The following is a 143863-nucleotide window of genomic DNA, read 5'->3' on the forward strand; positions in this document are numbered from 1 at the left end:
ACGTTTATCCCAGACAGGCAACCTCAACAGAATAATGTTTTGTGTGTTGTTGGTAACATTGTATGTACATTAGTATTCATTGTGGCGGCTCTAAGTATTCTTCCTATCATGTAATTTATTTGAACTCCATGTTGTATCATGTTACATTGTTACAATGGCTCTGTGCCACATTTGCTTCCGCACTATATTGCTCGCTGTAAATATCTTCATGCCTGCTATAAAGGACATAGGCTTCCTGAGCTGCAGGCATTTGTTTTTGCATGTTGTTCTGCCTGTAGTTTAGTATAAAATTATGTTTTCCATGTTTGGTTTTCAGTTTGAACGGCACTAGCCATATATTTTCCATCTGTCTAACAGTCATCATTTAACCCTATGAACAGGATCACTTCCATTCCCGTTTCCAACAGTTCACGTGTCCGCCTGCTGTCAGGGAATTTCCAGAGCTATATAGCATTATTACAGGTGACTGTGAATGTCAGTATTTTTCATCAGGATAACTGTAGATGTTGTGACTAGGTAATTTGCTGGGCATCTGGGGAATTCATTCATGGCAGGAGCAAGAGTCTCTCTCTTCACAGTGTCCAGACTGGCTTTCTGGCCCACCTGGCCTCATATTGAATGGGCACTGGGGGCTCATTCCCAAGACATGAAACTGACTGCTCACCTCGGCCTAACACTGAGAATGTATGGAGCTATACCTCCACTCCTCCATAAACACTCATAGCGCACTGCTTAATTAAGCCTGGGGACAACTTCACTTCTGTCTTACCTTTTTTAGCAGAGACATGTCTGTCAGTGGACACTTAAGTTTATATGATCCATGTGGCAAAGATGGAGTTAATTACAAATGGATGCCCATCCTTTCTGGCACATCATCAATAAATAAACTGTTCTTTCTCTTACTTTAACAAAGAAAATATTGTACTCTGTGATCTTTTAATATTTATCCTGATATTGCCATAAATTGTTATGTACAAGGATTCTCAAGATACCAGACTCCACAAAGTGATTAATGAATTTTATAAAAACAATGTTTATTAAAATTGAAGAAAGCAGTCTTCTGGGATTTGGCACTGTGTATATGTGGTGTTAACCGACGTTTCGGAGGAATGTATCGCCTCCATCTTCAGGGTAGAAGGAAAAATATAAGAAATCCGCAGGCGAAGAGACCGTGAGAACCCTGAAGATGGAGCCGATACGCTCCTCTGAAACGTCAGATAACACCACACATACACGGTGCCAAATCCCAGAAGACTGCTTTCTTCATAATCACCGCCATGAAAACCTCAAATCTTACATATATTAGAATTGTTTAAGCTTCATGATTATTATTATTATTATTATGGTTCACTTTATGACGCTGTCAGTATCTAGACTATATAGTGCCGAATGGTAGGATGATTGGTGAATGATGATTTCAAGGGGACTTGGAACAGTGTAGTTGTAGCCTAATTGAGGTACTATCCCAGCATTTGGCTGAAGGGAGGAAACCAATGAAAAAGTTGTAGGGGTAGCTGGTGTTCCAGCTGATATCAAACCAAGCAGCTCCCTGACCCAAGTCCAGAGCATAATTGCTGAACCAACATTCTCAACTTTAAGCTTGACAAATAGCCAGCCATTTAATTCAGAGTATAATCACGAAAACCTTCCTCTTTCAAAAACATAAGTAAATAATCTCATATGAGACTGACCCATTCGTTTTCTATGACCCTATAGAAGTCCACTATTAGAAATCAAATGCTGGCAAGTCCTGAATATAGAAGTTTCCTAGGAGATTTCATATAAACATACCAGAGTTTGCCAACATTGTCTGAGTTGCAGTTCTGACAACACATCCAGTGTTACGCTTATGGGACTGATGGGGCTAGCGTGTGCACATGGTACAAGCTCATAATGGGGATTTCAGGTGTTGAAACTTTAAATTGCATCATTCTATAAAATAAAATTTGGAAGTAATAAAGAGTACTGCAGTCGCGGGTATGATGCCATGTTTGGAAGAAGTCCTACTGATGTTCCTTGGAAATATGTGTAAGCCTGTACAGACCACACAGCATCACTTTTCATAGTCACTGCTGTAAGAACCTCGGATACAATCTAAACTCATAGTTTGAAAGCCATAAATAGGTCTAGTAAATATTTTTGAAAATGAAATATATTTTAGACAAATGTCTGTTGAAAGATAGATTTTATGTTTGGTATACTTTCCATGGTTATGACGGTTTAAAAAATGCATACAGTGTACCTTTGACCACATGACATAAAATAATAATACAATGACCCACAATCTGGGAACAGAATAAATTATGAATTCTTAATTACTGTTGCAATATCTGGCATTACTTGGTGACCTATTGTCATAAGATAATTACTGACTCATTTTCACGTAAGATAAGCAGACAATTTCATATTCTCATTTCCAACACTGCATTTAGGACGTTTTTTAATTCAATATAAGATTGCTACAGCTGGCTAAAGCACCTGTTTTCCCCTTACAATAAACCATACTGAAATATTTACAATTTTATGAATATGTGTTCCCACTGGTATTGTGATGTACAGGATGCTCATGGCAGTGACTATCAACAGTACTACTATCTTCTGGTATGTGACGTCATGTAGTTGGTAGAAATTTACTGACATTTCAGAGGAAGATCATGCCTCCATCTTCAGGGTCAAAGAGTAAGCCAAGCAAGCAGCAAGTGACTCTATTTGCAGCCTGCTTAGCTTATTGTCTCGCCCTGATAACAGAAGCAGTACATGCCTCTGAAACATCAATAAATATCCAACACAGATACATGGCATTACATTCCAGGAGATTGTGCTCTTCAATGTTCTGCTCTTTACCAACACAGTACTGCATTATGATTGCTCGATGCACTGAGCAGATTCCAAGCAACAAGACGACAGTGGACAAAGAGCGATTTTGCACTGTAAAAGAAATCCATTATGGTTGCCTAGATACGAAACACAGGATGGAGAGGAATGGGTTAACACTGACTTCACGCAGAATATTTGGGAAGTTTCCGTTATTTTCCACAATAAATCAAGATAAAAAAACAGTAAAGCTATCCCTGTACCAGGCTGTGAAGGCCCATAGGGTTGTGAGACGTTGAGGGTCCCACATTATCTAGACAATTGGCTCAAAGATGGCGGTAAGGTTGTCAGCCTTAAGCGCCGGCTGCGCTTTACTCCCCAGGAAAATTATTTAATTAATTCCTGGTACTCATTTCTGTTAGAGGCTGAGTAAACCCCAGAGCTATAGTGTGGCTGGAAGGATTAGGTCAATTGATAAAAATTCAATGACCTCATCGGGACTTGAACCCATGACCTTCTGGCTGGTAGAAGATAGTTTTCATTTAGTGTCATTAATACTTTTTGAGACTCGTTTAAAAATTTTGGAACAAGTCGAATCAAGAAATGACACAAGTAAGACAATGTTTGATGATTAACAGATTCCTCAAAGAACTTTGTAAGTGACTTGCATATTCATGATATCTGTTGACAATGTCATCTGGAATGTTTACAAACCTAAGTGGGTGCACCAATGTCAGCATGAATTGTCTGAAGTTCAGCTATTACAAAAACTGAATCAAATGTTATTACTCTCTGGTTGGAAGATCATAAAGAACTCCACAATTCTGAAAATTAAACGTGTTTGCACCCTCAGGTGAGAGGCTGGGAAGGGAACCAGCTGCTCAGTGAATAAGTAACGTCAGTTACCAATAGTATACTTTATAAGAGCATCACACAAAAAATTGGAAAGAACAAACCAATAGAATATGCACTCAGTAGATATAAACTGTTAACTTAAATGAAGAAGACACTTAGGACGATATCTAGAAATATGGAAAGATTCTATTCTATAACGCTACGATTGGGGGGGGGGGGGGGATCATCGTTAATGCTCAGGAAAATGAAGCAAATCACTATAACAGATCAACCACTAACATTCACAGATGTTACAGGTTGCAATGTCTGTGACATTACTGTTCCTCTGGCAACCAGTGTGTTGCTGCAGACAACGAAACATGGGGGCCTACGTTAACAACTGCCATTTCTTTTCATTCTTCTCCACTTTGTGTGGACTGTCTCAGAACCAAGCCTCTCAATCTCTCTCTGCCTTCCCAAAGCTCCTGTTCCTGCTAGCCATTTCTTTGTCAGCACAAGCCTTATGCTTGTTTTCCACCAATGTTTATGGCCCATCTTAGCAAAACTTCATTTAAATGAAGCTGTTTCCACTCACCTTCATGACATCAGTGGTTAGCTAAGACAAGCCAAAGACATTTGCTGAAAAGGAGCCTGACTCATACAAATCCTTACTAAATGTTTCAGTCCCCCAAATTGATAAATATTGATATTAAATGTGGCAGTAGCTGACTATAATAATAAGATCTGTGATTGATCATGTTCGTTGTATGGACGTAGAAGTAGAGATGGCTTACGCTACCATGTTATTATGTAGTTTTATTGAGTCTTCCAGCCAATGTGTTTGTATCTCGAATATTGCATGCAGGAGACCGCTGTATAAGGGAAAGGTGCAATAAAAGACTTTGTATTGGGAGAGTGTTGTGTTTGTTTCCTTGGGCAGTGGCCAGTCACGTGACTGATCAAGAAATTTCACTGGTTTGGAACCTGAAGTTTCATGATCATTTCCATGCTCCAAGATCCAATATTACCCAACATATCCACCTTTCTGAGGTGCATTTGGTCTGAATCTCAGCTGATGCAATGGCAATGCTGAGTTTTTCATGGTTTTCCTTAGTCCCTCTGAACAAATACTGATGCAGTACCTCAAATTAGACCATTACAATTCTTCATTATACCATTTGACACTATGCAGCCTGAGCTACCGACTGTTGTTAAATAAACCATAAATAAATAAAATAAATATATATGTCCTTGAAGTGATCGGCTCTATGTAAATTTATAAGCATACTTTCTGGTTTCTATATCATATATAAAAAAAGGATATTGATGGGAAAGCCAGAAGGAAAGAGACCACTGGGAAGAACAAGGCATAGGTGGGTGGACAATATTAAAATGGATCTTAGAGAGATAGAATGGGTTGGTATGGATTGGATTGATCTGACTCAGGATAGGGACCAGTGGAAGGCTCTTGTGAACACGGTAATGAACCTTCGGGTTCCATAAAATGCTGGGAAATTCGTGAGTAGCTGCAGAATTGGCAGCTCCTCCAGAAGAGCTCAGCTCCATGAGTGAGTAAGTAAGTAAGTAAGTTAGTATATAAAAAAGTGGGGAGCAATGCTGCCCGGACCTCAGAGGACAGCAAATAGCACCCCAATTTCCCATTTTGACATAAGAGGCACAGAGACATAAACCTTGGCAGTTCAAGATTTTAAATATTAAGGACAATAATATATTTTTAATTTAAACACCTTTTGACTTAATTCAAAATATACAAAACTCTTTAAGCTCATGTTCTATGATCTGTGTAATAGCAGTTCATTAGCTTGTTATTGCCTTCTGAAGACAGTCACAACTGACCGAAACATGTAAAGGCATCATATAAATTTATACTGAGTCACACTGGACGGTACTGTCAAATCATTCTATAATAATTAACTAGTGTGACGGACCAGAGTGAATATAGTTAAATCTGACCAGTTAATTTATGCATGAATGTTTCAGAAACCACAGGGATTTTCCCAGCATTTCATGAAGTGTTTTCTATGCCTCTCAAGCATTCCTAGCAATACTATGTTCTGAAGTTCTATTATTAATAGCAAAGTCTAATTCTTTTACTACCAATGAAAAAGACAATTTCAGTTGGAGAATTCATTATGCCACTCTGAAAATTACATGTCAGGGTCTGCCACCAGTTATTTCTTCTACCCAGCTCTTAAGTGCTACTGACGCTGCTGCTCCTACTACAGAATGTGATTTTGGTCGTGATGCAGTGTCGACTTCTGCTGACAGAACATGTCCATTGGAGTACAACATAGAAACCTTCCTGCCGTCTATATCATGCTCTAGTGAGAGTTCTCCAAACCAGAATGTCTATATAGCTTTACTCTCCTGTGGATCCTGTGTGTGTTAAACAATCATAACCTTCTTGGTTTAACCTCCCCAGCATTAGTTAAATCAATAGAAAAGGCAAGACTGAATGTATGTGATAACCTACAGAGTTGAGTCATGAAAAGAACTGATAAAATTGTTGCAATAATGATCTTTATAGCTTATACTCTTCCCACGGTTTTAGCAGGATGATTAAACTTGAAGACAGTTCAGTAATAAACAGCTGTACAGAATGAACAACAAACTACATGGCTCATGGAGTAGTACTTCAAGAAGTTCAGGCTTCTTTTATTAAAATGGCAATCCAGACAAAGCATCTGGGAATTCAGAGGGCTGCTGTGAACTTCTATTGGACTACACAGCATTGCATACCAGAAGATGTCACTTCCATAGTCAATACTGTCACAACCTCAAATCAAACATGGCGCTCCAAATGTCACTAATGTAAAGTAACACCTATAATTAGCAATACGCCATGACACCATGCAGGCCCATGCTGTATAGCTCCCCACAATTAAGTACAGGCAACAGGACATGCACCCAAGGGTAAAGAGTCTCTGGAATTTTCTGGAAACACTGGTGACTTCCAGTGCACCTTCCAAGCACTGAATTCCTGCCCATCATTCTATTGGCAGACCTATCATAGCTCCTCTAGACCACATCTCATCATAAATATTCATAAAGTGACTCAGGGTATTGTAAGGCTTACAGCTGCCTCACTGATCCTAAAATCCCATTTGATAACATTCCAAAGGTTCATTACTGTGTTCATAAAACCTCATCCACAGCCCTTTCTTTAATATTCATTTTAATATTATGCTCCCACCTATTTCCAGATCTTCCAAATAGTCTCTTCTGTTGAAGCCAGATTAAAATCCTGTATGTATTTCTCATCTTTACCATGTACGCTGCATACCTGAGCCCATCTCATCACCCCTGATTTGATTACCATAATTTTGTTTATCCTCCAGTTAGTTCCTCTCTCTTACAATCACCCTGTTCTAAATCCCCTCGAATTATGTGATTCGCATAGTGTGTGGGACCAGGTTTCACACCCATATAAAACAAGATATCAAGTCTGAGCCAAATGTATTCAGCCACATCAGAACCGTGACACATGGATGAAGTGTCACCGACAAACTACAGCCACTCATAACAATACTTTTCAAAATGAGCCCCAAAAATATCTGGAGTCTTAACCTACTCTAAAGCAACACAGTGTTTCGTAACACAGCTGCAACACTCAAGTACCTGCTAACAATTTGCTCTTGTACTGTGTCGTCAATAACGTGACTTTGTTCTAATCAATGGCATCGTTAGTATGACCAAAATTAGCACAAGGTCATCTTGGTTTTATACAAGTGACACAAACAAAAGCTACCTACACATTCCACTAAGAGGATACCTTTGTATCACAAGATCTAAAATTTTTGTCTGAAATTAGGAAAACTGTACAATCATCAATCAATATTTGGATGCACATGCCTGTAGCATTCGTCTCAAGTGATAAAGACATGCATTTGCTAGCTCCTATTCAGGAAACTACTGAAGGATACATGTGTAACTGTACTCACATGCACACAGATATACACAAAATATATTTCCACATAATAAAGTTTTCTCTGGCATTTAATCATCTCAAGGAGGAGGGCCGTGCCATAGCTCAAGCGGTTAGTCACTGGCTTCCAACCGCAGCGGCCCAGGTTCAATACCGGGTCTGGTCAAGTGGGATTTGTGGTGGACAAAGTGGCGCTGGGGCAGGTTTTCTCTGAGTACTTCGGTTTCCCCTGCCAATCTTCATTCCACCAATTGCTTCACAATCACCCTCACCTATCATCTGGGGCTGGTACAATAGGCCAGACGTGGCCTCACTACAAGGGACTTAGTCCCACCCCACTAGCAATAAAAAAAAAGTCAAGAAGGAATGAGTTTCCATTAAAAAATGTCACTGTCTACTACATCAGCAATTAATCATATCAAAGAATTGACCAGTCACTGCATTTACTTGCAGTGAAACTTTCAGATCTTACGTACGAGGCTGATCTAAAAAGTAATGCCAATTAACTCTTGAGTACATGTCAGCAGGTTTGGCATGTTCCCTGCAGCCACAGTGTGAACATGCTGACTCTACCTTCAGATTGTACTACAGACCAGCAATATGCCATGGTCTGATTATGAGTCAATTCAAAAACTTGGATTTCAGCTTCTTCCTCATACACCGCATAATCTGGGCCTCACTCCAAGAGTCTGCCAGTTTCTTTTGGACTGCTAAAAGCACATTACTTGGATCTTATTTCCAAGACTTGTAAGAGCCAGTTTATGCTTGGCTTCAGAAGCAACTGAAAATGTTATGGCCAAACATCAGTAAGCTGGTGTACTAGTTAGTTAGTTAGTTATTGGAGAGGATGGGTTTCCCCATGCACTTAGACCTGTATTGGTCCATTGTGCTTCCCTCTATGATTTATACCAGCCTCTATATCCTACCGGTACTGGTGCTTACCATCAGTCCCGCCCAGCCAGCGAGACCGGCTCTACTAGCTGAGAGGTATCTATAATGCGTCCCCCATCTACCAGAGGTATTAGAGACTGCTGCTGGGCGGGAAACGTCCGTAATTTGGCTCAGTGATCTTCTTTAGAGATATGAGGTTCTTTTACGTGCCGTAAAGCTACGACATGGGACCCACGGCTTAAAGTCCCTCCCGGAGGACTTGTTCCCTGAATTTCTCCGCCCTTAAAAATTCGACAACCTCCACCGGGTTTGAACCCGCTTACTACGAGTCATGAGGTGGGAACGTTACCTCTAGACTACAGAGGCCGCTAGCTGGTGTACTAAGAGTGTTCAGAGAAAACTGGGGGATTTACATTGAAAAATGGTTTTGTCTGCCATTTGTAGATTTAATAATATATAAATAAAAAATTGCCTTACTATTTCAATTTCCCTCATATGTATAATTATAAGTAAAGGTATAGAGGGGCCAGCAGTTTACACCACTCCAGACCTCAGCATTGGATGCAAAGCAAATGGTCAGTTTCATGCCCCACTTCTTTACCCTTGGTACTCATTTGATGGTGGGGTTTGTTAAAACTCCAGGCACTCTCTAGACACGAGAGAAGGGGGTAAAACTATCCCCATAACAGGCTGTGGAGGTCTATAGGGCTGTGAGACATCGAGGCTCCCACATTTTCTAGATGGTTGGCTCACACATGGCGGTGAGGTTGTCAGCCTTATGCACTAAACAGCCATCCTTTACCCCCAGGAAGATTCGTGGTATTACTCTTAGAGGCTGAGTCGATACCATGGCCATAGTGTGGCTGGAAGGGTTAGGTCAATTGAAAAATCCAGTGACATTGAGAATTACAACTGCAACCTTCTGGCTTGTAGCACAGTGCCTCAACCAACTGCGCTACCACGTGCCCCGACATGAGGGGAAGAACAAGCTGAAAACTCTCCCTCAGCCAGGAATTGAAACCCAGCAACCTACACCATAATACCTTCATTGAGATGGAGTCAACTATAAAAGCAATCAAGTTCTCTGTAGCATAAACCATACTTTCCCATACACAATGCTTCAAGAAGCACATTTCTGCCATAAACTGAATTTAATGACAAAAACAAATACCGTGGTGCACTGACCGTCTGTCCTGCTGCACATTCAGGAATGCCTTGAGCCTCATTACCGCAAAAGATTTTGATGGCTTCTTCTATACTATAAAGGGATATAACATCTCGCTAAACAAACACAGTGACTCTCAGTACATGCACTTTAAATATCTGCAAGTTTACTTCAGTGCCACCTATCTGTGGTCACAATACAAGCTGACCCACGCGGCCAGCGACCTGTGCAGGCAGAGTCCCCGACTCACCCCAACACTCTGACCCAGTCATGTCAGCATCTTGCCAACTGTTCAGTGTGACACAAACTAAACAGAAGAGTAAAACTGAAGTGAAAACCCATCTTAATAGGACACACTGACATTACAACACTTGCTACAAATTAATACAAACTTATATTACTTTAGACATGATAGATGTGCAGTACAAATCACCGCCAACTGCTGGATTACGAGTTGTGTCCGAACACACTAACTCTCAAAGTGACAATCTTCTACCAATGAAACAGAATATAAATAATTCCTGTAGTTGGCACCATTGAACAAAACAATTAAAACACTGAGATGGTTGAACAATTGGATTTATTCCACACATCATTACATCAGGAAGGATTACACAACGTATAACAAGCAGAGAACTAAAATAAGCAAAATGAATGCAACAGTTTCTCTTAAGGCAGGGACTTATTATTACTTAAATATTGAACAAACTGAAATTCACCAACAAAATTCACTTTGAAGGCAAAATGAATTCAACCAAGATTTCATCCACTACAATTACTCCAGTTCCGATCTCAAACCAGAATAGATGTGTGACGGAGAGAGTTCAGCAGTCTCACTGGTGTGGTTTACAGTTTGGCTGAATTTCAGCAATAGTGACCAGGTTCGTATTGCATTCCACAAGATTCGTGAATTAGAGTCCATTGCTCCCTGCCCTGCCAGCGTACATAACACAGAAACTGAAATCCAAAGTCAAAGCAGTTTAGCTGGCAGCAGCTTGGTCCTTGTTCTGGGCTTTCATCTGTTTCTGTCGCATCAGGTCTGCATCCCTGCAACACAAGGATCAAACCTGAGGGTCGCCACTGATGGCCATTAAATTTCTTTCCACAAACATCGACACAATTCACTTACAATTTCCCATACAAGAACAGTCGAGTATTCTGTAGTTCTTTTAACAATGCAGTCAGTAACTTACTATATAGTGTCAAATCACAGGATTATAGTGAATAATGAATTGGAAAGGACATGGAAGGAAGCAGTCATGTCCTATTCCAGGTACTATTACAGCATTTGCCTGGAAGGACTGAGGAAAGCCACAAAAAGCCCAGTCAGGATCAGCATCCGGCCAAGATTCAAACAGGAGGACCCACACCAAAGACAAGCCAGAAGCATCACTGCTTGACAATGGCAATTATGATGGGCTGGACATACAGCACATGGAAAATCTCTGACAAAAGATGTATTGAAACATATTTAGGAATAACTATAGAACATTCAGTATGTTAATAGGATTGGAATGAACTGGCACAGATGGTCATCCTAAGAAAATCTGTTGCAATTATTCACAGCACATTTTAAAATATATGAAAGTGAATATCACCTTAGTTTTCCCTATCAGTGGGCCAAACTGAGCAGAAGAGGAAGGTTCTGTGAGGCTGTCACCATCCACCCTGACTCGTGTCTACTGGTGTCTGGCTTTCTGCATGTAATTCATATGTACGTTATAAACTCAAGTTTGACTTTCAACACACTCTGCTTCATATCTCAGGCACACTCGTATGGCTTCAGCTGTCATACGCTTGACAGCAGTAAAGTCGAGTGTACAGTAAATTAAGGTTTTGCAAAATTACACAAAGACTCTGTCCTCCTTCTCACACCATGTACTGCATACAATCACACTCAACAATTTATTATAGAATTTGAGGTTTTCACAGCCATGGGAACGAGGATCCCTGTGTTCTGGGATATAATGTGATGCAGTCCATTGTAAGTCAATTGACATTTCACAGAAAGATGTGCCATCCATCTTCAGGGTCAAAGTGTATCCCAAACAAGTAATCAGTGTGAAGCTCTGCTTCCTGAAGATGGAATTGACATGTTCCTCTGAAACACTGATCGACTTTCAATGGACTACACCACATTATACCTCGGAAGACAGAACTCTTAAATAATTTATTTTGAGAATTGAAGAAACTGTTTTACACAAATAAATGCAATTACACAATAATATAATTAATTTCTAAAATAACTAATGAAATATGAAATAAACACTAAGAAAACCTTTTTCATGACTTAAAGCAACTGCCACACAGCTTCAGTGCATGCTCAATGCGTAAAGTCACTAACCAAAGATAGAGGTTGAGAAGCAGCAACCATCTGCAGTAGAGAGAAACGTAAGGACCGGCTATTCTTTCGGCCACTATCATGAGGTACAAGTTCCAGAAATTTGAATATTTCTTTCACTAAATGCAGGCTATTTATTAAATTGAAATTCACTAAATATCGGAAAGCAGTACATTTCTTGGTACTCATTTATTAATGGATGACTCAAGTAACTTCATAATTTATTGGCATTTTAGCACTGTCAACAATACAAGATTAATTAATGACAAGTCTGCACAGTCAGGATTTTGGTTTTATTTTTACAAATAAACTTTTACGGTTAGCCACACTCATGAGGCAGAAAACACGGCTGTGAGACTTTGAAATTACTTGGGTCACCCATAAATATGTACCCACATGTAATACTGAGTCTCAGAATGAGAAGAAATGTCCTCTAAATACACCGTTTCATTAAATTAGAATTTCACTGTACAACAAAGAATATATTCCTTTCTTTGTGGGTTATTTTATGATGCTACCAAAAGTTCGACTACATAGCACTGAATGTTACGATGGCAGATAAATGGTGAACTGGAAAGGATTTGGTAATAAGTGATTGCAGCTGAGTTTATGAACCTTCTTGGCGCTTTCATAGAGGACCCAAAAACTACAACATGAGTGACAAAATTGAAGGAAAAATCATTGGTAACAATAAAGGTAAAGGTAAATCTATCCCTGTAGCAGGCCATAGAGGGCCATTCGGTTGTGAGGTTGTCAGCTTTACGTGCTGGTCAGCCGCCCTTTACCTCCCAGGAAGATTCCTGGTACTCATGTCTGTTAAAGGTTGAGTCGACCCCATAGTGCAGCTGGAAGGATTAGGTCAATTGAAAAAATTGAGTTACCTCATTGGGAACCAAACCCGCGACCTTCTGGCTTGTAGCGCAGTGCCTCAACCAACTATGCTTTAGACCCAAAATTGCTGTCAGCTAAATTTGTACAGTTCTGAGTTCTCACACAGGACCCTCCACCCCTCAAAAGGTTTCCACTGTGCCTACAAAGCGTATACAAAATGCGGGCCCTCTCCACATCAAGAAGTAGGGGTTCCAATACAGACTGGAAAAGCGGCTTGCTCGGTGCCAGAACCATCCTGGACCCAGTAAACTGAAAAAGTTCCAGTGTTCCTACCAGAGTACAAACCTCTAGCTCCTGCAATTCAACTAAACAGCAAACCACAATGAACTGCACTACCTAGCATTCCTTCCAGAAACATGCCTTTGTTTGCGCTGCTCCAATGTCAGTCCCTTATTCGAGTCTTTGTCATTAGAGCTCTTTCTCTTCTGTTGTTCCTGCTGTTTCTTCTGGTTCTTCTGGCGAGCCAACTCACGCTGGTTTCCACCTGCAAGAACGGTCTAAGTCATAAGATGGAATTATGAAGCCAACCATATTGTATAACTTTCCAGCAAACACCCAATTTCTTGAGGACTGCATGAATCTATTAACAGTATCAGCTGCTTCTGCATGAAGATTTCGGGTGAACACACGTTATATATAAAACATAAGAATGTAATATTTGATATCTGAGATTCTCACAACAGTGAATATGAAAATTACTGTCTTCTGGGATGTGACACTAGGTCAGTTATACTGTCTTCCTCCTTATGCATTACATTTCATAACTTTATTAAAATTTCTGTGCACCATAACTGAAAATTAGAATGGAACAACGATTCCAGGATTTCACTGTTAACTCCTAATTATGGTATATTAATTCATACTTGAGTTCTCATTGTAATTCACATATTAACTTTCCTTTATAACTACGATGTAAAATGTCTAAAATTATATCCGATACGTTCCATTCTTGGTCGAAATACATTATATGTTTTCTTCACAGCACATAATCCTCACTAAATGCACCAACCATAACCTACAAATTGGAACATCCTAGATCATCACGAACAAGTAGGCCATTGCTATTATTACGCTTTCATTCTATTTTTCTTCGCTCTATTCTTATTCCATATATATATAGAAAGTTGTTTTCTCTCCAATTTGTGTTTTGACAGGTCAAGCAAGCAACAAAACCTTGAATAAATATTCACTTTCACTCTTTACCAGTAAAATGGTTTCCACGATCAATCACGAAAGTAATTCTCAATAAAAATTTGCTACCTCATAAAACTAAATGACAGTTAAATATAGATATCACTTCCCCTAGCGGAATGCTATTGCTATTCACTCCGTCCCTGGTTTTTATTTAGGTAATTTACATGATACTCACCAATATGAAATAAATTAAGTACGCTCGCCACACCAAACATGGATTACTTATTACGGCTGAGCATTCCCTTAATGCCGAAAACCGTAATCATTAATTATGAACTTACATAAACCCCTAACAACACCACCTGACGAAAAGTATTCTCCTAATATGAATATTCCTCTCACTGAAGTCTATTTACTTACGAGTCATTTTGATTATTAGTCTTGGTCTCCGACGCTCAAGCACTGATATACACTAAAAAATGGTGCCCCGAGTACTCCTACCGCCTTCCTTTCTCGATATTGTTTCTTCTAGTACGTTTAAAACAAATTTACGTTAACCTCGGTACGTCTCTCCAGTACTGCACGGGGGCCACGGGTGAAACACATTAGACAATCTGACACTTCAACGCTGTTACGGGCTTTACGGTCATAAACAAAACACGGACGACAGGACTGGAACGAATAATGCCGACGTGAAAAGTTGCAATTCATTTTTGACGCCGGAGCTCAATAACAGCAAACCGAAGTAGGAACCAAGTTCCATATCTATACAAATTCTGTACATAGTTTTAAATCAAATATCAACAAGTCTTGCAGAATGGCATTCGACTCGACGCTCATACTTCATATACATATATCTTCATCCGTTTGATTACCCGCACGATCGGTTGTCTCGCGTAGTCATTAAAGAAAATATATAAAACCGCTTTGATTCTGGTGACAAGGAGTTTGAAATAATTACATCGTTCCTCCAGAAGCTCTAGAAATTAACTTTTCAAATTTGAAAACCCTTTTCACTACTTTTCTTGTTCTTGTTAAAATAACAATTATACATTAGCTTCGCTAGGCAAAGCAAACCAAGTACCTGACTAGTGTTATCTGGGATAAAACGCGTGCAGTACAATGAAAGTCGACCGACATTCCAGAGGAATATACCGCATAGTCTTTACGATCTTCATGGTCGAAGAGCAACCCCGACAGTAAACTAGCGTTCTGAAATGCTGTCTTATTTCGTGTTCATTACTGATTTAATTTGATATATTCGTAGTACCTATCCATTCATAATATTAGAAATATTTTTGCTGTTTTTGTAATACTTGTAATTATACCAATGACATTTGTCAGGCAACATTCACATTAATTAGAAATTATTTTTTAAATTTAGGTATACACATACCCTGGAAATAATTTCGGACATAACTGGAACTGGGCCACGCATTAACCACCCTCTTTGATGATAAGGTGCGTAACTTGCCTTTACAACAGTATATGTTAATAATAAAAGGTGACGTTTATTTTGATCATAAACACTGCCCCTAAATTGCATTCTGGTACAGTACTTCAAAAACATAATATGATACTTAAAGGAGACATTACACCTCGTATCTTGGATATATGCTGGAATATTTCCTTAATAGTTTGCATCCTGTTGTCTCAAATAAGATATAAAGCATACAAGAACACACCATCTACACAGTATTTTAACATATTTTCTAGAACGTCCACAAAGGTACGTGAGGATGGGAAACCTGAAGCAAACATTGTATGAAGAAAGCAGTCTTCTGGGATTTGGCACCGTGTATATGTGGTGTTAACCGACGTTTCGGAGGAACGTATCGCCTCCATCTTCAGGGTAGAAGAAAAAGTATAAGAAATCTGCATGCGACAAGACCGTGAGAACGGTAAAGGTCTTGTCGCTTGCAGATTTCTTATACTTTTTCTTCTACCCTGAAGATGGAGGCGATAGTTCCTCCGAAACGTCGGTTAACACCACATATACACGGTGCCAAATCCCAGAAGACTGCTTTCTTCATAGTCACCGCCGTGAAAGCCTCAAATCTTACAAACATTGTATGTCTGTGAAAGGCATCTTCAATATATTTGCACTAATTCTTCTTAAAATCAAATAAGACAGTTTATAAAGATATACCAGGCACACATGTATATGTGGGACAACTGACATGTTTGGCAGACAGAGAATCGTGGAGTACGGCATGTAGCATCTGCTGCTGAGAACACACCATGCACACCCTTTTCCAGACATCCTTCCCTCTCCTCTCAGCTTCCACAGCAATGAAGATTTATATTGTTAGTATCTGACACTTGACACTGTTGCATACAGCACACGAGTACCACGCCTCCAACTAAAATCATAAAGCTGAAGGCAGTGTATTCCTCCTACAAGGTACATCATTACATCAATAGGTCATTAGATTCTAATATTACACTACAGCAACCTGTTGCACTATGTACTCTAAATTAGCACTCACATTTCTTACTGTCCCTGTGGAACTATCTCTTCCCATTATAACACTGTTTCAGTAGTCCATGTGGCTGCCACCATCAGGTGTATAGGTTGCAGAGGAGACTGCCACACTTTGCATTTCAGAGTTGTAAAACACAAAATATTTTAAACTATTTATAAAATATCATGCTGTGATGATTTTGTTGTATGCACATGTTGTGGGGCTGGCATATCTGTAATATATATAAAATAACAGGTTATATTAGTTTTGTTTATAAAGTGAATATATGCAATTCTTCTATCACTGCAATTGTAATGTTACTTACATTTTGTTGGGTGTGTTGCTTTTTCTTTGGTGCTGTATGTAGCTGTTCTGAATATTTCATGTAGTTTTTAATGGCATAAAATACATTCAATACAATATTTTAAAATCATGATCACCAGTTGGGCCAAGACATATAGTGTTTGAGTAATAGCAAGAGATTAATGCTTTTGAAGTGTGAATTTTAAGACAGCAATGAAGTTGCACAGGGACTGTGAGAAGTGGGTTACTATATTCTGTTTTCAACATGATTTTGATGTTAATATATTGATGGGGGGAATTCCACAGAATTTTTATTCCATTAGATTGCCTACACAAGGTATGGTGTGTCATTGTTCACAGAACAGATGGATAACACCTGACTAAAAGTGTCACAACCCAGAACACGATATGAACATAAATTAGATGGTTTCTATATGTTGACCATTCGGAAATGGCCAACATTTATGTATGAACTCAAACTTCACTAGTAAGGCTGAGGACTACTGATAGCTACGGTTTGGACAGCTAGAGAACTGAGGTTCAATTCCAAAAAGAGGCAGATTTTTCTCTTCTCCACAGTGTGCAGCCCACTGTCCAGTGAGTACTGGGAACCGTTTCCCCATGGGTAGAGCAGCTGGGGAGTGAAGCTGACTACTCAATTCAAACTAGTACAGAGGTCAAGAATATATAGAGCTATACCTTCACTCCCCAAAACATCTTTATGGTGTGATGTTCAATACCTTATACTAAAATGCAATATTTTGGGCATGTATTCCACTTGCAACTTACTGGAAGGTCCAGCGATTGTAACTACAGATCCATCATATTGGGAAAGTAATCTGCAATGATTTCAAAAGAGCCCTCATGTTTTTGATCTGATGAAAGTTTAAGTTTTTGTTAAGTATTAAATATTCTTTTTATTTTGCTGTAGTGAAGGAAAACATAATGTACACTTTGCAAAACCAAGTACTGTATAATATTTCTTACAAAAATTCTCGACCATAACATCACACTGACAACATAACAATCATCACAACAGTATATTATTCACAACTGTTTGTTCGCCTATAGCAGATCAACAGGAAACAGGTGATCCTTGTGCATCTGTCAGAACAGACATGAACACTGATCAGTCTTCTTTATTTTGCAATTACAGTCACCAATCTCACTTCTATGAACCAAAAATAGTTTACAGCAAATCTATTAAATGATGTATTGGCATTACTGTCTGCAGTATTGCTTTATGGAAGATACGGTGTCTATGCAATACTTCACTCTCCTCACTTAGAGCTCCTCCTTTTTGGGCTTTCCTTTCCGATCCCAGCCCTTCAATTCATTTGTAGCATGCTTCGCTATGTATTTAATGAAGTCATCCACTTCGCGGCCACCCTGCAACAAGATAGGCTAATTAAAAGCAAGATAACAGGATGAGACCATACTTACACACTTGGTATGTAATAACATTACTCAGCGCAACACTTGAATAGCCGGAAGATGAAATAAGGTATAGGGAAGTGAGAAAATTAAGATTACAGTTGTTCAGCCATGTTAGATAGTCAAACAAAACAGAACCTATCAGGAGATCTCAAGAGAGGTGGTTACCTGGCAAAATGGAATACAAAAAAGAACAAACTGGAGACAGAGACAAATCAAGAAACTGGGAAACCCTCCAACAGGCTGTGGAAGCCCATATGGTTGTGAGACGTTGAGGCTCCCACATTTTCTATACAATCGGCTCACAGATGGTGGTGAGGTTGCCAGCCTTACATTCCACCTGCCCTTTACCCTCACGAAGATTCCTGGTACTCATTTCTGTCACAGGCTGAGTTGACCCAGGGACATAGTGCAGCTGGAAGGATTAGGTCAATAAAAAAAGCCAATGTCCTCATCGGGAATTGAACCCATGACCTCCTGGATTATAGCATAGTTCCTCAACCGACTATGTTACTGCAATGGAATACGAGCTTGATGCATTAGCAAAACAGAACCCTCTTCAGAATTGCATTCTGATTCTCTGTGCACGTGCAGAGGAACTAGCAATCACCTCATATCGAACTGGAGAATCTTTTGTGTCCTTGGGAGCCCAGTACAGGGTCGGGAACCCACGAACCTCATACGTAGCAGACACATCATTGTTGGTGGCATCCATCTTGACAATCGCAACATCCTCATCCTTCAGCTGTAAACACACACAAGGTACAGTTAGTGTGAATCTGGCCACAAATTTCCAACTTCATGATTCATCCCAAAATGGACAGTAAATTTGCATGTGGAGACAGGCCCAACTGATTGGATTTTACTGTATGAGATTTCTTCATTTAGATCATGCTGTTATTCCTCCAAATGTAAGAATGTGTGAACCCCACTCAGTGTAATATACTCCTGAAAAATATCCTTACACAGCCCTATCTCACCAGTCACTCAATTTAAAAGTTAAATAAAACTTCCACATATCATATCCTGTCTGACCAGAACATACAGGGATCCAGAAATGATGTCTGCTAGAACAGAACAAACCATTTATCTCAAACAATTTGACCAGACTACATAATGGATCTCAAACAGGACATGAGTATGTGGACTGGATTCATTGGACTCACAACAGAATTCTGTGACTCTTTTGAACGTGGTACTGAATATTCAGGTTCTGTAAAAGATGTGGAATTTCAACAGGAGCTGCCCAAGTACTAGTTTCTCAAAATGGATTCTGCTCAAGATAGCTAAATGTACTACTGCCATTGAAATCATTGTATTTGTCATAATTCCTTAAAGTAAAAACATGAGCATGCGCACAAAATAGTCACTGATTTCTTACAGAAAACCCCTAAACAATTTTCTTTTTGCCAAGCAGAGACAGAGTATCGTGTGTTGTCCAACATTAGCAACACATATCTGTTATGGGGAAGTTTATAATAATATTTCAATGTACAAAGCACTGTGTTTGCTTCATGGCTGCCTGTATTCTGTCAATGACATGTAAAACTCTGGCAATGCTGGGATAAAATTTTGAAACAGACAGCTTACACATTTTCTGAAGCCCAAGGTATCTTAATGTACAGCCCTGTCAGTTAATTTATCACAGCTAGATAAATAAATACACCACTTTCCATGACTGTGTCATGGTTCAGACAGCTGGTTACACGATTTTTACTAAGGAGGCCCACGATCAATACCTCAGCACTACATGTGGATTCTGTGGTGTCAAAAATGGCACTGGGGCAGGCGATCCCCAAAATATTTTGGTTTTCTAGTGCCAATTGTCTTTCTGCCAATGTTCTATTCCGTCATGTGCTCATAACAGATGTGCTGCAATACTAACTACATAAATTAGATGACACTGTAGGCCTGGACGAATGGTGAAGTGGAGAGAATTTGGAAACAAGCAGTTCCACTTGTTTCATGGCAATGTCTCAACATCATTCCAGATGTGATTACATGTTGTCTTGTAAAATCTAGTGATATTTCAGAGCTGCACCACTAAACTTTTAACAGATTCGATGGCATCACAACCCAGAAGCCCCTGTCATGAGAACTTCAATCTTACAACAGAGGCAGAGTCTTCGAGCTGAGAACTGAACAAGGAACTTCCATAATACAAAGGCTACAAAAAAACAGAGCTTAAATACTATCAAAAGGCACATCACTGACACTACCGACTTTTATGCTAAGTACCGTGAAACAAGTCAAATTCACACAAAGACATTTACCTTCTCCGCAAGCTCATCATACACTGGGGCAAGTTTCTTGCAGTGACCACACCAGGGTGCATAGAACTCAATTAATGTGTCCTTTCCATTCTTGGTCACCACTTCATCGAAATTTTTGGCCACTGCAACTGTCACAGGTCCGCTGTTGTCCTCTGGAATGGGCTCAGACTTGAGGTAAGGTTCCAGCTTTCCTCCCACCACATCCTTAACAAACTGCTCAAACACTTCCACTGAGAACTCATCCTTCATGACGTACTTCTGGTTCTTGGCGTCACGCGCGAACACGACCGGCTTGTCTCCCTTCACGTAGTCATAGCCGTACTCATTCAGCTCATGCTGGAAGTCATCCTTTGCACTAACAGCAAATTTGGTGCTATCAGCATAGTTCTTGGCCACCTTGAGGATGCGGTTTCGCCAGTAGTTGGTTCCCTTGGCGTTCTTTACATAGTCTACACTGTAGTATGCAACAACATAGGGCGGTGTGAAATCATTGACATTGTCTCTATGCCGGTGGCCCACCAAACCATGACTGAAAAGAGATGAATCATACAAACTGTCATGAAGTAGCACAATTCCATACTTTCATGATACACAAAATTCCAGCAGACTTAAAAATTATGAAGTTAAATTGTAAGACAACAGTGGATAGCATTCCGGTGGCTGTCAATAAGTCAGCTAGTGGACACGTTACCACTGGCTCTTCAGCACTCCAGATAGAAATAACATTGGAAACATGGAACTCAGATCCTCGAAATGAAGGAATGCAAGCAAAAATACACAGATATGAAAAATGGTGGAGCCTGAGAGTAGAAAAGTGTTGCAGCCAACTGAAACACTTGGCAAAGCAGTGAAGAGAAAAAAGAGATCGGTGAGTCAGTGGTGTAGTTGGAAAAAGCAGTGTGGCCCATTTCAAGGTATAACTTGCCCTACTGCTCTGCCTCTCCCACTGTTAGTCACTGCAGCTGCTACATATCAGTCTACTCTTAGCCACGGGCACTGCGATGCCTGCTCACACACCAGAAATGCTCTGTGTCATTCAATGCCTAGTTTGCTACTGCCAATCCCACAGAAACTAACAGCAGTTGGGTTCTGCATATAATGTGTTTAAACAGTGTTACCAATGCAGAGATTAGAGACACGCTAAATGTGACAGTGGCCCTGCATAGCTGCCTGCTCATGAGCACACTTTATAAAACCACTGAAACCCCAACTTTGTACTCATCACCAACAATAAGCCAGGTAGCTCAGTCAGTACAGTAAGTAGCTACAGGCTGGATAACGAGAAAATGTGCGTTCAATTCATGGTAGGGGTGGAAATTCCTTCTTTTCACTGCAACGTCGAGACTGGCTCTGGGACCCAGCCGATCTCCCAGTCAGTGAGTACTGTACCCTCTTCCTCCCTGGATAAAACAGCCAGGGCATGCCACTGATCACTCACCTCCTTCCTGAGACAAAACTTAAGGATGGCTGGACCTATATCTTGGAGATCACAGCTCGCAGTGGGCTGTAATATCCCTTTACAACAAAATATGGGCAAGGGTTCAGCCTTGAAAATTGTAGCTGCAAGGTCCTCCAAAATGTTGATAACCACTTACAAGAAAACACAGTGTCATAACCTAGATCACGGCCCAACAAGTAACTTCCAGGATCTAAAATGCTACAACATCCAGAACAACATCACCGATGTACTGTCAAAAGCAGTACAACACATCACCCCAGATACATACTAGTTCTTGTTGATCCAAGACTCAACATCTTCCTTCTTGCTAGCACCCTCATATGTAACCGAGTTTGGCTCAAACTTGTTAAGCAGGTGTTTAGGTCGGAACAGTACTATGGCATCCCTGAAATAAAAACAACAAAAAACTTGTGTCTGAACTGTATCTCATTATGTACGTTCTGAAGCTTTCACAACAACTCTATGCAATAAAGTCTTCAGTAGCAATCAGTTGTGAAGAGATGGAGTCGGTTATCAAAACTGTCTCCATCTGGGGTTGATGTGATGAAATGACAGTCACGTTGTATCTGTGCCCATGCTTTCGCATGTCACAGCAGGGACTGTTGAGGGAAGAGCGATGCCCTGTCCCAGTGCGGACTGCCAGTTCCCCCAGCTAACTCCAGCTTCAATTGCTTATCACCTGAGAAGACTTCACATGTCACAGCAGGGACTGTTGAGGGAAGAGTGATGCCCTGTCCCAGTGCGGACTGCCAGTTCCCCCAGCTAACTCCAGCTTCACTTGGCTTATCACCTGAGAAGACTTCATCGTATATTTCATTGCATTTTAATTCCCCTCAATTTTGCATTTCCTTATCAGACACACAATATACAGGAGTGGGAAATCTGGGTTGTGATTTTAAAATAACACGGACTTTCATATTCTCTTACTGTAAATTTATTTGTTATTTATGGTTTATTTATGATTTATCCAATCATCAGCCTTGAGTCTTCAGTCATCATGGGCAAGCAGAAATGTAGATTTAATGAGTCCTGATATTAGGCTTTCAGAAATAAAGGATGTTCATTTGATGCAATGACAGCAATTCAGAACAACTTTCTCTAGTCGATTCTACAAGGATCTGTCACTGATGTATTACATTTTGGATTACAGTGTTCTTGAACTTTGTCCATTGTTTATTATTTGGAAAGAACACAACATTTCAGAAACACAATCTGTTTCTGTCCTCAGTGAAGGGGTGGGGATGCACCTACTCAGCTTGGCCTGTTAGCAAGAGCCATCACAGGTCCAGCCAGCAAATGAGATAATCCCCACCTAATGTACCCAAAGGAGCAGATGATTCTGCTTCCACCTGAGGATGGAAACAGATCGTTTCCAAAATGCTCTGTTCTTCAGAAAACTACACAATGGACAAATCCCATAATCCTGAACTCTGCAACAATAACCAATATTGGCTGAAACTACGAAATATCCAATGAAACATGGCTTGCTACTCACGTGTGTCCTGCCTTCTCTAGCACAGCCTTTGTGGTAGAGTGGCCAAAACGAACTCTCTCACGCAATTTGTCAGCAAGTTTCAAAAAAGCTCCTTTCAGATCTGTTTCCTTCTCAAAGAAGCCTACTACTGCAACATCATCTTTGCCGATGAAGTCGTCAAAGTCAGCAACAGAAGAAAGCTCTCGAGAGCTTGGACCCACCTGTGCCTTCAAGTACTTCACAATGCCAGCTGCAAAACAGTTCCAGACATCAATTTCTGCATTTGCTGTACTTGCAGGGTTGTTGTTCACATTATTTTATTACAAAAACACACACAGGCAGCAAGGTGATCTCATAAGCCTACTTTAATTTTTTCAAAATAGGGACAGGACTAAAAATTAGCCATTGCCTCTAACTGTAATATCCCAAAGGATAGCAAGTCAAGTCCCTCAAGTAACATCTGAACTCACAATAGTCTGACTAACTGTTATGTTCAGTGAACTGAAATAAAACTAGACAGGAAGCGGTTGCAGCCTATTTCAGAATGCTTGGAACACTGAGGAGAACCTGACAAATCTCATGAGGACTGCTAGTGCCCTGAGTGAGACCAAACTCTGGATGTGGTCATCACCAATAAGTGCATGAATGTGTGTTACTGTATGTTACTTATGCAAGAACTTAGGGCCATACATGGCCCACATTTTCCACCATAATGTTTCACACTCAACACTGAATCGGACAATATTATGCACATTATTTTCCTAACAGAATTTTGGTGCTATATAACAAACATTATCACAGTTATAGAATATTTTTTCTCAGTATATGTATCACTTCTTTCTAGCCTAGTTTCCTTACTTTCAAAAAGAAATAAAAGTAGATAAGATCTAGAATCAGAAGGATTTTAGGAAAGAAATTAAAAACACAAGACATGATCTGATGCTCAGTGAATATACAAAAGAATTTGTTGATTCTGTAATGAAGCCATTGGCAAGAAATTGTCCTTCTTCAGACAGAGTATATTGGGGCACTTCCAAGAAATTCAGGCATGTCAGGAACCATTTCAATCTCGGAACCATATTCAAGACTAAACACGGACTCCATGGGACACTGATGAAAACTGGACCTGTCAGAGATAACCAGCAGACGAAGCAGTGTGTGTATAGCATCCCATGCGACTGCGGCAGATGTTACACTGGCAAAATAAGCAGACATTTAGAAGTATGCACTAAGGAGCACCAATATAACCTGACCCAAGGTCTGCTAGAAAAATCAAAGTTAGCCTAACATTCACACGAAGATGGCCACAAAATATGCTGGAATGAAGTGAAGGTCTTGCAGATTGAACCAAACACCACATAAGAGGAAATACAAGGAATCCATCACATGTCCCTGATAGACCATCTGACCAGTCAACCCAGCGCGGATCTCTCTCCCATATGGACCCCTGTCATCACAGCAGAAGTCAAGAAAGTATAACTCCATCAAGTATAGTTTGAGTGGGAAAATTTGTTTTTCTTGTGTTGGTATCAGGACTGCCTCTGTGGTCTAGTGGTCAGAGTTCCTAGCTATAGATGCAGAGGTCTGGTTTCAATTCCTGGTGTTACCCGATTTTTTCTGAGAAGTGGTAGGTCTGGAACGGGGTCCACTCAGCCTTGTGAGGATAACTGAGGAGCTATTTCAAGGAAATGGCAGCTCCGGTCTAGAAAACCGAAATTAACAGTCGTAGGGATTCGTTGTGCTGACCACACGACACCCTCTATCTGCTTAAGTTGGCACTAACTTCACTGACAAGTAGCGGTCGCTCGGTCGGTATAGTTCGTGTGTGGACTGAAACCATGGATTATTTTTTTTAATTTTTTTTTATTTTTTTGCCGTAAGGAGTATTGCTTCTCTCCAGTGATGATTTCTATCAAGATACTTCTCTAGTGCAAGGCCTCACACGTTTGGAATGTTACCAAATTGTTTTCTTAGCTCTTGCAGATGGTTGTGCTGTGTTTGTCTTGTATACCACACCTTGGGGCTAGCACAGATGTCTGGAGATAGGGACTAACTCTATTGATTGGGCCCAAATGAGTAGGTTTTACCTGAAGACGGAGACAGAATCCAGTCTCCGAAACACTGTTTTGAAAAATAAACAGGATTGTGGTCTTAGAGGATTGATAATGTCCAAGAACATATTTGTAAAAATAAAAGTAGGCTTGTGAGGCCACTTTGCTCCCTGTACATCCCCTTATCAACTTCCGAATGCCTGAACCATCTATTTGTAAAAGTAAAAAAAAAGTAAAGCTATCCCTGTACCAGGTCGTGAAGGCCCATAGGGTTGTGAGATGTTGAGGGTCCCACACTATCTAGACAATCGGCTCAAAAATGGCAGTAAGGTTGTCAGCCTTACACGCCGGCTGCACTTTACTCCCCAGGAAAATTATTTAATTAATTCCTGGTACTCATTTCTGTTAGAGGCTGAGTAAACCCCAGGGCATAGTGCGGCTGGAAGGATTAGGTCAACTGAAAAAATCCACTGACCTCATCAGGACTTGAACCCGCGACCTTCCGGCTTGTAGAATAGCCCCTGAACCAACTATGCTACCCCCCCCCCCCACCATCATCTACTTGTAACTTGTTTTTTTTTTCATGACACCTGAACCCATCTCAACAAAGTACTTCATAAATCCCTCCCATTAGTCTCTCTGTCTATCTGTATATGTATCTCCCTATCATTGGTAGGCAACAGCTCAGTAAACACATTCCTGCAGTAATGAATACACGCAACAATAGAAGAATTGTTGAGCATGTCATTCTCTATATGGATGGTGTCACATGAAAGAGGAGTGTACGTCTGCTGCATACCCCCAATTTTTGTATATGTACTGACAAAGCGGTGGCCTGAAGGCTCCCACAGACACGAGAGAGTAAAGATTGTCATGAGTCCCATGGGACTTGAAACCAAGAATCAACGTGCTGGAGAGGGCCAGCAGCAATTTATTAAACTGGATTGGACTGGATTATGCATCTCCCTATTATTGCTAGGCAACAGTTGGGTAAACATGTTACAAAAAATTGTTGGAGACATGGTTCCTTATGAGGTAAGTGTGATATAAAAATAAAGCAGGCATTAGTTCATTCCAAAACTTCTTTTTTCCTCCATTATTTACAGACTTTCAGCAACTGTTGTTAAAAAAGTCATATGGACAACCAATTGCTGTGGCCGTTTTCTGTCACTCCCTCATCCATTCAAAGCACTATACAAATAGTCCTGTAATGTCTCTTATAATTGATTTTCTTTGTATATATGCTGGTATGGCAACACAACATTATTCTAATACATACACACACATGCGAGGGGGGACCCAAAAATAACCGGAAACGACCTGTTGCGCGCGCATGCTTTGTAGTTACGAGTTGTGCTGCTAGGTGGTGTTAGCTGGGGGTCTCCCGCGACTGTTAGTGAGCTGGCGTCAGTCTGAGTTAAGTGGTTTGTCTGTGGTGCTCTGTTGTGTGCGTTCCTGTTTCAACCCTTTGGCGATTAGTGAGATGGCCGACCAGAAGGAACAAAGAGTGTGCGTGAAATTGATGAAGATCGTCGAAAGACCATTGACCAACTTTCTGAGGAAACGAACATCTCATGGAGCACGGTCCAGCGAATTTTAACCGAAGGTTTGCACATGAGACGGGTGTCTGCAAAATTTGTTCCTCGCTTGCTCGGAGATGACCAAAGAGAAAACCGCGTGAATGTTTGCCGCGACTTGAAGAGTGAAGTGCAGTTTTCCCTAACAGAAAGCAAAATTTCACGCACACTCTTTGTTCCTTCTGGTCAGCCATCTCACTAATCGCCAAAGGGTTGAAACAGGAACGCACACAACAGAGCACCACAGACAAACCACTTAACTCAGACTGACGCCAGCTCACTAACAGTCGCGGGAGACCCCCAGCTAACACCACCTAGCAGCACAACTCGTAACTATAAAGCATGCGCGCGCAACAGGTCGTTTCCGGCTATTTTTGGGTCCCCCTTCGTATACAGCATAACTATCACTACTCATCATCATCATCATCATCATCATTGCACGACAGCCCTTTGTAAGCCCTTGCATTCCCCAGGATTGCTTGCCATTCTTCTCTATTCGATGCTACATTCCTCCAGTTCTTTACACCCAAAATTCTTATGTCCTGCCACACACATTCTTCCCATCTTAACCTTGGTCTTCCCACTGTCCTATTTCCTTCAACTATTACTACTACTCAGCAAAAATGTGTACATGGCTAACAGATCAATAACAAATCTCAGTTCAGACTTAAAACAACCCGTTGACCAATCTAGCATCTATTCCAACATATGAATGGAGTTAACGAAGGAAAATGTAAAGCTAAAACTCACCTGCTTCTCGAGGACCATTATATTCTTGTGAGAACTCTCCATTTCGAAATATCTTAAGAGTCGGGTAGCCCGTAACACCAAACTTATTACATGTTTCTTTTCCAGCTTCAGTACAGTCCACCTTGGCTAATAACACCGGAGGTTCATTATACTTGATAAGCTCTGCTGCTTTTGCATATTCTGGTTTCAGCTTCTTACAATGCCCACACCTAAGAGAAAAGTATTGTACATGTATGATTAATCATAAAAAAAATGACTCGTGCATTTCACTCAAATTTACAGCAACTTCTGCGATTTGATAATACCACGTACGTGAACGCAATCTTTAAACTGCATGTGGGAACTTACCACGGAGCATAAAACATGACAAGGACAGTTTCATGTTCTGAAATTCTCGCTGAAAAATCATCATCCGACAGTTCTATAACGTCAGTTTCCGCAGCAAGCGTGAAATAAAATAATGAATACAGAAAAACAGACTTCAACATTCTGACACTTTACAACTCACTCACTTTGAAATAATGGAAAGCAAAATTCAACTAGACGTGGCTGACAACCGGCGAAAACACTAAGTAGCCTTTCATTTGTAAGCTTTGTGTTGTCGTGCGCTGATTGGTTGGAGAAGTTCCTATGAGGTACGTTCACATACAATTGCAGAACGTCTATACTCATCGGGAGCACAGTTTCGCTCTGTCGGCTCTGTTACTCTCATACATTGAGGCGTATGTTGAGCCCCATTGTAAACATGACATCATTTGCCTGATCCTTATTTATTATTGGCACTATACGTATGTATTAAGTTCTTTTTGAATGAGAGGGAACGTAATAAACGCAAGAAAAATAATAGTAATGATAAACTAAATTGGGAATTATGCCGCAATCTACCAGGTCTACCAGCATTACATAAATGATAATTCAAGAAGCTTGCGCGGGTGGCGAAAGAACATTCATGCGTTCACAAACTTTAATTATAATTGCTAGTATTTTAAGGAAATTGCGTAATGCACGAGCTAAAGAGCTTGACACGGATATTTTTATTTTAAAATATGCTGGCACAGGCGTTCGGCAAATTGCGAATTCTTTCCGGACTGGAAGGGTCACGAAAGGAAGTGTCGTATTACATACATAAGCAGGGTTGTCATACGACATCGAAATTCCTTACGATATGTAGGAAACTTTGTAGTAATTATATTCAACACCAGTGCTGGAAATGTGGGTCAGAGATACAGAATTCCAGTTTATTTTGCAGTCTATGCAGCACACTTCAGAAACCGGATGAAAGTATGACTTACTTCGATATATTACACATTAAACAGGGTTTCGAAGTAGAAGATGAAGATCTCACAACAAAATATCGCCAATTACAGAACGTACTTCACCCAGATCGCTTCAGTGTGAAGAATGCGGTAAGATGGTATAACTTCAATCGCCTTAAGCCATGCCTTATTCTGTTCCTGCCATATCGAGCCAGGTTATGGTCATTGTGCGACATTGCCCACTTTTTAGTTTTGCAGATTCCTTACCTAGCGCCTTAAGGGCATTTATGCCCCTGGTTAATTTACTCCTTGACAGTAGGCTTCTTCACATAAGATGCACGTCATTAGTTACTCTTATAAGCATATATATCTTTAATATTCATGTGGTGCCATTTGGTCATCTGGTGTTCATTATATAGCACTCACTTCCACAGAGTCTGTTCCATTACTTTCTACTTTCTGCTAATTTCTCAGGCAGAAATGCTGTTAGGACTTGCAGACCTTGGTCATTTTTACGCTGCAGATACCGTTATTCGAATTGTAAGTAGGGTACTTCTATATTGGCAGGTTATGAGGTAACTAGAATTTAACATGTAAAAACAGCACCTAAAGCCTAATCTTAGAATTTGCCTCCAACACTAAATCCACAAGATGGAGTTTGTGGTGTTATTTTTAGAAATATAAAACAAGAAACTAAGGTTAAAGAGAGGGGTTTGCTTTGATAAAAACACACTTCTACAGTTGGCAATGTTAGTGTGGCTGATAAAAGAGTAACTTATGAAGTTCCTTGGGTCACCTGCTAGTACTGAATTGCCACAAGCAGTACCTGAATGTTGAACTTTTACTGATGTAATTTCATATAATGCAGGAAGAACGTAAGATATCGGAACAGTACTCCGCTCTGGTGAACAAGGCATATTCGACCCTGCATCAACCACTAGCTCGAGGTCTCTACATTCTGCACCTGCATGGAATTAACCTGCATGAAGACACAAGGGAGACTGACCCTCAGTTCCTGGCCGAGATCATGGAGACAAATGAAGAACTGGCTGAAGCACAGCATCCTCATGACGTGAGGAGACTCGAGAATGCCAACAAGAGTGTCATGGACAAACTTACAAAGTGAGATGGATGTACAAGTTTATGTCAATGCTACAGACACAAAGTAGGCAAGGTTCATTCTGAAGTCTTATTGCATTCAAAATGAACAGTTAACTTCAACATATTATATATTGTCTCTCACAGTCAGCTTACTATTACTATAAATTACATAGTGTCTTATTACTTCTGAGAGCCAGAATAGCTCAGTTGGTATAGTGACTAGCTACAGGCTGGATAACTGAGTGGTCGGATTTCTTCTAGTTGTGTGTGTAGACCCTAATGGTCATTGTCAGACTACTATATATATATCTTGCAGCAAAACATGTAGTTAGAATAAGGCGTTATACTTTGTAATAATTGCATAGAAGCTTGTCTGAGACAGTAAATATAATTTATTAATTAAGAAAGCAATACAACAGTCTAACATATTTCATAACTTTTGCTTGCCTCTTATAGAACCCAAAGGTTCATTATCATATTCAAAAAAGCTCACTCACTGGCACCTATTCTAATCCAGCTGAATCCAATCCAAAACCTCAGACTGTTTTCGTTAAGATCAGTTTTAATATTAATGTCTTATCTACACTTATGTATCCCAAGTAGTCTTGTTTCCAAAATTTTCCATTCACTTAGTTTACTCCATGCATGCTAAAAGCACTATGTCACTTCATCATCCTTGAGTTGATCACACTAAGCAGCTCTCATGATGAGCAAAAATTGTTAAGCTCTTCAATATGTCAATATGCAGTTTTCCTTGTGTAAACAGATTTATTCATAACTTCCAAAAAAAAAAAAGTATAATGAGCACATCTGAAGAAAGTAAATTAAAACACACTAAATTAACTTAAAAACAAAGGAGGAATTCTCTATGATCAAACACCAATGGTATCACGTAGATCCTAAAGGTTTCTGACAATGGTGGATGACACAGAATTACTGGGGTTTTGGACCCTGGACACTCTTAAGTGTCCTCTATTACCTAGAATTCTGGACAATGCAAAAAGTCCAAAACCCCAGTAATTCTACCAATGGAATCACAGAGTAGCAGGGACGATGGAGGCAACAGAATCAGCACATGGGGACACACAGCATTATCTGGACTGTTAACAAGACAAAGCAATATGACAGAAAATAATTAAATAACATGTTCCAGAGCTTATAGGTTTGACTGGGCTATGTACTGATCCTAACAAACTTAAAAGTTCTGGAAGAATATATAAATTATGAATCTCATTACTTGAATATTATAATTTTTGCAGAGATGTTGCGAAGGCTTTCCGTGCGGGAGACATTGATGCCGCTAAGCAAGTGTTGCTGAAGATGAAGTATTATTCCAGTATTGCAGCTAGAATCAAGGATTTAAAGCAGAAGGCTGGCATCGAATGAGTTTTAAGTCATAGTATACATGTACTCAAAGCTGAACATACAGACGAATAAAGTAATGCTGCAGAAATTTGTGAATTTTACTTATTCAGGAATAGGGAATTTAAAATATTCCACTGCTATGGTGCCAGATTTTAACTTGGGGGGGGGTATTTGTTTAAAAAAATGTGATATTAAGCCTGATGGACCCATGCATAATGCCATCACAACAGTCCAACATGTGGATGATAAAGGCTTAACCCCAATAGCCCCAACACTGGTTAACTTTGTGGTCAGTGTGAGGACTGACTGTACATTGTTTTGTCAATTGCATGCGTACTGGCATACCAGGTGACAGAATTTACCCCTGAATGTGGAGGCAGCACATTCCTCAGATATGTTAGTACCTATCTGCCATACTACAAGGCCATAATCTTAACCTCCTGGGTTGGCATCATGTAGTCCAGCAGAAGTTAAGACATGCTTCCTTTCTCAGCTTACTCTACGACCATGCAGCATCACATCCCAGAAGATCATACTAAAACTACACTCCATGGCTTTTAGTCTGCAAGCAAACTATACTGACTGAGCGACCGCCGCTTGTCGGTGAAGTTAGTGCCAACTTTAGCGAATTGAGGGTGTTACGTGGTCAGTGCAACAGATGCTCGGTTTTCTACACCGGAGCTGCTACTTTTCCATTCAAGTAGCTCCTCAATTATCCTCACAAGGCTGGGTGGACCCCATTCTAGACCCACTACTTCTCAGAAAATTTGGTAGCACTGGGAATCGAACCTGGGACCTCTGGCCACTAGACCACAGAGGCAGTCTCTTCTTGTAATCCCACATCCAGCTGGGGCTAATATTTACAACTATAGGAACCTAATTAACTAACTTCTTACTCTGTAAGTAGCCAGGTCAGAGATAAAGCCACTGCCAGCTTAGAGGCTGAGGATGTGATAACGTTCTGCTTAGCAGGGTTATCATATGTCTCAGATGCATATGCAACAATGGTGGACTGGTGATTAGTGAAAGAAAACTGAAGAAACTCAGAGATAAAAGCAAATCAGACTGGCCAGTCAGAAGCGCTGAGCTGCTGGATAATGCAGCATATCAGATTTCTTTAGATACAGAGCGTACACAAAGGAAGGGTGCAGAGCAACATTTTTGTAACTGTATATGTCATTTATTTTGCAAGCCAGGTTTGATTCTTGGCAAAGACAAGAATCTCTCCCTCATAGGATTTGAGATTCTCAAAATGGTGGTTAAGAAGAGTTCAATCTTAATGCCATGTACTCTGTATAAAGCACTCAGAGAATGAAAGTTAGAATCCATGAAACTATCTCCAAACCAATGTATGCCTTCATGTCAAATTGCTTAAGAAATAAAGATTATTACTTTATACACAGCTCCCTCTTATGCTATATTTATGTTGTTTTTGTGTTTATATTCTGATAAGGATGATTAAAGAAAGATATAGCAGATCTCATATTCATTAGGAGAAATACTGAACTGTGTACATGGGGCACACAGTAGCATAATTGGTTGAGATACTATGCTACAAGCCAGAAGGTTGTGGGGTTGAATCCCGATGAGCTCATTGGATTTTTTTCAATTTACCAGCCGCACTATAACCCTAGGGTCGACTCAGCCTCTAACAGAAATGAGTACCAAGAATATTCTTGGGGATAAAGGGCAGCTGGTGCATTGGGCTGACAACCTTACCGCCATCTATAAGCCGACTGTCTAGAAAATGTGGGAGCCTTGATGTCTCACAACCCTATGGGCCTCCATGGCCTGTTATAGGGATAGCTTTACTTGTGTAGATATGAAGACTGCACAGCAAAGGAAGATAAGAGCAAGCAGTTATGAGGTCAGAACAGGTGCCCAACCTAACCTTAAAATAAGAGTGACAAATTCTGTTGCCTGTAAGATGAAGTGTTACATGAACTGCTGCATTAATTTACTAACATACAGTTTATGCTAAATGCAAATGGTACGAAGCATCTAGATGGGTGAAAGTCGCATGCTAGCTGAGTGCCCTGAGCTTCCACTCCTCAACCCATGCTGTAATCTTGTCCACGTTTTCCTCCATGTCATCGGGTGTGTTGCTTGGCAGTTCATGTACAATGTCCATCTTGTAGGCTTCCTGCGCTTCCTCCAATATTGTCTGAAATATCTCACACTGCACGTTGTCTTCCAGCTTCTTCCCAGTGTAGCCACTATAACAAGATGACAATTCGGTAGTGCCACCAGCAAGACATTTCACAAAACAGTTACTACACAAACTGTATTTCTGACATGACCATTCTCAACAGAAAGACTGGGAAGTCATCCACCAGCCCATATAAAGAGGGCACAATGGAGGAGGACGACCAGGAATAAAATAAGATTTTACAGTGATCTATTACAACATAAAATTCTTTACATGATCCTAGCAAAGTTCCCCCAACTCAGAAGCTTGCAAGATCGCCATGTTGGATTATCAGTGGTAAAGTTGTCCCTTGCTATGAAGAAGTATGTGGGAGTAGAGCTACAGCTCCAGTCATTCTTAACCTTGGTACTTGGAGCTGAGTGGTGAGCTTCACGCTGCAGCTGCTCTACCCACTGCTGCATAGGCCACTGGGTGGGCCCCAGGGCCAGTGTGGAAGCTGTGGAGAGGAGAATCTTTGCCTCTGCTGGAATCCAAATCTGTTTTTTGGTTATCCATCCCACAGCCCAGTTTCCAAAGTTACAAATCAGGGCACAGACATTGCCCACCTTTTCCTGATATACAACTAACTAACCTTTACTGCATTACCTTAGAAACATAACTGATCATTGCTTGATAGACCAATGACAGTCACTGAAAACTACAATAATGAAATCTGTCTGACCAGTTAAGCCAGTTCTGGGAAAACTGACATTTTGTGTTTGGGTCCTGATGTGCATATTGTCCTTTTTCTGAGGATATCTTTCATGTCGTTATATTTATGGCTATAAATCCATACTATCAAAATTCATCAAAATTTTTTGAGCCATTTTTGAGAGAAAAAAATATATATATTATATAATTCTGTGTTTCGGGGCCTATTTGAAAGGCCCCTATTTTTGGAGCTGGAATGTTCACATTCAATGGTTGCCAACCAAATGTGAATAAAAGTCTTCCAGTCACTTGAGCACTAGCAGGGTGCACATCCATACATGCAGACATCATTCCACACACCATTTTTTCACAATCAGGGGGCCTAAGAATGTGTAAATCCATCAAAATATTGAGATATTCTCACTCATAATCACAGTATTTTTTCATATATATTACATACAGGTAAACCCCCGATAAATTGGTTGCAGTTAATCCGGATCAAAATATGAAAAATTAAAAATGTTGTTCAGAGTTATTCAAAACACACATACCATTTAGGAAGGTGGGCAAGTTACTTGCCTGTTCAGACAAAACTTTAGTTTCTTCAAACCCGCATTATTACATTCAAAAACAAGTACAACTTCTGGGTCTCCGAGCGATGAATAAATGTATTGTCTTTCTGTAGTTTTTAGGTAAAGGCTCTATGGCGATATTTTTTTTATTATCAACAGCACAACTATTATCACTACATTCTCAATTTATTTGTGTTCTAAGTCTTTTTGCCACCTTTTGCTTCACTAATCCAGATTATCTCTTAACTTAATCTGGATGACCTCTCCCCATTACTCTGGATTAGTGAAGGTTTACTGTACATGAAAGGGTAAAATTTAATTAGATGCCTCCTCTCTTCACAGGATGGTCATTCTGAAAAAACTAACTCTGTGGTTTAGTCTGCAAGAGAACTATACCAACCAAGCGACTGGCATTTGTCAGCAAAGTTAGTGCCAACTTTAGTGGATACAGGGTGTTGCGTGGTCAGCGCAACGGATCCCCACAGCTGTTAATTTCGGTTTTCTAGACCAGAGCCGCTATTTTTCCATTCAAGTAGCTCAAAAAATTATGCTCACAAGGCTGAGTGTACCCCCTTCCAGACCCACTACTTCTCAGAAAATCTGATAGCACCGGGAATCGAATCCAGACCTCTGGATCTGTAGCCAGGAACTCTGACCACTAGAACATTAAATAGTTTATGGGGAGAGAGAGAAACACAGACACAATAGCATATGCCAGTCTTTCCTTATGAACTAGTGGAAGTAGGGCAAAGTGTGTTCATTACTTACCGATGACCCAGCCTGTCATACAAGACAGTATTATTGGTCCGCAGAACAAACACTATGTCAAACCATCTCTCAGGAAAGAAGTCACAGCCATGATAGTCAACTATCTTGCCTCCCTGTCCCATTTTGTCCTCCATCTCATCTATGAGCTGAAAGAAAGGAACATCGTTCCATGTCCCCAGTCATATGCTCAAAGTACCTAACATAATGCATTCCTTGAAATCAGACTGATCTATCCATCGCAAACTATCGACAAACAATGCTGTGGAGAATATCTGGGAGAATGGAGAAAATTACACTTATGGTATATCAGTAGAATATAAAGATCACAGCCCACTGAGATAGGACACCACGTAATTTGGTACACAGGTACTGACAATTTAGAGTAGCCTGCCACCTCCACTTTCAGGGTAGTCCCAGAATACCACATGTCATAATTTCCATCTGCTAAAAACAGAGAATTTCTGAACTACCTTATACACACAGATGAGAAAGGGCTCTGGTGCTCTGAGCGAGATGGTGGCACCTTGACACTGACGTGAGACATACAGTTTCTACTTATTGTTTCATTTCCAACTTCAGAGGCAGTTTCGTTTCTGCATTTAAAAGTGCAAATTTATTATTAGGTAATGAGAATGGCTTCATCTCATGATTTATACCCATTTCTTTCAATGTGGAAATGTATGACCGCCAGCCCCAGCACGTACTTTTAGGACTACATTCCCGGATACAAATACCATGTACCATGCAGTTAAGTCAGTAACCCAAGTGATGTTTCATTACAAACCTTGTCTTCATCCAATACCGGACACTGGTACACTTCATCGAACTCTTCAAAGCACTCACAGTCCTTGGCAATCTGCCCCACCTCAAGCCACTCTAGTCCTGTCCTTTCTGCCAGCTGTTCACATAACGTTGACTTGCCTACACCTGGGGTTCCTGCATGTAAAAAGGAGAGCAGACTGGTATGGGACCAATCCTACGGTAAAATTGGCACACTGCATACCGGAAATACAACTTAAATCTAACAGCCAGCTAACAAAATTCAATGCTAGCATTTTCCTAATAATCTTTACACAACCGATCCAAAACACACACTACAGTGTGTAACAGTCCTGTTCCGCATTACAGAGACACGGGATTCTGCTACGCAAAGGCAATCTAACCATAAAGGAATTCAGAAAGTTACAGAAAATAAAGTTATAATTTACTGTTACCTTGAACGTCACTTCAACCAATTAAGGCAATGTATCGTTTATGTTATTTGATAATGCACATAAAAACGCTCACCTGTTACTAATATATTTGGTACACTCCGCTGCGAATTGGCCATACTTCACATGACCGTCCCAACCATTCACTTACAAGTTAATCGAACGACAACCACCTCACCACTCTCCCACGTGTTACTCATGATCGGTCAGAGCAGCCAGACATGTTCAGCTGCTGATGTGTTCATGATCGCTCATAGTTCGTGATATGACCGAGAATGGCACAAGTGAAGGAAGCGGTGCGAGTGCTACATGTGCACAATTACAACGGGAAAACGTCACATTCCCCTACCGGTGAATCAAAATTTCCCGTCCTATAGTCGATAGCATATACCAGAAGAGTGCAGCACACGTCGTTTCGTTATTATGATCATGACGGGTCACCAGCCATCTCAGGTTCTGGCTAATGTCGAAGGACCAGTATATTATGAAGTTATTCCATTGCCAAAGAAATTGAACCCCCATGAACGTTGCTTCTTAACTGATCTGTCCGGCTACTTGTACATATTTTATATAACCTTCTAGCTATATAAATATAATAATTAAACTTTCTCATCATCATGCAGTGTCAGAATAAATTTCTAAAATAAAATGTATGTATTTTCATCTTCATAACCTCAACGAAAAAATGCGTCAGAAATCTGGGGAATGGATGGGGTTGTTACTTTCCAAACATGCCTCAAATTTAAAAAAACTTCAACATCTCTGGCTAGAACTCTCTTCCATATTATATAAATCATTCTAGAAACCAAAATCTACAGCACTTGCCCAAATGTAAAGAACGCTTTATTTCCTCTTTCATATTTATCCATCCTCAGAAGTTTGCTCAACTACAACATTAGTATTTTATATGTTAGGGACTGAAAACTAAGAAGATGGTAAAGTCTCCAATAAAATCTTTTTTTTATTAAATTTAATGCAAAATGGTCGATAATATTGGTACCTGAAAATATAAAAGGGCAGATATTGAGATACTGTCTCGACTTGCTTCATTCTGCATTCTTCCCTGCCATTTTTTATTCAGTGCCATAGCTTCCATAAATATAACTACAAATAACTTATAATCAACACATACTCTTCTGAACTTGTATGAGGACCTCAAGATAAGACTGAACAATATCATGGTAATGCATGGTGATGAAAATTGGGAGTAGGTAACCTTAAGACAACAAAATGAGACATTATTGGTAATTAAATTTATTTTATAATATAATTTCACTCCTACAATAAAATAAAAAATATATTATCAGTCAACATATTTGAAGGTTTAGGCTTCTCTTACCAACTACAAGACACACAACTGAGAACATATGCTATGGATATCATTTCAATGAAATTAGTGTTCCTCACATCATTTGGCGAGACAATAATTCTGAAATTTACAGTATGAAATATCACAATAGGTTGTTATGGAACTGCTTCTGCTGCAACATGAAACTCAACTGCTATGAATATCACATATTTAGTTCTAATGGAATCCGGTTACTTCCCCTCCAGCAAGAGTACTATCTTCTTGCATGTGAGCCATCTAATCTGGTATAAGTTTACAAACGTTTTAGAGGAGCGTTCACTTTGCATCTTCAGCATCCAGTAGTACACCAAGAAAACAAACAGAGTAAGTTGAGTGTGGGAAATTGGTATGAATATAGGCCAGGTAACGAGCCTTCAGGGCTCTCTTTGGCACTGAATATTGAGGGAGCATGATCCTCCAAAACATCAGTAAACATCACATCCCAGAAGAGAGTGGTCTTAATAGTCACTTCTATGAGAAGCTCAAGTCTCATACATTCCCCATTTAGTCTGTGATCCCCAACACAAGAGTCACATGATATCTACACGTGCTACCAACATCATCTGGTAAGAACTTCTGAAGTTATCCTCTTGGTTTGAGTTCAAACTTTTAGTTGCTAACACAATGTAACAATACAATTTGTGCATTCAATTGAGCTCCTGGCGCATGTTGATCACTGCAAGCTTGAACTGTTCATATGTTATCCACATCACAATGTTCCATGACACCAGGCGACAGAACGAAGGAATGAAGCTGTAACACAGTTGTACACACTTACTCTCACAATCCAATGTCTTAGGTCAGTGAAACGAAGAATGGTAAAATGGCCTGGACATTTAGTTCAGATAAGAAACATTTCACATGTACTCAGACATTCTGACAGAGCAATCTCCTGCAAAGTGATCTATCAGACGACCAACAAGGAAATGTGAGGATAAGAGTAAGATGGATCTTTGAGAAATTGTAAAGATTGGAGGTGGATGGAACTGCTCATAAGCACGTCCAATGGCATGCTTTGATATTAGCAGTGTTGAACCTTTGGATTCTGCTCTAAGAATGTCGGTTAATTAGTAAGATGGAATTGGAAGAAATAAGTTGCAAGGATGGGAGGTGGATGAAACTGGCTCAGGAACATGTCGAATGGCAAGCTTTGATGTTAGTCATGTTGAACATTTGGGTTCATTATGAAACAAAGTTATTTGATTAGGTAGTTGGAAGGTAGAGATAGCAGGTTCTTTCAGTTAGCTAGTTAGCAAACAACTGATTTGTTTTATTTTTTTAAATTTTAGGAGGGTGTGAGACAGAGTCCCTTCATACTGCAGCCTCGAATGCACCAACTGCACCAACTGCTGCTAACAACCAGTACAGTGTTGTGGAATGACAACTGACAGGGCAAGACCTAGCACTCAAATGAAAACCTGCCTTGGTGCCACTTTGTCCACCATCAATCCAACTAGGACTACACTAAGAATGAACCCAGGCTTCTGCAATGGGGAAGTGCTGACTGACTGTTTCAGCTCAGGCCCAGACAAGTAGTTAGTCACATAGCAAGTCAGTGAGATCATTAGGTAGTTAAGTCACCTTCTTGGCAGTCAAGCAGTGAAACACCTGGACAGTGGCCATACATGGAATTTTGCAGTCCTTGGAACAACAATTCTTGTCATATGGGGAAAAAGTAGCGTTTATACCTACCCCTTGTAAAAAGCAGCAGGCCCCTCTTGGGCCAGCATGCGCAGTGCACAGTCTACTGCACTTCGGTATTCCCCTCGTGTGGAATTCATGTAGCGCGTCTTCACCACATCAACAGGAGATGCAGCCACTGTTGCACAGAACCCTGTAGTACGGACAATATTCGAAACATGAAAGGCAGAAACCATATCATACTGAAATTGAACTTTGTTTCATTAATTACTTTACACAGATTGATGCTGGCACATCATACAAGCATCCATCCAAATGTCATTCACTAAAATGAAGCCATGAAAGATGCCCAAAAGACACCCTCTCCAAATCTATTCCAAGCTATCTCAAGGCTTACAATTGTCTAGTGGTTATGAATGTTCTCGATGCACCGCTACCATCTTCAGATGGAGGCTATGCTGTTATTAGATTAAGCGAAGTTGTAACCTTGAGGGCCACATTGTGAATCTTCCTCAATACAAGAATTTCAACATTTCTATATTAAAAAGTCATTATCTCCTCAATATATATTCCTCCATCTTCAGGTCAAAACAGTTTCCTCCTCCAAAACAGCTGTTCCAATCTGAATGACTATACAGTATCATAACACAGAAGATCACATGCTCACTCACAGTCATTAAATAACTGGCTTAAAAAAAATGACCATCTCAATTTTTTCACAATGTGGAAATCTCATATTTCACTCAGAGAAGCCTGATGAATACTGATCTTATTTTTAACTTGTGGTCTATACTACAGCTGAACACGCTGTATTATCCCATTGTACACCACAACACTGTTACCATATCAGCAACAGTAGTATTCTAAATATTTGACAGTCTATCTGATATACAAGTAACTCTTCTCACAGAAACAGCCAAAGATTTTATGAAATTTACTTGATAAATCTTTCCAAAGATTTATGAAGTATATGGTAGCCATGGCTCTTAAAGCATTGTGCAAGTATTGTGGCACAGTTCCTTGAATGCAATGCAAACCCTCATTAGCCATCTTTTACAATTACATTAGGAAACTTCAATTTCTAAAATCAAGCGTTATTCTTCCTTTAAAGTTTCAGCTATGATAAACTGTGATATTGATTGGAAAAGTAACCACATCGCAATTGAAGAAGAGGTACTTCAGCTAGTAGTGTTCTATGCATAGAATATTGAATCATTGAAGTGTGTGATTTCATCCCAAATTACTGCAGTGGCCTGCCGCTCTACCTGAGATGACAGCAGATGTGAAGTGGCAGGGCACAGCATCCCGCATAAGACTGTGCTGTAATATTAGGTCCTTGACGATGTCATAGCACACGATCTCAGAAACGTTGACAATTGCATTGCGACTCACATTGGGGAATGTTCCTACATCAGAAAACAAACATCACACATTTGTTGTTATTGGTTACAATACACAATATGACATCATTAACAGAGGCATGTGCAAGAATAGACTTTTTAGTTTGAGACAAGAATTTGGAAAAGTTTCAAGCATCAAGAAGATGACGAGAATTCCTTCTGGTAAGCTACATTTTTCATTGTAATCACAATCAACAACAGCCACTTTTCCACAGGCTGCAGAAAGTGTACTGATTGTTCCTCTTTGTATGAGAGAAATTTTTCAGAAAATATTGTACTTAAAAAAACACTGATTCCAGGATCACGTAATTTTCATAATACAGACAGGGAGGCAGGCAGATGGAGAGACACATCATGTTAAGATTTCCGCTACTGGCACTAACCATCATGATTTGGATGGCTTAAGTAGTTTGCATGCTACTGCACAAACCAAAAGCAATTATCCAACAATTCTCAAAGTGTGAGGCTGAAAAATCAATGTGTGGATCAAGAGAGACTTATTCTTTTCTCAATTCAGTCTAAAATTTTTTAGACTTATGCATGTCTAAAAGTAAAGCCCTGCTCACCTGAAGCAGCGCCACTGAGCCCACTAATGGTGCAGGATACACAACAGCATGGTGTCTTCTGCAGGAGAGAGCATACAGACTGGTTTACTCACAGTGCTGAAGTGGACTGACCATCCTCAATTTACCAAAACCCATGGAATACTAACACAGGAAGTCCTCAAGTCATGGAACATTTGATTTGTGAACGTACAAACAAAGCAATCTACTGGTCTGTCACGTGTTTAGCATTGCAAGTGAACATCAAATTCTTCACAGGGTCACACTGCGTCTATCTTCAAGAATGAAGAGAGTGTGGCAAGGTGCAGTCAGATTATATAGACAAGATGAAAAGGTGCTCACTCACGGCAAGAGAGAACCTAGACTGGAGCAAGAGCAATGGGGAACAGGTCACAGAGCAGAACAGTTATGTTGTTATGTCATTAGAGTGCAAAAGCAGAATGGCTCAGTGCATTTCTCAGGGCCATTCTGGAGGAAAGTGAGAACTCTGCACTTCAGGTTACAAATAATAAGAACTGGTTTCTTCAGCTTGTCTTCATTGTTCCTATTTGCAGAGACAAGTTCCCATCTCCTTTTCTGCCCCCATGGCCCTGAGTGACCATGTTCCTTGCAAACCTGCCTGTGCAACCTGAATGCATCCTCACTATATTCACTTCAACCCTGAAGAAGGAGAGAGCATGTTCCTCCGAAACAGTGGCACCAACCTACAATATTAAACAGTGTCACAAAAGAGAATATCACTATCGAAACACTCACACCATGAAAACCTACCTTAATATTTTAATAATTCAGTCACATGAATATTAACTTAGGCATACAGATCTCTCGCTGTCTAGTAAAATGGCCACCTGGAATATGGGACTACTCACTCACCTTCCACTCTCTTTGGATGGACCACACCAGCACCGCGAATCTCGCCTTTTGCTAACATTCGTAACTTACACATAACTATTATATTGGTCAATGTCCATTATCTCAAGTTTCCATCAAACAGAACAGTTTGGAAAATTGATCAGCTTCCATCAACAGGACAGAGGAAAGATAAAACTGTTGCACAAGACACTTTGCCACCTGACTACTGGAGAGTACAATGAACTTCAGTTTTTAGCAAACTTGGTCTGACGTTAAGGAATTAACTGCAGTTTAAATATGACTTAGCACAAAACACATTCAAGTAGGGTAAACCTATTGAAGCATGTGGGGAGAGTGCAACACAGATATACAGGATCAGAAAAGTGCAATAATCTCATTTTTGCTTTAAAGTGGAGGCAGAGAACAGCAGTATAGACACAATGACTTATGTCTTATGGCAATGAATGGAGGACAACAGCAACTGATGACAGGAGTCTGTTTGTCATGGAGATGACTGCAGGATACAGCCTTTCTGAATGTGAGAGAGATCAAGAAATTATGAGAAAACTACAAATTATGTAAATAACAGAATTTGTAGAACAACACAGAAGAAATTTGAAAGACCACACTGGCGTGATGAGACCAGAAGTTCTTAAAGTATCAAGCAGAGAGAAAAAAGAATTTTGCAGAGACCTCTCAAGCAATGGAATGTTTCTGTTCTGTAATATCTGTGATAGATCTGGTACTGGTAAGAATTTTGATGGTATACATTTCTTAAAATAAACAAAAAAATTTGTGCCAGAATGCAAATAGAGTGGAACCCCCATTTACTTTAACCCAATTTAAGGTTTTTCCCTTATTTAAAATTCAGTTCATATGATACCAGTTCAATAATTTCAGTGTTAGATTACCTCAGCTTAAGATTTTCCTTACTTTAATACTCAAATCCATTGCTCCCCAAAGAAATCTTATTGCAGTTTCACTTTGTATTGTTGGCCAGCTGCAACAGCAATGCAACTTACGGCTCTGCGCAGTGTAGTGTCAGTACCGCTGATTACTTCAAGAAATGAATATCAAATACAACTCCTAGCAATGCATTTGCATAACAGGTTTCTTTGCCTGCTTGACACTGCTCACCTTTCCAAAGTCCACGAGCACCCTCCTGTTTAGCAATTGTCCTGTATGCCTGCACTGTGGACTTGTAGCGAGGTGCAGTTTCTGTTCCCAGTGCTCGCTGCTGTGCCTGGAACCTCACCTTCACAACATCTGTGGGCTGGGCAAGTAGAACGGCTAGGGCTCCTGTGGTGAGGCCTGCGGAGATCCGGGTCCCAACGTGCAGGCCCCCACTGCGATTACCTGTAAGTCACGCCAAATTACTCCTGCCAACATCAGTTATTTCAATAAGAAACTATCTTTACAATTTGATTTGTTTATGTTACTAAAGTTCTGAACAGGGTCACCCAGGTAAGTGCATATGATGCCACGGGCTGGCACTACTGATCAGACCTACATTCAGTCTACCTGAAAGCGGCTCAAAGCGAACTACTGCATGTTAGTAGCCCTAACTTAGAGTCTACATTAGTTGGTGTGGTGTGAACTGCATTAGAGTAGTGAGATAGTGTTAATAATGTCAACTTAACAGCTATTTTGTTTCCCTGCATGCTGCCCTGTTGTAAGTTACAGTGACATGCAAAATATCCCGTGGTTATGATTCACTCTGGAGCCGCTCTGAGGTGCATCTCCTGCCAGGCCTACATACAGGTGGTCTCCTGCTTAATGTTCAAATATCAGTGAGTCTGTTTTGGGTATCTGTCGAGTACAGAATGTAAATACCTTCAACAGGCAAGATCAGTATGAACTGGGTAGTGGGAGGCACATGGAAGAAAGTGGCTGTGTATATTTCCGTGTGTGTCTATGCAATTTCTTGGAGGACCTGAGGGAAACCAAGAAAAATCTCAGTTAGAACAACTTCTGGGTCAAGAGTGAAGTCCAGGACATTCCAGAGAAGCATGAGGCCTAACCACTATCTTTAACTTTTGCATTCTGTTGCATTATATGTACATTAAGTTATCAGGTAAACTACATTTACCCTGTGTAGGATTCGAGGTTTTCACAGTGGTGACTATGAAGAACGCCGATTTCTGGGGTGTGGTGCTGTGTAAATCTTGTGTGAACCAAGCTCTACACGGCACCACAACCTTGAAATCGGTATTCTTTACATTTTACCCTATTTGTGTACATCAACATACGTATACCAAAACAAAAACTGCTGTGCTGATGTTCCCAAATAGGCTAAAATATAGTTTCACTGATAACCTAAACTACTCGTATACTGTCATTTTGGTATTTAGTGTTGCTACACCTACTGAAAATGCCGGTCGCGGTAGCCGAGGGGTCTAAGGCATGTACTGTCTTCGCTCGCTTGGAAACCGGGATCGTGGGTTCGAATCCCAATCAAGGCATGGATGTTTAGTTTGTGTGTGTGTGTGTGTGTGTGTGTGTGCGTTTTTCTGTGTTTGTGTACAGGTAGAGGCCTTGTGACAAGCTGATCACCAGTCCAAGGAGTCCTATCGAAAGTGTAAGATCTAGAAAAACCGAAGTGAATAGAGAAGTTCATGGAGGTAGGCCTAGACCCACTGGGACTGTAGTGCCAAGGGGAAAAAAAATACCTACTGAAAATGTTATATAGCACTGAATGACACAAATGCTGTGGCCAACGAATTAAAAAGGATTTAGAAGGAGATAGTTATGGTTTGTTTTGAAGTACTATCGCAGTATGCAGTGCCTAGCAACAAGCGTGTCTACCAGTGGCATCATGTGCAGAGCACAGCTTAGTGTAACCGGCCATAGCTGCAGCATACCGTCTAGCAGTTGCTGGTACAGGCTCTTGACAGAATCGTACAGTCCCAGGCGGACCGAGGCAAAGCACATCTGGCGTTGTAGTCCAGCCGACAGCCCGCTGTACAGGCTCCTGCAATGAGAGCTCATCCAATACCTGCACACAAACTGAGCCCTGAACAGTCCCCCCACACACGCCAGCACTTCTCAACATCTCACATGTGGACATGTGACATCTTGTAAGCAAGCCAAGTCACACAGACATCTGAATCACTGTCTGATACAGAAAGCACAGCAGTGAGGGTGTCTGAAGAGAGGTTAAGTGTCCACTTCTCTAGTTTCCAGCCGTATGAACTGAGGAAGGGGAAATACTTACACTACAAATCTGAGAACGAGGCTGTGGAACTGGTGGTAGTATACCATTTCATTTTGGTTTTATTTTATGACACTGTCATTATTTACACTATGGTACAATGAAGATCAGCCACACACAACCTATGTGGGTGTGAGGCCATGATATCTTTTATGGAACGACTGCACTTCATTCAAAGTGTAGGATTGTTGAAAGATTAAAAACATATGAGTATGCACAACAGATCACTGAACGTCGTGGTGCAAAGGACAATATTAAGGCCCACCCCTTATATATGTACGTACAGTATATGTATACTGCAATGAATGCCAGAATCACTGATATATTTGAAGTGATTTGGAAGGAAGTGGGCATGGCCTAATTGAGATATTATCCAGGTATTTGCCTGGAAATAAGAAACCTCAATCACAGTAGTCGGCATCCTCACCAAAATTCAAACTGTGCTCTTTCTGAACACAGGTTCAAACTCTTACCATGACACCTATGTGCTTGTTGGTACTGCGCTGTTAACCATGAAAATATTTGCTGCATATCAGGGCGGATAATAAATTAACCGATTTTACTTTGTGTTATATTTCTATATTTATTTACTTATCAATGCTATGTCATCACAAGTGGCACAGCATTTTGCAATGTGATAAGCTACTTCTGAAAATGAATAACACCACCAGTGCTTCAGATTTAACATCTCTCCTTCTCTGTCACAAAGAGTGTCCCCACGTAACTGACATATCTCACGGAGCCCAACACAATAACTCACATCAAAACACTATGCTTCAGAATGTTCTCTGTATCTGTTATCGGTGTTGATGTGGAGAGTTACTATACATCACTAACTGATATATGCATATCAGCGAGTTACAGTTGCTCATCACGCCAACCCTGATGGTGAGGTGAGGACATATCAGGAAACTAAAACGACAGTCTTCAGCTTAACTATGGTATCGCTAATTGCCCAAGAAATTTTCAGAACATCTATTCACCACAGAAGTTTCAATTCTTTACATAATAATCTTACACATACCTGACACCCTCTTGGCGTGCTATGGTAATGATGGTGCCCATCAGACCATTGTACTGAGATGGAGTGGTTCCTCGCACCAGCAGGGCGTTGCCAGGATTCACAGCAACCAGCATATGCCCCTCGCCCTGTATCTGCAACCAATTATACTCTCTTCTAATAAACACACCTAAAATGTAATGAAACTAGTCTAGCTCAGCATCAAAATTGCATTCATAACAATATCGATAGCAGATTAAATCTAGGCAATGCGTCTGCTCTCTGCAGAACGCTGAAGCAGTACCTGTCACAGGAGAATGAAGAACAATGCTAACGAGGAGCTTCAAAATTAATTAAATTCATTAAATATTGTTAGGACGATTAAACCAAGGAGCGTAAGACTGGCCAGGCATGTAGCATGATATCAGAGAAGAGAAAAGCATGCAAAGTTCTGGCCCCACCCCCAGAAAAAACTTGAAGGAGAGCACTACTTAGAAGACCTAGGTACCGAAGGGAAGAGCATCTTGTATAACAACATATATATTTTCCTGTAATGTGCCTTACAGTTCATAGAAAAATTTAACAGACTAGCATTTGGGTGTAAGTAAAAATTGGGAAATGGTGACTGACAAATAAGATACTAAAATTAGAAATGGCAACTGTGAAAGAAGACAATACAGTCAACTGACTGTGAGAACCATATGAAACACACAGACACACTGTGGGCAGAACGCAGATTTTTCATAAGTTAAACCAGGTGGTACACACAGTAACCACTTTTCTTTAAAGGGTGAAACTCATGTCGCAGGGCACAGGTTGAAAAACACTGCAGCAAATAATTACCGAATTAACTACAAAATTCAGCTGGTCATGAAATTGAACAGCTGAACATGCAACTGTGGATCGAGAGACATGGACTTACTTGCAGACGAACTTTAGCAGTGTCGAGTGGGAAGGAGGCAAAGTCTGCAATGCATCCAGCAGTGCCGGCTGTGAGCAATTTGATTGCGAGTGGTGTGTCCGAATCAGTCAGCTTCATGATGACGTCAGCAACTGCAACAATATGGCACATATGCAATTGCTTTTCTTTCTGGGGGGACCCACATGGGTATGAGGACCACTGCTTCTGCACCAGCAATTCCCACAAACTTCGCAATCACTTCACACATCTGTCCCACACTTGTCTGTGCTGAGCTCATGGATCATGGGGACAACAGCCCTCGAGACCTCTCCCTCCCTCCCTCCCTCCCTCCCTACTGTTGTATTCCCCTAGGGTCATGGGTGCTTGTGGGGGGAAGGGACCCAGGCATCTCCCATCCCCAGGATTTATTTTAAAAAATAGGAAAATTGGGTGAAAAATACAAAAATTAAATTCATGTTTCAGCACAGGGACCCAGAACTTTGGAGCAACCAGTAGAAATATCCTTAAAGGGCTTAAACACAATTCGGTACACAGATTTTCAGGCTGCCTCCTGATGGAAAAGTTCCTGGCCGGGGCGTTCCTGGCCAGGGACCTTTCTGGTCTGTCAAACAGCAGATCAAACAGCTTCTCATTAACAAAGATTATCACAAGGTTGTCAGTACCAACATTCACGTGACGAGCACAGTAAGGTTACTGCAAGGCGATATGGGTGAGTATGCTCAGAGGAAGTGGAGGGTGTCAATACATAGGACTTGTTTCTACAGCCCCAGTATGACAAAGCTGCGCACTCTGATAGGAAATTGCTAATGTTTTACAGGAATCTGCTTCCTTCACCTTGAAGATGAACACACTAGTTTCTTGTGAAACAGTGGTAACCATCTACTGTCTGAGCTATCAGACCTGGTCGTTCTCAACAGAATGCACAGCTGAACTGGTCAAGTCTGGTGACTGCACAGTGGGTTGCAGGGTGTGTATGGGATGTAGCAGAACCTTCATCACAACCCATCATCCCCTCCGGTCCCTCCCACAGTGCAGCTGCAACCACTGCACTACTACTTCTAGCTATGCCTCTTCTGAGGAGGCCAGAGGCCAGGTCCCTAAACACAGACGCAACCTTGCTGAGAGTCATGCAGATGCTTCAAGACCAGATTCAGTTCGGGGATGCTAGCCATCATTCAGTTCAGTTCTGTCTCCCTGTTTGTTATAAACATTAAAATATAAAGAACTGTAATACTGCCTGTTGTTCTGTATGAGTGTGAAACTAGGTCTCTCACATTGACTGAAGAACACACAGTAAGGGTGTCTCAGAACAGGGTGCTGAGGAGAATACTTGGATCTAAGAGGGTGGAAGTGACAGGAGGTTGGAGAAAACTACACAACGAGGAGCTTCACACCTTGTGCTCTTCACTAAGTTTAATCACAATGGTGAAATCAGACAGATGAGATGGGTGGGATAGGTAGCACACATGGTACAGAAGAGAAAGGCATACAAAAATCTGGTAGAAGGACAGGAGGGGAGGGAACCACGAGGAAAATCTAGACATAGAGGGGAGGCTAAAAGAAGGCGGATGTTAGAAGAAAGGGGGCCGGGTGAAATGATAGGAAACACGCTTACCAGAATGGAGCGGGAAGCCGCTGAAGTGAGTGGCAGTGCCCAATGGACAAACACACTAGCAGCGCAGTTCTCTGAAGACTTCAGTGAAGGTGCACTTCAGACTGAGCACGACCCAGGACTCGGGGCTGTTCCACAAACCACTCGACAGATGGGGCAGGGGACTTTGCTGCCAGACCATGCTCCTGCACAAACAGCACAGCCACTGTTCTGTGTATGTCATCGCCAGACAGTGACACACATCATTATGTCTACACAGGAAACTTACTACATTCTGTTTGAAACTTATCATGCTAACCAAAATCGTGTTATCAGAGATTTCGCTCCATGCAGAGCACGTTTCTCACTGCTCAAGATATGATCTGCCCTCACAGGTGCTTCACAAAAGTTTTCATATACCTTCCGACTGTTCCTGCTCTTGTGGAAGCAATGCAAGTTCCAGTAAGAGAAAAGGTAAAGCTATCCTTGTGACAACCTGTGGAGGCCCATGGGGATGTGAGACGTAGAAGCTCCCACATTTTCTAGACAGTCGGCTCACAGATGGCCGTGAGGTTGCCAGCCTTACACACCGGTCGGCCACTTTTTACCCCCCACAAAGATTCCTGGTACTCACTTCTGTTAAAGGCTGAGTCAACTCCAGGGTCATAGTGCGGCTGGAAGGTTTAGCTGAATTATAAATTCCAATGACTTCAACGGGAATCGAACCTGCGACCTTCCAACTTATATCTGGGTGCAATTAATTAAGCACCACACCATGAAAACGCATGGGAAAGTGGAGGTATAGCTCCATTATTCTTAACATCGGCACTGGATTGGGGTGAGTAATTAGCTTCACGTTTCTGCCGCTTTATCCCCGGGGAAACTTGAAATTTTGGTACTCACATTTAATAACCGAAAAAAGTTACCTAATAAAGAACACTACTGTCTTCCGGGATGTGAGGCCGTGTTGTCTGGTAAAAGTAGTTGTGACGTTTCGAAGAAACTTCTGTCCCCATCTTCATGGGAAGCAGCAAGGCGGTGGTTACTGTCTACTTTCCTCTGTTTTCATGTCTGGTTCACCCTTCGACCCTGAAGATGGACGATGTAGGTTTCTCCGAATAGTGTGTGAACTTCTACCAGAATACACGGAGTCACATCCCAGAAATGGCACTCTTTATGGCCACTGATGACTGAAATGTGCGCTCGTTTCTGTGTAATTAACTCTAAACCTGTAAGGAGCACGGGAAAAGCGCGCGTTTCGCTTTCTTCTACAGCCTGTGCTCCGGATATTTTTCTCTCAGATATATGTTTGGCGAGATACATGCAGAAGGGTCTGGTATTGTTGTCCGATTGACAGAAATGGGATGTGTCGCCATATTTCACCAAACCTTATAAATTACAAATTTCACGAAAATTGGTTAAGCGGTCCGCGACTTGTTACAAGCGTCCGGACAGATAGAACGGACGTAACATTCGCAGTGCCGCGAGTTTCCGCTACGGAAGCAGCAAGACGGCAGGCACACGGGACGTCGCTTCATTTCACAGACGCGTCTCTGGCGAAATTGTGAAATGTTCACACGAAAATAATTCAAAACAGAACCACCCGTGTCCATAAATACTCGTACGTGTGTGGTTACGTCACGTACTTCTGGCCCCAAGTGCAAGTTCTGGGGCCAGGATTTCACCACTCCTCCATACGTCAGACCTGCACTGCGCCGCGTCGTCTCTGCGACTCACAACACTCAGCGGGTGGCGTAACCGTAACTTCGGGAGGTCCTTCCTTCGAATCTCGGCCGGGACACTATCCATACAGATTGGGGTGTTTCGTGGTTTTACTCAGCCATTCCAGGCAAATGCCGGGAAACCCCCTCAATCAGACCGAGACCACCGCCTTCAAAATCTTTTAAAATCATTCATCAGTCACCTTAAAATTCGGCGCCGTATAGTCCAGCTGCCGCTCACAGTGGCTCGCTCGAACACTGGGATCGTGGGTTCGAATCCCACTCAAGGCATGGTCTGTGTTCATTCTGTGTTTGTGTTAGGTAGCGGCTGATCACTACTCCAAAGAGTCCTGCCGTCTTTGTAAAAAAGATTACGGAACTGAGGAAGAGACCAGGCCCAACAAAGGGCTGTAGAGCCATTGACGACGACGACGACGACGACGACGACGCTAGTCCAGTTACTGACAGCATCGTTAAAAAAACATAAAAATCACAGGAACAAAAAAAAAGTATAAGTCCCGGCTTCGAGAATAAGCTGCAGGGAACGTTGAAAGTTTTCCAGCGTTTCGGAAATAATTTTTATTGCTATCATCTTCAGGGCGAAAGTCTTTGGGAAGGTTTCAGAAGCGTGGGAAGGTTTCCCACGTGTGGCAGTGGGATATGGATCCGTGATGGAGTGAAACTGCGGATTGCGGTGCAATATACAACAGGGGGCGACCACGTGGTTGAGAAAAAGTGGTGATGAAATAACGTTTCTAGAGGGCAGATGGTCAGGAAACCCCTCAAAATATCCGGCGGCTCATTCCTGAAAGCCGAAGTTAATTTATAAAACTTTTTTTTTATTTATTTCTCCAATTTATTATACAATCTATCCAGCTATTTTATAAAACTCAGGCAGCGAAAATTTATGGGCGATGGAGAACGGATATCGCCTGCATGTCAGGCTATGTTCCTCACACCGGTGCCAGAGAAGTTGCCGTCCAAGAACGGCGCCGAACGTTGTTTACTTTTTTCGCCTGCCATTCAACGCCTGAGGGAAACCCGGCAGGAAGACCCACTCCAGGGGTACGTCCACATTCTGCATCGGTTCATCTGCTGCAGATGCACACAACCGCTTCGGCAGGAACGACAACACAACACAAAATTACACGGCCGAGGGAACATAATTATCGCACTGAAGGTAAAGTTGTCTCTGTAATTAATTAAGCACCACTCCATAGAGACCTATGAGGGAGTGGAGGTGTAGGAACAGGGATTCTTAACCTCGGCACTAGATGGAGGTGAGTGGTCACCTTGGGGAAAAGCTCCCCGCCCCGGACACCCACTGGGCATGAAGACTTGATGGGCCCCAGAACCCGCCGTCCGTGCCGGGAATCGAACAGTTATCCATGCAATGAAGCGAAAAAGTTAAATCGCGCAAACGCAGTGTCGAAATCTGAAGCATGAGGACAGAACAATTGGCCTCCTCATCATGTGTTCACTTTATGCATAAAGAACGCCCCACCAGTATCAGTAAGTGAAGAGCATGGGAGGACTGCAGCGGCGCCGGCTGCGAGACGCAGCCTCCGTACTGTCGGGGCGGGAAGGCCGGTCTGGGCTCCCGATTCAGATCAATGAAGATACGTCAGCNCGGAGATGTGTTCATGTTGCCGTCGCTTCGGAGGCACATGCTGCCTCCGTATTCAAGGTCGAAGTCAGTAGTGTATATATGTTTTGCTCAAATAAACCAATGGAGGAAGGGCGAGGGGGCAGATGTCCAAAGTGCAAAGACCCCAAGAGCTTTATCCACATCTACAGCGAACTACAGTAACATCAGTAAATATGATAACCACAAAACCTAATGAGACTTAAAACATGAATTGCACTGAATACTGAAACGTTTTGTGCATCGCGTCTCCTCTCTCTACGCAACGAGGACGTAACAGCGCACTCATTCTGCCGCTAGGTGGGTCTGCCAACAACAGTCTCTCTGTCGTCATTTTTATGAGAAGTGCTTATTTAGAAAAGCTTCTTGAAACCTTCATTTTGAATTAATTTCAACGCTGGATATTGTGATTCTATTGTGAGTTAGCTGTGCTCCCACCTCGCACCTTTCGGGACGGTACAAAAAGACCCCCCTCCACGTAACACATAACTAGGTCCATGGAACAGCTGACAGTCACTCAACTGGTCAAGAAATCGCCCGCATACTGTGACACCATGACCCATCACTGGCCTCTATCCTGAGCCAGTTGAATCCAGTCTACACACATCCAGCCTCTTTCATCAAGATCCATTTTAATGTTATCTTCAAATCCACGCCAAGGCCACAGAAGCGAACTCCTCTCAAGATTTCCGAACAAAACTTTGTACATACTTCTTATCTCACATCTTACATGACCAGCCTAGCTCACGTTCCTTGAGCTGATCATTCTAACAATGTGTAGTAAAACGTGAAGTTATCCCTGTCCTTAATTAAGCACAAAGCCACGAAGACATACGAAGGAACGGAGGTACAGATCCATGCATTCTTAACGTCGGCAATAGATGGAGTTGAGTGGTCAAATTCACGCCCCGGTCGTTTCACCCCAAGGAAAAGAGACAATAGCGCCCATTCGACAGGAGGCTGGGTGGACCCCAGACTTGATATGCACTCTGTGGAGAAGGGAACTATGTCTTGCCTCGAGACCCGTTTCCTGGATGTCCAGCCCATAGCCCCTCGCTATACAGACCGAGTGAAGAGTTCAAATTATTAATCTCCTCATGACGCAATTCTCTCCGTGTGAATAGTCTAGAGCAGTGGATGATACTAGCATGGATTTAGGCACAATCCATCAACACGAAACGTACAGTTGGACAGACATGCGTTTGTCCAAGAAAACTGCCTAGTTTAGGTATTTTTGTGTTTTCGCCCTTTTCCCTCCAAACACATATCCCCGTCGCCTAGCAACCACATTTCCATTGTTACAAAAACTGCAGCCTTGCGTCACAGTCCCGCAAGGCCACGGGGGCGCGGCTCCTGATGACGTCACACTACGCCATTTTGTAACGGATTATTGAGTTCCGAGGCCGTTCTTCGCCTGCAGTGCTCCCCCCCACCCAACAGCCCCGGTATCATCACATCGCATTAACACTCCAATGTGCTCCTCGAGAAACCGACAGTTGTTCATCCTCTCAAGAAATTCCCAGCATTTTATAGAACCTGAAAGTTTATTAGCGCGTTCACAAGAGCCCCGCCATTGGTCCCCATCCTGAGCCAGATAAATCCAATCCACACACCCAATCCTATTTCTCTAAGATCTATTTTTCATACTATCCTCACATCTATGACCAGGTCTTCCTAGTTGTCTGTTTCCTTCAGGTTTTCCTGCCTGAACCCTGTATGCCCGCCCGTCCATTCTAATAATATCTGGCATCGAAACGAATTGTGAAGCTCCTCATTATATCCCCCTGTCACAAGTCCAAACATTCCCCTCTTTTAAGGCGAGGGACCAAGTTCCACACCCATCCAGAACATGTGAAAGCAGATACCGCTAATCAGAACATGAGCTCTCCACTCGCTGTGCAGCCTGTCATAAATAAACAAATGAACGGCGCGTGCCACGAGGCGAGATAACGCCGTCTGGTGAGAGAAACCTTGAACCGTGGGAGCGACATGCCGCACCGGCCGGCCGATGTCAGTGTACCAACTGTACGGCACTTCGTCACCCGGGACACATATCAACAATTCCATAGAAAATCACGGAAAACACTGGGAGTAAACTGCAAGAAGCGAGATACAGAGCGGGAACTCGGCAAATATCCTCCATGCATGCCTGCTGGCTAACTCTCCGAAACTGAAGATGGAGGCAGCATTTCCCCCGAAACATCGGTATGCATCTACCAGATTACACGGCGTCACATCGCTCTTCACAGACAACGTTACAAGAGCTTCAAAGCCCAATTTATAGTTGGCTGTTGGCTTGTTTAACGACGCTGTTCCAGAGGGTATACCGCTTATAGTGCCGAATAATACGGGAAGGTGATTATGATAAAGATTTTAAAGGAAGCGGTCCCGCATTTCGCCCGGACCTTGAATGTATCTACTTAACGACACCGCCAGTGGCTCAACTTATACTGCGTCAACTGAAAATCAGTGAATAATGAATTGGAAAGGATATGGAAGGAAGCAGTCGTGTAACCCTATACCGACTGAGGAGAATCACGAACATTGCAGGGCAGCCGGTCTCTGGTTTCAAGAACAGGAAGCAGGCGCGCCAACAGGGTTCCGAAGGTTCAGTCGGAGTGGACTCTGCAATGCAACATGGCCGACTCGCGAGCTATCTTTAGCTGCATTATCATCGCATCCGCCTCCAGAGGTCGATAAGGCTGAGACGCGTGGCGGGGCAGCCGACCCGTGACTACTTCGCAGTAACACCAGCGGCAGGGGCACAGGGCAAGTTCGCCGTCACACGCTTCAGAATATATAACCCTGATCTGGTGCGCTTCACAGCCTGTCTACTGAGCAGGTTAGCGTAGAGGTTCGAATGTCGGCCGCGACACCGGAGACACTGACCGAGGAATTGTGTACTTTTCCTCAGGCCCTCCAGGCAAATTCCGGAAAAGTACCTCGATTAGGGTAAGGCCGTTTCCTTTCAAATCCTTTGCAATCGACTGTCCGTCAGTCATCCTACCAGTCGATGCTACAGTAAACCCTCGATAATCCGGCGTAATGGGGTGGGAGAGGTAATCCGGATTAGTGAAGCAAAAGTTAGCCCAAAAAGTAAAAAAACTCAGAACGCAAATAAATTTAGAATGTAGCGATATAAGCAGTGCTGATGAAAATAAATAACAAAATATCACTCTAGAGCCTTTATTTAGAAACCATAAAACGACAATGCATTTGTTCACCGGTAGAAGACCCAGAAGCTGTACTTGTTTCTGAACGTAATGATGCAGATTTGCAGAAACCGTCAAGTTTTGTCTGAACAGACAAGCGACTCATCTGCCTTCACAAATGCCAAGCATGTACTCACCTGTGAACAGCGTTTTTCATATTTCGAACCGGGTTAGCTGTAACCGGATTAGCGATGGTTTGCTGTATGCAGTGCAGGCAGTTAAACAGCCCACAGCCCACAAGAAGGGGCCTGAAACTGGAGTCGGCGGGGCCGTTGGGTCGGATGTTTCACTGCATTCTACTGTGTCGGAGGCAGCGAGCGGTTACATCATGGCTACCACCAGCCTCTTACACAGACCGGAAATCTTCTTCCGCGAACTTGCTGTCAAAACAGTGGAATGCTTTTGTTGCGTAAAGTCCGCGTTTCCTGGCAACGCCATGTGCCAAATGCGGGCCTATTTATACAGGCGGTCGGTATGCCTGTTCCCGGGTCTGCCGTGCAAGGGGCAAGGCGCCTCGGCCAGCCGAGATCCCGCCCGGCGAGCTCCACTCCGAACGATTTCACGCCTCCTTCGTCTCATAACAAAGTCTGCTTCTTCAGTGTTGAGAGCATCTGTACACAAACTGGATACAGGCGTATATTTCAGAGTTTAGCAGTAATATCTGCCTTCCAATGCATGCTACATGTCCATGTCCACCTCAAACTTCCTTATTTAATCATATTTTAACGTGTCTTCGTGCAACTATAGACGGGGTTTGGATTGGTAATCGGATTTACTGAACACTTACAGAACGTAACTGCGAATAACTACGAGAGTCTCACTGAGTTACACACTCCAAAGATCACTGTAACTAGAGCACACATAAAGTCTTCTCAGACTTCACTGGCCGTTGCCTGGTAGCGGCTTCCAACGGCGGATGTTCCCCTTCCTCTGGGTTCCCGAACTATCCCGTGCCTCAGGTACCAGCTTGTAACAGCAACGGCTCGCTAGGACTGAACCGCAGCAGTCCTCTAACTCACCACCCAGCTCTCTTCCCTAACTTCACTGACTGGCTTCACTTCACTAACTGTCCTACTCATAACATTTCGGCACGGACCGCATAGAAAATCCCGTTCTTCTGTTACTGTATCCAATTACTGCCTTGGAAACACGCTTGTTTGCGAAGCCATTACTAAGTAACGGCTGATGTATATTTTCTTATCTCGCGGTCGTTGCCCAGCAACGGGTCTGCATGCCACAGTTCTGTACTCCATTCATAGTAATGACGAAGAAGCGTCATTGTCATTTCGTGACGTAGACAGTCATGCTGTTATTGCAAAGTTATGAGATTCTATTTTAAACATACACGTATATATCTGCATCCATGAGCAGGCGTGGAATTCAGCCCCCCCCCTCCCCCGCCGTAACTTTGCCTACGCAAGATATAACGTCTCTTGGTTCCTAGAGTGGAAACCCTTTAATAAAATGTCCATCTGTTCAGAACAGTGTCAACAGCCGATTGACCTAAGACTGCCGTCACACATGCGCAGAAGAGGCAACTTGATTTCTGTTCACGGTCCCCGAAGCACGAAAAAAGAGAAGGTGGAATGGGGGGAGGGGGGAGTGATGAAAGACACTACAGGACAGGCAATTTTCCGGATTTGAAAGTTCCCAAGCAATATTTGTGTTTCCTCCTGGAAAGGGTATGTTGGAGAGAAGGTAAAACATTCGGAAGTGAACAAGGTAAAGCATCAGGAAGTGAAGTTTCTTGTAAAGAAGCATTAAATCCATCCAAACGACAAAAATCCAGTTCCACTACGTCACCACTACAGAGCCCAACCGGTTACTGCTGTTTGGGGAAACAGTCACTCTTTGCTGTGAGAACCGTACGGAACACACAGATAATGCTGCGTGATAAAAATCAACAGTGCTCTATTTGTTTGTTAAAAAGTAGGTGGTAAAGTAAAAAAGTAAAGGTACCCCTGTAACAGGCCGTGGAGGCCCATAGGGTTGTGAGACGTTGAGGCTCCCATATTTCCTACATAACCGGTTCACAGCTGGCGGCAAGGTTGTCAGCCCTACGCGCCGGCCGCCCTTTACCCCCATGAATATTCCTGGTACACATTTCCTTTAGAGGCTGAGTTGACCCCAGGGGTACAGCGCGGCCGGAAGGATTAGGTCAATTGAAAAAATCCAACGACCTCAGCGGGACTTGAACCCGCGACCTTCCGGCTTATATCATAGTGCCTCAACTAACTACGCTAGCGCGTGTCTCTTTAAGTAGGTGGTACATATAGTAACCACTGTGCGGTAAAGGGGCAAACTTGCCTGTAAACATGATAACACAGTCGTTTACTGTACCGGCATTCTCAGAAACTCCAACCGGAGAGGTAAACTGCTGTGCTACGGTAGGTTTCGAAATGCAGTTCACAACACAAAGTGTACCTGGGGCTATTTTGATCTGAAGTAAGAAATAACTGAAGGAAATGGTTCCACACTTTCTCTTCTCCTAACTCTCCCAGCTGGGCTACCAACGCTGAAAGCAAACTAAGTAGCCGGGAGAGCTCATTCGACATAGTGACGGACTGAGGCTCGATTCCAGGCAGGGGCAACAGATTTGTCTCTTCTTCACAGAGTCCAGAATGGCCCTGGGGTCCACCCAGCCTCGTTCACAAAGGGTACCGCGGGCTGTTTCCCTGGGGATAAAACGGCCGTGGCGTGAAGCGGAATACACGCACAGTCGTCCTGAATAATGATAAGACTAGAAGCCGCAATATTTCAGACGCGCTGGAGGACAGAAGAATCGGGGTTCGATTCCCAGCAGTACAACAGATCTTTCTCTTCTGTGTAGCATGCAGTGAAGCTGACCACTCACCTCCATCTAGTTTCTATGTTTCGAACGCGTGGAGTTAAGCCTGCACTCTCTCACACGTTTTCAATGAGTAGTACCAAACTAAGCAAATAATAATAATAATAATAACAATAATATTACAACTGCCTTAAGCACCATTAGCCAAATAAAGGCTCCAGACTGGTATCGGGGAAGTGCCCGGTTCAAATCTCGGCCACTACACCGACTATCCTGACTGGTTTTTCGTGGTTTTCCTGTCCCCCAGATAAGTGCCGCGATACTGCGTGAAATGGGGCGGCTACCGCTTCCTTTCACATCCTTTCCAATTCATTACTTATGAAATCGCACTTCTCACTTGATACCTCACAATTTTAGATGCGGACAGCCCGTGAAATATTACGCTCTGGTATTATGATGCAAAGGTCCAACATACTAAGTGAGCAGACGGCTGGAGGCCAGTTCAATCCAACTGACATCCTAGTGACTCAAATACCTCACATCCATGTCAGTACCAGCATTTACTTTTCTATGACTATTATATATTATTATTATTATTATTATTATTATTATTATTATTGCTATTCGCAGATCACGTTTCATACCAGACACTACCAAACTGTTCACTGCTGCTACTCAAGAGCACTATCGTACATAACACAGTAAAACATATTTGTAATTACAAAAAGAAATTGCTGGTACACAGTTTTGTGACTAAACTGGTTCAGACTTGTCAATGGCTGAAGTACAGCACGCCACTGATTACTTACTGAGCGCTGGGTCCCGCAGAAGCAACTGACGGTCGCGCGCCGCGGCAACGCGCCTTTATAGAGGACAGACGGCGAGCTGACCTGTGCGCAGTGGCGGCCTGACAACCCGCCTGCACACAACCTTTCTCTGTCTCTCCGCCCTCCCGGACCCTTTGGCAAACTCTAAGATATCACAAAGAGACTGACCTTCCATTTACATGCATGTCCACTTACATGGGGCTCAAAGGTGAAGCACAAGATGGCGAATTCATGACATGAGTCTTATTGATTGTTCAAACAGATTCTATCACTGCTCATGCGCGCCGTGCTGCTCAACATGAAGCAATACTCTACGAAAAGCGAATGGTAGTGTAGTTAACTGGATAATGTAAAGTTGTTCCTGTGCTTAAATAATTAACTGCCACGCCATGAGGGCGTATCGGGGAGCGGTGGTGTAGCTACACGCATACCTACCGCGACAGTGGTCACTTTCACGCCCTGATTCCTGACAGCCATTGTATAGGGGGCTGTGGGGGCGGGGGCTCAGCCACGGCGTGAACGCTGTAGGGAAGTCAAAAATATATTTCTCCTTCCAGGAATTGAACCGAGATTCCTCGAGCGCCCATACCATAGCCTATTCACTACTGAGCTATCGAGGCTCTTACTAGCTTAAGCCTGGAAATGGGCATTGACGTAGGTAGAGGCCTTACAGTTAGTTCCACACCGCTTCTTTCTGTCTGTTGTTGCATGTCGCTGACTGATGAACTGCAAAGGATTTGAAAGGAGTCGGTGTGGTCAGATCGCGATATTCCAGCGTTTGCCAAGAGGAAGTGAGGAAAATCACGAAAAATCTCAAAAGAGGATAGCTGACGTCCCGGCGGAGATTCAAACCGTGTACTTACAGAACATGACTATAAATTATGAGGGCTATGCCAGCCCGATCGGTGTTGCAGGGACTTCCTGTCGCCAGAAGACAGAACTTCGTTACCTATCGCGAATTGGAACCGGCCCATCAGAACAGAAGAAGCCGGGAAAGCAAAGATGAAGGTTCAACAGTCCCCCCTCTGGACAGCTGGTCAATGTCAGGCTGCGGTCTGCAGCGGCACCACAGCGTCGGACCCGAGTACTACCGTTGCATGGGTAGGTACCCGGTTCGTATCTCGGCCACATCATTTACCATCCCGACTGAGACTTTACGTGAATTTCCTCAGCGCCTGAAGTAAGGGAGTACAGGAACAGTTAAAGGCAAAAAGGTAAAGCTAGCCCTGTAACAGGCCGTGGAGGCCCATAGGCTTGTGAGACGTCGAGGCTCCAACATTTTCTAGACAATCGGCTCACATATGGCGGTGAGGTTATCAGACTTACTCGCCGACCTTCCTTTACCTATACGAAGATTCCTGGTACTCATTTCTGTTAGAGGCTGAGTCGACCCCAGGGCCATACTGCGGCTGGAAGGATTAGGTCAACTGAAAAATTCAATGACCTCATCAGAAATCGAACCCGCGCCCTTCCGGCCTGTAGTATAGTGCCTCAACCGACTACGCTACCGCGTGCCCTACTACAGATAACAGACAATAGCCGATGCAGTAATTAAACTGTTTTCACGTCACATACAAAATGAATTACAAGTTTCGACCTTGCTCAGTGATCTTCAGGCGCGGTGACATCTCACACGTCACGACTCGGACAGTTTTGTCTCGCCATCCAACGTTGATTTTCAAGCACTGAAAGCAGTTCAGAATCAGGGTGAAGATAAGTGCAGACTCCTACTGGGACTCCTTCCCCGCGGGTAGACCCACAGGGTGTCAAGCTCACCACTAACCTCCAACTAGTGGAGTTATACTTCCACTCCTCCATACGTCTTGACGATGTGCTGCTATATTGAGCTCGGGGACAAGTGCGCCGTCAGGAAATGCAAAGGCGAAGTGAGTGCAGTTCCTGTCGCTCTCAGCCACTCAGGAGCCCCTGCTGAAGTGCACTGCTCGGTGGCAAGCGACTGCAAACAGGCTCGCCACACCTGCCCTAGGGACATTCCGACTTGGGAACGAAGTGATGGTCGCCTGATCGTGATGCTGGCCCAGTATCTGCCTGAAGGCACTGAAGAATACCATGAAATATCTCAGCAAGGCTAGCCTATATCAGGGATATGAAGTGGAAACAACCCGAATGCGAGACAGAAGCGTCCTCCGTGTCATGTGACGTCGGTTTGTGAGATGACGCTACAACGGACCATGCAGAGGGGGTGGGTGAGTCCAGTGACGGGTAAGCCCGCTGGGGTCAGTACATGGCTGACGTGCCTCCGTGACTCACCACCAAGAGCCGCAACCCCGCTGAGGAACGCTCGCCCTACTCAACACACGCCTTCACGATGACAAACATGGACACATCCGGATCAACAGACGTCAGAAGGAGGAAGCTTTCCGCGCGCAAACAGCACATGGAAAGTTTTCATAACAGTGGTTTCAAACTGCGGTCCACGGGCCACAGGTGTCTCTGAGCATGTCGGACTAGCCGTTAACATCCCTCACTCGTACTCAGGAAACTCGTCTAGATCACAGTCCCTATGCAACATCCCTCTGACGAGAAAGTGGGGGTGGTAGTGAGAGACACTACATTAGGGAGGTAATGAGGTTCCCAGGCAGTGCCCGCTTGTCCTTCTGGTATATGTAACGCATATGATCAGAATTAATTTTTATGTGACGCTGGTAGGGCTGCATTACAGTAAAGTTTGATCTAACATTGGGAGGGCTATATCAGGGCGAAAAATTGACGTTACCAGTGGGAGGGCTGCATGTGAGGCAAGCAGTGCAACGTGAAATTTGGGGACCAATTCAGCATTTGCTCTAGGACCGAGGAAAACCACGGAAAACCTTGATCGGGCTGGCCTGTCGCAGGACCTTCAGATGCAAACGGACTTCTAGCCAGCGAACACTAACATTAGACCCTGTCTGTGCTGTTGCTTCATTTTAGGAACAAGTTCCCATACCCGCATGTGTCTCCACAGATCTGTTTAGTAACAAACAGTTGTGTGTAACATTTGCAGGGGTTGTAACTGCTTCAGCATTGACAAATTTAAATCTCTATTGTGGAGGGGGGGAGGTTTTTACTCAGGAAGATTGTCAGTGGAGTTCAAGCTCATTTATAGAATCAGTTCCTACCACAGAGAGAACACTCCGTCTCCACAACAACGCCAGCCAGGGAAAGCTTTTTAGGGAAATAACCGGCGCTTATTGTAAGAATAATATTAAACACATATGTAAATACGCTGTGTAGGGAAAAGTGAGGAGTTCCTTTTTAATGTTGAACCAGGTGGTACATATAGTTACCACTGTGCTTTAAAGGGTTAGTGGATATCGTGGGATACCCTAGTCAGTAGACCGACATGGCTTATAGGCTTGAAAACAGTGGAATCAGGGTTCGATTCCGGGTAAAGGCAAGAAACTTGATCTTTTCCACAGCGTCCAGACCGACTCTGGGGCCCACCCAGCCTTCTTAATAAAGTGGCTGGAGCGTGAAGCTGTCCATTCACCTCCACTACTGCCGAGGTTTAAAAGGCGTGGATTTATAACGACGCCCAGCAGTTCAGATCGTATGGTGGGATGACTCATGAGTCATGAAGTGAGAACGGAGCCACCGTCACGGCATCTGCCCCGAGGGACTGAGTGAGGACAGCAGGAAACAGGAAGCTGCAACGCTTGAGCCAGCTTGCGATGCATGGCGCTTGGCAAACAGACGCAACTACTGCATTTGGTAGAGAACTGCCACGTATACGTACGTTCTGGCACGCGTCTCCTCCATCTTGTGTGCATACAGACGCAACTACCGCGTTTGGTAGAGAACTGCTACGTATACGTACGTTCTGGCACGCGTCTCCTCCATCTTGTGTGCATACAGACGCAACTACCGCGTTTGGTAGAGAACTGCTACGTATACGTACGTTCTGGCACGCGTCTCCTCCATCTTGTGTGCATACAGACGCAACTACCGCGTTTGGTAGAGAACTGCTACGTATACGTACGTTCTGGCACGCGTCTCCTCCATCTTGTGTGCATACAGACGCAACTACCGCGTTTGGTAGAGAACTGCTACGTATACGTACGTTCTGGCACGCGTCTCCTCCATCTTGTGTGCATACAGACGCAACTACCGCGTTTGGTAGAGAACTGCTACGTATACGTACGTTCTGGCACGCGTCTCCTCCATCTTGTATGCATACAGACGCAACTACCGCATTTGGTAGAGAACTGCTACGTATACGTACTTTCTGGCACACGTCTCCTCTATCTTGTGTGAATACAGACGCAAGCGCGAGACCGTTTGACACGCGCGAGGCTGACAGCATGCGATAACACGGACCTGACCAATGTCCGTCCGTCTGTAGCTGGCAGCCGGCCATAGTCCCACAGTATGGCGCAACAGCGTACAGACCGGCCTGAGGCCTACTACGCAGAAAGCAGAAGCAAATTCATGCAAAATCAAAAACAAATGGAGCACACATAAGCAATTCCGCGACACGAGTTAATGTAAAGCTGTCCCTCTACTTGATTAGGCCACGTTCCACAAAGATGTATGGGGGAGTGGAGGTATTACTCAACGAATTCTTGATGTCGGCATTAGTGGAGGTGAAATGTCAGCTCGCTTTCGGTACTCACTGGATAACAGGCTGAGTAGGCCTCAGAACCGGCCGGGAACCGAACCCCGATTCATCGACCTCCAAATCCTTAGCCCGTGGTTGTACCTTATTTCGTGATGCAGCACTCTAAGTTCGCCGCGAAACCAAGCGGATTGTTCGCTATGAGAGAGAGAGAGATAAGACGACAGGAGGATGGAGCTTCGTAACTTGCACCCCTCGCCAAATTTCGGTTTTGAGTTGGGAAGAGCAGGTACAGCAGTAGGCAGGGCGGTTTAGGCAGGGAAATCTAGAGGAAAGAGCCAGCTTTCAAAACCTAGGCATAGATGGGAGAAAATATTAAATTGATAGGATTGGAAGGTGCGGAGTGGATTCATTTGCTTCAGGATAGGGAGCAGACGCGGGCTCTTGCGAACACGGCAATGAACCTTTGGATTCCAGTAAGTGCTGGAAATACAGCTCCCCGGTTCCCAAGCTGGACTCAGCTCCATGAAGTCGCTACCTCACAGGAAACACTACGTCTCCGCTACAAAGCCCAACCGGTTAATGTTGTTTGGGGAAACAGCCGCTGTTTATTGTGAGAACCATACGGAACACACAGATACACTCTGTGGGCAGAATTCAGAGTGAAGAATGCACGCGGTATGTATAGTTACCACTGTGTTTTGTACTATTAACTGACAATGATATGTGAAGATCATGATGAATGGCCCATTTTGCTTCATTTAACGCCGACTTTCCAAATGCACTGGTTCTAACGCTCCGAATGGAAGATATGTGTATATTACGAAACCAAATGGACGTTGAAGGAAACGGCCTATTTTAAAGCATGTGGAGGCTTCTGACACGACGAGCCAGCACCCAGGTGTATGAAGTCGCGTGGCGAGTCTTGGCTAGTTGACATACTGTCAGATGGAAACGTAACTCTGGCTACCTCAACACGGAACTGAAGCGAAACCTTCTGCATGCGGTGCGACCTTGTTTCAGAAAACGTGCCCTTTCTGCAGCCAAGTGCGACACGGACTGCGCGGAAGATGTGTTATGAACTTCACTACCTGATAAGGCAGACAGACATGCTACAGATAGGGCATCAGAGTGTCTCGAAATGGCACAACCTTCATACCGAACAAGTGGCCTGATAGCCCATTACAGATACTGACATATATGGAGAGAAACCATAGCACGTTGTCATGGGAACCGGTCACGCGACTAGCTGAAGAGTACGGGATTCTGGGATATCAAGCTATGTAGTACTGTGCGCTCGTGTCAAAGTCAACTTTCTTCAAGGCAGAAGGGAAGACCAAGACGTAGATGGCTGGACAATATTAAAATGGTTCTTAGAAAGATATGATGGGATGATATGGATTGGACTGATCTGGTTCAGGATAGGGACCAGTGGAGGGCTCTTGTGAACACGGTACTGAACCTTCAGGTTCCATAAAATGCTGGTAAGTTCTTGAGTAGCTGCACAACTGTCAGCTTCTCAAGAACGGCTCAGCTCCATCAGTGAGTGATTAATTAATTCCAGTCTGTGCTTATGAAGCGACCAGGCTTCGAACTCCGGTACAGGCCGCGATTTCTCTAATGGCCAATACGCCCAGACCGGCCAGCCTCCCATCCAGTGGGTACCGGCGCGTCTTTCTTCTGGGATAAAGCAGCATGAGCGTGAAGCTGACAGTTCACCTGAACGTCTCTACAGCGCAGTGTCCTGCCATCTGTGTGTACAAGCGAGTACCACTTTAACGAGCTTCGCGGTGGCGTCACTACACGGCGCTATTAACGCTACTTGTCCGGGTTATCGAGTGGACAAGTCGGTGGGTGGGTCGGTCGGTCCGTGGTTCAAGGCACGGTTGATGCCACGAGTTGAGGGCCCTGGTCTCGACTGTCAACACATAAACAACTAACAAAATGGAAGGCTATTATGATGGGTAAGCGGCGGAGACAGGCAATTTCCCTCCACAGCGTCCAGACCGACTGCGGGCCCCACCCAGTCCCCTATCCGACGGGTACCGGGGGGTTTCTCCCCGCGGGTCGTGCAATTGACCACACATTTCCACGACGTGCCAAGGTTAAGCATGCATGGAGCTGTACCTCCACGTCACCTATACGCGTAACGATGTGGTTCAAAGCCACAAACAACATTACATTCTGTGTTACAAACACACACAAAGCACATGCACTATTTCAAACAGTCCTAACATCCTTACACTTCAGTCTTCTCAGCCTACTGTCTTTTCAGCATTCGTTTCCTGGTGACGGATCCCAACAATATCCTCTACTCCCCTCCTCATATTCTTACTGGCTGACGACTGACCCACAACTAATTCGTTGTTCCAAATTTCGACTCTCAAGTGACTGCTTATGACATCTCGGCACGGACCGCGTAGCGAACACGGTTCCTCTGTTGCTTTCGCGTCTGGTTCCGTAAGGTTGCCTGCACCACGAATGACGCACCCTGGTTCGTACGGCGGATTGACTTAACAGAAATAATGAAGACATACTGTCCTAAAGAGGAACGCCGGGTTGTGCAACCCATTTCTAGACGACGGCTAGGTAAACATACTTCCGCGCAGGTCCAATGACGTCACTGCAACAGTGAGTAGCTGTGTTTTCTGTAGACAGCAGCCAGTGCGCTAATGGACTGGCGAGATAGCGAACACGTGACATATGTTTTCTATGCGTGGTCCGTGCAAAGAAGTTATCTTAAATACATTCGGCGCTAAAACACAGCTGACAGAATTAGACTGGAGAGTTGAAGTCAGCCACGGAAAGTTCGTAGTCAGCCAGTGAAGACTGGACGTGCGATCTGAAGACTTTATGAGTGCAGTGCAGTTGAGAGTACAAAGACGATAATTGAGCATGTCCTTAGTGAATTCCGAAGATTAATTGAGTACAGATTAGGACAGAAGAGTACAGAGTCATTGAAGACGAATAACAAGACTTCATAGTAGTCTGAAATGCTAGCCTCTGTGTTGAGATCCGTTGCTAGGAGACGATTGGTGAAGACGGATAATCCTGGTGCCTGTGCAACGGTGAACTGAAAGTGTGTAGAACAGCGACAGCGCTATAATTGAGTGTGATTACGAGCACTTGCAACCGAAATGCCAATAAATCCAATCATCCGATCTGTATAACCCGTTATTTTCGTCACGCGTACCCCCTTACACGTGGTAGGATACTGGAAAGCGGCCTCTCAGTAGTTTGGACAGCCCTGACTTATGCTATATAGTCTCGGCCACTGACAGCGATTCTAAACAAAGCATAAATAAATAAGAGAAATAAATCTTCTAGGATACGACGCCGTGTAGTTAAGAGACAGTCCGATATTTCGGAGGAACATATCGCCTTTATCTTCAGAGTCGAAGAAAAAATCCGCTGAAGCTGGCTCAGCTTCCCGCCTTCTTGCTTGGCTTACTCTTCGACTGTGAAGATAGAGCCACCGAGGCCGCATGCCTACAGAGGGCAGCACGGACGGTGACAGCCATGTTGCGGGTCCAGTCCGTGTGAGATGGTGCCGTGAGGAAGATGGCTGCTCGAAAGCTGCTCAAGTTTCTCATTCTGTTCGACAACACGAACCTGCTGTACTTCCCAGGGCAGTTCCTCAGTGGCAGAGTCCTGGTGGAACTGGAGGACGACACCCCCGCACTCGGTAAAGTAGAGTGTCCACTTAACGGCTCCACCCATCCCTCGCGAGACAGACGTTGGTTCAAACGTTAACATCGCATAAGACATCCTTATCGGAGTTCACACCAGGACCACTAGTAATAACGTGTATTCAAAGTGGAGTAAAACCGCGGGACGGCGCTGACTATTGTGACGCCGTGTATATATCAAAACAGTGTGAGAAGCATTCTGTCACAATTTTTAGGGTAGACGACAAAGGCAGCAGATTCCACTGAAACGTTAGTACTAGTCTATCAAAATACATGGTGTCAAATCCCACAAGGCAGTGATCTGAAATTACTAATATTTTTTCGAATAGGTTCTTTGTGATTTTGCACGCCCCACCGGTCTTGTGCGTACCACGCGGTAGCGTAATTGGTTGAGGCACTATTCTGCAAGCCGGAAGGTCGCGGGTTCAAGTCCCGATGAGATAATTGAATTTTTTTCGATTTACCCAATTCTTCCAGCCTCAATATAGCCCTGGGGTTGACTCAGTCTGTAACAGAAATGAGTACCAGGAAGATTCCTGGGGGGTAAATGGCGGAGGGCTCGTAGGGCTAAAAATCTTACCGCCATCTGTGAGCTGACTGTCTAGAAGATGTGGGAGCCTCGACCTCTCACACCTCTATGGGCCCTCGCGGCCTGTTACAGGAACAGATTTACCATTTACCACGTACTGTCCATTTTGCCCACACGGTGCATTTGTGTTCCGTGTGATTCTCAGAATAAACTGTGATTATTAGCCTAAGCGGCATTAACCGGTTGGTGCTCCTAATGGAGACAGAGATTTCCTTCAAGAGGAAATAAATATTTAAATATTGTTTTCATGAAAGCATTAGTGTCCGCTTACCGCATATACCGTGCAGCTGTAACGACAGCCACCACACAGTACATCTGGGAAACATTTTGCCATATACTTCGTTAAACACGGCCAAACCGAAAGTTGTTTCGAACAAAAGTTGTAGACCTTCATCAGATCTATATTCCGTGTTGTGTATCGATTTTTCGTACGATGAGCGTTTTTTTTCATATGATCAATAAAGTTCGACTTGACCTAAATGTAAAGAGGCAGGGGAAATTTGAACGATGTGAACCGCAATGGGGCCCCACACAGACAGTGATCCGACATTTCGTATAGCCCAGCAGCATGAAAATTCGTTAAGGCAGGCAGAGTGGCTTCAGGAGCACAGCATGTGGTGCGTGGATCGCCTTGCTTTCGTCAACTGCGCACAAATTAGGGGCAGAATCCTTCTGAACAAATAGAAGCAGCCTACGATTAAGAATGCGTGTAGCTATATCTCCACTCCTCAGCACGCCTTTGTGACGTAGTACTTAAACACAGGCACAACTACGCTTTTCTATTTATGAATGGGAATAAAACACGTAGGGGCGTATCTGGAGATAAGAAAGAGGACATAACATTGCAGTGTACCATACCAGAACACCCTGAGTTCGAATGTCGCGCCGGGCGACACCGTCGTTTTACTTCGCATGTCTCCAATCTCATGAAAACTGGCCACGACCACTTCTGTCCGTGCGCCACTCAGTTCATAGTCAACGCGATCACCCCGCCCCACACTACAATTTCCATGTCACTGAACAGAAGAAAAGAGAAAATTACATTGCAAGGAACTTCATAATTCATGGTGACTACATGAGTACAAGACGGACCTGGTAGATTTCTTGCCCGTAAAGGTGAAAAAGTAGAGTTATCTCTACAAGAAATAGGCCGCGGAGGCGGAGGCCCATACGGTTGTGAGACCAAGGGGCTTCCACATTTTCTAGACAGTCGGCTGACAGATGACGTTGAGGTTAGTTGAAGAACCTAAAGTGACAGCTTTTGTTAAAAGAAAGACTAACTAGTTCGACGGTGAAAAGTTTTCATTGGAAGGTTAAAGTCATGAAGCTGGTCATGAAATTAGCTGCCTTATGGATCCTTGCGGTTCAATACCATGTTCATAAGAACCCTCCACTGAAGTCTACTATGAATAAGTTCCATAGCCTTCACAGGAAGACACTTGCTCCCACTGGTAAGCAGCACTGCTGTATGCGCGAATTTGGAGACTTCAACGCTAGGGTAGGCAAGGAGCTTAATCTGCGCGCCGCGCACAAAAAGCAGTGAAACTTCCTGCAAACTACTTCCGTGCGGAACGAAAGGCAGCAACTGTCGGCTCTCTTATGCCTGTCTCATATTAAATTACACTAAGTCCTCGCTAATCCGGTTACAGTTAATCAAGATCTAAGTATGAAAAATGCTGTTCACAGTTGAGTACATGCTTGGGATTTGTGAAGGCAGATGAGTCACTTGTCTGTTCAGATGAAACTTGACAGTGTCTTCAAACCTGCAGTATTACGTTCAGAAACAAGTACAACTTCTGAATCTTCTAGCGATGAATAAATGTATTGTCTTTCTATAGTTTTTAGATAAAGGCTCTATGGTGATTTTTGTTTTTGTTATTTTCATCAGCACAACTTATAACAGCACATTCTCCACCAGATAGTGATGACGTAGCTGGTTACGTCATCATTGTAAGTCATTAATTTGTCGTATTTCCAACACACGAAGGGGACCACAGTCTCCGTGCCGGAGATCCCCTTTATCACATAGGGCTGTCACTTCCGTAAGATTGCCAGCTCAGGGTGCGATGTGCCCTCAATCACCGTCTGACAAAATTTAACAAAAATAAATCGAATGAATAGCACTTCATGAATTACCCAGTCAGTATAGCGACTCACCAACCGGAACTGGGTTGGATTCCAGGAAGGGACAAGAGATCTTTCTGTTCTCCGCAGCGTCCAGGTGGACTCTTGCCCCCCCCCACCCCATCCTACCAAATGAATACCGCGGCTCTATCCCCGGTAATAGAACGGCCGGATCGTGCAACTGACAACGCAGCTCTATATTGTTCTGAAGTTAAAATACACGTGGTCACGTGGTACTTAATTACGTACAGGGATAACTAATGGAAACAAGAAGTGTCGGACGTCAGACCTAGGAGGCGGCAGATCTACGGTTCCCATAATGTGTAGGTCAGGGTATCGAACCCAGTTATTCCGTCCCTTGGCGAGAAGTCGGCTAGGACTATTAGGAGATCTGAAGTCTTCATATCGGCAAGCATTTATATTCTTGTGTTCTGGATTGCGACTCGGTGTAGTCTGGTCACAAACGTTTCGAAGCAGTTACTGCCTCCATCTATAGGAAAAAGAGAGCCAAGCTGTCCAAGTTCAAGTAATTTTACAACTAATGGTCGGTAACACCCGTCGAGGAGCTTGGGGTTTTGACAATGTGGAGGATATTTACCCAGAATATGGAGGCAATAATGTCCTCCGAAACGTCAAAATTCACCTACTGCAAAAATATATCTGAAGTTTTCAATGCGGTGACTACAAGCAGTGTTGTCTGCTGCGTGGTTTGGTAGAAATTTACAGACGTTTCGAAGGAACGTTGGTGAACTTCTACCAGACTACACAGCGTCACATCCAAAAAGACAGTAGTCTTCACTGAGTATTTCTCAACCAGCAGGGCGCGAACTAGTGCTGGCACCTCACAGGCGGCGGGGGAACGTAAGAACCTTCACTATGATTAATATAATTTTAAAATCCACATAATTTTATAAATACACTTGTTCAAAAAAATAAAAGCTTATTTCTTTACTATGATGGGCCTATGACTGATGTGACGCAAGAGACAAAAGGTTTAACATAAGTGATCTACCAGACTACACGCTGTCATAAACGCAAAAAAAAAACAACAACATAATCTGTACAATCATACACGTTCATAAAAATGGTTCAGCCCATGTCTGTTACACTGGCCGACATTGACACACTTAAGCGATACTGCGTCCAGAATTTCTTCGAGGGTACGTCACATCTTGTGTAGGCAACCTTACGGAAGAAAAGTATTATGGAAGTACGTCTGAATACCGGAAGTTCGCTGAAAACAGATTCTAGCAAGTTTCTGACGATGACGCACCCTCTCTCCCAGAGTAGATGAGATGCGCAGATCTCTACTACACGTACCCTCAGATACGCTTCAGAGGTGTCATCCCACTCTTAATACTTTAAAATCTGAATTACTTCTACGTGATATATAATAGTTCAGTTCGTACCTCACAGGAAAAACGTTACGTCACCACTACAAAGTCCAACAAGTTACTGCTGTTTAGGTAAAGAGTCGCTGTTTATTGTAAAAATCATACACATAAATACACTTTGTGGACAGAATGCAGGGTTTTAGTATGTTAAAGCAGGTGGTACACATAGTTACCACTGGGCTTTAAAGACTTAAGCTGCAGAAGCGTTGGCAGGTGACACGGGTGGACGAGGTGATGCATTCCTACGCCGTCGTGCTCACTGTTCTCCTTGATCATGTACTGACTCAAGGCCACAGTGCGACCCACAACAGATCACTTCCTATATCGCGCAAGGGTGGCGGCCGAGAACGTTCCTAACGGCTTAAGTTCGTGTAAGCATCGAGACTCGCTATCCAATGGGTACCCGGGGATGTGAAGCTCACCACTCACCTCCTTCCAGTGCCAGTGCGTAATTAAGCACAGCGACAATTTTACCTTATGCATATGAAGAACAGTTTTCACCTGCTTATTTTTGTCATTGCCCCCCTCCCCCCGTACATTTACAGACAGAGACTCCAGGTTCAAATCTCAGGCCAGCAAATGCCAGGTTAATACTTCAAATCAGGCCACGACCCCTTCATTTCACATCCTCTCCATTTCATTATTCACTAATCAGTCTGCCATTCGGCACTGCGCACTCTGAGGCATTGACAGCGCCCAGAAGACGCTACTCAGTACATTACGATAAAACCTGTCTAGAACGGACTCTGGATTAAACGGAATATTTCCTTTAGGGTAAAATTTATCTCGTACCTGTTGAAAGCAAAACAGACGGAGAATTAATTCTCATGAGCCAAATGTTGCGTAAGGGAAATGTCAGTGAGATCAGCCCAGCCCCTCGCCGTCAGTCACCCCTCTGCGGGGTCGGCGTCACGGCGCCCTCACGCGTCCGGTAGGCGCTTCGGGTTTCCACTGCTTCCCTCACCTGCCCTGACATTCTCTAAATACTGCCGGCAGACGCAATCTGTAACCTCAGTAGTTGATGAAGCGATGCTAAAACAGTTCTGACACGTACCAGGGAAATCGCGGCTGACGTCACCCAGAATCAAATCACGGTACAATCACTTTCGTTGTTGCATCACGGCAAACTTGTACACGCCCGGCGAGCAGTTCTGTCAGCTGTGACACTAAGTCTACGCGGAATTTGGGTTTGATTTGCGACGGGTTATCAGGAAACGAACTGTGATACGGCAAGTTAATGTCTGCTTACAGACCGAAGAGAATTGTGGTCTAATTTGACTTACAGCGAAAAGTCTCAAATAAAATACGCTTACCCGAGCAACTCACACTGCACTATGGACAAGAGACCTGCTTCACCTGCTGACAGTTGTTCAGCTGGGGAAGAAAGGGGCCAGAAGATTCATTACCGTGTTCACAAAAGCCCGACACCGGTCTCTATCCCAAGCAAGGTGAGTCCACTTCACATCCTCATACACTATTTCTTTTAGATGCAGTTTAATATTATCCCCCACTCATGTAAAGGTCTCTAAGTTACATTCTCACTTGAGTTTATTATTTGGGCGTAAAACGGATTTCTCACCTCGAGGGAACAGACTGAAGGTGTCTAACAGCAAGGCGACCAAGGGAACAGAGGAACTGAAAAAAATACATAGTTACTACCTTCATACATTTCACTCTTCATCTCATATTGTCACGGACATTCAAATGAATCGATGGGCAGAGCATGAAACACGCACGATAAAAATAAATATTCACACAAAAATTGTTGGTAGGAAAATTTATACTGTATAGTCGTGGAGCTATGGTAGAAATGACAGCAGGGGAAAACCGAAGAAGGTTAAAGAAATTCTTGCTGCAGTGCTACTTCGTACACCTGTCCGGTATTGAACCCAGGGCTCCGCGGTGAGAAGCCAGAGCTACCGCACGGTCCCACGTCAGATCAAACTGCTGCAGTGGGTCCGACTGCTCTACGAGCCAGGGGACGTCATACCCCGTGTAGGCAACCTTGCGGAAGGAAAATCCTCTGTAAGTACGTCTGAATTTCCCAACGACTTCCGAATACCGAAGTACTCGTGTGTTGAACACAGAATCTAGGAATTTCCCACTGAAGAGGTAACCTTCTACGACACTAACTGGCCATGACGCACTTCCGTTCTCACAGCAGATGAAGCGCGTCGCTTTACCGGCAATGTTATAGGCTCGTCGTCTTCGTTTCGAACCTCGGCTGGGACACTAGGTATCCTGACTGGAGTTTTCCTCTGTTCCTCCAGGCGAAGGTAATGATAGTGCCTGGAGTAGATCACGACCACTTCCTTCTCAATCCTTTCGTTTTCTCATTTACCATGAACCCATTCGACGCTACGCAGTCTAGTTACTGAGGGCGTAAGCACAATAGACCATTGAAGGTCGCAGTGCTAGGGCCAGTTTTATGGCTCACCCCTCATACTCATACTGAAGGCGTCATTAGAAACCCCACAAAAAAGGATTGTCTAAGAATTAGAAATTTTTATCAACACTGCCAAATACGTAACGGGGCCCCAGAAATGACAGCTGTCGGTATAACGGAGAGCCGGGTGGCAGAGGAACTGGAGTTCGACTCCTATCAGGGGCAACGACTTCCTGTCCCGCACTGGGGCCCACCCAACCTCCTCCTACACAATGCGCACCGGGACTCATCCTCCAGGTTGAAGCGGTCGGAGCACGAACCTCACCACACACCTCCATCTAGAGCACAGGTTAAGAATGCGTGGGGTTAGACCTCCACTCCCCCCCACACGTCGTCATGTAAGCACAGAGACACCTTTGCCTTCTTCGAGTGAAGCATTCAGCAGTATGGAAAGTTTACGTTGTGTGTGCGGTCGGTCACGCCTTGCTGCGAGAGGCTGGCTATCCTTTTTAGGGCAGGCCGGCAGGCCCGGGCAGGCCGACGGTCTGCAGCAGGTGAACTCACACGTAAACACTTCGTGGCTCGTTAGGGAGGGGGCACGAAATGTAACAACGTTACGAAACGTTTTCCTCTTCTAAACCGGTAGATCGGCTAGGTACCAACGCTTCGAAGTAAGTTTCTGCCTCCATCTTCAGGAGTTGCGTAATAACATTCGAGGATCTCACGGCAGTGAACATTAAGATTGCAGTCTTCTGGGAAGTGACGCCGTGTCGTTTGGTAGACTAATAACGTTTTAGAGAAATACGATTTCTCCATGATCAGGGCGGTAGCGAGTAGCTATCTACCAAACTACACGGCGCCACATCTCGATCTACCACAGTCTTACCATATACGCGGCATCTATGCACAAGAATACGTGACCCAACTCAGCAAGTCGTGCTAACCTCTGCATGCAAAATGACGGAAATTATGTAACCGGGGACAAATTACGGGTATATAATGAGAAACTTAGTTTGTTTATTTAACGACACCTTCACCAAAGTGAGCATAAATGTTCATGGCGACGGTGTGTCACTTGACTAACGCATCTTCGCACAGTTTCCATCGTCCCTTGTTGATCAGAAAAACATAACGTCTCGAAACATCCATCTCCTGGACACAACAGAGTAAGCTCCATACTTTGACCTAATGAAGGAAGCAGAGAAAGCTTCCGAAAAATTGTGTTTCTTTAACCAAACGCGAGATGAAGGAGCTTGAAGTTTGTCAGGGCTACATGGCGTCGTATTTCAGGACGATCAGTGAAAAATGATTTCGAAAGAGTATGGAAGGAAGCGGTCGTGGCCTATTCCGGCACTTATTCGACTGGAGTGAGGAAAACGGAGCAGGGCTGCCAACCACTCTACCGCGACGCTTCTGGCGACCTTCATACGAGCAGTTGGCACGTTTCGCCTAACATCGTGATGGTCATTACAGTACAAATGCTGCGATGGGCACACATGGCACTGGTTAGAATTCGTACAGAAGTGAAGACACCAAATGGCAAACCTAAGCGTAGATGCACCTCGGACACAGACCTTACGCGTTTTAGAAAACGCGTTGTAAGTCGAGTTCATCATAGCATGGGACGTATAGGGTTACCTTCCTGTAGCTCAAGGCACAGACCCGTTATTAAACCCCTTACGCGCCATAATTGTATTAGCCTATTTATGCAATCTCCACGCTGTCTGTGAATTCCCCGTATCAACTTTTAATACCTGAAACCAGTCTTAATGAAACTTGGTATGCATATCATGGCACCTGAGCCCATCTCAACGGCGTACTACTAATATATAAACCCTTCCCATTATTCTGTTTCTCTGTTGTGTATCCTATCGCTGCTAGGCAACGGCTCGGTAAAAATACTGCAGCAAAAAATACACACGTAACAGTAGAATAACTGTCGGATGCATCGTTTTTATTGTAAAACCGACAAAGATAATCACATAAAATATAATTAAACATTTAATTATTAAAAAGTACATTAATATTTTACCAAGGATCGTTAAAGAGTTATAATTGGTGTCATCATAGCGTTTACAAAATTTAAAGACAATTAAATTTACATTTTACGAAAAGTCTGACATCTGCAGCCCCTCGTTGAATTCAGACAGAAAATTTTGGGAGGGGCTGAGCTTGGGAAAGGGCGCCGAAGGAGTTGCCGCTGGGGTCTGGGGCTTTCTGAAGAAGCTGTACAAGGTCCAGAATTCGAGTTTCGAGCCGTAAGTCCGGAAATTTGGAGCGCATGCCTAACGAGTGTCAATTTAATGACGTCGTGGGCCGGGAAGTAGGAGGCCGAGGTGGACCTTATAGAATGGGGTATCAATGTGCGTGCGTATTGGATTCAGCCGGCTCAGGATACGGTCTAATAGCCTCAACTTAGTGAAGAAGTTTCGACTCCTGTAGAAGGCATGAAATGCCTTGACCAACAAACTTATCAAATGCTGCCAGGAACTTCGAGGGTCAGACAAGCAATGAGTACGTCTCCAGTGCAGGCCAGGAGTGGTCACGCGGTTTTTCTGTCTGCTTGAGAATGCAACGGCTTGCCGCAACACGCCAGCCTCCTCCGCCGATCCTTGACACAAAACCTCGCCGTTCACCTCAAGGCTATTGAGAAGTCCGGGGTTCCTGTCCCATCCTGCTTGGCTGGTCCCGTTACCAACAAGGTCACGGTGGGCGATCTGCCCTGACGTCACTTCAGGGCTGCCAACGCCCCGCCATGTCAGCTTCTTTACCAACTGCTGGACAAAACGAGGAATGCACTGAGGACTTGGCGGCTCACACTCTTCACTGAGATGCATATTCACTTACTTACTTCAGAGCTGGGATATCCCAGCACGTACAGCGACTAGTATACGTGTTGGAATCTGACGAACCCCGGGGTTCGATACCGGGAAGGGGCAAGAGAGTTCTCTTTCGACCACACCGTCCAGACCGATTCTAGGGCCCACCCAATCTCCTACAAAATGGGTATGGTGTGGTCTTTCCCGTGAGTTAAAGCGACTGGGGCGTGAAGCTGAAAACCTCCATTTAATTGCCGAGGTTAAGAATGCGGATGAAGCTATACCTTCACGCCCCCATGTCTCCATGGCGTAGTGCTTAATTAAGCACACAGACAACCTCGGCTGTCACCTAATTTATGTTCACTTGACACCACTGTGAATAGCCCAGACCGTGTAAATCGAAGGTTGATTTATTCTGGGACGTGGAAGCCTGTAGTCTCACACACATGAACAAACGTTTCGAAGGAACCTCTAGACTCCACCTTCAGGGTAGCAAAGACCCTACCTACCAAACTACACGACTTCACACCCCATACGGCCGTAATAATAATCGCATGGTGGAATGACATGCATAATGAATAGGAAAGGATTCGGAAGGAAGTAATCGTGGTATCCCAGCATTTGTCTGGAGGGACTGAGGAAAAGCCATTTTCACGCAACTGGATACAGTGGAATTCCACTTGTGATTAAAATCGGACAGCAGTAACGGACACTTTACACGGAGACCTACACGAGTTGCTGCGTGCATATCCTGCAGGACCTGAGGTCCTCACAGCCGTGATTACGAACAGTACATACCGCCTCCATCTTCAGGGTCGAAGAATAAGCCGAGCAAGAAACCAGCGNGGAACATGTATTTATTTGCAGCGAAAAATATTTCGGACAAAAGCTGCAGAGAATAATGGCCACTTACTGATTCCGACGTAATCACACAAAAGTGACAGGACGCACCAGATCTGCTACGCTCTGCATATACTTCCTAACTTGTCAGCGGAGCAGGGCATTCAGGAAGTTTGTGCACTTGTGCTGTGTCCGCTCTTGGGCGAGAATGAGATAATGCAGCCAGAGAGCTAGCGAACGGCTCTGACACAACATTCATTTCTAGGCAACGGCCGCGTAACAAAGAATGGAACAACGTCCGTTACTAGGTAGCAGATTCTTGATACATATGCGTGCCGCTGCTAAGGAGGCTGGGTAAAAACGTTCCCGCGGCAACGGGTACGCATGCAACAGAGAAATTGTTTTCTACGTGGTCCGTGCAGATATGTTATAAGCAAGGGACAAGATTAGAGCTTGGCCAGTTAGTCTGAGAGAAGAAGACTTAGTTGGAGTGAGTGTGCTCAGTTGGAGTGAGGATTTTCTCTGCAACACAGCGCTCAGACCGGCTCATGGGATCCAATGCAATGGGTATAGGATGAAAAATGGGTGGAGCGTGAAACTAACCATTCGAGCTACACCTGCATTCTCCTGTACATCCTCCTTTCGTGGTGCTTATCCCTCACAGGAAACATTACGTCTCCGCTACAAAGCCCAACCGGTTACTGCTGTTTACAGAAACAATAGCTGATTACTGTATCATGCGGAACACATAAATACACTGTGTGGGCAGACTGCAAAACTGCAGTACGTTTAAGCAGGCGGAATGTACTGTAATCACTGGGCTTAAAAGGGGTTTAAACCTCAGCTAACCAAATAACCTGAAAGCCAATGTTCCAGAAACCGATGCTGAATACATTTTCTTCTGGCTGTTTGCTCAGCGGTGCTGTCAGCAACGGGACTAGCGTCGGACGATAGGTCAACGAATGAGTTTAGGAGGACGCTGTCCGAGATACTGTCTCCGAATGTGAGGAAAACCATGAAAACATATCGGGATAGCGGTGTCTAGACCCAGGCTCCCGAATTGTACAGCCGCTACGCTAAGCTGCTCGGTGTGTAGCTACAGACGCACGATCTGTCTGAAGTCTGTTGTCACCAAGGAACAGAGCGCGGCTGGTCACGCGACCATGTCACTTTCACCTGATGGCGTGTCGTAACACCTGCACCCAGCTCAGTGTGGCTGGCGCAACGTCAAAATGTCACTCGAGGCGACAGCAGTCCTTGCGACACTGCGGGCCGCGAGGGTTAGCGTGGCGATCGGACTACTGCATATTCCAGTGGTGCTGTACTCAGATCTCAGCCAGGCCGCCCCCTCAGTCTCTCCAGCCAAATGCCAGAATATATCAAATTTGGACAGGCAGCTTCCCTCCACGTCCTCTCTAATTCATGATTCAGTAATAATCCTGCGTCCGTCGATAAACCTAAGCTCCTCACAGGGTCGTTAAATAAGCAAATAAATACATGTCACGCTCCTCCAGACACTTCGGGAGTTTGAACCCCCACTCACTCACTCTCTCGTGGAGCTGAGCCCTTCTTCATAAGCCGCCAGTTGAGCAGCTACTCAAGAACTTCCCAGCATTTTATTGAACCCGAAGGTTCATTACCGTGTTCACAAGAGCCCTCCACTGGTCCCTATCCTGAGCCAGAACGATCCAGTCCATACCATCCCATCCTGTCTCTCTAAGATCCACTTTAATATTGTCCACCCACCTACGCCTTGGTCTTCCCAGTGGTCTCTTTTCCATCTGGTCTTCCCATCAATATCCTATACGGATTCCTCCTCTCCCTCATTCGTGCTACATGCCTTGCCCATCTCATCCTCTCTAAATGCAGCCTTGTCACAATATATTATCCCAAGCTTCACTTTAGCATTATATCAGTGCTTCCGGGTAAATGTAGGGATATTACTTGAAACTAGGCCACAAGCGCTTCCTTCTGTATCCCTTCCAATTCATTACAATCGAATCATCCAACGCTATACACCACTGGCAGCGTTGTTACACTACAGTAAATGTGTTAGGCGCACTGACCCCTGGGTCATGTGACCACCAAGTGGCTGGACGACAGCAACTCGATTCCCGACAGGGGCAAAGCGGTCAGAATGTGAAGTTGACCGTCCATCTGCAATCACTGTATTATCGAGGTTAAGAATGCGTGGAGCTTTATCTCAATTCCCTGTATACACGCAACTTCATCGCCAAAGAAGGAGAGTGCCCGGAGGGCAGGGCGTTGAACCTGACACAAAACACGCAGCGAACAGCCAGGGCTGCCAACCTAACATCACGCTTCCTTGAACTGCTCACGATTACACAGCTGCTGTTATGGAATGCACATGTTAATTACAGTGTTTATAAAAGCCCGCCACGGCAGTTGAATCCTGGCCTTACTCTCGCATCCTCCCACCTACGCCCCCCCCCAGTTGCCTCTACTGTTGACATTTCCGACAAAGTCTTGATGTATGTCTTATTCCCACAACCCATGCGTTCTACATGAAAAGCCAACAAGGGGGGTTCAACATGCGAACTGGAAGTGTGACTAGCACAATGACACAAACGCCAATGTGATAATTCGTAGGTTATTTAACGGAGTTGCATCAACTATACAAACTATTTAGTACGTGGGGTTCTACGGGATGCAACTATTCCGTTTCTGTGAACAGCCTCTCGTCTCCCCACCGTAATCACACTAATGCGATGTGGATTCCCTTTCTACATACTGAAAATGGTTTATTAATATATTATATCACAGTACATGAACCACATCATTTAACATTAAAAAAACTCTAGGCTTATATACTGCCTGCACTGCATTTATCTGCCTCGTATGTTCTCAGAATGAACAGTGATTATTTCCTTAAAAAGCTTTAACCGGTTGATCTTTGTTATCAAGACTGTGTGTGTTCTCTGTGGGCAAGCACGAGTACTGCAATCAGAGGCAGTTTGCAGTGCCCCAGGGTGTGTTATTATTTATTGGAACCAATGAAGACTGGGAGCGGCAAACATGTTGTTCTTGCTGCAAATGAAAGTCTTGGGGGCCATCCACCCTCTCCTGCTAGTCAAGCTGCATGTCCACCTGATGCCTATGCTTGAATTCTCCAGACTACAATGTCAGACGTGGAAGGAAGACCATCCACTAATTCCTCAACTAGGATGTATTTCAAACTTGCAATTTGCCTCCAATGTCCAAATGTACTGAAGCATAGCAAAGCTCTCCGTTTGCACTGCCTCTGATTTCTGGAATACCGTCAGAATCATGTGATCTTATTGAGATTACGTATGTCACGTTGGAGATCAGTTTCTAAACACAACCGAGCTGAGCTTGAGGCTCAAAAGGATTGAACTTCATGACTAAAACAATGCAGGGGCAGAGATGGTGACTAAACACCAACGGGGGGGATCAAGCAAAAGCAGGAGAGCCCAACATATTTAAACAAGACTATACCGGACAGACACAAGTGGTGAGCTTGGCACCTCAGAGAAGAACAAACAATTTGTTATGATTTAGATGATGAATCAGAGGCCGGTATGGGCAGTACATGAAGTGAACATGGGACAGATCAGAACTGCATGCACAATTTCAGTTGGAAAACAAAAGGGGAAGAAACACGTGGAACACCTAGTCGTAGATGGAAAAATAACATTAAAATTAATCATAAAGAAAGGTGTAAAGGTGCAGATTGGTTTCACCTGGCTCATGTTAGGGTGCAGTGGCAAGCTCTTGTGAACATGGCAATCAACGAAGAGTAAAACCTTTTGGGTTGCAGCACTGCGCTGGCATGAGAACCTCAAATTCAACACAGCAGTGAAACCCCACATTCCATTTCCCAATTAGCGGAGCAACTATGAGCTTCTAAAGTATTCTGGTTAGAGGGAGTTAATTAGTTGAGTCAGGGGTTCTAACACCTAGTTATACAGCGACTCCTAAGATAATACATCAATTTACACAACCCCCCCCCCCTCATAGTTAGGGCTATTAATGTAATTAAACTGTACACGGATAACTAACTCCATTGAGCAGAGTCCAACTTCAGAAGCCGCCAACTGTGCAGCTACTCAAGAACTTCCCAACACTCATGAAACCCGAAGGTTCATTACCGTGTTCACAAGAGCCTTCCGCTGATCCTTATCCTGACTCATATCAATCCAGTTCATATCACCCAATCCTATCTCTATAAGAACAATTTTAATATTATACTCCCATCTATGTCTAGGTCTTCCTAGTGGTTTCATTCCTTCTGGATTTCCCACAAAAATCCTACATACATTTCTCTTCACTCTCTGGTAAGTGCTACTTGCCCTGCCCACTCATCCTCCTTGACTTGATCATTCTAATTACACTTGGAGAGAAGTACAAGTTGTGAAGCTCCTCATTATGCAGTTTTCTCCACCCTCCTGTCACTTCATCCCTCTTCGGTCTATACGAGCTTATTTTAAATGATTCTTCAGAATTTGTCAACCCTCCTCAGAACGAGTCATAACCCATTTTGAGAAACCATGGGTCACTTAGTTTGATTTGGGCTCTCATGAACTCAGTAACGAACTTAAGGCCACATTAGAGGCAGGGAAGTTCTCAAGTAACTGAGAAACCATCAGCTTCTCAGGAAGTACTCTGGAGTTGTTTAGAGATGACAAGATGGGGCTTTCTCATACAATATCAACATATGACAACAATGTTAAATACAATGCTAGTAAACTAGGCCAGCATCCAGACATTTATGGTAGCTATAATCTTGCAAATTTTGACTGATTCTGAATGTACTCCACAGGTCTGCACTTCCATGTGGTAGGGGAAGGTGTGGTACGGCTGCGAAGCCAGCGCCAGGAGCGAGTGTATGACCGAGAGAACTACATAGATTTCCGCATGAGGCTGTTGGGGGAGCCTGGTGAGTCAAACAACCTCACAACATATAACTGTTTCTTGAATTGGCTGGTCTGACTGTGAACGGGGATGGAGGGCCAAACTATGGCCCACAAGCCAGTTGCAAACCTGAGATAAAACTTAACTGCATCAAGGGCAAAAGAGGTTTCACAGGGAACTCACTAACCACTACTACTACAGGGGTCGAGAGTTATTTTAACTGCCACAATTTCATGTTGTGGACAGAGAATGTTCATCACAAGAAAACCAACTAATGGTAAAGTTGTCTGCATGCTTCATTAAACACCATGCCATGAAGATGTATGTAGGCATGGAGATCCAGACCCATGCATTCTTAACCTCAGTGCTAGATGGGGGTAAGTAGTCAGTTTCATGCCTCAACCATTTTACTCCCAGGGGAAGAACACCAAGTATTCGCTTGTTAGGAGACTGGGTGGGCCCCAGAGCCCATGGATGCTGCAGAGCAGAAGCTCTGCGAATGCAAGGAATCAAATAACCAGTCATGAAAAACTTATATATAAAATAAGTTAGTAAGGACCAACATAGCACAATCCAGACTCTCCAGCTGTACAGCCCCTAGCACAGTCATCACGTCCTACCATGAGGCAGTTACATCAGCAGGAAACAGCTTAAAAGAAGGAGAGGTTTCAACTGTACAAATCCTGTGAAAAATGAACAGTCTCTTTGTCTGAAAAAAAAAATCCAAGTTTTCTGAAAACAGATGACTGGCACGATATTCAGAATGAAAAGAAATGAACTGTAAGAGAGGGAATTGAGAAAATCAGAAGATTTAAAACTTACATTCCTCATCTATAGTGAGGACAAGGAAAGATGCTCTTCCCAGCAGACTTCACTATTTCCCCTCTAGTCATATAGCCAATCTGTTCACAATGACAGGAACAAGTGCTTTGAGCCAGCTGACATCAATCAGAGAGGGCTGCAGAGGGAAAAAGCAGCTGCAGAAAGGGAAGAGTCACACACGTTTCATCCCCACTCGCCATGATACTTCTTCTCATGGCTTCACTACAGTACAGCATCATCAAGATGGCAAAATTATGCAGGAAGTGATGGGAAATGAATCTAGAATGCAACAAAGTATATGAAGTTCTGTGTACAAAACGTTCTTGAAAGTTTTCAAAATTCTCATCTTGAACTGAGAAAGTCATTTTCATGCATGCCTAATTCTTGAAGAAAGTCCAGTGGTGGGTATTTCAAGGATGAAAGTACTCAACTATGGGCTGCATTGAAGCAGGAAATCTCTCAACCTGCCATGTCAGTACTGTCTGTACATTGCAGGGCAAGGGCCTGTCCTGCTGTCCCCTGGCATTCACAGCTTCCCGTTCAAGCTTGGTTTGCCGCTGGGTCTGCCATCGACATTCCTGGGGAAACATGGCTGGGTTCAGTATTACTGCAAGGCAGCATTGCGAGAGCCCAATGGCCTGACACACAAAAATCAGCAAGTGTTCATCGTCATGAATCCTATCGACCTCAACCTGGAGCCGCCAATTCTTGCAGTAAGTCACACAAAAACAGAATCTCTTCTCCACCATCATGAACCATCACTGTTGCTATCCCATATTTATAACTATATACATATTATATTGCATACTGTTGAGTGTAGGGGTATATTCAATGGTTCTGTTTGCATTTCTAGGTGCAAGGGGAAAATAATCCTTAAGCAGGGCCCATCAGAAAGACCTAGTCTTGACCACTGGACCCTGCCATTGCATATGTATTAATGAAGCCCCAGATAATGAACAGTATCTATCAATATTTGTTTAACGAGTGATCCACTGAGAAAGAGACCTTATTTATATACGCCCAGCACTGCACATGTTACTCATTGCAGAATTGTTTGATATTAAAACTTTATGAAGTGATAAAGATTAGCAGAATTTTGGAGATACTTGCAGAATACACCAGACCGTCACAAAACGAGATCAGTAGAGATCAGAGCTAACCACTGTGAACTACGATTTGTCACAACAATGTAAACGTAACCACGAAACATGAAAATCTCGAATGACCATAGTAATGTTACTGCCAGGACTGCAGAACCTCCCATAAATCTAGGATACCACATCTAAAAACTAGGAGGAAAATACCCCAAGTTGCTATCATTAACAAAGGGGCAATTAGAACACCTGCATATAAACACTGGCAGGTTCCAGCCCTCCTGAGGGAGAACCCAGTGAGTGGTTGCTAGGATATAGGGAACAAAATGACAACACAATAAAAGAAACACGTTATTTTGTGTGTCATCTTTGACAGCTTATATGATAGTAGTAGCTAATAGTAGGATAAAAGTAACATAAAAGGAAGAAACTTCCAAGCACCATCATAATTTTAGGTGCCAAGGACCTGTGCAGACCTGGTTACTGCAAATGACATGTGGTGATCTTAAGTTGCCACCCATCCAAACACTAACCAGAATTTGTTGTTATGTTGGCACTCCTTCAGTGCCTTAATGTGACACAGCCACAACATGGCACAACATCCAGCAGAATGTACAGCAGTGCTCCTCAAATGGACACCTGGGTGAGCTGCGAGGTCTTCAAGATCACAACTCATCAGCACACAATTCTGTTATGCAAAAAGTTTCCTCCACTGTAAACATACAGTTCTCATTCATGCAGCAGCACAATCATATTTCTGAGAGCACAACCATGTTGTTTTATATAATTACAGCAACAAAATATGATAAAAATTGTTACAGTATTTAAATTCTTACAAAGTACTATTAATAATTAATATAGTATTAAAATACACACAATTGTAAAACTACTGATGTAGCGAACCATCTCCTAGCTTTGTTGACAGTTACAAATTCGAGTACAAATGTAGGTTGGCCAGCCAGCCCCAGCAGCTGTGTGGAGAGTGAGCAGATGACTACCAAGCAATTATGCAAACAGAAAGAACCCAGTCCCACCCTGTACTCCCCCACTGTCCTATCCATCCTTCAATATCCTGTCCCATCTTTCTGACACAGCTGAGGCTTGGAGATGTTCTGCACTGAGCGTACACCACTGTGCAGTGCTCTCAGTGACTAGACTACACAGAACTGGATGGCAGGATGAATTTGGAAGATTCTAAGTCATTGCCTACGTGAGGCACTATCTCAGCATTTGCCTGAAGAGGCGGGGACTACAGATTCTTGACCAAATGACCACTGGGATGCAAGACGCAAAAGGATGAGAATCAGTGCTCTATAGTGAATTTGGATAACTGTCATGGCCTCAAATGTCATGCGTCACACAGCTGGTTTAAGTACATCTCTGGCACCAATACAAGCAGATGCCTAACACAGACCATCTGTTCTTTCTTCCTGGCACCACAATTGAGTCTGGGCCTCAGCCAGTTCAACCACAGGCCTCTGTATGTTCCGTCTGTTTCCGTTCAGTAACTCAGACATTTCTCAGCAGTATCCAATGACATTACTGTAGGTCTCTTGATGTTCTTCTGACATTTATGCTTACTAAAGGCCAGTATTTTGGTTGGCTCCATATAATTTATCCTACAAATCATCCCAGTGCAGCTCAACTAAGCAGTTTTAAGATAATTAACAATTCTTGAGCCACTGAAAACTTCTTCATTTTGTCTTCTACACCATCCACCACTTTCATTTCTTCCAGGTCTGCAATAATCCAGTGATCATATTTAGAAACTAATTCAGTGTTTCATAAAAGTAAGTAATAAGAAATTAATTTTTAAAACTATCCATATTCCTTTCTGACACAATTAGTAAACTGTCAACAGTCAACAGTCAACAGAGAACCAATATATTCAAGAACTGCTGTGGTTCTTCGCTCATACCCAGACACAAAATTGCAGCATCACTCATAGCCTGCTGGCTGCCTTCTGTAGCATAATCACTGATGCTCTGTTTGTCATGTTGGCAGCAACCATTTCGGTGTGAGATTGAACACAAGTTGGGAGTAAGTTGTGTCAACTCTGGCCCCGTGGTGTGTCGTGTGGCCCTCGACAGGGGTGGCTATGTGCCCGGAGAAACAATTGGCATCTCTGCCACAGTCTATAACAAGAGTCGAGTCACCATCAAGGGGACAAAGGCTTCTCTCACAGAGGTAACAACTATTATTATAACTATTATATGAGCCAATTCACCATCAAAGAAAGGAGTCAAGAAACATATGCAAAGTGTAACAGTTCCAGTGCATTCACTCCTCTTTCCTCCAACTGTCTATAAAACCATAAGATTTATGGAAAAACTGCAGTGGGCATAAAATGTGTTTCATTTTTCTCTACAACTTTTCTTTCAAATACTCCTGGCCTCATTAAACATTTAGCAACTAACACTTCAGATGAGCATATAACAAACATATGTCTGCAGGTAACATGTCTGATAGTTTTGTCTGATATTAACAAAATTTTAATGGAGTGACATATTTTAGTTCAACTCCACAACATAAAGATTCATAAAAACCAATTCAGTGACTTTCAAGTTCAACACAACTATTATGTTTGTGGACATTATACATCATCCTGCTTTTGTTTAAAACAAACAAAGTTTCAGTCTCTGAAACATTGTGTTTTTTAAATAAAAGCAGGACAATGGATAATGTCCAGAAACACAATACCCGTATTAATATACAACTGTCACAAACTTTTAGAACTTCCAAGTTGTTTTGTGCATAGAAACAGATGGACAGAAAACCTTAGCACCTGCTCAGCAGGGTTGCAAATGTTACTAAAACACTTCTGTCACAGAGGTACCACTGCACAGCAAAATAATATACACAGTTAACAGAACAAAGGTTCAAACTGTGGTCTATGTGGTTATGACACCGTGCTGCAGTCTGGTGGTAGGTGGGTACAAACATTTTGCAGGAAAACACTGCATCCATCTTCACTGTCTTACATTGTATGACATCACAAGGGACTACAATCTTCTTATGAACCATATTTCCATCAGAGAAGTAAAGGTGTAGGGTACAGTATCTATTATATATCGCTTATACCCTAAGTATTTCAGAAGAATGACACAAACTCGTCTGTTTCTTCCAGACCATACAGTACCTGGCCCGTAACAAAGTTCTGCAGACTGAGACAAGGGAACTAGCGTCACTGAGTCGGGGCAAGATACGACCAGGAGATGGCGATGAATGGAAAAATGAGCAGTTGTACGTTCCACCCCTCCCACCAACTAACTTGCGGGGCTGCCACCTTATCAAGATCCAGTATGATGTCTATGTAAGTGCAGAGAACTTCACCCTTTACAGAATGAATTTCTTGTAAACAATATATGAGAATTCAGTCCGTACCTCACAGGAAACATTATGTCTCCGCTACAAAGCCCAACCAGTTAATGATGTTTAGGGAAATAGCCGCTGTTTATTGTGAGAACCATACGGAGCACACAGATACACTCTGTGGGCAGAACGCAGAGTTTTAGTAAGTTCAGTTCGTACCTCACAGGAAACATTACGTCTCTGCTACAAAGGCCAACCGGTTAATGCTGTTTAGGGAAACAGCCGCTGTTTATTGTGAGAACCATAGGGAACACACAGATACACTCTGTGGGCAGAACGCAAAGTTTTAGTATGTTCAGTTCGTACCTCACAGGAAACACATTACGTCTCCGATACAAAGGCCAACCGATTAATGCTGTTTAGGGAAACAGCCGCTGTTTATTGTGAGAACCATATGGAACACACAGACACACTGTGGGCAGAATGCAGGGCTTCAGTGTGTTCCATATGGTTCTCACAGGAAACATTACATCACCATTACAGAGCCCAACTGGTTAATGCTGTTTAGGGAAACAGTCGCTGTTTGCTGTGAGAATCATACGGAACACATGGGTAGAATGCAGAAATCTGGTATGTTAAAGCAGCTAGTACATGTAGTAAACACTGGGCTTCAACGGGTTAACCAGAGATGATGTGTTGAGGTAACGATAAAGCACAGGGGGTTATTTGCTGGCTTCTCACCACAGAACCCTGGGTTCAATCCCAAGGTAGTTTATGCATAGTAGTTTATTCAGTGATAGTGACAGTAATGTAGAGTATGGACGTTAATGAATAAATCATTGAAACAAATGTGGAAGGAAGTGGTCATGGCCTAATTTAAAGTACTATCATGGGATCTGGCTGAAGAGACTGAGGAAAACCACAAAAAAATATGTCAGTGATAGCTCAGGTTCAGTGAGAGAGGTTCAGGTTTGACTCCTGAGAGGGATGAAAGAAAGATAAGCAACACTGTGGTGTATGGTAGACGGTCGTAGTTTTGTGTCTAAGGTATCAAGGCAGAAGAGAGGTGGACTTTAAGTATTCCAGTAACACCAAGTTACAGGAACTGTGCTGAACTAACCCCATCAAAGCAGCGTGTCTTGGGCACTCATGCATGTGAACTTGGTACCCAACATTTCAGAAACTCTCTGTCTCAATTCTCAGCAGTTAATGTGATGTGTGACAGAGTTGCATGTTCCACTTATACCCAGAGAGTAAGCTCTTGGAGACCAGAGTGTCTGGTCTGCTGGGGGAACAGTGGGCAGAACCAGACAGCCAACCATCATGGTCCACATTGCTTAATCTGGACATTCCTACATTCTGAATATCTTCTAGAGTGCCTGCTCTCACAAAAGCATGCTGGACACCAGGTAGCATCAAATGCTTAGAACAAAAACAATATCCTTGGTGAAATCATCAGAACGTAGTGGCACCTGTACAGCCCCCTTCATTGGAAAATGCAGCCTGCAATTCTAAACAGTACCAGGAAGCAGTCAAAGTCTGCCTGGTGCTCTGCCTGAGCAAAGTGCTGCCATCACATCAGCATACGGACAGTCTCACACTGAGCCAGCTGATTGCCCATGAACACTTCACTGCAAACACCCACCATGAAAGCTTCAAATCACAAAGGAGTATAATAAGTTGGATTCAGTTAGAATGTTCAAGTCAAAAAGGATGGGCTGGGCAGGCCATGTATCACACGCTGGGGCGAAGAGGAATGCATGTAGCATTTTGGTGGGAAGGCCAGAAGGAAAGAGACAATTTGAAACACCTAGATGTATGCTGGGGGGATAATATTAAGATCTACCTTAGAGAACTTGCATAAGGTGTCATAGTCTGGATTCATCTGGCTTAGGATAGGGACTTGTGAACATGATAATGAACTTTCATGTTCCATAAAATGTTAGAAAATTTCTGAGTTGCTGAGCAAATGGCAAATTCTCAAGGACTCAGCTCCATGGAGTCAGTTAATAAGTTGGATTTGAAGTTCTCACAGCATTGACTTTGAGCAGTACAGTCTTCTGGGTTGTGACACCATGTAGAAGTCCACTGATGTTTATGCTTTGACCCTGATGAAGGAAGTGATGCATGATCCTCCAAAAGATCAGTGGACTTTGATGTCAGTACATAGCATTACATCACAGAAGACTTTATCTTATTGTTACATAGCCATGACAACGAGTGCTCAGATGGGCTCAACTTTGCTGTTACAGTTCATCATTGATCCAAAGAGCTTCGAAAAAGAGATCAAACTACAGCTGCCGATCATGCTTGCTACATACCCCCTGCGCTCACCAGATGGCACCCTACGCCGCAAGCAAGGCACGCACTATCCATCAACATTGCCAATATTTCGACCCTGGCTGGATGAGAAGACTGTTGACTGACTGGCATCTGCATAAGGAAACATAAACACTATTAACACTACCAGGGGTATGAAGGTTTGTGAGGTACACAGTGCTCTGGGGTGTAGGTTCCTGTCTTCAGGCAAAATCATTATTTGTCACACACAAATTCTATTGCTTCTTAACACAGGACTCCACAAAAGCAACTTAAAACAACTTAACCAAATCTACTGGCTTGCAAGCTCACAGTAAATTCATAAAAACATTACCTAAGCATCACTGATCTGTGTTCACTCAACCTGTGATGGGGGGACAAGCATATTTTTGGGAAACTGTTTTTACACACGAAAATGCAGCTCAACATTTGTTACACCTCCCAAGCATCATGGTAACTTTGCAAAAGAGGCAGTTTGGAAGCATACTTTTGAAGACACCTTGAAATATATCGATATTTCAGTAAATATGCATATTAAGACCTGCCTAAACTGTCACTACTGCACTGAGATGGCCGTCTGTCTACTGACTGTGATGTAATCACACAAAATAAAACACTAGTACCACATTACAACTACAAGACCACAGATATTTAACAGGAAAGTTACAATGGATGTACCCTGTTGTGGCCTCAATCAGTAACCTGAAGACAGAAACAGGTGTAACTCACAACCCTTCACATTTGAACCTCTCCACTGCCTTTTTGTTTCTTGATTTAATGGCACTTTGTCAACTATGTAAGTTACATTACAATGGATGGAAGGATCATTCTGAATTTTGAATTTCAGAACAAGCAGAGCCGAAACAACGGGCTGGCACAGAACTGCTCAAATTCTATTTAGGAGGTGCTCAGTTTGAGGCTCAACCAGGACACCAGCTATCCTGGCTGAGGATTTTAATGTTTCTTCTCATCATTTCTTCCAGCAAATGCCAGATTGGCGCCTCAATTAGGCCACAACTGCTTCACTATGAATCCTTCCAAATTCAGTATTTATCAACTACCCAACAATTTCATTGATAAGTCTATCCATCAACAACCTCATAAAATACTCCACACACACACACACACACACACAAGTTGGAATAAAGTTGCGTCAGCTTACTTTGAGGCACAGTGTTTGCCTGGAGAGACTGTGGTATCACAAAAAGTTTCAGTCAGGATAAAGAGTATGTGTGCCAAGATCCAAACCTGGGACCTACAAGGAAGAGTCCTAACAACTAGAATGTGATATTTAGTCCACTGTGACCCTCAGGTAAAATTTAGAGGATGTACAGGCCTCAGGAATTTTCAGTAAAACTTTGCAATCCATATGTGATTTCTAGCAATTAGTGAGAGACCACTTGAGACAGTATGAGTGAAAGATGGAACAACATAACAAGATGGCTGTTAATCACTAACCCATTAAATATCACAGTTTCTTAAATATTTCTGTACACGTCACAGTGAGAAGAGACTCTAGAAGGAGCCCACTGAGTTGGCCAGAGTGTGAGGGAATGTGACATTAGCATCACATCAGTTACATATGCCATCCTCAGACAATGGACCAACTAAAGCTGTTACTTGTAATGTTTCCGCTGATGTATGGAAATGTGATCAGTCTACAAGAAACAGCTCACAGTTGGGGTTTGTGAGGGAAAAACGTGTCACTGGGAGGTTCATGTACACGTAAGTGATGCTGCACAGTGATGTATACAGAGATTTATTATTACATAATTTAATGAGTATATATAAATTAATGTCAATAAAATGTCGAGAAAGCTTCAGACTGCAATCAAACTTCCACAGCACTGTCACTGCCTGTTACTGTTGCTACCTCATCTTCATGACAAAGTGCATCGCAGGCTGCATCCTGGGTTCAAGCTTCCAGTGCAACAAATCTACACACAATGCCACGAGCTCTGTCAGAGAGCAAGCTTGTCTGCTGCAGCCTCGTAGCTCAAGGTCATTAAAATGTGTAAGATTTGAGGTTTTCACGGGGGTGACTATGAAGAAAGCAGTCTTCTCGGATGTGGCGCCATGTAGAAGTTGTGTCATGCAGCGTTTCGGAGGAACGTATCGCCTCCATCTTCAGGGTAGAAGACGAGAAGAAATCTGCGAGCGAACCAGCTTGAGCAGGTGCGACAGTCTGTTGCACCTGCTCAAGCTGGTTTGTTCACTTATAATTAAAAGATGTTTAAATACAACTTCAAGCGAACTGTTTCGCTACATTTACAACAAATTTCTAAGTCGTATATGCAAAACAAAATATGAATAACAACTGCTGGAAGGTTCATACATATAATGCATGTTACAGAACGATGTATAGACAGAACTGTTGTTATATAATTTAAAACACAATTTCATTCACATGAATTTTGGCTATATATGTGTAGCCTACCTTAACACAAAATAAAATCTCAAAAAAAGCCTAAAATCACATAAAATTTCCATATTCTTGTCTTGAAGATAACAGAACATTGTCACTTCTTGCTGCCTATCACTGTTTCCAGCTAGTGTGCATTGTGCACTCTGGAAACACAAGGCATGCTTTGGCACTGGCTGCCTGCTAGGGGGCACGCGGTAACATAGCTGGTTGAGGCACCGTGCTACAAGCCAGAAGGTTGCAGGTTCAATTCCTGATGAGGTCATTAGATTTTTCAATAGACCTAATCCTTCAAGCCGCACTATGACCCTGGGGTTGACTCAGCCTCTAACAGAAATTAGTACCAGGTATCTTCCTGGGGATAAAGGCGTAAGGCTGACAACCTCACTGCCATCTGTGAGCCAGCTGTCTAGAAGAGGTGGGAGCCTCAACGTCTGACAACCGTATGGACCTCCATGACCTGTTACAGGGATATCTTTGTCCTTTTTTTTTAACAGGCTGCCTGTTGAGGTGGGAAGAGGAGAAGGCAAATAGGAAATGTAAAGAACACATGTGCAACACAAAGCATGAAGAAATAAACTTCATAAATTTGTAAAGATACTCCGAAAAAGGGATTGGTTTGCTGAATTTGTCAAAGGCTGATCAAAGCATGGATTTACTTCAGGTTTTGCATTCATCACACATTCTGACACCAAAATGGAAATAAAGCTTAAAATAAGAAGAACATTTCATTTTTGGCCTACTTCCCTTATCTTGAAAAAATGAAAGTAGGCTTATAGATCACCCTGTCCTTTCTCTCTCTCTCTCTTTGTGTGTGTGTACAGTACTAACATGTCTAACCAGCATAATGCACACATTTGGCAGTGTACTGAAGAGTTACAGGGTTGATCTCATCATATTAATATAAATTTTAAGGAAATCAACTGTTTATTTTTGGAAAATTAAATACCATCTCAAAAATGATAACAGACTTACAGAGTCTGAAATGAGTCTTTTGTTTTTAGAAGCAGTACCCAGGGCAAGAAATCACAATATGCTGGAGTGAGTGGATGGTTCCCTAGCAATGAGCAAAAATACATTTTTCTGGGGTTTCCAAAACTTTGGGTTGTGAAGTGCAGCAGTGGGGATATGGGTACAGATCAAACAACCAAACACACACACACACTTCTTGGGTCTGAGATTGCCGCAGCAGTGACTACAAAGAGTGTAGTGCCGTGCAGTTCAGAGAACTAGCTCACTCTCACTCAGTTTGTTACAAGCTTGCAGTGGCCTATATGAGACTGGATTCTCCACACATGGTTCACCCATCTTCCTGAGCCTGGTTATGCTTGTTTCTTGCTTGGCCTGTTCTTCAACTCTAAAGATGGATGCAATACGTTCTGAAATATCATGCTCTCTCTGAACTACATAGTGTTACATCTTCCCAGTCACCATCATGAGAACCCCAAACTCAGCTCATTCTCTTAATTACAGTATGTTTGAATACAAGAGAAAAAATGTCTGACAGACACTATGTGGTACTAAGGTAGTTGGCCTACAAGCAGAGAAAACTAAATACACACTGATTTCTCATCACCACAGTGAAACCATAACATAAAGATAGCTAACAGATCCTCTTAATAAGTGATAAGTTCAAATATGTAGGAACAAGAGTAGCAACTCAAATTACATTAACAAAGAAATTAAGGCAGACTCCTCATATTCAATTAAGAATCTTTTGTCTTACCATCTGTCTAGAAATGTAAAGACTAAAATATAAACACTATACTTTTGGATGTAGTTTTCTATGGGTATAAAACTTTAAGTGGCTGAGAATGGAGAAAACTGCATAATGATGAACTTCATTCTTATACTACTCGTTAGATGGGAAGAACATGCAGTATGCAAGGGGGTGATGTGAAACACATAAATCCTCATGGGAAGAGATTACTTTGGAAACCTAGGCACAGATGTGAGTACTATATTAACACAGATCATAAACAAATTGGGTGTGAACTGACTTCGTCTGATTCAGTATGGGGTCCAGTGGTGGGGTCTTGTGAACATGGTGATGAACTATTCATAATGTTGTATTTTAGCGTCCTGTTGCACTGATTTTCATCCATGATATGTATACAGTTGCCATCTTGTAGTGCACTACAAGATGGCAACTGTATACATATCACGGATGGTGATGAACCTTTGGGTTTCATTCAAACCAAGGAATTTCTTATCCAGCTCTACAATAACCCCAAGCAGGACTTTGCTCCAAGTAGTTAATGATGCTACTAAGCCTTAGTCCAAGGCTGCGCCACAGCTCAAGTGGTTAGTCGCTAGCTTCCCACCATGGCGGCCCGGGTTCGATCCCAGCTCTGGTCAAGTGGGACTTGTGGTGGACAAAGTGGCGCTGGGGCAGGTTTTCTCTGAGTACTTCGGTTTCCCTTGCCAATCTTCATTCCACCAACTGCTCCACAATCACCCTCACCTATCATCTGGGGCTTGTACAATAGGCCAGAAGTGGCCGCAGTACAAGGGACTTAGTCCCACCCCACTAGCATTAAAAAGAAAGTCTTAGTCCTTTCCAAACAGTTCTGATAACAAGCTCATTATGAGCACAAAACTGTTTGGCAATGTAGTAAAAGTTCTGTTGCATTAAAATCATACCAGTCACAAACCAGTCATCCGTAGCAAAAGCATAAAAAACTGGCAGTTCTAAATATGACGTACATTTCATATCTGTACATAAATTTTAATTTCCCTTCTCAGTAAAATGGCAATGAAATGGGTATTAAGAGTGTGAAAGGCTCATAACTCGACAGTAAATATTTTAAGACTTATTTTCGTATCTCGAAAATTGTAGATAAGTGACAGAATCTTTATTTGAATATACGCGCCATTGTGCGCAAGCGGGTGCATGGTACAGAGTAAATTAAGAAAACACTAAGAAACAGTCATAAGTACAAGGAATGAGAGCTCATAATTCTCACTCCCAGTGTGTACTACTCACAATGTGTAACTATTGCTTACATTAAAAATATGTAAACATCTCTCACGTAACCACCATTTCAAGTCCAGCATTCACGACCGACTCCACGACACTATTTTGGTGTTGTGATTGGTCGATGTACGTCGCATCTTATGCCGCTTCGTGTTTGTTTTGCTGCGTGTCACCTGTACTAGTGGCAGAGCGAAGGTCCCGCAAATTAGAAATGTCTCTAGACAATATGCGGGGCAGTTATGGACGTTGTCCACCGTTTCTGGTTGCAGGCTTACTGGTAGTGTGTATTATTTTAACATTCAATTGGTGGTCATTGTCGTCTCAGAATTACGATCTGATCAAACAGATAGAGGAGTTGGGAGAACAGTTAAAAATAAGGTGAGAGTTTTCGCAAATTATTGCAGTTGTAGTGTTTATGAAACTAGAGTCGCGCCAGAAAAGACTAAATTAATTGGTTTGCAGCTCTGAAGAGCAGGAATTATGTGTCCATCATCGGCTGTCGGCGGAGGGGCGGATGAAGATTCTGGATGCGGAGGTCGCCCAGGTTAGGGTGAATCTCTTGCAGGAACGCACAGATAACGACGAAATGAAAAAGACGCTGGAAACCAAGGACGAGGAGTTAAGAAAAGCGAAGAAGGAACAGGAGAATAGCCAGAAGTCTACAAATATATGCAAAACAGAACTGGTATGTCAGAGTTGATATTTGTATAGGTTAGAAAATGAGTAGCACCCAATCTTCATAAGTACACGAGGGTGGGGTTTGTGATTCGATACGCTACTGATGATGCTTGATGTTGAGTCATCATAGATACAAATCTATTTAGTTGCAAGTTAATCAAGCTCAAAGTCCAAATATTTTAAATTATAATATCCTGATGTGTGACACTGTGTAGCTTGGTACATGGTTACCAATATTCTGAAGGAAATACCACCACCAGTTTTCCTCCTGTAGCCCCAGGCAGTGTGTTCCTCTGAAATGTTGATGCCTGTCTACTGAATGCATGGCATTACAATCCAGGAGGCCATAATCTTATTAAACCTCAGAAATTATTCTTTGCCCGTACTTCATTGACCCTTTCATTGCCCAGCCCTGCCAGAAATGTCAGGGGTGCATGAGAGTGACATGGCAGCACAGAAAACCCACAGCATAGTCCTCAAATGACAGGAATATATTTTATGTGAAAGCTCGTACATCAGTACATCACATTTGTGCCATCCAGTGACATAAATACCGCACAAAATGATTAGCATCATGCAACTCTCTTCAGATGTAAGTATCCCAAGCTGATGTAATCGACATGGGGGCTGCAAAGGGTTAAATATTCACTGTAACAAAGAGTGACACTTTATATTCTGATAGGTGGATTTCAAATACCCAGAGATACATATTGTCTCCATGTCCAGGGTTGAAAATGTATGTGGTATGTTTTCTCCAGAATGTTGGTACTTGCCTACCAGAGTATACAGTGTCAAAACAAAATGAACGAATCTTCACCACCATGAAAGCCTCAGTTCTCACATCCTGTTCTCCTGAGGTTCATTTTAATGGTTTGTCCCCTTTTATATATGAAGGCCACAAGGTCTGACTTGTGAGGACATTTGTTATAAGGTTTCTGATTGCTTCACGACACCTGATTAGGACATACACGTTGAAGGACAAGCTTATCTTATGAGTCACTACTGCCCGGTTGGCCGTTTGCAGCAGCATACAAAAACATGTATATCTGCTCTAAATTTAGGAGTATACTGAATGTTTGTTTTAATTTTATTGCAGATTAATAGGCAAACATTAAATATCATTAATTTGGGCATATCCACAGTCCTTGAAATGTGGAACAGCACACAATACAGTATTTTTGTTAACATATATGCAGTGGAAAATGTGAACACTCAGGTGTAGCTGGGAGGATAACATTAAGATGGATCTTAAGGAAATGGGGTGAGGGTGATCGTGATTCATGTGGCTCAGGATAGGATGCTCCTCTGAACATGGTAATGAATGTCTAGGTTCCATGGAAGGCAGGGTTTTCCATGAGTGAGCAGCTGTCAACTTCTCAAGGAGGACTGCACTCCATGGCGCTGGTTGGGCAGTCAAGATGTACGTGATTCAGGTTCTGGTTTAAGTGTGACTCCCTCCATACTAGTCCTTAAGGAAGGCCAACATTCTTTCTAAGCCGTCGTCATCATAACATGTTTCATTTTATGTTAAATAACATTAGGATTTTATACAAAATTATAAAATAACTAAATAAACTACACTTTTGGGATGTAACACCCCATAGTCTAGTAAAAGTTTACTGACATTCCAGAGGAACATACTGCTTCTGTCTTCAGGGTGAAAGATTAAACTGAGCAAGCAAGTTGAGTATATGATGTCACATTCCAAACGACAGTAACCAGTGCCATGAAAGATCTCACAAAATGCAAATGGCCGATAAGACGCCATTCCTCAGGATACCAACTGCTGCTTGCCCTCGTGGCTGTTGCAATATGGAAGCGCCCTCAAACTGAGGGCAGTTCACTTGTGCCTGACCCCACGAAATGTATGTGACTGTTGCAGGAATCCATTAAGAAGCTTGAGATAACTAAAGATGGAACTATCGAATCGTTGCAGCTCGAGAAGAAACAGCTCTTAGGCCAGCTGAACAAGCAGAAGGAAAAGATTCAGAGTCTGGAGGATGAATTGAAGCAGGTGAGATGCCAAGGCTCATGGCGTCACTAGGTTTGAGTCATGGTTACAGTATGCATCACGTGAAAGCCCACTCTTTCCCCTTAACATTATCATGTCTGTCTCACACAAGTACCCTGAAGTTGATACATGGCACACAAGGGTTAAGCCAGTCATTCATAGTCACATAAATCTGGTTCCTGTCCTGAGTCACATGAATCCAGTCCACAATCTGTTTCTTTAACATCCATTTTAATGTGTTTTCCCATCTCTGCCTAGTGTCTTTCCCTCAGGTTATTTTTTTAACTACAATTTTGTATGCATTTCACATATGTGCCACATACCAGTCACATCCTTATGTGTGTTGCTTTTGCAGGCTCAAGCTGCTCTTGAGGAGGCCTTCAAGAAAAAGCTTCCGGACGTGCCAGGAGCCCAAGAAAAGGCATCTCCAGGTAACAGTGACACTATGCTAGCAGATGTCGGTACAGCTAGCACTGGCACAATACCAGACAGAATGCCCATCAATTTGCTTATGTGTGGTACTGTTCGATCACTTGATTGTGGTAGGAATTGTAAAAAGGAGAAGGCAACAGTATTTTCACATAAATGGGATTAAGTAACCAAGGAATTACGACTTATGTAATAAGAACCTTCACGATTTACAGTGTTCATCTAGCAGCCAGACAGAGGAGGTTCTGATGAGTCGAACATGTAGCTTGGTTGGAAGAAAACCTTTTCAAAAGTTACCACTTTGAAGACTGAGAAGGTGGGAGGGTAATATCAAAATTGATACTACTGAAACCGTGAGGATGGGAAGTGGATGCAGCTGGCTGAGCTTCATATCCCAATGGCAGGCTTTGGTATTAGCAGTGCTAAACCTTCGGATTCTGCTTCTAGAAGTAGAAATTAAATTAATTTGTGGCTTCCGACAGTTACCAGAAACTGCATAATAGTTATGGATCTGTAAAGTGTAAGTGCTTTGTGCTAAGTGAAGGGCATTCACCTTGTGCTGTGGGGTTCATGAGTCACCATTCATTTGTTATAGCCCGTCTGAGGGCAGGGGAGTTGCGTGAGGTGATGAAATTGCGCATGACTGTGCCAGGTCTCAGTGGAATCGTGCGTCATAAGGGGTTGGCAGTCCTTCCCCAGGATCCTCCTGACGCAGTCCGCCTCCCACCAAGATTCAGCGTGTCCCACCTCTGACACTATCCCACAGGTAGTATCTTGCTCTGTGCTGGGCTGCCAATCCCTGCCTGATAGACATGAGGATGTATCTCAGTGCCCTGTTGAACAGAGATAGATGACATCCTGGTGATGTCAGGATGGTTGGTATCCCTGCTGTCTCTCTCTCTCTCTGTCCCAGCACTGTAGTCATCATATTGTTCACTCTTCTGCTTGGTGGGTCTGTTTTGGTGTGGCACTGCTGTTTTCTCCTGTGAAAAAGAAGAGAGCGCTTATAAGGTTGTAATCACACTGAAAATATGGACGGACACAGTTAAGACACTGTGGACACTCGGTGAAATAGTGTCGAGCGTTCTCCTCTCTCTCACATCACTCCTGAACTAGAATAATGCTCTACTGCAGTAGTTCCCAATCTTTGCTCATGTACAGACAAATGTAACACCTGTGAGTTCCCTGAGAACCTCAAAATATACAGAACATGCAGTGCTGTACATGTCAAATTATTCATAGAACAAGGTAAGATTTGAGGTTCTCACAACACTGAGTATGAATATTATGGTCTAATGCAGTGTAACATCATGTAGTTTGATAGATGCATACCCTGAAAATGGAGGCAGTAGGTGCCTGTGTAGCATACAGTATTCTGTCACATGTCAGAAGACATTATGACTTGCATGTTCGCCCTGTCTGTATGAGAATTGATACCTCTATGTGGCAGTGAACTGTAACAGACACTGCAGTTTCTGTCTGTAACTATTAAACACTATCCACAGAATTATATGATATAATTTAAGTAATTATAAGAGTCATGTTTTGTCAGGTTGGTACAAAACAGTAACAATAGACTTACCTAACAAGGCCAGTGTAATACACAGTTGAATCACAACAAATGTGCACAGAACACTCCTGTACTTCTCCAGTAGAGCATGTCCTTCTGTTTCTCTTCCACACCTGCTGATTAAATTCTCTTGTTCATCCATGTCATGAACACCGTACATTCAAAATATTGATTTTTGCTCGTTTAATTGTATTGACTGTTTTTGCAGACATTTCAGTTATCGATCACACACCTGTAATTGCAACTTTGTCCACCCATGTGATAAACCAATCACCGATAAATATGCTGATTACAAACGCAACGAACTGGAACAACTTTCGCGCATACAATGAAGACCACATAATTATGAACATAAAAATAAAAGAAACCGACGAGTTAGATCAAGCAGCCCAATACTTTACAACTTTATTCCAGGAAGCAGCACGGTACTCTACTCCCATGCCACTGGATACAACAAAACATACATATAACATCCCCCTGCACATACGCGAACTAGTAGCTGAAAAACGCAGAGCAAGGAATAGGTGGCAAAGGTCACAAAATAATGATGACAGAATCAACTACAACAGACTTAAAAGACGACTGCACAATATGCTAGTAAATGCAAGAAACACGACTTTTGAGCAATATATCACTTCACTCAATAAGGACGATCATACAATCTGGAAAACTACAAGAACATTCAAATGGCCCCAAAAATCGGTACCTCCGATAAGAAAAGCTGACGGAAGCTGGGCCAAAAGTGATTTAGAAAAAGCCGAAAATTTTGCTGAATATCTTTCTCTGGTATTTACACCACACGACTCTAATGATCATCATAATGACAACGAAATTGAGAAGTTTCTAGATACGCCATGTCAGATGTCTTTACCAATCAAAGCCTTCTCACCTAAAGAAGTAAAACAACATTAAAAAAGTGAACCAATGCAAAGCACCTGGTTACGACATAATCACGGGAAAGATATTGAGACAATTGCCAAATAAAGCAACTGCACTACTCACAATAATCTTCAATAGCATGCTCAGGCTATCTTACTTTCCAACGATATGGAAATTTGCTCAAATTGTTATGATACCAAAGCCTGGAAACCCAATTAACAAAGTGACCTCTTATCGTCCCATTAGCCTGCTACCTATTCCCTCAAAGATATTTGAAAAACTTTTACTGAACAGAATTAGACACAACACAGAACTCCACAATATTATACCCGACTATCAGTTTGGATTCAGAGAACATCATTCTACAATCCACCAAACTCACAGAATAATCAACAAAATTGCCACAAGTATAGAAGAGAAACAATATTGCACTGCAGCGTTTTTAGATATTGCCCAGGCTTTTGATAAAGTCTGGCATACTGGATTATGACACAAAATTAAGAACAAATTGCCAAGTCCATACTATCTACTGTTAAAATCATACATCTCAGAAAGATATTTCCAAGTAAAATACAACAATGCCTATTCTAGCTACAAACTAGCAAAATCCGGAGTACCACAAGGGAGTGTGCTTGGGCCTTTGTTATATCTAATATACACTGCAGATTTGCCAACAACCAACAACACCACAATAGCAACCTTTGCAGACGATACTGCTCTCCTAGCAACAGACTGTGACCCGGCACTGGCATCGCAATTTCTTCAACACCATCTGGACCTGCTACAAGAATGGTTCAAAAAATGGAAAATCAGGATAAACCAAACAAAATCTTCGCAGATAACATTCACAACAAAGCGCACACACTGTCCACCAGTTACAATCAATAATTTACAAATCCCAATGCAGACAGAAGTAAAATACCTCGGCCTATACCTAGACCAGAAGCTAACTTGCCAGAAGCACATCAAGACAAAACGCCAACATCTAAACCTAGAAGTATGACAAATGTCATGGCTCTTAGGATGAAAATCCAAACTCAGCCTAGAAAACAAGACTTTAATTTACAAATGCATATTGAAACCGATTTGGACGTACGGAGTTCAACTGTGGGGGTGTGCTAAGCCTTCGAACACCAAAATAATTCAAAGACTCCAATCAAATGTACTGCGCTCCATAACCAACGCCCCATGGTATGTCTCGAACTTCACATTACACAATGATCTTCAAATCCCATTCGTCACAGAAGAAATCAAAAGATATTCTATCGTATACCACAACCGACTAATTGGACACGAAAACAGTTGCGTAACTGAACTAACCAACCCATTAAATATCAGACGAAGACTAAAACGACAATTGCCCTCAGACTTAAAAGAACACAGTGTTGAAGATGGGTAGCCGTACTCAACAACATAATGGATAGTACACTATATAGGAGAATCATCACTGGATGATCACTCCGCACAAGTGATTTCTTACAACATATTTACTTATTGTAAGATTTGAGGCTTTCACGGCGGTGACTATGAAGAAAGCAGTCTTCTGGGATTTGGCACCGTGTTAACAGCACATATACACGGTGCCAAATCCCAGAAGACTGCTTTCTTTATTTACTTATTGCTCCCTTGTAGAGTAGATTGTAAATTGCAATAAATAATAATAATAAAAAAATTCAGTTATCTTCCTGCACTGTAAATGGCAAATAGAGTATTCACAGAAACATCAGATGTAGTGATATGGCTGATGCCCAGAAACCGGTGCTGACAGTGGTGCGCAAGAACACACACATACCTACTAGATGCCCCTCATCACCCACTCTTAATCCAACCATAATATCCAACACTGAGAAAAAAGACAAAACAGCTTCCAGAAAATGCTTATGTTTATCATGAAAACAACACCACCATTGCTGGCAGAACTGGCACTACCTGCAATGAGCATGTGCAACGCTCTGTCAGTGAACAGCATTACAAATATATCACACATCATTGGTTTATTGTACAACAAGACTTGTGTGTCTAACCATGCTGCCAGTTGCTCAAATCATGAAGCATCAGATGGTGAGCGATGGAACGGAAAGGGTGAGAACAGAAGAGGCTGTAGACTAATTTCAGGTATTATCCCACCATTTTCCTGCAGGGACTGGAGAAAACCTAAAACAAACTGTCAGGATAGCCAGTTGCTGGGCCAAGTTTTGAACCTGGGACCTATTGAATATGAAGCAGCAGTCCTGCCATACTGCTTTACAAGCTTTCAGACTGCCATACATGCCTCTGTAAGCTGCTTTTATGCTGTCAGATGTGTGACTAGCTCTCATTCTCAGAGAGCAACACAGACTGAGAGTGATTGAGAACAAGGAGCCAAGGATGAAACAAGCTTCACAGTTTTCTAGTCTTTGCCTAATGATGTTAGGGTGACTATATCAAGAGGGATCAAATGGGCAAGACATTCAGGACAGTACTAGAAAGAAGGGATGAATTCAGAATGTTAATGGGAGGACCCAGGGACCCTGGAAGTAAGCTGGAACCTAGGGGAGGTGGACAGAACTGGCTCAGGATCGTGTGACAGAGTAAATGAACACATGTTAACTGTGTTTTGTACTGTTACAGCTCCCCCTCTGAAGCTGAGTGACAACGGAATGGCAGTGGGCGGAGACCACGAGCGAGATGGAGCACAGGAAATGGAAAGAGCAGAGAACGAAGAGAACAATGCAGGAGAGAGGGGTGACGGTCAGTACTGATGCCTCTGCTTTATAGTTTCTGTGTGCACACAGTAGGCCTGCTACTGTATTATGGTGATCAGACCAAGAGTGAATACAGTTCAGCAGTTCCCCAAAATGTTGGTAACTTTCTGTCAGGCTGTACAGTATCACATCCCAGAGGGCAGTACACTTCATCATCACCTCCATGAGAAACCCGCAAGCCATGCAGAGGAGCATAGTCCTGAAGCATTAAAACATCGTTGTGTTTTGCAGATGCCAATCCAGAAGAGGGGGCTGGCGATAATGGTCCGGAAGGTCCTGTGGGGGAGGAACCAGCAGCACAAATGAATCGACTCAAGTGATTTTAAACAACTTCCAGTTTAATTTGATAATTTTTAAAATGTACACAAACACAAAGACACTTGTAACAAGTGGACTGTCACTAGAAACGTTGTAAAGTTGTCCCTGTGCTCAATTAAGCACCACAGTGTGAAGACTTGGTTGAGAGGAGGTATAGCAAAATAACCTTTTGGCAAGTTTGGTCCAGTGGGAAAGCTGTGACACTTTGTTAAAAAGGATTTGTTCAAAAAAAGCTAGTGAAGGTTACTGTCTCTGAAACTATGCCCATAGGGTGTGCAAACCTTGATGCCATTTAATCAAGGTTAACGCAACTTTCCTCTGGTGTCACAGCGTGTAACATTAGTTTTCTTGGTGTGGTGAAAGTTGTGAGGCAATGCAAAAAATATACATCACATTTGTAAGTGACATGTCAGAGAAAGAGACGTAAGTCTCGCTGTTGGCATAACTGTAGACACCAAAATGTTGTAATTATTTTATAGGTTTAAATGAGTGCAAACCACAGTATTGTATTATTGTACAACTGAGTATTAATGTAGATACACCTTGTGTGTGTTGCGTGAATATATTTCAGAATATCTAGAACCGGTGCACTGCACATGTGTATCGTATGCAACCCAGCAAGTATGCACACCTTGTGCTTCTGATATATGTTGACAGAAATGTAATATATATTTAAAATGTAACTTTCCTGTCAAGTTATCTGCAGCATACTGCAGAAGCTTTCCTTGGGAGTAAAGTGGCTAGAACATGAAGGTGATAACTGAACTGTATATAGTATCAGATTTATAAACCTGCCTAACTTTGTGGTGCAGTGCTTTGATATGAGGGATATCTAACCGTTGCATATTTCATATGCATAAATGGGAGTTATATTAAAAAAAAAAAGGCATGAGGGTGCCATCTGGATTCATCTGGCTCAGAGTAGGGTTCAGTGTTGGGCTTGTGCGAACATGATAATGAACCTTCAAGTTCCTTAAAAAAATGGGAGAATTTGGAATTTCTTACCAGCTGAGCGACTGTAATATTCTCCCATGCAGTTAGGCACCAGAACAGTATTAGATGAAGCGTTATGTATTCCCCTCCATCACGCTGTTATGTTTTTCCTCTTAGATCCAGAGTCTCATCAGCATCTTTTTCTCTTGCTGTCTATATACTACCATCTATAAGGTACATAATCTCTGTCATGTCCCTGTACTTGCCTCTATGCCATCTGTAGCAGAATTTTGGTACTGCTGCATCTAGCAGTGAGGATACCCTGTACAAGAGTTTCCCAAATTTATGGTCAGAGAACCACCAGTAGCCTGTCTTTAAGGCCAAGCTCATGATGAATGCACAATCATACATGTAATTTGTGTGGCAAAACATATCATTTAAATTTCACTGTCATTCCATTCGAAACTCTTAAAACTATTTTAATGGGAAGTTGGTCCACCAAGGAAAACCATGCAGTAATCATCCATGGTCCAGAAAAGTTAAGATGCCCCTGGCAAACACTTTACATCAGAGAGAGAGTGAAGATGGTAGCCACAGGCATTCACAAGCCACCTTCAGAATATGAGGTACATGTTACTATGCAGTGATGGAATGTATACTGCTTGCTCCTTATTTCCATATTTAAGAAAATACAGAGTTGGGATGGGGGGGATCATCAGACTTTTTATCGATTTATCTAATCCTTCCAGCCACACTGTGGTCCTGGGGTCAACTCAAGCCTCTAACAGAAATGAGTACCACAAATCTTCCTGGGGGTAAAAGGTGGCCAGTGCGTAAGGCTGACCTCACCACCACCTGTGAGCCGACCGTCTAGAAAATGTGGGAGCCTCAACATCTCACAATCCTATGGACCTCCACAGCCTATTACAGGGATACGTTTACTTTACTTACCCAGAGGACACAGCGACGCAATTTCTGAGCAGTGCTGCAAACATTTAGCCGCCAGTTACCATGAAACCCAAATCTGCACCATACCTTTTATCCTTATCTTCAGTATCAATAGACGGCCATGCACACTTCTAGAGCCAGGAGAACCCTAGAGGAGCTTACTGTACAATCCTGAAGTTTATATGTTGGAGCTCTGAAAAACATGCAGATTTTGTTAAGGATTTCTAGAAACTGAAGATGCTATAACAACACAGCACTCTATTGGGTCTGGGATTCTCATCCCAGTAACTATGATTACTGTCTTCTGGGATGTGACACCGCACAGTCTGGTAGATAGGTACTAACATTTCATCAGAATATGTCTGGATACCCTGAAGATGGAGGCAGCAGGTTTGGTAATGATCCACCAGACTGCATGGAGTCACATCTCAAAGACCAAAACTGTCACCATGGTAACTACTATTGAATATCATGACAGCTGATCAGCTGCGGTGGCTAGAATTTGCTGCTTCTTGAAGTTATGTGAACGGCCAATCAAGGCTAGTGTCAAAACGGTAGCTGCATACAGCAGAACTCTGTGATATAGAAGGGAAGTTTTTGAAAATGTGTATCATGAGTTCCATTTTGTGAACCCTGATTTCCCATAGACTCCCATGTTATAAGTGCAGATGCGTTCCTAAAAGAATTTTTGTCTACAGTTGTAATAGAAGCGCACACACAACCTGAATTTCTTAACAAATTACTAGATTTTTTTTGCACTTTGTGTTTGGAAGAATTTTAATTCACTCATGGAGCTGAGCCCTTCTTCAGAAGCCACCAATTGTGCAGCCACTCAAGAACTTCCCAGCATTTTATGGAACCGAAAGGTTCATTACCGTGTTCACAAGAGCCTTCCACTGGTCCCTATCCTGAGCCAGAGCAATCCAATCCATACCATCCCATATCTCTAAGATCCATTTTAAAAGTCCACCCACCTATGCCTTGGTCTTCCCAGTGTTCTCTTTCCATCTGGCTTTCCCTCCAATATCCTATATGCATTCCTCTTCTCCCCCCATTCGTGCTACATGCCCTGCCCATCTCATCCTCCTTGACTTGATCGTTCTAATTGTACTTGGAGAAGAATACAAGTTATGAAGCTCCTCATTATGCAATTTTCTCCAACCTCCTATCAATTCATCTTTCTTTGGTCCAAATATTCTCAACACCCTCAATCTATGTTCCTCCCTTAATGTCACAGACCAAGTTTCACACCCATACAGAACCACAGGCAAAATTATAGTTTTGTACATTCTAATTTTTATGTTTTTAGACAGCAGACAAGAAGACAAAAGGTTCTGGACTGAATGGTAGCAAGCACTGCCCACGTTCAATCACCTCTTAATTTCCTCCTGAATCAGGTTTTGGAGGAAATTAAGAAGAGACTGAACTCGGGTAATGCTTAGGTGGGCCCCCTTGTTACCACAGCATGGCACATCCTCAGGTTGCGGATGGAGGAGACGCCCTCCAAGTATGGAGGGAAGTTGCAAATATATTGAATAAGCAGTCACAGACAGCTGACAAGGGGTGGCCTTCCATCTTGGGGGTTTGGCATGGGGCTAACAACTCCTCACCATAAAAAATAAGCTTGTTACGAAGAATTATCTTCAATCCAGAGAGGCGTGTTATGGTTTATAATAATCTTCCTGAAAATATACAAAGGATGAGTGATATTGTGAAGATTTTCAAACACACACTGAAAAGCTTCCTCACAACAAATGCTTTTTAGTCAATAGATGAATATATTTCTGCTAAGCATGTATAACATTTAATAACTATATTCCTTGTAATTTTGTTTATGAATGACAATGTAAATAATGGTTATTTGGTGCTTTTGGTTGTGTGTGGTTGTTTGCTGTTGACACAATTGTACTTCTGCAATCAAGTCTTATTTTGATGAGTTCAATATCCGGTCCAATTCAGACAACGGATCAGTGAATTTATGAATTATGTATGTTTGTAATTCTAATATTTACTCCAAATTTCCAGAAGGGTGATTTTAAGTTCTACACTGGAAGCTTACTGAACATAACAGTGAAACACCCCCCTTTTAAGGTTCCTTTGGGTGTCACTGGGTTTGAACAGAGGTCTGCCTGCTACCTGCTTCTTGCCTGGCATACTCTTCAACCCTGAAGATGGTGGCGGTATCTCTTCATATTCCTCACTGTGGGAACCTTAAAGGGAGGAAATTTAACACAGAGATTACTGACTTCAGATGGTCAAAGCTGAACGTTTATATGACAGGAAACACTAAACGGGGCTCCACTGTATAGATGGCCTGAGGGTAACAAAACACAGGATTATGCAGAACTTTAGATGCTGTGTGACGATGGTGTAGTACACAGTAATACTGCAACATAACGAATGTAGTATTACGGCATATTTCTGATACATCCAGTATATCTGCTTCTGTGGGATAACTTTTGACTGCCAAGCAGAATAATACTATATTTCAATTCCTTAATGTAAGCAGAAAATTTGTATTCAAATTTTAAAATTATTTATAAACTTCATATAGTGGGTAATACTGTCATAAGTGTTTTGATAAAATGCTGACCTATGTGGGATGAATTGTGAAGAGCTGGACATTAGTAATCTGTAAATACTGGGTGGGCCTGAAAAAATTAAACAAATCTGGTTCATGACAGGCCATGCACGATTCTTCCTACAAAGAATTAGGACTGAAACATCTTCTTAAACTTTGCTTAGAGAAATTTTATTTTGTACATCATAAATATCTTAACAAACCACAGAATACATAACTTTGCTGGAAAGATCATGAAATTTAAGCCATTTTGTTGACAACTGCAAGGTGAAGTGTTGCCAGCTGACTTGTCCACTTGTCCAGGGCATTGTAGCGTGCTGCACACACAGACTGTTTGTCAAGCTCTAGTACCTGGTTCACCTGGTCGATACGGCCACGTATCGTACTGTAAATGATAAGAATACATATACAGTTTGGACAGAAAGCACTGAAATCTCTAGCAAAGATACTACTGGAGAGCTTTGGATGTAGCCTGAACAGACACTCGACTGCACTCACCTGTCCAGAATGCAGGAGACAAGAAGGCTCTCCACTTCACAGGCATCTATGTTCAGCTCCTTTGAGATGAATGGGATATGTATTCTGGTGTACGGGGTGATCAACTTGATGAGCACTTGTGTGCGGATGTTACGAAGCAGGTCTGCCACAACACAGATTATCTTTATATTTATCCACCTGCTCACAGCTCATCAGTGCTGTCAGTACCGAAGAGTATACAGCATCATATGAGTGGATGGTAGTGAACAGGAAAGAACGCAGAAGCGGGAGATATCCTGCAAATGCCTCACAAACCTGAGAAACATTCAGGACAACCAATGTGCCAGCCAAGATACAAATTGGGCACACCTCAAGTCAGAATTGTCAGCAGCCCTGTATCAGCTGCATGGATATTTATAGCATTTACAATAAATGAGAAGACCATTATGAATGGTAACTGGTAAGAACAATGATGGAATTGTTTGTGGCCTACTCTCAAGCGGCAGTTATTACTCGAGGTATGCAACTGAATGGACTGAGGAAATCCTTGGACAGAATGTGGGGTCTCTGGTTCACATCTGGACAGAACAGCTCCAAAATAAGAAGCACTAATGCCAAGTATCACATCAAGGTGTTCAGTTAACAGTTTCAAGCTCCATCTGTATTTATTCTACTGGGAATATTCAACCATACCTACCAGATACAAGGTTAATAATCACCACTGCATCATTCAACAATCTTCAGGATCAACTTCAGCAGAATGACAGCTGGGGCATGCACTTGCTGTTGCTCCATGATCCAGGAAGTGCAGAAGGAAAATGAAAAACAAATGTTGAGTGAATGCAGGATTTCAATGTACTACAACCGAAGGGGTTGGCAAAGCAGTAATGCACTACACTCACACTCAGAAGGTGCTTTGTCCAAACCTCAGCCAGGAATGCTGACATTCTCTTAGTTTTCCCCAGTCCCTACTGGCAAATGTGAGAATAGTATTCTGATTAAGTCATGAGTGTTTCCTTCCAAATTCTTTCCAATTCATTCACCTGTCGTCCTACCATTTGATGCTACAGTCTCTAGTTACGGACAGCACTGTACAATAATCCACACTGCAGTACAGAAATGAGATATGTTGAGCAGCAACCAAAACACAGATCAAGACTTCAGAGAGAGATGATAATCTGAGGACAGCATATGCAGAACACATTTAAAGGAAGAGAAGTAGAAAGGCATAAGGAACACATGTAAGCCATTGGGCACAAGAGGATCAACAAAGCAAGCAATTGTATCCCTTTTTCCTTTAGTACCCTGCCTAACCTTACAGCCTGGCTACTGCAGTGTCCTCTTTAGTGTGTATCAAGAAATAAAATGCATTCTTTGGTCAAGGAAAGACTGTAGAAGAGCACAAGACTGCCATCTGTTGATGACAATACAAGCACAATCAAAGCATGAACTTATTGGGCATATGGTAAAGCCATCTGGACAGACTTGACAGTGTCAGATGACAAAGAGTTAATATTATCAGCATAACATGTACATACCCACCTTCAATATGTTCCCGTATGAAAGGGTCATCCATTATATTCCGACGGTTCTGCTTCAGAATTGTCTCAAACTCATTGATGTCATTGTTCTGATAGGATGAGACAAGGTTTGTCATAGCCAGGATCTCTGAGTCGTTCTTATAGGGTTTTGCTTCCTGTGAGTCAAACGGGTTGATGCCAGATTTCATGAGCCTGAAACCAAGAAAGAAAGAAAGCCGCACAGTGCCAGGTGATGCTCAAGCGGTTGCAAATGGTCAACAGATTCTCCCCTCTTATGGAAACCAAACGTTCACTGCTATTATTGCAAAGCATCACCAATGAAACCTTCGTCACTCATCGAGTCAGTTTACTGCTTCATACAAGTATTTTATAACATATTTTAAAAATTCATACCTCAGTGTTATGATCAGGGAAGGAAAGTAAAAGAATGTTTAATTTGGTTTCTCCACTGTAATATGGTCAAGTGAAACCATCATGTATGGTTTCTATGGGGAGCAGTGAATTTGAACACTGACCAAAACCTTAAACGAGGGAAAACCTCAAACCATGGAGTATTAAATGGGTTTCAGTGTCCTTATATTGGCAGAAATAGTCACTACTTGAAGTGACAAAACCAGTGATCAGCTCAAACACAACACAGCAAACTTAGTGACTATAATTACCTCACGATTTTCAACTCTGCAATGGGAAATGAACAATCTAAAATAATTCCTTCATTAGCTTTTAACATATTTAAATCATGACTACAAATGCACTAACAGCTGGCCTCTGTTAACATTCCCGCAGCTGTGCTTAATTGCAATTTAAAACAGGAACCAGGTGACAGAGACGGCAGTAAGCCAGTAAGACACTGTCACTTTCAGAAACACATATTCAAACTGGGACTTTGAAAGGTGCCATGACATGGAAGAAACAGCCTGGCATGTCCAGTGTTTTATGTGTGAGGCTTTAGCTACATGATGATTGTCACCTCGGAACCCACTACATGTAGTCAAGTCACTGTCACAAGGGGCTGACTGAGGGCTGACTCTTCAAAAAAGGGATACACGACATCACAGACAGTAGCAGAGCAAGGATTCTTTAATGCACACCCCATTCAATCTCTACTATACGCAACTCAGGTTTGCACCACTTCTTACAGTGAAGGGTGTTAAACTCATGTGAGACGACTTCACTGCTACAGCATCAACACTCACATGTTTGCCAACACGAGGTACTTCAAGCATGTTGTACGGCGTGGACTGCCTGACTCATCGTAGTTCTTGAAAGCCTCAAAGAAGTCAGTGTGTGCCTTCTCAAACTCTCCCTCCCGGAGATGCATCTTCCCACCGCACTCTGCAAAGGGCATTACAGTGACAATCAGACGTTATCCTCCCTTCTACACTTCAGCAGTTTCCACTGTCATCTTCATTTTTAGGCAGACTGAGACGTCACTGTAACGTGACTTCCCTTCCTATAGAATTAGAATAAAGCATGTTTATTTTGTGCCTTGACAACATGCTTCCCCTCCATTACTTTATCACACTGCAGTAACCATACAGCTTTCCTGACACTCGTGACTCAGACATGTGATCACTCCTGAGAACGCGAGTCGGGCCTCTCACCTCGAATGACACCCATGATGAGAGGATGCGGGATTGCAGACTTGATGTGCAACGACTGCTCGTACAGGGTCTTGAGCTTCTTGTTGTTCTTCTGCGCAGTGTACATCTGAATCTCCAGAGCGTAGATCTCCAGCAGCTGCGTACCTTTCTTCAGATCATCCTCGCCCTCATCAGTCTGCAACGAGTGTACAGCCATTGTCAGAACTGCAGGAAACACAATGTATATATCCCATCCAGTTAATCCTGATGTCAGCAACTCGTACTATACAGCACCAAACTTTATGAATATTAACAAGTAATAAATTTGATAAGGTGCAGAAGGAAATGACTATGACGTAGTTTGAAGTACTATTTGCAGCAACTGAGTAAAATCCCAAAATGCTCATTTAGGGTTGCTTCTCTCTAGGCTGAAATTTGAACCTGCAATTCCCATACATGAATGAGTGCCATTAACTCGGCCATGACACTCTCCCCATGAGAACTTCCCATTTCAGTGCTCACACACACACACACACACACACTCTCTCGTATGATTTATTTATGACTGGTAGATGTAACACAAGATATTCAAGTCACCATACTTTTACACTACTTCCCCTGCACATATTCAGGGTTTTGCATGGGGCAACAAGGCCACACACACACACACACACACAAAATAAACCATTACAACTTACCCAAAGCAACTAGTCACTATTATAAAGACATACTAAAGACATAATAGGGGAATCAGAGGAACATGTGTGCCTAACATTCACAGAAGTCTGTTGGCAGAGTACCACTCAATTCTGCCTGCAACTCACCTGACATGACTGGTGTAGCTGCTTTAGTATCTTGGCCAGTTTGTTGAAATCCGAACGGTCAAAATACAGCTTTCCAAGTTTCGTGTTCGTCTTGAACCACAGACGGTCGTTTTTTGCATCTTTCAGAGCCTCCAATGTTGTTTCGTAGAAGTCTTGTAGCAACTCCATCTGCAATACCACGGACTGTCACAACACTGAAATTCTCATACAAAATGTTTGCACTGCATGCTGCATTTGTGGCCGTCATGCACCATCCCAGTTATAGTAAAATGTGGCAACTCAATCTCTTCCAGTACTCACGTGGAATAGAGGGTCCATGGAGCTGATCTCTCACTGGATGTGAGGTTCCAGAGGACAATAAAATAGAATATGTATGTTTAAGGAGGCATAACAAAACATGATGGAAAAATCTCCATAACTTGGTCAGCATGCGGGACTCTCATTCAGGTAGATCAGCGCTCAATCTCCAGTTACTTCAGGGGGATGTTTCTACTCTGACTTTCATTTACAGTTAACAGACATAACATTCTAATCAACCTAAACCATCTATTCTTTCGCTGGAGTCTCTACGGTTTCAGCAAAAGAATACCACCACATGCAACAGGCTGTAATACAGCCAAGAGACACTTCTATTACTTTAAAAACCCTCCAGATACACAAGAAGACTGATTTAGAGTTTATTTATGGCTTCTTGTCCTGACATAAACCATTCGGACAGGAAACTGGCTTCCTTATTGCAAACATACATCACCTTGAAGAATACTGTATTAACTGATGCAACGCCATGAACTCTGGTAGATTTCTCCCAACATTGCCACCTTCAGGCTACCATGAAGACAAATGCAACAGGTTCCTTACAAAAAAAAAAAAAAAAACTCTACAGGACACCCCTCCTCCTATTCTAACTGTTCACAGGAGACAGCGTTAAAAAGGGCTCACATTCTTCGATGTGGAAATGTAGTCGAGGATAGAGTTGATGGATTTCTCACTGTGGTTGCGTGTCACCGCGCTCTTGATGTATGTCAACAACTGCTTGTAGCGCGCCATCATCTCCCGGTAATTGCTCTGCAACAGCCATGCAGCGTACACTTAGCTATACCATTGCTTCTGACTGACTTGTAGACTTAGTAACACAAATGCCAATGCTTGGAGCCTTTGTAGTGCGAGAACAGTGGAAAGTTTGGAAATGTAGAACAGTCCATGCCAATTCACCAGTTAGCCATGCCAAGAACATCTACAGTCTCCAATAAATCTTGATAATATGCTCAATGACTAGTCTAGGCTGATATATTTAACTACCATTACTGTCTGCATCCTGTTGTGCATCACAATGTGATTTTTTGGCTGTCAACACAACAAATTTTCAAACAAGCCAATTCAATATCACTGTACTAACACTGGTTTTACTTAGCGTCTGCTACGTGTATACTTTCCTAAATATGTGCTTGTTATTGAATTGTCCTAATATCAATCCATATTAGTATTATTTTAAAAATCCATTGATTTCTATACCATTACAACAAACATTGGTTTTCTTTTTTGGTATTACAGTTAATCCTCTGGGCTAAAATTGTATAAATTAGTGTTTGTATCTTGTCGATGCTTCTTGTATGTTCGAGGGTGATAATGTCTTTAAGAATTCACTGTTAATGTTTGTTTCATATGGTATGATTGATTACTCGCATACAATTCTTGTTGCTACTTGTATGCTACTCTGTCCAAAAAGTATCCGACCTTGGGCCGGGAAAAAAAAGTTCTGTATCTGGGTGGTTACAATTACTAATCGACTTCAAAGTAGGCCCCTTGTGACTCCACACACTTAGCCCAGTGATCCTACCATTGCTGGAAGCAATTCTGGAAGGCTTCTTTTGGAATTGTGTGCAGCGGTGCCATCACGTTCTGTATGATGTCCTCGCGGCTGTCAAAACGGCAGCCTTTTAGCGGTGTCTTCAATCTCGGGAACAGCCAGAAATCACAAGGAGCCATGTCAGGAAAGTAGGGAGCCTGGCGAACCTGCGGAATTTCATGCTCCATCAGGAAACCCTGGATCAGGTGCGATGAATGAGCTGTGGCGTTGTCGTGAAGCAGCTGCCAGTTTCGTGCATCCCACAGCTCCGGTCTCTTGCACCAAACTGCATCACGAAGATGGCGGAGGGGTTCTTGGTAGTACTTCTTATTGACAGTCTAGCCTAGTGGTGCATACTCATGATGCACAATACCCCGGTAATCTAAAAAACAGTCAGAATCACCTTCACATTGCTCCGAACCTGTCGTGCTCTTTTGGGCCTCGGGGATGTTGGGTGCTTCCATTGTGACGCCTGGACCTTGGTTTCTGGGTCATATCCATACACCCACGACTCGTCACCAGTGATCACAGTCTTCAGGAACTCAGAATCCCTGTTGGCACACTCCAGCATGTCCTGCACGACCTCAAGACTGAGTTATTGCTGCTCCGGCAAAAGCAGCTTGGGCACAAATTTTGCCGCCACTCTTCGCATGCCCAAATCATCAGTTAAAATTGTGTTTGCAGAACCTCTGCTGATCCCAACCTCATCAGCAACTTCACGGATGGCCAAACGACAGTCCTCCGTGATCAGTGTCTCCAATTCTTCAATGACATCAGCATTTCGGCTAGTTGACAGTCTCCCGGAATGCTGCTCACTGTCCGCCGACATACGGCCATGTTTAAAGCAGTTGAACCACTGTTTAATTTGAGTGACCCCCATTGCATCATCGCCGAAAGCCTGCTGAATTTTGCGAATTGTTTCCAATTCAGTATCCCCAAGTTTCTGACAAAATTTAATGCAGTATCGCTGCTCCAAGCGTTCTGTCATCTTGAGCGAAATGAGAATGCGACGAACATGTTACACCACTTCGACATCTGGCAGCCACAGACACATCCGGCAGTGTTGCGAGTCAGCAAAAAATCACGCATGCGCATCAAAGTCCCTTCTACCACTACACTCAGTTTCCCCACCCCTTTGGCCATTACTTACAGTGGAAAAAAATAAAGTCAGGTACTTTTTGGACATACAGTATGTATTTCTTCCTGATTTTCTTGTGTAGTACCATGATGAATTTATTTTCTCTTTAGAGTGTGTGTTGTACATATTAAGAAACTTCCTGATGATAATCCAAACATGGATCAAATCATGTAGCAGTCACTAAATAAAACCAATGTTAATACAGTGATACTGAAAAGATTTGTTTGAAAATTTATTGTGTCAATGGCCAAAAAGGAACACATTCCAATATTTAAGTCTTCCTCATTCTGAACTTCAGAAAACAGTAACAAAATTGCAAGCTTGTTCCCAATCGTGTCAATGAATACTATAAAATAATATATAATTTATACACTAACCAGTTTAAAATTGATTTTTATCATTTGTTTCAATGCTTTGAAACCCCATTCACCCTTCTCTCCTCCTTCCAAATCAAGCACTTTCTGGAAGGATGCAAGGGCTGCTTTAGGATCATCTTCCTTCAGAGCCTTGGAGTTGTAATATTGGTTCTCTAGATCCACATCTGGTTCTGAGTTGCTGTCTTCTGAATATTCCTGCATTCATAAATGACTAATGAATGAATGTATGAGGGGTAGGCCTTGCACCGCGGCCTACAGTGATCTATTGCTACAAATCTCATTTGCCGCTATAAATACGAAATCATAACTATGAACTTCAATTTCTTACCAATCCGTAGTCCTCCTCTTCTTCACACATAAAATCATCCTCCACATCAGACATTTCAGTTTCTCCCAAGTTACGTAAAAGCAATAATAAATGTAACTTGATATTCCTTCACCATAGAACCGTACAACTCACATCACACTGCAGACCCTACAGATCCGGACTGCTACAGACCCACACCTACTTACATGCCGACCAAACACTTCGTCCACGGATCACTTGAACGACTTGGACGTCTCGAACTGAAAACATCGGAAAACATGGCCACGGACTAGATATACGGTACGATTTTTGCGACGTTCATTTTCTGAGAACATCACCACGGAAAACGGTGTCAAAGATGAAAATTATTTCATAGACGCTTTGAATTTATGTACGGAGTGCTATTAATACTTCTGTAACACCAATGCCAGAAGCAAAATTATTGCAGTCTTGCAATATTGTGTAGCCTGGCAAAAATTCAACAACGTTTAGGAGGAGCATGCTGCTTTCACCTTCAGGATGTAGACGATTAACATGCACACTGGGTGCAACTACACTTGGCAATAATAATAATAATAATAATAAAGCGCTGAATTGAGCATAATGTGCATTAATTTTCTTCCGAGTTAGAGCGCAATGATTGAGCCCTGTGCTTGCAATCTATAATGTGGTATCTTCCACATTCTGGGTTCTGGGTCACATATTGCAGCGGCAGTTTTCGTTTGGGGAATGGTAGCCCTTCGCAGTGTTCGGCTATATGCGTGATAAAATGTCTAAGATAACAGTTTGGCATTGTCCAGCCTCTGCTGTTAGCAGCTTCCGTGGAGTAGAACACGAAACATAATTCGTTCTCCTTCTTTCGTCTCCCTGTTATTAATTTGTTGCTGCGTTGGTGGATGGCAGGAGCTTGTATCACGGGTATACTACAAGAAGACTTTTTCTTACGAGGACTAATCTTGGCAATAACTGATTCGATAGAACTTGACGTCAAGTAGTGAAGGAGCTTAGAAAACAGAAACGAATCGGTGACTTTTTGTTGCAAATTGTACTACCTCCAAAAATCTACAAATCGGAGTGTGACTTATATTATTTTTGTGTGGAAGTTTATAAGTTGAATATTAGAAGTGTTTCAAAATGACAGCGTTACCTCGTAGAATAATCAAGGAAACACAGCGCTTGATGCAAGAACCAGTCCCTGGGATCAGTGCCGTGCCGGATGAGAGTAACGCCCGATATTTCCATGTTATTGTCACCGGCCCAGAAGATTCACCCTTTGAAGGAGGATTATTCAAGCTGGAACTATTTCTGCCAGAAGATTATCCTATGTCAGCACCCAAAGTTCGTTTCATCACTAAAATCTATCATCCTAATATTGACAGACTTGGACGTATTTGTTTGGACATTTTAAAGGATAAGTGGAGCCCAGCTCTACAAATTCGAACGGTCCTCCTTTCAATCCAGGCCCTTCTCAGTGCACCAAACCCAGACGATCCATTGGCAAATGATGTGGCAGAACTCTGGAAAGTAAATGAAGCCGAGGCCATCCGTAACGCGAAAGAGTGGACCCGAAGATATGCTATGGACAATTGATAAGGAACTGAATTGATAAAAAGTATAGACTCATGCATGGGCCAGTTTATATCACTGTCAATGAACCAACACACTTTTATGTTCTAATTACTATGTAAACTTGAGAATGCTAATTTGCAGGTAGGAAATTCCAATCAGCTTAGCATCTTGTATTCCTAATAGGGTAACTGCCCACCCATGCAGGGCTCTGGAAATACCTAGAACAGTTTCAGCAGTTGTACAGCCCATTTGCACATTACATGGTCAAGATCAGTTGTGAGAAAGCAAGTTTCTATCACACCATGTCATTTGCAAATGGCTTCAGGTGAAAAAAATCACTGTTATGTCGAGTGTCTTGCAATCTTGGCTACTTTTGAACTATTCTTCATTGATGATTCTTTTCTTATCGCTTCAAATGACAATTGTATTTTCCATGACTGGGAAATTGTTGCCAAAATAATCGTTGCCAAGCACTGGCAATATGAAAAACCAACACATCCAATAAGTTTTGTATTTTACTTGGCCTAAAGGTTGCATTACAGCAAATTGGTTTAGGTCTTCAATATTTACAAAATAAAGAGCATGTACGTATGTATAATTCTTCAGTCACAGTTTTTATGATATCTACTGTTTTATCAACTTACTGATTCGTGATCACACGAACCCGTAGTTGTGCATCAGAGAGGAAGAGCTGTTTTTTTATCTGTGCCTGGTTCATCATCATTGTTGTAGAGTTCTTAATGATTTGAATAAATTAGTCATAGGAAGCCAAGATGGTTGTGTTTGGGTTCTGTGAGGGTGCAGTGCCCCCATCTAATACTTTTTCCACCCTTATTATTCATGTACATAAAAGAAAAAGGCAACAGTCTGGTTGCCTATGTGCATAATTAGGCACAATGTCATGAATTGACAGTATTGTGTACTGTTTCAATAAATTGAGCTTTCACAAACAATAGTACACACTTTGCCTTCCCCTGGATCAGTCACCATCTTTGTTTCCGAACTACTGCCACTAGCATTAAAGAAATCTTATTTGCGATGCTGTTTTATATCCCCCCCCAATCTCTGAATATGCAATGATCTGCCTGCAATAATTGTTTAATTTTGCACTGACTATTGCAACATGCTCTGGTTATGTAGGTTGTACCTTTTTAGCATAGAGTACAATGTGGAAGCACAGGTCTTAAGGCATAATGTGATACAGTGGAACAACAGCACAGCAGTTACCTACCATTTGACTACTCAGTAGGTGACTTGTGTCAAAACATATTGAAGTGGATAATTTTGTGATTTAGTCTAGTTTACTTAAGGATGCTTTTAGTAGGGGGATGAAGTAACGGGGGAGGAGACAGTGATGTGACGAGGAGCTTTGTAATATGCACGCCTTGCCAGATATTATTTGGGTGACATAATCAAGGAGGTATGATGGGCACAGCATATAGCAGTCATGGGAGTGAACAGAAGTGCATAAAAGGTTTGGTGGGAAGACCTGAAGAAAACAAACCACTGTAAATACCTAACGCATAGATGGTACAGTAATACTAAAATGAGTGTTACAGAAATAGAATGGGAGGGTGTGGAGTGGATTGGTGGGCTCTTATGAACACAGTTGTGAATCTTCAGGTTCCATAAATTCTTGTAAGTTCTTTAGTAGCTGACTGTTAGCTTGTCAAGGACTACCTCCATGGAGTCAGTAATGCAGTGAATAGTAACATTGAAAGAAGTTGAAGGAAGCGGTTATGGCCTAATTTAAGGTACTATCACAGATCTTGCTTGGAGGGAGTGAGGAAAACCATGAAAAGCTTCTGTGATGATATCTGATATCCTGGCCAAAATTTGAACCAAGGACTTCCCAGATACCAGTCAGAAGTGTTCTTGCTGTAGCCTTCTAACCCAATTTAACTTTGTGATGTTGATGATGTATTTATTTAATAAAACCACATTCTGAAAACAGTAGCTTGCAGCAAATGAAACCAGAAACATTGTATAATGAATCTTGGAAAATTTAGCTCCCACTGCATTACTTCAGAGATTTACACAATCCACAATGGATGAGTCATATCACATAGAAAGCATTCCTGTGTTTTGTGTGTATGACCAATACAACACTCAGAATTACTGGGTTTTTGGACTTTGTTCTTCATTCAGTGTTCAAAAAACTAGAGAACAGGTTTCAGAAACTGGATCTGTTGCTGTCCTCAGTTGGGGTTAGCTCTTTCTAAGGAACCCAAGACAATAGGTGTCTCCCCACTCACCTGAAGACGGAAACAGACCCAGTTTCCGAAACACTGTGTTCTCTAGTTTTTAGAATACGCGATGATGGACAGAGTCCGAAAACCCAGTAATTCTGAGTGTTATACACCATCAGAACCCTTTAGACTCTACTTGTACATCACACTTTACTGACACATGGGGCATACCTGGCTGACTTATGATTTTACTTAATATTTCTAGTGTGATACAATAAAAAAGTTCTTCTGGTGGTGATTGTTTTCAGACTGTATTGTTCTGGGGAACAGTTCCTCCATATTCAGGTACCAGTGTTACTGCCCACAGTCTGTTGTCCCATTTTCATCCCAATGCACTAGCCCATCTTAACATCAAATTCTACTAACTTCAGTAATTGGCCTGAAGTCGCAAAATAATCAGATGACTAACATCAGTATGTGTGGACCAAGAGCTCTGCTTGTTACCTGCTTCACACTGGTCCTTGTTTGCCTTATTCTTTCACCCTGAAGATGGAAGTGACATGTTCCTCTGAAACATCAATTGACTTTCAGTGGACTACACAGCATTATATCTCATAGGATAGGACAGAATTCTATTCATTGTCCATTTTACAACCATACAGTGTCAAAAGGCTGGACAACTGATAAATTGTAAAGGATTTAGATGGAAATGGTCGAGGTATTGTTTGGTTTAAGGGACTGAATTCTATCGGAAACCTCAGGATAAGTGGTGTCCTGATGCAGATTTGATCAGAGGACCCTCAGAATATGTCTACAGTCTGCTAGAATGCCACCTACTGCTACAAATATCAGGCTGGATGGTACAGCATCTGCAGTGATGTTGGCCATAATTACACTTTACTGACATCATTCTCAATTAATGATCTAGCACCATGGAGGCGAGTCCTCCTTAAGAAGCTAGTAATCACTCATCTAGTCAATAAATTCCCCAGATTGAATCAGACACCCACCACTGAGCCCTGTTCTCAGATCACTACTCCACATTCTGACACACATTTTGTGCAAGATACATTTTAATAATATGCTCCCATATAGGTGTGATATCTTTCCTTCATACTTCATCCAAAAATTTTGATACATTTCTAACGTCTCCCATGTGCACTGTGTCCCCCAGTCATCTCATTCTTGATCTGATTATCCTAATAATTGGCAGGACATACAAATTATGGGACTCCTCATTATACAGTCTGCTCCCTCCTCCTGTCACTTACACCCTCTTAGGTCCAAATATTTCCCTCGGTGCCCTGTTTTCTAACACAGTCTGTTCTTCCCTTATTGTGAGCAACCACCTTTCACACCCATAGAAAACAAGTAAAATTATAGTCTTATATATTTTAATCTAATGAAGGACAATTTCTAAACTGTCAAGTCTGTTGGTCTCCATTTTAGAGGTGCTGAGAGGTTTCTCAAGTTGCATACAATGTGCACTCTTCCACATGATATGCCACTGAAACCTCTACCACACTACTTACACAGTTATTTCTGCATTGTCAAGATGCATATGTCACTGAGTTCTGATTTGAAGACAGCCTGCAATGCTGGATGTAAAGATGACTTGCCAACTGCCATCAAGATTTCAATAAACATAAGAACTCGAAGACAATAACACATAATTTATTTTATTCTGTAAGCAGTATCAGAGTACAATGTCTCCACTTACAAGTCACAGGTGTGGGGTGCTACATGTGTTGTGGGGTCTCTGCCCCAATAAATAAATCACAATGGGGGTGTGAATAGTAAGCAATACCTTTATCACTGGGCCTGTCCGATGCCAGAGGAATACGCACTCTGAGTGGCCCCACACCATTGCACATTGTGCTGTAGGTCTCCAGGGATAGCCAACTTTACCACACACCCAATAAAGGTCAGTGGCATCCCTTTCTATATGAATAAAGGCAACTCTGGATAAAGTGGTAAACAAACTACAACAAAGGCATCACCACAGGCCATACATGGCCCACCAGTTGGCCATCCCTGTGTTGCAGGACTTAAACATAACAGAGAGATAGGAAAGAGGTCACTACTGACACTACAGCAATGTGCATGTATGGCCACTGTTCGATATGTCAATGTTCCTGGCACATACCTCCGTTCGGATGCCCGGACATTTCACGGGCAGGCACTTCATCGCCACACTTGTCTTTGCGAACGAACTGTCCAATAATGATGGACAACAGGCAGAAACACAATCTAATGTACCACCAAAGTAAATCTTTGGAATGTAAAGATCCCCATCCAGAGGAAGAGAAGGCTGGGGGCTGGGGTTGATCTACTGTTCGCCAGACAACTCTGACTAGATACACACTGTGATGAACTGGGCTCGTAACTAGATGTATACGGGCGTCTCTTGTCCCGTCAGCAACCGGAACATTGACGTTGGCATCGTCTTCATGAGGATCTGGAAAAATAGAAACCTTATCAGGGCAGGGAAAGTTGGTCTGTCATGCCAGCTTCCATACCTCAGTGGATGCCTCTGCTGACTGTGACGGAGCCAGGAGATGACACACTTACTTCTCCAACAGAGGTGGCCAGCAGATTCACTATCTTCTCATGGGGAACGGCCACAACACTCTGGTTGTTTATCTCAATGATGCGATGTCCCACTCGCACTCCGCCTCTTTCTGCGATGCCCCCACGTAACAGGCTGCAAATCTGAGGAGGGGGCAAAGCCACACTTCAGCCATGCAATAACATCTAGCAGTGGAAGGTTTAAGCTATTAAACTGAAAACATCCAAGTCTTTTCTATTGTGATCTAGTTAGTTGCCAATTTCCTTAGCATGCCTGAACACCAATCGGTACGAGAACTCCAGACAACCTAAGAGAAGCCAGAATGCAGTCACAGTGTCAACACCCACCACTCCATTCTGTACACTGAAGCCAAGCTGGTATTTGGTATCCGGTCGCTTGATCTTCACTTCTACCACTGGTGCACATGGAACCACTGTTAACTTCACCACTGTCTGAGTCTTGGTATTCTGTAACAGTTTAATTAACTTACACTTTTTAAAATCCTTTTCCAATGTTAAAAATCACTGTCCAACTCAGTTCAAAGCATTTAAAATAATTTGGCAATGAAAATGTTAAATTCTTATTAGTAATAAATTTCTAGTTTGGCAATTAAGACCTGACACAATACTTGAAGGCCTGATAATGATGACATATGTCCCTGCTATTTATGCAGACAGACAGACAAACTCGCACCTTGATGTAGTTCTGACACGTGGACAGTGGGAGGCCCACCAGACTGACGCCATTGATTGCGATGATCTGGTCACCGATGTTCAGCTGCCCACAGCGAGCTGCTGCCCCTGAGGGAGCCAGATTGGCAATCACCACAGTTGGAAGCATCGATCCCCAGCCAGACTCAACAATCACCACACCCAGAATCTCACCCTTAGCTTTGGGCACTACCACCTGAAACAGTCACCACATTGACATGCCGATTCAGACATGGCAGCAAGTCAATCAGGACTGAACCCCAACATCCTGAACTCAGTCAGTCAGTCAGTCAGGGACTACCTTGGTGTGTATACAAAGTTCAAGGCCTCCCAACGTATAAAAATTGCTTAAAATGTGATTTAGCTACTTCAGAAAATCATTACTGATGAATGTCAGCAACACCTATGAAGCACATTTCTAATTCAGTGCAGTCTCTTAGCATTAACATTAGTTCACCATCTGTAGGCCCTCTTTTCCATGTGTTCACAGCTCTGCTTGGGAAATGTTGAACTAGAGAATGGCAAACAATGAATTCTTGGGCATTCAGCTGTGTCAAGGTGCAACGGATTTCTACAGTTTGGGAGGCCGGAGAATCATCTGTAATGAGAAGCTTGTACTCTTGACCAAATATAATTAGAACGATGAACTGGAAGGGGGTGAGATGTGCCAGGCATGTAGCATGTTAGGGCAATAAAAGGAATGCATATAGGGTTTTGGTGGGAAAGCAAGAAGGAAAGAAACCCCTATGACGATCTAGACTTCAGTGGGAGGATACTATTAAAATGGATCTTACAGAAAGGTATGGATTGGATTCATCTGGCTAAGGACTGGGTTCTTGTGAACACAGTAATGAACTCTTGGGTTCCATACAATGTTGGTAAATTCTTGAGTAGCTGAGTGAGTGGCATGCAGTTAGTTAGCTAACACATTTCAATGTGTCTTCATGTCATGATCTGAAGACCCCGCTTCCTAGAAATATCTAACAGACCAATTGTCAATAGATTTTCCGTCAAGTGCAACAATATATATTTTGGTCACTTTTTTATCTCATCTGCCTTAATGTTTCGGTTCCAAGGAACCATCTTCAGAGGCACTTACAACAAATCATGAAAACACTGGCACAGCTCAACATCCACAGTATGTAGTTATTTGTGGAGACTATTACATATATCGGAGTGTAGAGCACAACATTTCCCGGTATCTTGAATGCAGGTATAGCACTTGCATCTAAAAAACCACCCTCAAACCGAGTCGTCAACGTTAAAATTTAAAGTTAAAAACTAAAAAACGTTCAAGTAAAATATTCAGGCTCCTTCTTGGTGAATCGTCCCAATGGGGGGAGGCGTCAGCACAGGGTTGTGTGGGCTCAAAGATATTATATTACATTAGGTTGTATCTATTATTATATATTTAATGGTAAATAATATTTTTGATCCTGGCCTTACCTTGTGGTCGGGTGTATCTTACGCGATGTGTATTGTGTACTGCAGTGGAGAGTGCACGTCGATGTTATTTAAAGCTGTGTGTATCGTGACGTGGTGGGGGGTGTGTGTGTACAAGTAGTAATGAGGTCAAACATGCTGTTCTGAGTATTGATCTCTTTTGCCTGTTTCTGCTCATCTATTAATTTGATGTCCCTGTAGTGGCGGTAGATTTGATATTCTTCTTTTATATTCATTAATTTACCCTTCCTTGCCACTTCAATCAATTCCATAGTTTGCGAAATTGGGCCATATTGATGTTGTCGATTTAAAATATGTTGAGCATAGGCTGAGTCATCTTTATTGAACCTTATACATCTTATATGTTCATTATAGCGTGTTATCAACTTTCTGCCTGTTTGACCTATATACACTTGTTGGCATTCTAAGCAGGTTAATTTGTAAACGCCGCTTTGCTCATAGGAGTTTATGCTTTGTTTAGTATTAAGTATTTTACCTAATGTATGATTTACTTTAAAGGCTATTCTTACGTTCGTGTTTCTGAAAAGCTTCGTAATTTTCCTAGTGTAACATCCGTTATATGTGTATGAAACCCATTTCTGTTCACTTCCTTCAATAGGGGTAAGTTTGTTTAGTTGTCGACATTTGTGATACATACGTGTAATCAATTCTTTACTATAACCATTGTTTTCCGCAATGTTAATGATTGTATTTAATTCTTTACTCTTTGCTACGTTATCCAGAGGTAGGATGGATAATCTATGTAACCAATTTTTGTATGCTGCCAATTTTTGTTCCTTGGGATGGCAAGAACTATTACTTATCGTTGTGTCTGTCGATGTGGGCTTTCTATATATCTCCATTCTTATTTGTCCGTGGTTATTTGTTAACTGCAAGTCAAGGTACGTTATTTGGTTATTCTCCTCTTCATTTAATGTGAAATGCAAATTTTTATTTTGCTTATTGAATTGATCTAAGATGTATTGGGGTGTAACTTTTAATTGGTTATAAATCAAAATTATATCATCCACATATCTATTATAGTAGATGATACGTTTGTCCTCTAGCAAATGTTTTACTTCCCTTTGTTCGAAATGCTGCAGAAATACTTCTGCCATTAGACTTGACAAGGGGGAGCCCATGGCAACACCCGAATTTGGTTTATAGAATTTATCGTTGTATTGGAAGTAATTTTGATTCAATATCATTCGGAGAATCGTGATAATTTCATCTTTACTAGTTTTGCCTATACGATTTTGGATAAGTAAGTCATTAGTAATGCGGATTACTTCGTTTGTTGGAATGTTCACATAAAGGTCTTTAATGTCCATTGTAAGAAGTTTATGTTCTGGGTTTAGTTTTAGCTTGCTGATGTTATTCGCAAAGTTTAAGGTATTAGTAATGTTATATTCATATTTCAAGTTTAATAAGGTTTTTAGTTGTTTGTGCATATGTTTAGCTAGTTTGTGTGTAGGGGCGTTGGTATTATTTATAACTGGCCTTATTGGTGCATCTGGTTTATGTATTTTTATTTTTGCATTTAGTTTGGGCGCTTGTGGGTTCATTTGGTGCGTATATTTCCTAGTCTCTGGTTTTAGTACGTTCTTACATGTTTTTAATGTGTTTTCCATTAATTTCTGGAACCTTGAAGTTGGGTTTGTTTTTAGCTCGATAATATTATTATTATCGATGAAGTGCTTTACTTTGTTGTGCATATCTTGTTCGTAGAGGTATGTAATAGTCTCCACAAATAACTACATACTGTGGATGTTGAGCTGTGCCAGTGTTTTCATGATTTGTTGTAAGTGCCTCTGAAGATGGTTCCTTGGAACCGAAACATGTAAGGCAGATGAGATAAAAAAGTGACCAAAATATATATTGTTGCACGTTACGGAAAATCTATTGACAATTGGTGATTATTAGTGTAACGGACCAAAATGAGACAATTCAAAATATCTAACAGAGTTTATAGTACTGACCTCCTTCTGCATCTCCTTCTTGGCAAACATCTGGAGCTCATCCCCAAAGATCTCCTGTGAGTTCAACACCTCCTGGTAATCCATCTCCTTTACAAAGCTATGGTCCTCAATGCCGTTTGCCTTCAGAAACTCCATGTATGCCACTTGGAATGCCTGACCAATTGACTGTGCAATGAACTGTGCCTGTAACAAGCCAATATCCTTCAGACATGCTCTGGGGGACACAGGCAACTTGACCACTTGTTTCTCACTTGTTTCCTCACCTCTTCACTTTCAAACACGTGGCAGATCATCTTGGGTGTGCGGTTGATCTTGGGAGCCTCCTCCATGTCATGAGGCACAAACCTCCTTCGAGCCATCAGCACCACCAGATCTCCTATGTCCGCTATGTACGATATGGTGCGTAGTGCGTGGTCCATCATGATCTCCTGCAAGCATATTACCCAGGGAAATATCAAGATTCTGCTGCTGTGAGTTTGGTGGAGGGATAGCAGCACCTCAGAGGAACAGCTTTCCCCTCTGCCAACATGTGGCATCATGTCCTGAAAGACTGTAAACTCAAGAAATGTTCTGTCATGCAAAGATAAAAGGGGTTCTGTACGCAACATTCACCATGTGGTGCCACACCAGACATGAGAACAATGTATTACTGCACAGTTGGTGTATGATGCATATTTCAAATGTATTCACACTACATCTCATGTCTTGTTATGCAAGACCTAGGCACAAATGGGAAAATATTAAAAATGTGCGTGAATTGAATTGAAATGGCTCAGGACAGGAAGCAAGGGCAGTGCTTGTGAAAATGATAATTAATATTCATGCTCCACAAGAGAGTTTTATTTTCTTAACAGCTGAACAACTACCAAAGCCTGAAGTTCATTGCCTCTGAAGTGTCTCGGTAACACGTACCTTGAGATCAGTGTTCAGTACCATGATCTTCTCAGTCGATATAAAGAGGTCCACCTCCGTACTGGGCTGTGTCTCTCCTTCTGGTGCCTATGTCAACAGACCAAGTGTCACTACACACACAAGGAACAGACAACAATAGTTCTAAAGCAAAACTTCAGGTTCTAATAACACAACTGCTCCTGTATCTAGGTACCATACCACAAGACTGCGGAGGTCAAGCTCTATACAGTGCCATGTAGCGGAGAGGTCAGCTTCATGCTCTGACTGCTCCATCCCTAGGGCAGAAGGCACTGATAAGGCTGTGTGGGACCCCCAAGTCAGCCTGAACATTGTGGCAGCAAAGAGAGAACTCCTCTGTCAGCTAGGGACCGAATTCTGGTTGCAGAAAGCCAGCCACTTGACTGAACTAAACTCGCTCACAATAACAGTAACTCTGACATTTAAATGAGTGTAGAATCAATTATCTTCAGGGAACACATCCTGCTGTGTATGTCAACGTATCGTTTTTATATATCCGTCAATACAATAAAATAAATAACTCACTTCCATATTCGTGTCAACAGCTGCAGAGTAGGTTAACTTTTTTTATTGCTCGTGGGGTGGGACTAAGTTCCTTGTACTGCGGCCAATTTGGCCTATTGTACCAGCCCCAGATGATAGGTGAGGGTGATTGTGGAGCAATTGGTGCTATTGGCAAGGGAAACCGAAGTACTCGGAGAAAACCTGCCCCAGTGCCACTCTGTCCACCACAAATCCCACTTGGCCAGATCCGGGATCGAACCCGGGCTGCCGCGGTGGGAAGCCAGCGACTAACCGCTTGAGCTAAGTTAAATTAACTCAGTTGACAAAGTACTTCCTATTCAGTAGTAAAACGAAACATCACATGAATAAATACAATAAAACAAAGGCAAAAAAGAGGGTTAAGTTGTCTGTCTCTGCTCTTAATTTAGCATCTCACATGATGCATGAGGGCCTGTAGGTATAACTCCATTTATGTTTAATTGTGGCACTAGATTGAGATCAGTGGCCAACTTGAAAGAATGCCATCTTCTGAGATGTGGCACTGTGTAGCTCTTATGTGAATGCAAGATCTACACGGCACCACATCCCAGAAGACAGCATTCTTCATAGTCACCGCCGTGAAAACTCAAAATCTTACACAGTGGTCAACTTCATTCCCCACCTGCTTTACGCCCTAAGAAAGAGCCCCTGGTACCCATTGGATAGGCCTCAGATCCAGTCTTGGAAGCCGTGGAGGGGAGAAAATGTCTTGCCTGGAATTAAACAGCATTCCTAGGTTGTCCAGCTGGTAGCCTGGTCACTACACCAACCTATCCTGGTTTCACATTACTGTGTATGTAAATATTAAATTATGTGGGAGGAAAACTGCATATTGCTACTGAGTTATGAGATGAGAGAATTCCACAAAACAAATGCAACAAACTGCACAAACAGAATTTCACATGATATGAAGTTAATGTCATTGTTTATTTTACTTGCAAATTAGGCTCTGGGGCTCATTACACCTCAGAATTCTGACAGAATTAATCTTTCTGGTGTGTGCCAGGACTGCTTTAGATTGGGGATCAACTAACTGAAGGCCCCTACCAACACAAGATGGCACAGGAAGCTTGATACTTCAAGCTTTTGGCCACACAGGACATATTATCACCATTTACATTTAAGACAAGTGTCTTAAACCACAAGGCCCCTAAAATGAAGATCTTTGAACTTAAGAACTTCAAATATGGAACAGATTTTTATCAATCTATCTGCTTCAGTTCTGGGATAGGCTCTTGTGAACTTCAACTGTGGATATCAACACTGTCTGCACTTCCTTATATGCAACAGACATAGAACTCACTTTGTGAAGTGCACAGAACTTACCAATGCCTGCATTAAAATCCAGAGAGAGGGCAGCATGAGGAGCAAAACATACAAACCTCGTTAATACAAATCAAAACACATAAGGAATACTTATTCATCAGTGACATTGGAACCAGACTTCAGACCACAGCACCAAACTCCTAATGAGAGTTGTTCCACAATTCTGTTATTATCTGCTCAGCCATGAAAACTCTCCCACAAATTAAATGTCTCAAACAGCAGAGTGTACATGCTGCTTAGTATTAAGGCTGAAGTTCCACAGCAGTGGTCAGTCTGGTACATCATTATCAATGTTTTGGAACAACTGCTGCTTCCATCTTCACAGTAGAAGAGTAAGCTGAGTGGAGGGGGGGCCACCATGGCACGAGCCCTGGGTGAACCAAAAGGAGTAAGAAGAACAGTGTACAGAACATCAGACATGAAGAGACTCCGTTCCCAACAAGTCACTGCTTCTGTACGATGTTTCTCCTACCTCCAGTCTGTTTGCTGCCTGTTCAATCACAGACATTATTTCTCCCACTCACTGAGCCCTTGAAAACGTTCCTGTAATGGACCAATGCTCTCTGTACTCCCAACCCTTTGCTCAGGGCCTGTCGTGGGCCTTCACCTCCATGTATTCACAGCATGTCTTCCACTCTCACAGCTTCCTCTTGTACCCTGAAGCTGGAGGCAGTGAACTCCTCCAAAATGTTGGCCACTACCTACCAGACGTGGCATATTTCATACTCAGGTTATCCCAGACTCAAATATTAGTTAAGAGCCAGGCTATGGGAACTCATTTTCCTCAATTTGCCTGAGTACGTCCCACAATACTTTCATAAAGAACATGGTAATAAACCTTTGGGTTTCAGAAAAGTTTGGCAGTTCTTCACAGATTTATTACAAGAGTCTCAAAAAAGGGACATCCTTTCCAATTCATAATCATCCTATCATTAGATAGTACATAAGAAATGCAACCGAGGTAGTGACATTAAATGAAGCAAGAGACAACTTATTCTGAACATTCATGTCTTGTTTCTACTTGTTCCCTGTGGCTGAGCAGATCAGGTGATATGAAGCCCACAACCTTGATTTTGGTGACTGCCTCTTCGACCATGTGCTTCTTGAGACGCTTGCGGCGTTTGCGGCCCCCCTCCTCGTCCACCTCTACAGAACCCAGGAAGTGCAGTCTGAACACGGTGCCAGCCAGCCCCCCAGTCCCTCCAACACTCCCACCAGGGGGCTCTTCCTCCTCCTCGTCTTCTTCCTCACCACTGGGGGGTGGTGGTGGTGAGTCCACAGGCCAACCAGCAGGGCATCCTGCCACATGGTGCCCACTGCCACCCATCACTCCCGCAGCTCCAGGGTCCTGAAACCTCCCACATGCTCGAGCCTGCCCAGCAGCAGTCAGCTGGCAACCCCAGGGACAGTTACTGACAGTTCTATAGGATGGGTTGGGACAAATCTTGTACCAGCAGCATGAGAAGCCTTATAGGGTGGGTGGGGAAGAATCCATTTACCAGCAGCCGATGGCAATTAACCACGGCAATCACTTTGCGAATTCGACGGCAGGAGTGAAGGAAGCCAGCCACACAGACAGTCACTTATGGAGCCATCAAATCAGCCTGCACCAAATTTCAATGGATGAAGGTCACAGGTCACAACCCATAACTGACAGACCCTACATCAGCATGCAGCACATCTTAGTTTTGGTCGTTTGTCCTTGCCAGTACCAATTTTCTCGCATTCCTGTTTCCACCAGTCCATGGTTTCTATTCAGGTCTCTTACACCCCCTTCCCAGACAGAGCTCAGCCCATATCAGGACCTATCTTTTCCCTCTTTTCCTGCTGGCTGATACTTAGTGTACAAACGTTTCATGTATACTGACAGCATGAAGAGGGCCGGCCACTGACACAGTCACTTCACCTTGAAGTTGGAAACAGTGATAATCTCTGAAGCTTCGGCAATACAGCTGAATTCTACTCAGTACCATCATCCCAAAACACTAACAACATTTACACTGATTTCCCACGAAAGTCTGAAACTATCTCTATGTTAGAATCTGCTGTGGTCAGAGTGATGAGGCCGTCTGAAGCTATGGCACATGGAATGAGAGAGGCAGGGGTACCAGCTGCTGTCTGATGGGCAATACTGTTTCATCTGTCGTCTCTGTCAGTACCATGGTGGCGTACCACATCTTCACGCCCTGCTGGATTCGTCAAGATAACAGAACGATGCCATAAAACAGATTCTCTCAAGTTACGTCAAAGCTCCTTTCACTTCCAGTCTCACTCAGGCACTCCCGAGATCTGGTACCATAGTTCATCCAGCATTTAGAATGGATTACATATCCAGTGGTGCCACCCTGAACTTGTCTTCCCACATTCCACAGTGATGTAATTACAGTTGTTCTTAGTAACAAGACACTGAAGGAATTTTACAATATACTAGTTCAGATGAAACTCTTCTATTATCTCTCACAATAATGTGTTTCCCCTTTAGATCACCAAAGATCAGCTTACTAAACATAGCGACCTCCTCATGGTGGCATGTAGTTGGTCCAGTACGTTTTGGAAGACTGTAAACAGACCTGCCAGTGTTCATTCTATGTGAACAGGGGTTTCAAGAACGTAATTTGCAAGCCCTGCACCTGCAAACACACATACTGGATGCACTATATCAGTCTGACGCAACTTGAGAGGTGTGACTCCCACAACGAACTATAGTGAAGTGCTTGTGAGATGATAAAAACAGCGACCATCTAACTGAAGCCGACAACACATCTGAGGGGCAGACAGGGTGTGTGCGTACATCGGAAAACAGAAGAAGAAAGAGAAAGACAGAATCAGCCATCAGAACACTGCAAACCCCAGGGCACCTCTGCACCCAACTGGTACATGGTCTGTGGTGGTGGGGGTTATTTCACAATGCTTTCAGTTCTGAGATTGATGATAAACTGACAACAATTTGGAAGGAAATGCTCATGGCCCCATAAAGGTACATTCCCAGAATTTGCCTGGAGGGACTAAGGAAAACCATGAAAACCTCAGTCACGATAGCTGATGTCCCAGCCAAGATTCGAACCACTTACAATTCTAGGAGTGTTGCCTCTAGACCAACCTGTTCAGTGGTTCAACCTCATGGGCTTCACTGATGAAAGCATAACAAAAAATATATCATTTATTATGAATCAACATAATATCCCAAAATTTAGTTCATACTTCAAAGAAAACACACCATGTCCCTATTACATGGATACGTTGCTGAAGTGATCTTGATTCAACTCTTAGATCTTCACACTGTGTGGATACAGGCAGTGCTGCCAATGTTTTGGAGGTACATGCTGCCTGAATATACATCTCAAGTGGCGGCAACACTGCCAACATCCACACAGTGCAAGGATCCAACTGCTCAATCAATATCAACAATTAATCATTGCAAGACGCCAAAATCACAGTGTTTAATGTTCTGGAAAGCAACTGCTGCTAACTCCAAGAGTCAAGTGAAACCCATTCAAACATTCAGGAGGGTTAAGTACTCAACACTGAAGGTGGTGGTGTGTATAGTTACCAACCACTCTGCTTCTGCAGTAACTATATTAGATCAAAAATATTCCAAAGTAACTATCCCTCTGTTATAAGTCAAGACAAAACCTTCTGTTGTGGTGCATGGTTTAACACATGTTCTACAAGTTCACACCATGATCAATACGAAGCCCTCAAAACAAGGTATCAACTGAGAACATGAGGAATATCTCATGGAAACTGAACAACACTGAAAGGTGTAGTTTTAAAAGCCTCCATCCTTAACAAAAATGTGTAAACTGTGGGGAAGGCTCTAGAATTTCCAGCAAGGCTGGAATGTGTTACTATTCAATAAAAATGCTGCATAACTTTCTATGGGGACAGAAGATATGCACAATACACGTATTTCTGACATGTACACAAACAGAAATAGAGTTCAGAAGTTGAGAGGGATTACATAAGAATGCAATCCCCTTACATAATGTACCGGGTAATGAGGTTCCGGGTTGCATGTTCTGGTGACATCACGCGTGAGACACATGTGCAGCTCCAGGGAGACAGAGAGAGACAGACAGAGAGAGAAAGGCAGAGACGACAGATGAGACACCAAACGAGCTGGGAGTGCAGGACCCCAACTCCGTAGTCAGGTGCACGGGAGGATGAGCCCCCGGTAGGACTGGCAGGATTCTTTCTTTTACATTTTTATGTCCATCAGTTTATATGCAGAACAAACACCGTGACTTTCCTCTGAAAGCTGAACACGTGCACAAGCAGCTTATTTAACACAGCAAGCCCTGTCCCGGTTTCAAACAGGCGGACTGAATCAATTTAATTCAGCAGTTCTGAAACAGACATGTACAACAGCCATACTCCTCACAGCCATGCTCAGATTCAAATAGAGATTTTGTTGTGTACGTATCAAAATATGCGAGGAGTTTCAACCATGGGCTCAACAAAAGCATTTAGTACTGGGTTCATCCACAGTCTGCAAAATCTCAGGAATGAAACAAAACTTGATAATACCTAAAACCTGATTATGACATCCAGTACTATCCATGACACAAGATGAATCATGCTTCACCCTGAAAATTCATTTGGCTTCCAAACATTTCGTGACAAACTGATATTCCGTGACTAGACAACAATTCAGTATGTACAGTCCTCAAGACCATACACTGACATATGATGAAGAAAATCTTTGTAAGAAAACACAAAATTTGCAAACAGCTCCAGGTGGACCAGAGTTCATGTAATGGGGAAAATATGTAAGTTGGGAGAACAGCCGATAAGGTTCAGGTGAATAGAAAACTACAGCCATTCTCATGACAGACAACTTTCACTGGATACTGTCTCCTATGTCGCGTGTCTCACACCTATCCCTCCATAAATCCGCAGACATGTCTTACTTATTGTCGTTTGGATTTACAACTATGAAACAAATATGTGCTTCAGGACAGCGCTTGCTGCAGCATATGGGATGGCAGTGGTGCAACTGCACTGCACCAACATCCAGCATTAGCCCGTCTGAGCTACTGATACTGCCGTTAAACATACTGCAAACAAGTAAATGGACCACATTTCACAACCAAACAGAACAGATTTGAAGGTCTAAAACTTGATGATGATTATTATTATACTACATTCTGAATTCGGCCAGCCGTCTCAATCACGCCATCCTAGTTATAGCACTGTCAGCACCAATGCCATCCGTCTCCTTGTTCACCGTACACGGGCTTCCAAAATGATGCAACATCACCACAAGAGGTGGGCATCCTGCCTCATTCTGACACACGCATGCACGCACACGCAAACACTCTAGTGGAGAGTCCCACTCCATTTAATAAGAAAAACTATGATCGCAACCAGAAATGCAGGGAACTATATATGGCATTGGTACCAGAACTGTGAATGCAAAACTCTGTGGGGATAGCTCAAACTGTCTGCAGGGGTTAGAACACATTGTGCTAACATCAGTTTATGCCAAAAGGAGTAACGGCATTGGTGAAATTTGTAAACAGAGACAATGTAGTTTGTTTCAATAGAAAAGTTCATTTACTTGCGGTCTACTTCACTATGCTACCAGACTACACTGAGTTGAAGCTTAGGATGGTTTCATGAAAAATGGATCGGAGGAAGTGGTCATGGCCTGACCAGAGATATTACCCTGGCATGTGCCACAAAAAAATTGCAGTAATAGCTTACACTCAAAGCAGTCATCTTCCGGATATAATTCACAAGCATTACCACCTGGGCGAGCTAACTCAGTAACCATAATGATCATTACAATAGTTCCCTTCCTACTAGAATAGAAATGATCTGTGAAACACAGTGCAAAGAATTAGTTGCATAGATTCGTCAGATCAAGTCAGGATCTGGAAAATGAAAAACAGATACATGAGTGAAAAATTCTGAATCCTTTGGAAAAGTTCCAGGACACAAGAATGCATACTCAACATTCACAAGAAACCTCTGAGAAAATGGCCACTGGTAAGGCTCAGAAAGAGATGGGCAGATAATGTTATGATGGATCTTAAAAATGCATTGTGAGGATAGGAGGTGGATGAGACTGTCCAGGACTCTGTCTAATAAATGTCTTCCATATCACGCTCAACCTTCGCATTCTGCTACTGAGACTTAGGGAAAAATTCTCAGTGTAAGATACAGGTTCTGTGTTGGTACACATAACCTGGGGTTTGTGTAGTTACTGGCCCAAACACAGCACACTCACTGCACCTCTGGTTGACACACGCTAACCACCCTGGAGAAAGCAAGGGGCATCCCAGCTGTCTCCAGACTGCCACAGCAACACATTCATTTAGAGTAAACCGGTTTAGTTAATCCTGCCAAGCCCAACTCGTGCAGCAGCACACGGGGCTGCTTTCTAATGGAGGACAGAATCTGAACAGAACAGATGTCACCTTCAAAGGGGGACAACTGTGCACCTCACTACACCCTCTGGGGTCCCTGCCTAAAAAGAGTGCAGTGCAGGCAACAAGCAACCAAGCGTGCAACACTAGATGAGGCACCTACCTGCTGCTGCCAACCTCACAGAGATTAAAACACTTCATGACACAAATTCAGTGAACAATGAAGAAGACTTTGACATTAAATCTCACCCACACACGTACTCCCATACATACACAGAGTTCAACATTAAACGTTCATGTTCAAATATCACAAACAAAATCTGTACAGTTCAAGTCAAGGCTTATCAAAACTTATGCCCTCCCTCCTAAGGGGCAGAGGCAACAGTTCGATTCCTTACTTGAACCCAGGTCTCTCATAACTTTGATCCTTCGTTGAGTTGGCACATACAGGTACAACCAAATGAAGACTAGCTGAATGTACTGTGCATACTCAAGCATTCCCTAACTTTCCTTCAGTCACTATGCACACACTTCTGTTCACTTGGATTGTGACAGCTCTCATTTCTACAGCTATGTGGCGAAACTGAAATAAGACCAAGATCTGATGGTACATTAATACAATTATTGTGTTCCTGGACATTATTTATTGTCCAGTTTTTGTCTAAAGCAACACACAACGTTTTGGAGACTGGACTGTCTCCACATTCAGGTGGAACCTACTCAGTTGGTGATGGTGTCCAGAGACGGGGACTAGCTCTATCAACTGGGCCCAACTGAGTAGAACCCACCTGAAGTCAGAGATAGAATCCAGTCTCCGAAACATTATGTATTTTAAATAAGAACAGGACGATGGATAATGACCAGAAACACAATAATTGTATGGAAAGAGACTGTTCACTTAAAATAAACAGTGTCACTATCACCTCTGTGCTGCTGCCATGGAAGCACAAATGAAATACAAGGACCTCACTGCTACAAAAATAAAGAGATGTAACTGTTAACAACACATCAAAGCTCAGTATTGAAACTAAGGCTTCCACCAACAGTAAGTGCACAGCGCACAACAAGAACAAAAAGCCAAGTGCTGGTCTAACCTTGATACGGGATACAGCTTCCTCAGCCTGTGTCATACGTGTTGTCTTGGTGGGCTGCCCCTCACAAACCAACTGTGTGGATCCCAAGTAGCGTGCTCGAAACAGCACGCCTTCAATTAGCACTGCGGGTTCATGGATCATCACTGCAAGAACACCAGTTAAACATTAGCAGTGCAGTTATTCAAGCTATGAGCACCTTAAAGCATTCAATTCTGTATAAAATTGGGTGCTCATTTAATTAAAAACACGATGAGGATGGCACCCAAAATGTAACACATGCTTAAAGGTAACCACTGCAGCAATTCTGACATAAAACATATAAAAACATTTTCTAAGCAGGGAACTTTTGAGCACCTTCCTGCAGAGGAAGTGCAATCCTTCATTTGCAACAAGTGGGCTATCACGCATCGTCAGTAACATACTGTGAAATGTAGACCCACCGCCAAGTAACAGCTGTGCACTCTGTTCCCCCAGCAACGAGAAAACACACAATAACAAAAGAGGTGTTTTCTGTGAGGTCCACAACATGGATATATAACGAGGACTAGTAGTTCAGTGATTGACTGAGTCAGCTGAAAGTTGCAGTTGTGAGATGTGACAAGCTGATAACTGAGGTCAGGGACAGTTCAGAAACCCAGAGGATGGGGAATCTCTGCCACTGAAAGCCACTACCAAGCAACAGCTGGTGAAGACTGAGAAGACTTTATGTGTGCCATAGATAGAGTGACCTTTGGACTGTGTAACTCAGTGAGACTGGTGTAGTTATGACCGTACATGTTCAATAAATCCAGTTACCAATTCAAACCCTGTATCTAGTTATACTCTATCACATGACAGTATCGTTATCACAAAAGCAATCCTCAAATCCTTCAAGAAACTCTGTATCAGAGCAGAATGCACTATGGCCCACAGCCAGATGAAGGCTGCCATGGTGTTGCACTGAGGGCACAACCGACTCAGCATCTCCACATCAACAGCAGGCAGAGAGAGCGGGAAGTCTCAAGAACACTCAATGGGACTTCCTTCTCAGGTCACAGAATAATACTGAACATTTCCTCCATCTTTCAAGGCTACTGGTAACTGTGCCCACTGACAAAAGGGTGGACTGTACTGCAAGACATTCCATCACACAATAATACACACAGTGGACAGTCCTTTATCCAAGAGATTCCAGGTAAGTACATAACTCCAAAAATTAACTTCTACAAAATATATATCTCCATAATGGAGACAAAACGAGCAGCACTGAATTCCAGTTTTCAGTGTACAGTTCTTTGCGATATGGTGTATGGGGGAGTGGATGTATAGCTCCACATTTTTATAAAAGGGGAACTGAATGTTATTTATTTCTGCAAGGCACACTAAGTTGCTCGTGGCTTGCAACCCACAATTTGACCATAACTGTCCTATACAATATTTAATGAATACCTGATAAGCAGGTCAGAAGCTGACACAAACAACATGGCATCCAAATGAAATTCTTCTCACACACTGTGTGCAGACTGTTTAGTAATTGAGACAGAGACTGCAAACAAAGCACAACATATCACAACTACAATCATTTTAACGTCCTATTACACCAACTCCATGCAACACAGTCCCTGTGAAGTGGACAGTCGCTCAGCTAGCCAAGAAATGCACCACCTTTAATGCAACCCACAGATTCACTGCCATGCCTGCAAGAGGTGACCACTGTACCCAATCTTGTGCCACAAGAAATCCAGCCAACATTTCACACTCCATTTCTTAATGACCCATTATATTATCCTCCCATCTATGATGAAGTCTCAAAAGCAGTCTCTTTCATTTTCTGAACAAAATCCTGTATGCATTTCTCATATGTTCCATGCATGCTGCATGCTCTGCTCATCTCAATGTCCTTGATTTTATCACCCTAATAGCATTTTAAGGGTACCCTATGTGAAACATTTAATAACATGCTAGTTCTTCATAACAAGGGGCAACTCCCCAGCTAGGGGCTCTCCTTGTCCGTTACTGCTTGGTTATTTAACACATTCACAGTCACCCTGTACTCTCCACCACCCTCAGTGGTCATGTCACGGGGACAACAGAATCACTTCACATGGGCATATCATGCTTGCAGTGAACCTGAATTAACTCCAGAACATACCCAAAGGAAATTACATGAACAAAATACTGGAGTGACACTTGTCACTCCCTGCAGACGTAATACTCGCACACCAGACAAGAGGTTGCCTTCAAAATCAAACTGTTATTTAGAGCATCATGTTCTGGGATGCAACGCTACACAGCTCGCAAGAGTTCACCAACATTTCAGAGCAGCTTCCATTTTCTGTTTCTGAGAAATGTACTGCCTCCATCTTCAGGGTTGAAGAGTAAGTCAAGCAAGTAACTAACAACAAACGGGCAGCAAGCAGACCTCTACTTGCTAGTTATTTGCTTGCTTTAGTCTTTTCCCTCAAGATGGAGGCAGTCGCTTCATCTGAAATGTCACTAAACTTTTACCAGGCTATACAGCGTCACAACCAAGAAGATGGTGCCCTTCATTGTCAAAGTTGTGAGACCCTCACGTCCAATACAATTGCTATTTGTAGTTTTATGGGCCCTCAGAGGCAACCATGTCTACCAGAGGACCACAGTCCTCTATAGTAATGGCCCGTAATGGACACACTATTAGGGCACGTCCCACAGATACATTCCTGATTCCATTGAGACACGGGATTCACTAGCAGCACAAACACATTACAACACAACATCCACACAAACATGTGCACAAGCATAAGCACTTCTGTGAAACAGCAAGGCCTGGAAAGGAATGGCTACTTCAAATCCCAGTACATTGGTCAGGTTAGGTGAATTCAGGGGGTCAATGGCCCCAAATAACTCCTAAAACTGACAATTTTCGTTAACCTTAGTATGAACATCAAGACATTGAGTGCCGTACCACATGCATATTTTCCAAATCTCAGGATGAACAATACAAGCATGGCAGCCATGGAAGACATTACAAACACAGTGACAGTATAAAGCTCTGAAAACCTTAGGACAGCAGAAAACTATACTATGAGAAACAGATCACAAAGTCATACAACAATATATTCCACCCCTGCATAACAGACATTCGTTTTATGCAATTCACCCCTTACAAAGTTACAAAAACATGCCCATATAATAAATGATATGGGCTGTAACTTCACCCCTGTAGAAATTTCTAATAAATATTACAATTATTATGAACACAAAATGAAAACAACAAAATCTGTTGAAACCAATTTTATTTAAGAAATTTCAACTGAATATGTGCACGTGTTAATGACACCATATGATGTGTATATGGCCTATAGTTAGCCTAAACACATATGTAGAGTACACATTCAACTTTTTTAAAGTACTTTAACTTTATTTCTGTGTACCTACTTTAGTCTGGGCCGTGAAGCTGACCACTCACCTCCAATTAGTGCTGAGGTTAAAAAAAGGTGGGTATATACCTCCACTCCCCCATACTTCTTCATGGTGTAGTACTTAATTAGTTAAGTGAGGGGCAACTTCACCCTTTTACCTACTTTACTTCGGATGGGCAAGAAAGTGTATATCTCTCACCAATGTGGAGCACAATTCCCCTTACAACACATGAGCTCATGAGAAAAAGGGCTTGTTTCATGAAATTCATGGGGTATGTTGTTTGTTCAGTTTTCCTGGCCTCTGATTACAGATAAAACCATATCAAGGGGAGGTGGGTGTTCTTTTCCCCAGGCATTTCTTGTAGTAAAAAACACTTAATCACACTTATTGTTCATACAAAACATGAAGAAACATGCCAGAGCTCCATACATACAATGTGTCCCCATCAGCTGCAACTAAGGAATGTATTCAAAATCACAACTTATAGCCCACATTCAATTAGCTCTCACAAAATCTTAACACAGGAGTCTTAACATGACTGCCACCTTGATATCCTCAGCATCATCACACAAGACGTTAACATTACTATCAGAATTAACATTTACTACATAACGACAATAACAACAGACTCAGTCACTAAAGTTCTGGATGGGGAAGGGATTTTCTCCTTTCCACTAACCACTGGGCCCAGATCAGACTTGAAGACAACAACTCTCCAAACCAATGGATACCGGGGGCTTCCTCCTTGAAAGTAAAGTGGCCAGAATGTGAATCTGACTGCTAGGTTCCATCTAGTGCCAACAGCATCATGAATATGCCCAGCTTTACCTCCACTTGCCCCTTACTGCTCCACATTCTGGCACTTTTCAATGACAATACCAAATGAAGGGTCACAGTAAATGCTTTGAGGTTATGCAAGTGTCGAGGTTCTTTTTTTAATTCACTTAGTGGGGGTGGAGTCCAACTGGGTCCACTCGGGACAGCGACCACTAACTGGCCTATTGTAGTAGCCTGCCCCAGGTGATTATGTTGATGGAGAATTTGGTGGAATGAAGATTGGCAGGACAAACTGAAGTGTCGAGGTTACTGAGTGACATGCTAAAGCATATAGGAAGCTTGAACATGGTCAAGCAACATTTGCTATGCGGTTGTTCGAAAGCTGCAAGGATTTAGGTATGTAACTAACAGCTGGGTACCAAAGTAATTTAAGATATAAACTTTTTCAGATATTCTGGAATTTGTGAAATCCTACTGCGGTACACTATGCATGATAAACAGTTCATATGCCCATAGTCCAACAATGTTAAACTTTTTAATATTTTCACATGCCAGTTCAACAATGTTTGGTCCTGTCATGCAGTGGTACCAACTCAATTACTAGCACTGTTCTCATCACTCACAGTTTTGGGTGGACACACTGGCAAACAGGAAAGACAAGCAGGTCTCAACACTTGTAGCACTTATATACAGGGTGAACGGCGTGACATGCAGACCAATTACAAGGTGCGGCACTTACCAGACACAGATTGCCGGTGGCGGAGCCGTGGCGAGGCGTGGCAGTGAGTGCAACAAGAGAACACACACACAGATCAGTCTACAGTCACGCATAGCAAACTCGCAACACTCAACACACACACACACATACACACGTCTGTCTTATTCAAGAAATGGCCACAATTTCAAAAGTCCATTTATATGAGTCTGAGCAGAACAAGAAAAATCCCCCATTCCTCTAGATACAGTAGAGAAGTCTGCACAGCCCTGACTGTGATGTGCTTATCTTCTGCTTCTATACAAATTAAACCAGCACTGTCCATGGGTTTCGACATGGCCACTCTCAACAGAACGTGCACTGCATTTGGTCGAGTCCACTAAATGAGTTAAGAATGTGTACGATGTGTATAGGTTATAACAGAAGTTTAGTTTCAGTGCATCACCTTCCCTCCAACAATGCAGCTGCAACCACTGCCATGCTACTTCCTCAGGTAAATCCACCTATGCAAACTAGTGGTCAGACCTATAAATGTGGCCTGTACCTCAAAGCACTCCAGTTATCTGGTCACAGAATCTGTGACACTGGACTCCAAGGTTTACAATTATGATACTGCAATTAATGTTGATCCTTCTGTACTGGCATCACCACTGCCACCATGTAGCCATACACTGCAGCACGGAAGACAGAAAGACAGATACTGACTGGAATTAGCAAGACATTATCAGATGTCTCTCTCCAAAGAAATATACATTCATACCCAGGGGTCAACAAATGCTGATTCAATTCACATGCCAAAAAATTCTGTCAGACAATTCTTCACAAGACAAACTGCATCCACCCACGCCACTGCAACTGCCCCATTCCACCCCACTGACTCATGGGACATACAAAATAGACCTCCTGTCCTCTTTTAGCAGCGCAATGCTCTTGCTGACGCTCTAAGAGGATCGCAGTGTATCACAGTTCACAGCAAAGTTATGCATACAGTTCTTCTTTATCACATTCATGCTACATGTCCATGACTCAACTCGTAACAGACTGCTACTCTAGCATTACTTTAGAGATATTGAAGAAAGCAGAGCATCTCTGCCACTGAAACAAAAAATTTCTAATTTCAAGAAAATTGCTCATTCCCATCAGCTGAAATTTTGATTCCAATATTAAGTAAGAAGTATGCATGAAAAAGCATGTAGAATTAGTATCAAAA

At 42.7% G+C, this 143863-nt stretch overlaps 10 protein-coding genes and 1 long non-coding RNA gene across 25 annotated transcripts in view; 4 read left to right on the top strand and 7 right to left on the bottom strand.

The window, feature by feature from the left end:
* Positions 1-10213: 10213 nt before the first annotated feature.
* LOC117282243 (small EDRK-rich factor 1) lies at positions 10214-14712 on the bottom strand. Of its 3 annotated transcripts, none has more exons than XM_033751115.1 (3): positions 14252-14362; positions 13219-13366; positions 10214-10697 (listed from the first exon to the last, which is right to left on the bottom strand). In XM_033751115.1, exons 1-3 carry the CDS (start codon positions 14289-14291, stop codon positions 10631-10633), a joined length of 255 nt encoding a protein of 84 aa, XP_033607006.1. In that variant the 5' UTR covers positions 14292-14362; the 3' UTR covers positions 10214-10630. The 3 variants fall into 3 exon arrangements, 2 of the variants coding, with proteins under 2 accessions (XP_033607006.1, XP_033607007.1); XM_033751116.1 differs by having other exon boundaries at positions 13243-13366; positions 14252-14330; XR_004512919.1 differs by lacking the exon at positions 14252-14362 and adding an exon at positions 14437-14712 and having other exon boundaries at positions 10618-10697.
* A 3020-nt stretch (positions 14713-17732) lies between these two features.
* LOC111863544 (protein disulfide-isomerase A3) lies at positions 17733-28410 on the bottom strand. The gene is made up of 7 exons (XM_023849952.2): positions 28151-28410; positions 27803-28011; positions 23446-23674; positions 22219-22335; positions 20492-21020; positions 18829-18963; positions 17733-18173 (listed from the first exon to the last, which is right to left on the bottom strand). The coding sequence occupies exons 1-7, from the start codon at positions 28288-28290 to the stop codon at positions 18069-18071; spliced, it is 1464 nt and encodes a 487-aa protein (XP_023705720.1). The 5' UTR covers positions 28291-28410; the 3' UTR covers positions 17733-18068.
* A 199-nt stretch (positions 28411-28609) lies between these two features.
* LOC111863545 (iron-sulfur cluster co-chaperone protein HscB) lies at positions 28610-32128 on the top strand. Its single transcript, XM_023849954.2, has 3 exons — positions 28610-29208; positions 29927-30180; positions 31419-32128. The coding sequence occupies exons 1-3, from the start codon at positions 28849-28851 to the stop codon at positions 31543-31545; spliced, it is 741 nt and encodes a 246-aa protein (XP_023705722.1). The 5' UTR covers positions 28610-28848; the 3' UTR covers positions 31546-32128.
* Positions 32129-33262: 1134 nt separating this feature from the next.
* Positions 33263-37200, bottom strand: LOC111863562 (adenylate kinase isoenzyme 6). The gene is made up of 4 exons (XM_023849989.2): positions 36991-37200; positions 36488-36639; positions 35704-35849; positions 33263-33740 (listed from the first exon to the last, which is right to left on the bottom strand). Exons 1-4 carry the CDS (start codon positions 37031-37033, stop codon positions 33548-33550), a joined length of 534 nt encoding a protein of 177 aa, XP_023705757.1. The 5' UTR covers positions 37034-37200; the 3' UTR covers positions 33263-33547.
* A 1675-nt stretch (positions 37201-38875) lies between these two features.
* On the bottom strand, positions 38876-59721 carry LOC111863565 (mitochondrial uncoupling protein 2). Of its 2 annotated transcripts, none has more exons than XM_023849992.2 (9): positions 59618-59721; positions 49467-49648; positions 47852-47982; positions 46954-47084; positions 45580-45689; positions 43856-44074; positions 41169-41309; positions 39955-40096; positions 38876-39015 (listed from the first exon to the last, which is right to left on the bottom strand). In XM_023849992.2, exons 3-9 carry the CDS (start codon positions 47966-47968, stop codon positions 38910-38912), a joined length of 966 nt encoding a protein of 321 aa, XP_023705760.1. In that variant the 5' UTR covers positions 47969-47982; positions 49467-49648; positions 59618-59721; the 3' UTR covers positions 38876-38909. The 2 variants fall into 2 exon arrangements, with proteins under 2 accessions (XP_023705760.1, XP_023705761.1); XM_023849993.2 differs by lacking the exon at positions 59618-59721 and adding an exon at positions 56158-56328.
* A 7980-nt stretch (positions 59722-67701) lies between these two features.
* LOC111863564 (arrestin domain-containing protein 4) lies at positions 67702-92294 on the top strand. The gene is made up of 6 exons (XM_023849991.2): positions 67702-67875; positions 82833-82949; positions 84242-84459; positions 86845-87027; positions 87968-88153; positions 90405-92294. Exons 1-6 carry the CDS (start codon positions 67752-67754, stop codon positions 90576-90578), a joined length of 1002 nt encoding a protein of 333 aa, XP_023705759.1. The 5' UTR covers positions 67702-67751; the 3' UTR covers positions 90579-92294.
* Positions 84616-95964, bottom strand: LOC117282242. Its single transcript, XR_004512918.1, has 3 exons — positions 95900-95964; positions 90474-90585; positions 84616-85528 (listed from the first exon to the last, which is right to left on the bottom strand). It is a non-coding gene; the product is annotated as an uncharacterized LOC117282242 (long non-coding RNA).
* A 13-nt stretch (positions 95965-95977) lies between these two features.
* LOC111863567 (protein CASC4) lies at positions 95978-105264 on the top strand. Of its 2 annotated transcripts, none has more exons than XM_023849996.2 (6): positions 95978-96248; positions 96333-96555; positions 98431-98562; positions 98915-98990; positions 99584-99754; positions 104048-104133. In XM_023849996.2, exons 1-5 carry the CDS (start codon positions 95995-95997, stop codon positions 99739-99741), a joined length of 843 nt encoding a protein of 280 aa, XP_023705764.1. In that variant the 5' UTR covers positions 95978-95994; the 3' UTR covers positions 99742-99754; positions 104048-104133. The 2 variants fall into 2 exon arrangements, with proteins under 2 accessions (XP_023705764.1, XP_023705763.1); XM_023849995.2 differs by lacking the exon at positions 99584-99754 and adding an exon at positions 104413-105264 and having other exon boundaries at positions 95985-96248; positions 104048-104167.
* A 3846-nt stretch (positions 105265-109110) lies between these two features.
* On the bottom strand, positions 109111-117301 carry LOC111863575 (COP9 signalosome complex subunit 2). Its single transcript, XM_023850020.2, has 9 exons — positions 117076-117301; positions 116748-116942; positions 114326-114451; positions 113387-113554; positions 112584-112758; positions 112176-112314; positions 110981-111171; positions 109460-109601; positions 109111-109346 (listed from the first exon to the last, which is right to left on the bottom strand). The coding sequence occupies exons 1-9, from the start codon at positions 117127-117129 to the stop codon at positions 109202-109204; spliced, it is 1335 nt and encodes a 444-aa protein (XP_023705788.1). The 5' UTR covers positions 117130-117301; the 3' UTR covers positions 109111-109201.
* An 887-nt stretch (positions 117302-118188) lies between these two features.
* Positions 118189-118644, top strand: LOC111863531 (ubiquitin-conjugating enzyme E2 N). The gene has a single exon (XM_023849920.1). It carries the CDS (start codon positions 118189-118191, stop codon positions 118642-118644), a length of 456 nt encoding a protein of 151 aa, XP_023705688.1.
* A 3821-nt stretch (positions 118645-122465) lies between these two features.
* LOC111863551 (protein lin-10) overlaps positions 122466-143863 on the bottom strand; it is a 63689-nt gene continuing 42291 nt past the window's right edge. For 6 of the 11 annotated variants that reach the window (XM_023849964.2, XM_023849965.2, XM_023849969.2 and 3 more), the window contains 10 exons: positions 137778-137920; positions 131379-131660; positions 130313-130318; positions 128426-128512; positions 127777-127941; positions 127514-127696; positions 124075-124287; positions 123729-123848; positions 123384-123524; positions 122466-123270 (listed from right to left, as the gene is read on the bottom strand). In XM_023849964.2, the coding sequence (XP_023705732.1) occupies positions 123199-123270; positions 123384-123524; positions 123729-123848; positions 124075-124287; positions 127514-127696; positions 127777-127941; positions 128426-128512; positions 130313-130318; positions 131379-131660; positions 137778-137920 (1412 nt within the window). In that variant the 3' untranslated portion in view covers positions 122466-123198. The remainder of the gene's footprint in view (positions 123271-123383; positions 123525-123728; positions 123849-124074; positions 124288-127513; positions 127697-127776; positions 127942-128425; positions 128513-130312; positions 130319-131378; positions 131661-137777; positions 137921-143863) is intronic. The other 5 variants (XM_023849970.2, XM_023849974.2, XM_023849968.2 and 2 more) reach the window with 4 other exon arrangements.

This window comes from Cryptotermes secundus, unplaced genomic scaffold (assembly GCF_002891405.2).
Source record: "Cryptotermes secundus unplaced genomic scaffold, Csec_1.0 scaffold184, whole genome shotgun sequence".
NCBI classification, from domain to species: domain Eukaryota; kingdom Metazoa; phylum Arthropoda; class Insecta; order Blattodea; family Kalotermitidae; genus Cryptotermes; species Cryptotermes secundus.

Excerpts from the sequence above, each read along its gene's own strand:
- LOC117282243 (XM_033751115.1), bottom strand. The coding sequence starts at position 14,291 with ATGTTTGGTGTGGCGAGCGTACTTAATTTATTTCATATTG. Across the intron at positions 13,367-14,251 it reads ACTTAATTTATTTCATATTG|GTGGAAACCAGCGTGAGTTG; the intron begins GTGAGTATCATG and ends CCGTTCTTGCAG. Across the intron at positions 10,698-13,218 it reads GTTTCTGGAAGGAATGCTAG|GGATGCAGACCTGATGCGAC; the intron begins GTAGTGCAGTTC and ends CTTGTGTTGCAG.
- LOC111863544 (XM_023849952.2), bottom strand. The coding sequence starts at position 28,290 with ATGTTGAAGTCTGTTTTTCTGTATTCATTATTTTATTTCACGCTTGCT. Across the intron at positions 23,675-27,802 it reads TAATGGTCCTCGAGAAGCAG|CTGGCATTGTGAAGTACTTG; the intron begins GTGAGTTTTAGC and ends ACTGTTTTGCAG. Across the intron at positions 18,174-18,828 it reads ATTCTCCAGTTCGATATGAG|GGTGGCCGCGAAGTGGATGA; the intron begins GTGATTGCTAGT and ends ATCTTGTTGCAG.
- LOC111863545 (XM_023849954.2), top strand. The coding sequence starts at position 28,849 with ATGCTGGCACAGGCGTTCGGCAAATTGCGAATTCTTTCCGGACTGGAA. Across the intron at positions 29,209-29,926 it reads GCTTCAGTGTGAAGAATGCG|GAAGAACGTAAGATATCGGA; the intron begins GTAAGATGGTAT and ends CATATAATGCAG. Across the intron at positions 30,181-31,418 it reads GTCATGGACAAACTTACAAA|AGATGTTGCGAAGGCTTTCC; the intron begins GTGAGATGGATG and ends TAATTTTTGCAG.
- LOC111863562 (XM_023849989.2), bottom strand. The coding sequence starts at position 37,033 with ATGGCCAATTCGCAGCGGAGTGTACCAAATATATTAGTAACAG. Across the intron at positions 36,640-36,990 it reads ACCAAATATATTAGTAACAG|GAACCCCAGGTGTAGGCAAG; the intron begins GTGAGCGTTTTT and ends TTTTACATGCAG. Across the intron at positions 33,741-35,703 it reads TATGACAGGCTGGGTCATCG|TGGCTACACTGGGAAGAAGC; the intron begins GTAAGTAATGAA and ends ATCTTGTTATAG.
- LOC111863565 (XM_023849992.2), bottom strand. The coding sequence starts at position 47,968 with ATGAAGCTGACTGATTCGGACACACCACTCGCAATCAAATTGCTCACA. Across the intron at positions 41,310-43,855 it reads TGCTCGTGGACTTTGGAAAG|GAACATTCCCCAATGTGAGT; the intron begins GTGAGCAGTGTC and ends TTTCTGATGTAG. Across the intron at positions 39,016-39,954 it reads CCTGCTGCTTTTTACAAGGG|CTTCATTCCTTCGTTCTGTC; the intron begins GTAGGTATAAAC and ends ACTGTGTTACAG.
- LOC111863564 (XM_023849991.2), top strand. The coding sequence starts at position 67,752 with ATGGCTGCTCGAAAGCTGCTCAAGTTTCTCATTCTGTTCGACAACACG. Across the intron at positions 67,876-82,832 it reads GGACGACACCCCCGCACTCG|GTCTGCACTTCCATGTGGTA; the intron begins GTAAAGTAGAGT and ends TGTACTCCACAG. Across the intron at positions 87,028-87,967 it reads CAAAGGCTTCTCTCACAGAG|ACCATACAGTACCTGGCCCG; the intron begins GTAACAACTATT and ends TGTTTCTTCCAG.
- LOC111863567 (XM_023849995.2), top strand. The coding sequence starts at position 95,995 with ATGTACGTCGCATCTTATGCCGCTTCGTGTTTGTTTTGCTGCGTGTCA. Across the intron at positions 96,249-96,332 it reads GGAGAACAGTTAAAAATAAG|CTCTGAAGAGCAGGAATTAT; the intron begins GTGAGAGTTTTC and ends ATTGGTTTGCAG. Across the intron at positions 96,556-98,430 it reads ATATATGCAAAACAGAACTG|GAATCCATTAAGAAGCTTGA; the intron begins GTATGTCAGAGT and ends TGACTGTTGCAG.
- LOC111863575 (XM_023850020.2), bottom strand. The coding sequence starts at position 117,129 with ATGTCTGATGTGGAGGATGATTTTATGTGTGAAGAAGAGGAGGACTAC. Across the intron at positions 114,452-116,747 it reads TAAAAATCAATTTTAAACTG|AGCAATTACCGGGAGATGAT; the intron begins GTTAGTGTATAA and ends TGGCTGTTGCAG. Across the intron at positions 113,555-114,325 it reads ACATTTCCACATCGAAGAAT|ATGGAGTTGCTACAAGACTT; the intron begins GTGAGCCCTTTT and ends GTGGTATTGCAG.
- LOC111863531 (XM_023849920.1), top strand. The coding sequence starts at position 118,189 with ATGACAGCGTTACCTCGTAGAATAATCAAGGAAACACAGCGCTTGATG.